Source organism: Eubalaena glacialis, chromosome 17, assembly GCF_028564815.1.
Source record: "Eubalaena glacialis isolate mEubGla1 chromosome 17, mEubGla1.1.hap2.+ XY, whole genome shotgun sequence".
Taxonomy (NCBI): Eukaryota; Metazoa; Chordata; class Mammalia; order Artiodactyla; family Balaenidae; genus Eubalaena; species Eubalaena glacialis.
This window is the reverse complement of record NC_083732.1, coordinates 52,863,901-53,008,079: the sequence shown is the minus strand read 5'-3', so window position 1 is coordinate 53,008,079 and position 144,179 is coordinate 52,863,901. Positions and strand designations below refer to the sequence as shown.

Genomic DNA, 144,179 nt, shown 5'->3' with positions numbered 1-144,179 from the left:
CTCAGAGATCACTGAAGTGATGTCAGAATCATGGCAGTCTAAGTCATTCTTTTCTCTCTCCTTTTATAATAACAACTAACTAGACCTCCATAACAGACCAGAAGTGCCTCTGCACATTACACCAAGGGACACACCAGCCCACCTGTGCAAAAATAACAGGTCCGTAGTAAGGGCTGTGGATCCATGGGGTTTGGTGAACCTGCCCTACCCACCACCACTTGCCATGATGGGGGGAAAAAAAAGCCTGGAGAGTGCAAAACTGGGCAGATATTCACAGGTGAGAGAGAATTGGTGGAAGTCCAGCCTGCCTCGGGAGATTCCAGCATGCCATCAGAACAACATAGACACAGATAGAGATGAGTTTGGATGCAGAGAAGAGGGAAGAACTCACACAGGCAGCCACCTTCCCCAAGAGTGCACTGCAAGGGGCTGGGCTTTTGGTGGCAGCAGTGGCAGCCTCTAAGGCAGAGGAAGTGGAAAGTGGGGACCTCGCCCATGGAGAACGTAGGTGGAGAGCAAAAGTGGTGAACGAATGCCTGACTACCACAGTTGTGCAGAGTTTGGCGGGAGAAACCCATCTCTCCAGCAGCACCAAGTTTTCTGAGAACAGACATCCATGTCTGGAGAGAGGAAAGAGAAAGGTAAGGATATCAAAGGGCATTAAAGAAATGCATTTCCTGGTGTCTGCTTCAGGACTTTAACAGGAAGTCCACCAACAAACCTCTGGGAGTATTCCCAAGGATACCCCCACCAGGCTGTGGGCACCATCATTGCCTCAAGTGCCAGACTCACCTCCACCCCAGTCTACTGCCAATTCCTTGTGCACACTCCTGAATACATCCCAAGAGCTAGCTCCAGTAGACACACAGGATGCCCAGATAGCAGGTCAAGCTCGGTGAGCAAGGGAGAAAGCCACAAACTTGAGCTTTAGAACTACAGTCTGAAATACAAAAGAAAGGATTCTAATAGCCAGCCTGTTGAACTGTAAGAACCAAAGAGGACATAAAACCTTAGTTAAGGTGACTGCTGCTTCAAATGTGAAAGCAGGAGTTCGTACCTACAAACACGAATAATCAAAGAAGTATGGTATCACAAAAAGAAAAATAATTCACCAACTGAACACAAGGCACAGTAGATTGCAATCTAACTGATAAAGAATTCAAAATAGCTTTGAGGAAGAAGTTCATTGAGCTCCAAGAATACTCAAAGATAATCCAATGAACTAGGGAATAAAATGAATGAACAGAAGGAGGTTTTTTTAAATTAATTTTTATTTTATATTGGGGTATAGTTGATCTACAATGTTGTGTTAGTTTCAGATGTACAGCAAAGTAGTTCAGTTATGGAAGGAATTCTTTAACAGAGAGATTAAATTATAAAAAAGAACCAAATTCTGGAGCTGAAGAATTAAATAGATGAAGAATGCAATAGAGAGCATCAGTCACAGGACAGACCAGATGGAAAAGAGAATAAGTGACTTGGAGAATAAGAATATGGAAATAATTCAGTTGGAAGAGGAAAGAGAACTAAGATCTAAAAAGAGTGAAAAAACCTTATGAGAGTTAATTGAATTCAATATGAAAGACAAGATTAATTGGTGTACCAGAAAGAGAAGAGAGAGATAAGAAGACATTATTTAAAGAAAAGCTGAGAACGTCCCAGAACCTGGACATACATACCATAAAGCTAATAGAACAGACTATTACTTCAATGCAAAAAGACCTTCTCCAACACACATAATGAAACTGTTAAAAATCAATGATAAAGAATCTTAAAGGCAGACAGGGAGGAGAAAAAGTAACCTACAAAGGAACCCCCATTAGGCTAGCAGTGGATTTCTCCGCAAAAACTCTACAGTCCAGGAGTGAGTGAAATGACATATTCAAAGTGTTGAAAGATAAAAAATACCAGCCAAGAATACATCAGGCAAAGTTATCCTTCAGATATGAAGGAAAAATACTCTCTCAGACAAACAAAAGCTGAGGGAATTCACCACCACTAGACCTGCCTTGCAAGAAATGCTCAAAGGAGTTTTTTAAGTTGAAATTAACATGCTAATTAGAGACATGAAAACATATGAAAGTATACAATACTCTGGGAAAGGTGAAAAATAGAATTAGAAAACTAACTCAATATTAGAATGGTGTGTTAACCATTTAACTATAGCATAAAGGTTAAAGGAAAAGAGTATTACAAAATAGCTACTATCATTTGTTAATGAATACACAGCATAAAAGAGGTAAATTATAACATCAAAAATATAAAAGGGGAGGAACAAAAGGGTAGAGCCTTATATATAAAGGTTTATATATGAAGACTTATATGTCTTATATATGAAGACATATGAAGATAAGTTGCTATCAGCATAAAAAGGACTGTTTTATCTATGAGATGTTTTAAGTAAGCCTTATGGTAAACACAAAGCAAAAAATCTAGAGTAGATTCAGGAAACAAAAGCAGGGGAGAGGAGGCAGAGCATACCACCATGGAAAACCGACAAAGGTAGGCAGAAAGGGAGGGAAAAAGAAACAATGGAGATACAAAACAACCTAAGTCTAACAATAAGATGGCAGTAGTAGGTCCTTACATATCAATAATCACTCTAAATGTAAATGCATTGAATTCACCAATCAAAAGACCAAATGGCTGGATGGATTGAAAAAAAAAAAAAAAAGACCCAAATATATGTACTGCCTGAAGGAGACTCATCTCAGCCCTAAAGACACATAGGCTCAAAGTTGAAGGGATGGAAAAAGATATTCCGTGTAAGTGGAGACCAAAAGAAAGCGAGGGCAATCATACTTACCTGACAAAATAGACTTTAAGCCAAAATGAGTAATGAGACGAAAATGGTCATTATATGATGATAAAGTGGTCAATACATCAAGAAGATATAACAATCATAAAACTATATGCACCCAACATTGGAGCACCTTATATATATTAAGCAAATACAAACAGATCTGAAGGGAGAAATAGACAACAATACAATAATAGTAGGGGACTTCAATACCCCACCATCAGCAATTGATAGATCATCCCCACAAATATTAAGAAGACATTGGAACCATACTTTCAACCAAATTGATTAACAGACATATAGAACATTTCATCCAACAGCAGCAGAATACATTTTGTTATAAGTGCACACGGAACATTCTCCAGGATAGATCATATATTAGGCCACAAAACAAGTCTTTATAAACTTGAGAAGATCTAAATCATCTATCTTTTGTGATCACAACAGTAAACTAAAAACAAGAGGAAAGCTGGAAAATCAACATGTGGAAAGTAAATAACATATTTCTGAATAACCAGTGAGTCAAAGAAGAAATCAAAAGGGAAATAAAAAATTATCTTAAATAAAATGAAAACACAGCATATCAAATCCTGTGCTGCGATAGTTCTGAGAGGAAGGTTTAAAGCAATAAATGCATATATTAATAAATTAGAAAGATCTCCAATAAACAACCTAACTTGGCAACTTAAGGAACAACTTCAGAAGAAGAACAAATTAAGCCCGAAATAAGCAAAAGGAAGGAAATAATAATATCAGAGTTGTAATAAGTGAAATAGAGACCAGATAAAAATAGAAAGGATCAACACAACTAAGTGCTGGTTTTTCAGAAAGATAAACAAAATCAACAAATCTTCAGCTAGAATAAGAACATGAGAGCAGACTCAAATAAAATTAGAAATGAAAGAGGAGACATTACAACTGATTGCTACAGAAATACACAGGATCATAAGAGATTACTATGAAAAATTATATGCCAACAAATTAGATAACCTAGAAGAAATGGATAAATTTCTATAAACACACAACCTACCAAGACTGAATCAGGAAGAAATAGAAAATCTGAACAGACCAATAATGAGTGAAGAGATTGAATCAATAATCAAAACCTCCCAACACAGAAAACCCCAGAACTAGACAGCTTCACTGGCAAATTCTACCAAACATTTAAAGAAGAATTAATGCCAATCTTTTTCAAACTCTTCCAAAACATTGAAGAGGAGGGAATACTTCCAAACTCATTCTACAAGGCCAACATTACCCTGACACCAAAGCCAGATAAGGACACTACAAGAAAACTCTAGGTCAATATCCCTGATAAATGTAGATGCAAAAATTCTCAACAAAATATTTAGCAAACTGAATTCAAGAACATATTAAAAGGATTACACAAGATGAGCAAGTAGGATTTATCACTGAGAGGCAAGAATGGTTCAACATAGGTAAAACAATAAGTAATACATCATATTAAAAGAATGAAAGATAAAAATCACATGTTCATCGCAATAGATACAGAAAAAACACGACAAAATACAACATCCTTTCAAGACAAAAACCCTATGACCCAGCAATTCCACTTCTGAGTATATACCCAAAGGAAATGAAAACAGGATATTGAAAAGATATATGCACTCCCATGTTTATTACAGCCTTATTCACAATAGTCAAGATATGGAAACAACCTAAATGTCCATCAACAGATGAACGGATAAAGAAAATGTGGCATATATACAATGGAATATTATTCAGCCTTTTTTAAAAAAGGAAACCCTGCAATTGGTAACCACATATACGGGCCTTGAGGACATTATGCTAAGTAAGGTAAGTCAGACAGAGAAAGACAAATACTATATGATCTCACTTATATGTGGAATCTACAAAAGCCAAACTCATAGGGTTCTGGTTCAAGATGGCAATGTAGGAAGATCCTGAATTCACCTTATCCCACGGATATACCAAATCTACAGCTACAAATGGAACAATTTCCTCTGGGAAATTACCCAAAACTAGGCTGAGCAACTCCTACACATCAGGCAAATGAGGAAAAAACCCATACTGAAGCGGGTAGGAGAGGTTGAGACACAATGTTACCATAAACCCCACCCCTGGCACAGAGAACCCTGAACTGGGAGGAAACTCAAAATCTGGAGCTGCTTCTTGAAGAATGAAGGGTTTGAACCCTGTATCAGACACCTCAACTTTTAAGACCTGCACTTTATAGACAAGCCCGCCAAACATCTAGCTTTGAAAAACCAATGGGGTTCATGTCCATAATAAATACAAGGATACAGTGAACTGAGAAATGACTCCTAAAGGGCTTGTGTGCTCAGACTCACCCACCGTAGGGAGCCAATTGAGAGGCACTGAGACGTCCTGTGATAAAGGTTTATTTGCTTACCTTAAAGCACTGACTTAAGGGGCAGGCACCTGATTTAACACACATCTAGGGACCTGCTGGGGTACCCTCTGGAGATGGACGCTCGTGGGTGCTATCTTTGCTCTCTCCCTCTTCCTCATGTCAGCTTGCTGGTATCTCTGGGAAAGGAGCTTGTACCCTCCTCTAACAATGATTTTTGTGGCTGCCACCGGGGATACCTTTGAGATTGACTGGCTTTGGTGACCAATCAGGCTTACACTGGCAGGTCCCATAGGCATGTAACCAATGGAGAAAGTGTTCTTAACTGGCTAACACCCCCAGAGCACAAGAAGCAACAGACTGAGGCACCCAGTCCTACTGTGAAAGAAGCCTATTAACTTATCTTCATAGCTGTGGCCTAAAGGGCAGGCTTCTAATTAAACACACATGTGAGGGTCCACTGTAATCCTCTCCAGAGACCCCAAGTGTGGGCACTATCTTCATGCTCTCCCTCTGCTATGCTCCAGAGTGCCCGTATCTCCTGGAGAGGAGCCTGTACACATATCTGGTGCCCTGGTTTTTGTGGCTGTTGCCTAGGGGTTGCCACTTGATTGCCTAGCTCTGATGGCCAGCGGGGCTTGTGTTCCTGAGCCCCATGGGACTGAAACAAATGGAGACACAGATCTTGGCTGGCTACCATGCCCAGGGCACTGTGCAGACAAGCGGACTGAAACACCCCCCCACATACACACTTTCTGTGAGAGAGACCGGTTTGCTTATTCTGGAGCTTCAACCTGATGGGCAGGCTTCTGGTTTGACACATCTAGGAGCCTGCTCAGCTCCAGGGATGGAGGCCAGTGGATACCATTTTCCATTCTCTTTACCTTGCTCCAGGTCACCAGTATCTCCTGAAAGGAACTATTGGGTTGGTCAAAAAGTTCGTTTGGGTTTTTCCATCAGATGTTACAGAAAAACCCGAATGAACTTTTTGGCCAACCTAATAGTATACTCATCTGTTGCCTCAATTTTTGTGACTCCCACCCAGGGAACATCTCAAGATCACCTGGATCTGGTGGCCAGCAGGACTTATGCTTGCAGTTCCACAGGTCTGTATATATCTGCATACTTTAAAAGCTGCTGCCTGGGGGTCTAGCTTTCAATCAGCCTGAATCTAGGTACTGAATGAGATCTTTCCCTTTGGAGTACTGACAGGTCTTGACATACCCTCAACTACTGGGAGCCACAAAAAATAAAATAGGCTCCTTGGGCAATCACAAAAGTTTGAGAGACAAATAAAAGATAGGGCAAGGTTGAATGATAAGGCTCATCTGCTACACAAGACTGCTTCCTCAAGACAAGAAGAGGTGGCTGTTTTATCTAATACATAGAAACTAACACAGAGTGTCAAGGAAAATGAAGAAACAGGAATATGTTCCAAAAGAAAGAACAAGATAAAACCTCAGAAAAATCCATTAATGAAATAAGAATAAGTGATTTATCTTATAAAGAGTTCAAAATAATGGTCATAAAAGTGCTCACCAAATTCTGGAGAAGAATGGATGAACACAGTGAGAATGTCAACAGAGATAGAAAATATAGCTCTTGGCCCTAGCGCCATCTTCTGAGAAACCTCCATGCCATTAGAGCGAAGTGGAGGAAGAAGCAAATGTGCAGGCTGAAGCGCAAAAGAAAAAAGATGAGACAGAGGGCCAAGTAAACTTGTACACCCATGGAAGCCACAGGAGCAGAAACAAGGGCAAACAGAGGCCAGGGATGCTGGTACAAATTGTTGGACTGCATGCCTACTGTCTAGAATTTCTCTCAATGGATCTAGAACATCTATGGCCATTCGGGTCGCCTCTCCCACCTTTGAGAGACCCACCTTGCTCATATCAAAATGGTCCCTTTTGGTCCTTTGCCCTGGACCTGTGACATTCTGGACTAGTTCTGTTCTCAGTTGTGACTGAATATAACACATGTACAATAAATCAAATCTTTTGCTGTCTTAGCTGAAGAAAAAATCATTAAAATAAAATATAAGATAGTATCAAATAGAAATCATGGGGCTGAAGAATATAATAACTGGACTGAAAAATACACTAGAGGTAGAGGGGTTCAACAGCAGACTAGATGAAGAAGAAAGAATCAATAAACTCAAAGACAGGAAAGTGGAACTTACCCAAGCAAAGCAGAAAAGAAAAAGTTAAGATAACATAAGGGACTTATGGGACAATATCAATCAGACCAGTATTTACATTATAGGGGTCCCAGAAGAAGGGGAGAGAAAAGGGGGAAGAAAACTTATTTGAAGAAATAATGGCTGAAAACTTCCCACACCTGGAAAAGGAAACAGAAATCTAGATCTAGGAAGCCCAGAGAGTTCCAAAAAAGATGAACCCAAGAGAGCAACATCAAGATGCAGTATAATTAAAGTATCAAAGTTAAACAAAGATAGAGTCTTAAAAGCGGCAAGAGAAAAACAACTTGTTATATTCAAGGGAACCCCCATAAGACCATCAGTAGATTTTAAAGAAACTGCAGGCCAGAAAAGAGTGGCACAATATATTCAGGTGTGAAAGAAAAAAAATGCCAATCAGTAATACTCTACTCGGCTCCACAAAAGCAAAAGCTAAAGGAATTTATCATTACTAGACTGGCCTTACGAGTAATGTTAAAGGGACTTCATTAAGATGAAACAAAATGCTGCTAATGAGCAACAGGAAAATATACGAAAGTATGCATTTCACTGGTATAGGTAAATGTACAGTAATATTCAGAAAATCTAATGTTGTAAAGGTGGTAGATTAGTTACTAATAAAGCTACTATGAAGGTTAAAATACAAAAGTAGTGAAAATTACTATAACTACAATACTTTTTAAAGGGAAACACAAGATAAAAAATGTAAAATGTGACATCAAAACATAAAATGACGGGGGGGAGGGGCATAGAAAAAGAATGTAGACCTCCAGAATATGTTCAAACTTTAGTTGTTATCAGCTTAAAATAGACTGTTGTAAGTTGTTATTTATAAGCATCATGGTAGCTAAAAGCAAAAACTTATAGTAAATACACAAAAGAGAAAAGAGAATCTAAGCATACCACCACAGAAAAATCATCAAATCACAAAAGAAAGCAAGAGAAGAAAGGAACAGAAACACTACAAAACAGCCACACAACAATTAACAAAACGGAAATAAGTACATACCTATCAATAATTAAGTGTAAATGGATTGAATTCTCCAATTATAAAACAGAGTGACTGAATGGACAAAAAGACAAAAACAAAACAAACAAAAAACCCAAGACTCAATATATGCTGCCTACAAGAGACTCATTTCAGAAGTAAGAACAAACACAGACTGAAAGTGATGGGATGGAAAAAGATATTTCATGCAATGGGAACCAAAAGAACTGGGGTAGTTATATCAGACAAAATAAAGTTTAAGACAAAGACTGTAATAAAAGACAAAAAAAGAATTACATAATGATAAAAGGATCAATCCAACAAGAGGATATAACATTTGTAAATATTTATGCACCCAACATAGCATATATTTTATATTTATTGACAGATGTGAAGGGAGAAATAGATAGCAATGTAATAATAATAATAGTAGGAGATTTTAATAACTTGCTTTCATCAACGGATAGATCATCCAGACAGAAAGAAAAAAAAAAACAACACATTGCCTTAAATAACATATTAAAGCAGATGGACTTAACAGATATAACTGTTACAGAATTCATTCTATCCACAAGCAACAGAATACACATTCTTCTCAAGTGCACATGCAACATTCTCTGGGTTAGATATATATTAGGCTAGAAAACAAGTCTTAATAAATTTAAGAAGACTGAAATCATACCAAGCATCTTTTCCGGCCACAGTGGCATGAAACTAGAAATCAATTACAAGAAAAAAACTGGAAAATTCACTAATATGTGAAGATTAAACAACATGCTACTGAACAACTAATAGGTCAAAGAAGAAATCAAAACAGATCAAAAAATACCTTGAGATGAATGAAAATGGAAATACAACAAACTAAAACTTATGGGATGCAGCAAAAGCATTTCTAAGAGGGAAGTTCATAGCAATAGATGCTTACACATCAAGAAACAAGAAAGATCTCAAATAAACAACCTAACTTTATATCTCAAGGAACTAGAAAAAAATAAAATAGAGATGATAAAGGAAATAGAAAAGAATAATGAAACTAAGAGCTGATTTTTTTAAAAAGAAAAAATTGACAATCTTTAGCTAGATTCATTAAGTTAAAAAGAGTGAAGACTCAAAATCAGAAGCGAAAGAAGACATGTTACAGCTGATACCACAGAAATACAAAGGATCATGAAACTACTATGAACAATTATATATGCCAACAACTTAGGTAACCTAGGATAAATTGACAGATTCCTAGAGACATACGACTTAGCAAGACTAAATGAAGAAGTAGGAAATCTGAACAGACTGCTTACTAGTAAGGAGATTGAATCACTAATCAAAAACCTCTCAAAAAACAAAAGTCCAGGACCACATGAGTCAACTTATGAATTATACCAAACATTTAAAGAAAAATTAACAGCAATCCTTCTCATGCTCTTCCAAAACGAGAAGAAACACTTCGAAACTCATTTACAAAGCCAGCATTACCCTGATACCAAAACAAGACAAGGACACAAGAAGAAAAAATAATTACAGGCCAATATCCCTGATGAACAAAGATGCAATAATCTTCAACAAAATATCAGTAAACCAACTTCAACAATACATTACAAGGATCATACACCATGATGAAATGGGTTTTATTCCAGGTATGCAAGGATGGCTCAACATAATATAATCAATGTAATACATCACATTAACAATATGAAGGATAAAAATTATATGATCATTTCAATAGATACAGAAAAACATTTGACAAAATTCAACATCTATTTATGATAAAAACTCTCAACAAAGTGGGTATAGAGGAAACATACCTCAACATAATGAAGGCCATATATGACAAGCCCACAACTAACATCATATTCAACAGAGAAAACCTGAAAGCTTTTCTTCTAAGGTCAGGAAAAATATAAGGATGCCCACTATCCCCACTTTTGTTCAGCATAGTATTGGAAGTTCTAGCCACAGCAACTAGGCAAGAAAAAGAAATAAAAGACATCCAAATTGGAAAGGAAGAAGTTAAAGTGTCACCATTTGCAGATGACATGATATTATATATAGAAAAACTTAAAGACACCACAGAATACCTGTTGGAACTAATACAAGATTCTATACGCTAATAATGAACTATAAGAGAAATTAAGAAAATAGTCCCATTTACGATTGCATCAAAAATAATAAAATAACTAGGAATAAATTTAACTAAGGAGGTGAAAGACCTGTATACTGAAAACTATAAGACATTGAGGAAAGAAATTGAAGAAGACACAAATAAATGGAAAGATATTCCATGCTCATTGATTAAGATGTCTATACTACCCAAAGCAACCTACAGATTCAATGCAATCCCTATAAAAATTTTAATGGCATTTTTCACAGAAATAGAAAAAAACAATTCAAAAATTTGTATGGAACTAAAACACACACACACACCCCCCAAATAGCCAAAGCAATATTGAGAAAGAAGAACAAAGCTAGAGGCATCATGTGCTCTGATTTCAAACTATATCACAAAGGTCTATAATCAAAACAGTATGTGTCTCTCTTTATGCCAAAACCAGAGATCAACAGAACAGAACTGAGAGCCCAGAAATAAACTCATGCATATATGACCAATTAATTTAGGACAATGGAGTCAAGAATATACAGTGGGGGAAAGGACAGTCTCTTCAATAAATAGTGTTGAGAAAACTGGACAGCTCCATGCAAAAGAATAAAACTGGACCACTATCTTACAGCATACCCCCCAAGTTAACACAAAATGAGTTAAAGACTTAAATGTAAGACTGAAACCATAAAACTCCTAAAGGAAAACAGGTGGTAAGCTCCTTGACTTTAGTCTTCCTTCTGTACATCAAAGGAAACAATTAACAAAATGAAAAGGCAACCTATAAAATGGGAGAAAATATTTGCAAATCATATATCTGATAAGGGGTTAACACTCAAAATATATAAAGAACTCATACAACTCAATAGTAAAAACATAAACAATTCTATTAATTATCGGGCAGAGGATCTTAAAGACCCAAAGCAGACATATAGATGGTCAACAGGTACATGAAAAGGTGCTCATCACCAATTATGAGGAAAATGCTAGTCAAAACCACAATGAGATATCACCTCACTCCTGTTAGAATGGCTACTATCAAAAAAAAACAAGAAATGACAAGTGTTGGCGAGGATGTAGAGAAAAGGGAAAACTTGTGCACTGTTAATGGCTGCACCAATTTACATTCCCACCACAGAAAACAGTATGGAAGTTCCTTGAAAGATTAAAAATACAACCACCATATGATCCGGCAATTCCACTTCTGGTTATTTATCCAAAAGAAATGAAAATGCTAACTTGAATAGATATACGTACCCCCATGCTCACTGCAGCATTATTTACAGTAGCTGAGATATGGATGAATGGATAAAGAAAATGTAGTACAGTCATCCCTCTTACCTGAGGGGGATTGGTTTCTGGACGCCCCACAGATACCAAAAGCTCCAATGGTCAAACCCCTTATATAAAATGGCATAGTATTTGCTTATAACCCATGCACATCCTCCCATATTCTTTAAATCATCTCTAGATTACTTATAATACCTAACACAATGTAAATGCTTTGTAAATAGCAGCCAGTACGTAGCAAATTCAAGTTTTGCTTTTTTAAACATTCTAGAATTAAAAAAAATTTTTTTTCTGCCTCAGTTGAATTCATGCATGCGGAATCTGCAGATATGGAGGTCTGACTGTGGGTATGCATATATATTCAATATATATATGCATAGATATATATAATTTCCCACATATATAAAATGGGAAATTATTCAGCCATAAAAAAGAAGGAAATCCTGCCATTTGCAACAATGTGGATGGACCCTGAGGGCATTATGCCAAGTGAAATAAGTCAGACAGAGACAAATACCATAGGATCTCACCTTATATGTGGAATCTAAAAAACAAAAGCAAATAAAAAACCTGAGCTCACAGATACTGAGAACATGTGGCAGGTGCCAGAGTCAGGTGTGGAGTGGGTGAAATGGATGAAGGGGATCAGAAGGTACAAACTTCCGGTTATAAAATAAATAAGTTCTGAAGATGTAATATACAGCATGGTGACTACTGTTAGTAATATTATATTGCATATTTGAACATTGCTGAGAGTAGATCTTAAAAGTTCTCATCACAAGAAAAAAACACTTTTCCTACCTCTCTCACCATATATTTGTGTTAGTTGTTTTTGAACTTCATAGAAATGAATTCACACAAAATGGACTCTTGTGCTTGGCTTCTTTTGTCCAACATTATGTCTGTGAGATTTATCTATATTGTGTGTAGCAATAGTTTGCTTACTTTGCTGTATAGTATTCCATTGTATGAATATGCCACAATTTATTCATCCCATTGTTGATGGAAACTTGGGTTTTCAGTCTTTGGCTGTTATGAAAAACAAGCTTGTGACCAGGCCTTAGAACTACAGAAAACCCAACAAGTGGGATATCATATACTGTAATGACAATTGCTCTGCTAAGGCCACCAGCAAACTACAACTTGATTTAGTGCTCTAGAACAAGCCCCAAACTCCAGAGACAATATAAATTCATTGTTCATTGCAATATAATCATTGTTTACATGGTGATCCCCAAAACAAAGGGAAAAATGTCTTCAAGGTGCTGCAAAATCAGAGCAAATCTTAAAATGTGTACTATTAGTGTCTTAATAAAATGAGATGTCTTGAAGTGTATATTTACTGTTATGACTTTCAAACAAACCTACATATAATTTCCTTTCTCTTTATTCCCTTTTCTCAACTGTTGGGAAGGGCTTTTGCTCTTTGAAGAAGTGGACTGCAATAACGATGATAATAACAAAGGCGATGATGATGATTCAGGGATTTGCATTGAAATCCGACCCTACTGCTAAGATCTTAGATGAAGGTGACTTCAGCAAAATAGATAAAAGTAGATAATAGAGCTGGATTTCCCTCTCTGCTAGGGCACTTAAGGGGAGGGTCCTTACCGAGTGTTCTCTCTAGCTTTAGTGCCTGGCACATAGTGGGTATTCAGTAAATACTTGCTGAATCAATGGTTCAAACATCAAGTACTATTTCTTCTCAGGTTATTACTTTCTAAAATGAGAAACTAATTACTTGAAGGATGGTATACTTTTAGTTTTTACTTTTCGTTGAAATAATCCCAAACTTACAGAGAAGTTGCAAGAAGAGTATTGAGAATTTTCACATACTCATATTCACTGAAATTTAACATTTTACCTCATTTACTTTTTTTTTTTTAAAGACTTTTTGTTTTAGAGCAGTTTTAGGTTTATAACAAAATTGCTGTGGCCTCACACATGCACAGCCTCCCTCATTACCAACATTGCTCATCAGAATGGTACACTTTTTAATCAAGGATAAACCTATATTGACACATTATAATCACCTGAAGTCCACAGTTTACCTTAGGATTCACATTGTATGTTCTTGGGTTTATATTCAATGGGTTTGGACAAATGTACAATGACATATATCCATCATTATAATATCATACAGAGAATTTTCACTGCCCTAAAAATCCACTGTGCTCTGCCTATTCATCTCTCCCACACACACACACATCCCTGGCAACCATTAATCTTGTTACTGCCTCCATAGTTTTGCCTTTTCTAGAATGTCACACAGTTGGAATCATACAGTATGTAGCCTTCTCACATTGACTTCTTTCACTTAGTAACATGCGTGTAACTTTCCTCCATGTCTTTTCATAGCTTGATAGCTCATTTCTTTTTATCACTGAATCATATTCCATTGTCTGGATGTACCACAATTCACTCATCCATTCACCTACTGAGGGACACCTTGGTTACAAGTTTTGGCAATTGTGAATAAAGCTGCTATAAATATCCGTGTGCAGGTTTTTGTGTGGACATAAGTTTACAACTTATTTGGGTAAATACCAATGAGCATGATTGCTGAATCATATGGTAAGAATATGTTTAATTTTGTAAGAAATTACCAAACTCTTCCAAAATGACCAAACTATTTTACATCCCCAATAATGTATGAGAGTTCCTGTTGCTTCACTTCTTCATCAGCATTTGGTGGTGTTAGTATTCTGGATTTTGGCCATTCTAATAGGTGTGTAGTGGTATCTCATTGTTTGACTTTGCATTTCCCTGATTATATATGATGTGAAGCATCTTTTCATATAATCACTTGTCATCTGTATATCTTCTTGGGTGAAGTGTCTGTTAAGATCTTTGCCCATTTTTAAATCAGACTATTTGTTTTCTTATTGTTGAGTTTAAAGAGTTATTTGTACATTTTGGTTAACAGTCCTTTATCAGGTATGTCTTTTGTAAATATTTTCTCCCAGTGTGTGGCCTGTCTTCGCATTCTTTGGACAGTGTCTTTCACAGAGCAGACTTTTTAATTTTCATGAAGTCCAGCTTACCAGTTATTTTTCATGGATTGTGTCTTTGGTGTTGTATCTCAAAAGGCACCACCAGGGAATTCCCTGGCAGTCCAGTAGTTAGGACTCAACGCTTCCACTGCCAGCGTCCCATGTTCAGTCCCTGGTTGGGGAATGAAGATCTCGCAAGCTGTGCAATGCAACCAAAAGAAAAAAACAAAAAAGAACTAAAAAAAAAATTAAAGTCACCACCATATCCAAAGTCATTTAGGTTTTCTCCTATGTTACCTCCTAGAAGTTTTATAGCTTTGCATTTTACATTTAGGACTGTGATCCATTTTTAGTTAATTTTTGTGAAGGGTGTAAGTTGTGTGTCTAGGTTCTTTTTGCTTTGTTTTGTTTTGTTTTTTGCATGAAAATATTCAGCTATTCCAGCACCATTTGTTGAAGAGACTATTTTGCTCCATTTTATTGCCTTTGCTTCTTTGTCAAAGAACAGCTGACCATATTTCTGGGAGTCTATTTCTGGGTACTCTATTCTGTTCCATTGATCTATTTGTCTTTTGACCAGTGCCACACTATCTCCATTACTGTAGTTTCATAGCCTTAAAGTCAGATAGCATCAGTCCTCCAACTTTGTTCTTCTCCTTCAATATTGGGTTGACTATTTTGGGTCTTTGGTCTCTCCACATATCTTCACAATCATTTTGTTGTTATTCCCAAAATTACTCACTGGGAATTTGATTGGGATTGCATTGAGTCTATAAACCAAGTTGAGAAGAACAGACACCTTTGACGATATTGACAATATCATCCTATCCATAAACATGAAATTTCCATTATTTAGTTCTCTGATTTAATTCAGAGTTTTATAGTTTTCCTCATATACATTTTGTACATATTTTGTTAGATTTATACCTAAGTTTTTTGTTCTAATGTTAATGGTATTGTTTTTAATTTCAAACTCCACTTGTTAATTATTGGTGTATAGCAAAGTCATAGGCTTTTTCTTTTTTGGCTGCGTTCGGTCTTCGTTGCTGTGCACAGGCTTTCTCTAGTTGCGGTGAGCGGGGGCTATTCTGTTGCGGTGCAGGCTTCTCATTGCAGTGGCTTCTCTTGTTGCAGAGCATGGGCTCTAGGGCGCATGAACTTCAGTAGTGCTGGTGCATGGGCTCAGTAGTTGTGACTCGTGGGCTCTAGAGCGCAGGCTCAGTAGTTGTGGCACATGGGCTTAGTTGCTCCGCAGCATGTGGGATCTTCCCGGACCAGGGATCAAACGTGGGTCCCCTGCATTGGCAGGTGGATTCTTAACCACCGTGCCACCAGGGAAGTCCCAGTAATTGGTTTTTGTACATTAACTTTGTATCTTTAACTTTGCTATAATTATTTATTAGTTACAGGAGTTTGTCAATTTTCTTTTCTACATAGGCAATCATGTCATCTACAACCAAAGACAGTTTTATGTCTTCCTTTTCAGTCTGTATACCTTTTATTTCCTTTTCTTGTCTTTCTTGTGTTAGCAAGGAATTCCAGTATAATGTTGAAAAGCAGTGGTGGGACATCCTTGCCTTGTACCTGGTGGGAAAGCTTTGAGAGTCTCACCAGTAAGTATATGTTAACCATAGGGTTTTTGTAAATAATCTTTATCAAGTTGAAGTAGTTCCCCTTTATTCCTTGTTTGCTTTTTATCATGAATATGTGTTGGATTTTGTCAAATGCTTTTTCCGCATCTAATGATGTGATCATGTGATTTTTCTTCTTTGGCCTATTGATGTAATGGATTACCTTAATTGAATTTTTAAGGCTATCCTTTGACTCCTAAGTATTAACTACCTACAGTCAATTATCCTATTTTACTTTTCCTTTTTTCTCTTTCCCTTCTCTAAATTTTTATTTTTGTCATTTTGACCTTTTTAATTTTTACTTTGGAAATTTGTACATGTATACAAAAATAAAGAAAATATTATAATAAATCCAATGTTCCCATCACCCAGTTTCAACAATTATTAACACTTGGTCAATTTTGTTTCATCTACCTTTCCCTGAACCCGCATGCCCCCAGATTATTTTGAAGCAAACTTCTAACAGCATATCACTTTATCTGTAATTATTTCAGAGGGTATCTATAAAAGAAGACTCTTAAAATAACCACAATGCCATCATTCTAGCTAAAAGAAATTAACAATATTTCTTTAATACATAAAATATCTAGTCAGTGTTCATATTTATCCAATTGTTTCAGTTTCATTTTGTTTTGTTTTTTTGGCAACAGGTTGTCTGTTTGAATCAGGATTTAAATAAGTTCAATTTATTGGTCTTGGTTGACTTGTCTCTGACACATCTCTTAAGCCTCTCTTGATTTAAAGGTTCCTACCTACTGACCACTAGTGATACTGGGCACTTTTTCCTTGCTTATTGGCCACTTGTATTTATATCTTGTTTTGTGAAATATCTGTTCAAGTCTTTTGCCCAAGTTTTAAAAATTGGGCTTATTTTCCTCATTACTGAGATGTAGAAGTTTCCTTATATGTTCTAAGTACAGGCCCTTTGTGTGTGTGTGTGTCTCTCTCTGTGTGTGTCTCTCAATTATTTTCTCCCATTCTGTGATTTGCCTATTCTTTCTCTTAGTGGTATCTTTTGATGATCAGAGGTTTTAATTTTTATAAAGTTCAGTATATCAATTTTTTCCTATGTGATTCATGTTATTTAGGTCCTCTCTCAGTACTCAGTAAAGGTATTATATTTAATATTGTTAAATTCCTGTATGATTGTTGGAGCAGGGTGATGAGGGACACTAAGCGGCAAAACCTTAGAGGCTAAGACAATAAGTTATGGCATTTAAAAAATTGAGATGTAATTAACGTATTAGTTTCAAGTGTACAACAATGATTCAACATTTGTATGTACCATGAATTGATCACAATAGGTCTAGCTGACATCCATCACCACAGGTAGTTATAATTTTTCTTGTGGAGAGAACTTTTAAGATCTCCTCGCTTAGCAACTTTCAAATATACAATACACTGTTATTAACTGTAGTCACTATGCTGTACATCACATCCCCATGACTTATTTTAAAACTGGAAATTTGTACCTTTTGATCCTATTCACTCACTTTGCCCAAAACATGTGTTTTAAAAAGTGTCTGGGGAGAGGGGCAAGATGGCAGAAGAGTAAGACGCGGAGATCACCTTCCTTCCCACAGATACATTAGAAATACATCTACACATGGAACTGCTCCTACAGAACACCCACTGAACGCTGGCAGAAGACGTCAGACCTCCCAAAAGGCAAGAAAATCCCCACGTACTTGGGTAGGGCAAAAGAAAAAAGAAAAAACAGAGACAAAAGAATAAGAATAGGACCTGCACCAGTGGGAGGGAGCTGTGAAGGAGGAAAGGTTTCCACACACTAGGAAGCCCCTTCACGGGCGGAGACTGTGGGTGGCAGAGGGGGGAAGCTTCGGGGTCACGGAGGAGAGCGCAGCCACAGGGGTGCGGAGGGCAAAGCGGAGAGACTCCCGCACAGAGGATCAGTGCCGAGCAGCACTCACCAGCCCAAGAGGCTTGTCTGCTCACCCGCCGGGGCGGGCGGGGGCTGGGAGCTGAGGCTTGGGCTTCGGTCGGATCGCAGGGAGAGGACTGGGGTTGGCGGCGTGAACACAGCCTGAAGGGGTTAGCACACCACAGCTAGCCGGGAGGGAGTCCAGGAAAAAGTCTGGAGCTGCCGAAGAGGCAAGAGACTTTTTCTTGCCTCTTTGTTTCACGGTGTGCAAGGAGAGGGGATTCAGAGCACCGCCTAAACGAGCTCCAGAGATGGGCGCGAGCCGCGGCTATCAGCGCGGACCCCAGAGACGGGCATGAGACGCTAAGGCTGCTGCTGCCGCCACCAAGAAGCCTGTGTGCAAGCACAGGTCACTATCCACACCTCCCTTCCTGGGAGCCTGTGCAGCCCGCCACTGCCAGGGTCCCGTGATCCAGGGACAACTTCCCCGGGAGAGCGCACGGCGCGCCTCAGGCTGCTGCAACGTCCCGCCGGCCTCTGCCGCTGCAGGCTCGCCCCGCATCCGTACCCCTCCCTCCCCCCGGCCTGAGTGAGCCAGAGCCCCCAAAGCAGCTGCTCCTTTAACCCTGTCCTGTGGGAGCGAAGAACAGACGCCCTCAGGCTACCTACACGCAGAGGCGGGTCCAAATCCAAAGCTGAACCCCGGGAGCTGTACGAACAAAGAAGAGAAAGGGAAATCTCTCCCAGCAGCCTCAGAAGCAGCGGATTAAAGCTCCACAAACAACTTGATGTGCCTGCATCTGTTGAATACCTGAATAGAAAACGAATCATCCCAAATTCAGGAGGTGGACTTTGGGAGCAGGATATATTAATTTTTCCCCTTTTCCTTTTTTTGTGAGTGTATAGGTGTATGCTTCTGGGTGAGATTTTGTCTGTATAGCTTTGCTTTCACAATTTGTCCTAGGGTTCGGTCCGTCCGTTTTTTTTTTTTTCCTTTACTTAAAAATTTTTTTCTTAATAAATTTTTTCTTAATAAATTATTTCTTATTTTAAAAAATTAAAAAAAATTTTTTTCTTAATAAATTTTTTTCTTAATAATTTTTTTCTTATTTTTATTATAAAAAAATTAATAAATTTATTTTAAAAAATTAAAAAAACTTTTTTCTTAATAAATTTTTTCTTAATACTTTTTTTCTTATTTTTTTATTATAATAGCTTTATTTTATTTTATTTTATTTTATCCTCTTTCTTTCTATTTTTTCTCCCTTTTATTCTGAGCCATGTGGATGAAAGGCTCTTGGTGCTCCAGCCAGGCATCAGGGCTGTGCCTCTGAGGTGGGAGAGCCAACTTCAGGACACTGGTCCACAAGAGACCTCCCAGCTCCATGTAATACCAAATGGCGAAAATATCTCAGAGATCTCCATCTCAGCATCAAGACCCAGCTTCACTCAATGACCAGCAAGCTACAGTGCTGGACACCCTATGCCAAACAACTAGCAAGACAGGAACACAGCCCCATCCATTAGCAGAGAGGCTGCCTAAAATCATAATAAGGTCACAGACACCCCAAAACACACCACCAGACGTGGACATGCCCATCAGAAAGACAAGATCCAGCCTCATCCACCAGAACACAGGCACTAGTCCCCTCCACCAGGAAGCCTACACAACCTGAACCAACCTTAGCCACTGGGGACAGACACCAAAAACTACAGGAACTACGAACCTGCAGCCTGTGAAAAGGAGACCCGAAACACAGTAAGATAAGCAAAATGAGAAGACAGAAAAACACACAGCAGATGAAGGAGCAGGGTCAAAACACACCAGACCTAACAAATGAAGAGGAAATAGGCAGTCTACCTGAAAAAGAATTCAGAATAATGATAGTAAAGATGATCCAAAATCTTGGAAATAGAATAGACAAAATGCAAGAAACATTTAACAAGGACGTAGAAGAACTAAAGAGGAACCAAGCAACTATGAAAAACACAATAAATGAAATTAAAAATACTCTAGAAGGGATCAATAGCAGAATAACTGAGGCAGAAGAACGGGTAAGTGACCTGGAAGATAAAATAGTGGAAATAACTACTGCAGAGCAGAATAAAGAAAAAAGAATGGAAAGAACTGAGGACAGTCTCAGAGACCTCTGGGACAACATTAAATGCACCAACATTCGAATTATAGAGATTCCAGAAGAAGAAGAGAAAAAGAAAGGGACTGAGAAAATATTTGAAGAGATTATAGTTGAAAACTTCCCTAATATGGGAAAGGAAAGAGTTAATCAAGTCCTGGAAGCACAGAGAGTCCCATACAGGATAAATCCAAGGAGAAACACACCAAGACACATATTAATCAAACTATCAAAAATTAAATATAAAGAAAACATATTAAAAGCAGCAAGGGAAAAACAACAAATAACACACAAGGGAATCCCCATAAGGTTAACAGCTGATCTTTCAGCAGAAACTCTGCAAGCCAGAAGGGAGTGGCAGGATATACTTAAAGTGATGAAGGAGAAAAACCTACAACCAAGATTACTCTACCCAGCAAGGATCTCATTCAGATTTGATGGAGAAATTGAAACCTTTACAGACAAGCAAAAGCTGAGAGAGTTCAGCACCACCAAACCAGCTTTACAACAAATGCTAAAGGAACTTCTCTAGGCAAGAAACACAAGAGAAGGAAAACACCTACAATAACAAACCCAAAACATTTAAGAAAATGGGAATAGGAACATACATATCGATAATTACCTTAAATGTAAATGGATTAAATGCTCCCACCAAAAGACACAGACTGGCTGAACGGATACAAAAACAAGACCCGTACATATGCTGTCTACAAGAGACCCACTTCAGACCTAGGGACACATACAGACTGAAAGTGAGGGGATGGAAAAAGATATTCCATGCAAATGGAAATCAAAAGAAAGCTGGAGTAGCAATTCTCATATCAGACAAAATAGACTTTAAAATAAAGACTATTACAAGAGACAAAGAAGGACACTATACAATGATCAAGGGATCGATCCAAGAAGAAGGTATAAAATTGTAAATATTTATGCACCCAACATAGGAGCACCTCAATACATAAGGCAAATACTAACAGCCATAAAAGGGGAAATCGACAGTAACACAATCATAGTAGGGGACTTTAACACCCCACTTTCACCAATGGACAGATCATCCAAAATGAAAATAAATAAGGAAACACAATCTTTGAATGATACATTAAACAAGATGGACTTAATTGATATTTATAGGACATTCCACCCAAAAACAACAGAATACACATTTTTCTCATGTGCTCATGAAACATTCTCCAGGATAGATCATATCTTGGGTCACAAATCAAGCCTTGGTACATTTAAGAGAATTGAAATCGTATCAAGTATCTTTTCCGACCGCAACGCTATGAGACTAGATATCAATTACAGGAAAAGATCTGTAAAAAATACAAACACATGGAGGCTACACAATACACTACTTAATAACGAAGTGATCACTGAAGAAATCAAAGGGGAAATCAAAAAATACCTAGAAACAAATGACAATGGAGACACGACGACCCAAAACCTATGGGATGCAGCAAAAGCAGTTCTAAGAGGGAAGTTTATAGCAATACAAGCCTACATCAAGAAACAGGAAACATCTCGAATAAACAACCTGAACTTACACCTGAAGCAATTAGAGAAAGAAGAACAAAAAAACCCCAAAGCTAGCAGAAGGAAAGAAATCATAAAGATCAGATCAGAAATAAATGAAAAAGAAATGAAGGAGACAATAGCAAAGATCAATAAAACTAAAAGCTGGTTCTTTGAGAAGATAAACAACATTGATAAACCATTAGCCAGACTCATCAAGAGAAAAAGGGAGAAGACTCAAATCAATAGAATTAGAAATGAAAAAGGAGACGTAACAACTGACACTGCAGAAATACAAACGATCATGAGAGATTACTACAAGCAACTCTATGCCAATAAAATGGACAACCTGGAAGAAATGGACAAATTCTTAGAAATGCACAACCTGCCGAGACTGAACCAGGAAGAAATAGAAAATATGAACAGACCAATCACAAGCACTGAAATTGAAACTGTGATTAAAAATCTTCCAACAAACAAAAGCCCAGGACCAGATGGCTTCACAGGTGAATTCTATCAAACATTTAGAGAAGAGCTAACACTTATCCTTCTCAAACTCTTCCAAAATATTGCAGAGGGAGGAACACTCCCCAACTCATTCTACGAGACCACCATCACCCTGATACCAAAACCAGACAAAGATGTCACAAAGAAAGAAGACTACAGGCCAATATCACTGATGAACATAGATGCAAAAATCCTCAACAAAATACTAGCAAACAGAATCCAACAGCACATTAAAAGGATCATACACCATGATCAAGTGGGGTTTATTCCAGGAATGCAAGGATTCTTCAATATATGCAAATCAATCAACGTGATACATCATATTAACAAACTGAAGGAGAAAAACCATATGATCATCTCAATAGACGCAGAGAAAGCTTTCGACAAAATTCAACACCCATTTATGATAAAAGCCCTGCAGAAAGTAGGCATAGAGGGAACCTACCTCAACATAATAAATGCCATATATGACAAACCCACAGCCAACATTGTCCTCAATGGTGAAAAACTGAAACCATTTCCACTAAGATCAGGAACAAGACAAGGTTGCCCACTCTCACCACTATTATACAACATAGTTTTGGAAGTGTTAGCCACAGCAATCAGAGAAGAAAAAGAAATAAAAGGAATCCAAATCGGAAAAGAAGAAGTAAAGCTGTCACTGTTTGCAGATGACATGATACTATACATAGACAATCCTAAAGAAGCTACCAGAAAACTACTAGAGCTAAAAAATGAATTTGGTAAAGTAGCAGGATACAAAATTAATGCACACAAATCTCTTGCATTCCTATACACTAATGATGAAAAATCTGAAAGTGAAATTAAGAAAACACTCCCGTTTACCATTGCAACAAAAAGAATAAAATATCTAGGAATAAACCTACCTAAGGAGACAAAAGACCTGTATGCAGAAAATTATAAGACACTGATGAAAGAAATTAAAGATGATACAAATAGATGGAGAGATATACCATGTTCTTGGATTGGAAGAATCAACATTGTGATAATGACTCTACTACCCAAAGCAATCTACAGATTCAATGCAATCCCTATCAAACTACCACTGGCATTTTTCACAGAACTAGAACAAAAAATTTCACAATTTGTATGGAAATACAAAAGACCCCGAATAGCCAAAGCAATCTGGAGAACGAAAAATGGAGCTGGAGGAATCAGGCTCCCTGACTTCAGACTATATTACAAAGCTACAGTAATCAAGACAGTTTGGTACTGGCACAAATACAGAAACATAGATCAATGGAACAGGGTAGAAAGCCCAGAGATAAACCCATGCACATATGGTCACCTTATCTTTGATAAAGGAGGCAAGCATATACAGTGGAGAAAAGACAGCCTCATCAATAAGTGGTGTTGGGAAAACTGGACAGGTACATGTAAAAGTATGAAATTAGAACACTCCCTAACACCATACACAAAAATAAACTCAAAATGGATTAAAGACCTAAATGTAAGGCCAGACACTATCAAACTATTAGAGGAAAACTTAGGCAGAACACTCTATGACGTAAATCACAGCAAGATCCTTTTTGACCCAACTCCTAGAGAAATGGAATAAAAACACAAATAAACAAATGGGACCTAATGGAAGTTAAAAGCTTTTGCACAGCATAGGAAACCATAAACAAGACCAAAAGACAACCCTCAGAATGGGAGAAAATATTTGCAAATGAAGCAACTGACAAAGGATTAATCTCCAAGATTTACAAGCAGCTCATGAAGCTCAATAACAAAAAAACAAACAACCCAATCCAAAAATGGGCAGAAGACCTAAATAGACATTTCTCCAAAGAAGATATACAGATTGCCAACAGACACATGAAAGAATGCTCAACATCATTAATCATTAGAGAAATGCAAATCAAAACTACAATGAGATATCACCTCACACCGGTCAGAATGGCCATCATCAAAAAATCTAGAAACAATAAATGCTGGAGAGGGTGTGGAGAAAAGGGAACACTCTTGCACTGTTGGTGGGAATGTAAATTGATACAGCCACTATGGAGAACAGTATGGAGGTTCCTTAAAAAACTAAAAATAGAACTACCATACGACCCAGCAATCCCACTACTGGGCATATACCCTGAGAAAACCATAATTCAAAAAGAGTCATGTACCAAAATGTTCACTGCAGCTCTATTTACAATAGCCAGGACATGGAAGCAACCTAAGTGTCCATCATCGGATGAATGGATAAAGAAGATGTGGCACATATATACAATGGAATATTACTCAGCCATAAAAAGAAACAAAATGGAGGTATTTGTAGTGAGGTGGATGGAGTTAGAGTCTCTGATACAGAGTGAAGTAAGTCAGAAAGAGAAAAACAAATACAGTATGCTAACACATATATATGGAATCTAAGGGGAAAAAAAAAGGTCATGAAGAACCTAGTGGCAAGACGGGAATAAAGACACAGACCTACTAGAGAATGGACTTGAGGATATGGGGAGGGGGAGGGGTAAGATGTGACAGGGTGAGAGAGTGGCATGGACATATATACATTACCAAATGTAAAATAGATAGCTAGTGGGAAGCAGCCGCATAGCACAGGGAGATCAGCTCGGTGCTTTGTGACCACCTAGAGGGGTGGGATACGGAGGGTGGGAGGGAGGGAGACGCAAGAGGGAAGAGATATGGGAACATATGTATATGTATAACTGATTCACTTTGTTATAAAGCAGAAACTAACACACCATTGTAAAGCAATTATACTCCAATAAAGATGTTAAAAAAATAAAAGTTCAGATTATGAATTGGCAAAAAAAAAGTGTATTATTTTTTCCTTTCGCTTATTCTAAAAATAATAGCTCCTCTTAAAAACTATTCAAAATAAAGCAGAAAGTAAAAGACCTTCATAACTGGGGGTGTGGGGGAGTGTTGGGGATGGGGAGTTATGAAGGAAAACTTTGAAAATGTCTCTTACATCCTAAAAGAACGGTTTTAACATTTTTGAGCAACAGATTGACATGGCCAAATCAAAACACTCATGTCCATGTTCAAACCTCCAAATCAAAATATGCCCTGCAATGGAGAAGCTAGAAGGAAATGTCCTGCTATACTGCTGAGCATATTGTTTTTTCAATCAAATTTAAATTTTTTATACTTTGAAACAATCACAAGTTATAAAAAAGTTGGAAATATAGTACAAAGAATTTTTTTTTTCTTAACCATTTGAGAGTTAGTTGCCAACCTGATGCCCCTTACCCTAAATACTTCAGTGCCTGTTTTCTTAAAAAGGACATTTTCCTGCAGAACCATAATACCACCATCCTCGAACCCCATGTAAGTTTCTCTAATTGTTTCAGTGATGTCCTTTATAGCAAAAGGGTCTAGTTTAAAAGCACGTGTTACATTTAGTTGTCATGCCTTTTTGTCTTCTTCGATTACATTTAGTTGTCATGCCTTTTTGTCTTCTTCGATTTGGGGCAATCCTCAGTCTATTCTCAACTTCCTGACCTGGACACTGTGGGGCATGATGGATCAGTTATTCCGTAGCATAGCCCTCAATTTGGGTTTGTCTGATGTCTCCTCATTATGAGATTGAGAGTATATACATTTTTGGTGGGAATGTCACGGAACTGGTGCTTTCTTCTCATCACATCCTGTCAGGTGGCCCACAGTTTCCATTTGTCCCATGACTGATGATGTTCATTTGGAACACTTGATTAAGTTGGTATCTGACCCTGTAAAGTAGCTATTTTTCCCTTTGTAATTAATAACTATTTTGTAAGGAATATTTTGAAAATATGTACATACCCAGTTTCTCCTCAAACATTCCATTTATTCATTGATTCATTTATATCTGTATGGAGTCATGGTTCCCTACTTTATTCAATAGGTTATAATCTGTTACTCTCATTATTAATTACTGTGTGCCAATTGTGCCACTGTCCAGCAGTCCGTTCAAGCTGGCTTATGTGTCCTTTTGACATGTTCCCATTATGCTTTGAGCACTTTCTTGTTTTGGGCCACAAGATATTCCAGGCTTTTCTTATCTTTTTCCTGCTCCAGCCCTAAAATGAGCCATTTTCTCTAAGGAGCCCTGGTTTCTTTTAGTGGAAAATAGCATTTATAAACCAAGACCTGGGTGTATATATTATATATATGCTTGTATGTATTAAGAGGGTCTCTGCTCCTAAGCTGTCTCAGTGAAAAGTGCTAGGGAATATACTCAAGACCTACTGAATTAGAGTACACATCTTTAACAAAACCCCAGGGTGATTCACACACACATTAAAGTTTGAGACACACGACCCACCTATAGAGTAAAGACTGCCGTGTCCTAGCCAGCTGTTGGCATGTCAGGTGTCACAGCTGCATCTAAGGCATTGGGAAGGAGGAAGAAGGCAGAAGGACTCACCTCCCTGTTGCGTCACCTTCCTTTAATCCCAGAAAACCCTCACAACAGTCCTTCTAACAGCTCATTGTTTCAAACTTATTCACCTGGCTGCATGCAAGTGAGGCAGGAAAATCTAGATTTTCCAGCTGCGCCCATTGCCACCCAGAGTAAAATTAGCAATCTGTTTCTAGGGGTGAAAGGGAAGGATGCATATTGGGAAGGTTACAGGAATCTGTCCCTCTGGCCTCATTTGGTAATCCCTCTGTGTCCTCTCAGCATGTAGCGAAGTTGTTGGTAGCAGCAGCCAACACTGGGCACAGCTGCCAATCACCCATATGTGGACAGCAGGGAGGTCACCAGGGCCAACCCAGAGTTGAAGCACAGAGGTAAAATCTGCCTTTCATTTAGGCTCTGGTACCATCATGCCTGCCCACCCCACCTTCTGCCCAGCAAGGGCCAGAATTCAAGGAGCATCAAGGTAGAACTGAAAGTCTGGGGGGCCTAGTTTATCACCGTGTCTTAGGCTGGAATACTCTAGAAGCAGACCTCCAGGTTCACATCCCAGCACCGTCCCTTACCAGCTGTAGGGCTTTCAGTAAGTTATGTCTCCTCACTAGGCCTCAATGGTCTCGTGTTAAAATGGGGATGAGCGTAGGCCTACCTCACAGGTTCTTGTGAAGATGTAATGGAAATCACCCATGCAAAGCTCTTGGAGCACATGGCCCATGTGAATTCTCCACAAACAGTAGCTACTGAGCAGAGCTACCACAAGCAAAGACATGACCCCCTGGAGAAGGCCACCTACCCTGACAGTGGGCTTGGGTGCAGAGACCCATCACACAGGAAGTATGGAAACCACCAACTTGGAAGTGCTATCGATTTAATTAATACTTTTACTCAATATTCCCACCATCTTAGAGAAGAAGGCAACTAGCTTCATTTACTATTTAACACCTTTGTGACAAATCCCCAGGACTTTCTTGTTTGTTGTTATTTTATGGCACAGTATCTTTTCTTTCCTTGAGTTTTATTTCCCTTCTTGACTACTTGAACTGCTCCCAAAGCATTTTTTTTGAACAATACTAAAACAAAAAAGCCAACATACTAGATAGAGCATCTGACCTTACACTCATCCTTTCCACGATAAAGCCTGCAGCCACCACTGTCCCTTCACAAGGACTTAGCGAACCCTGGCAAATCCACATTCGTCACTGGATACACGAAAAGGGACACTATCATTTTCTTAGACAAACATCCTGGACAATCTGGTTTCTTTTACTTTCTCGTTAATACATCTGGTTTTGCTGAGTATCTTAGGGGACCTTGAAAGACCAGTCCTTGTTATTTTAACCTCCTCACTGTCTTATCATTTGGGTTTGTAATTCTAACATATTTGCCAATGGCTTCCAGGTATCACTGAAAGAAATTCCTAAGATAAACAAAGAGCATTTTTTCTTCCTAAGAGCTGTGTCACAGTGATGGGGAAAGAGTTGAAGAATGCCAACAAGTGTGTGAGCATGTGAGCAAGTGTTTATGCAAAACCAGAACTAAATGTCCCTGGCAGCTCTGCTTCAGCTCTTTCTGCCACTTCCCAGTTTGGCTGAAACGGTTGGAAGTAATTCCTCTGCTCTTTTAACCTGTGATTTAAACTGGGATCTAAATGACACCTGGCTGACCACCTCAGGAACCAGAGAAGTGAGTGAGAAGAGTAACACCGCCCCCTACAGGTGTGTCTATGACAGTGAATTTGACCATCGGAAACCTCTCCCAGGGGCCCCCTGAAAGCAGCCAGATTGTGTCCCTTGGTATCTGGCCTGATGGCAAGTGCAAACTAGTGATTAATGGAGAAAATAAGCATGGCACTGATTGCCAGTGTCTCAAGGAGCCCAGAGACTGGACCCTCCAAGTTATCTCTGCCATGGGCTGTAGTAGCTACAGCTGGGGTCTCTTCGGCCCGTTTTCCCATTCCTCTTTTCCTGGTAACAGTACCCCCTTTCCTTCAGGAAATGTCCCCCCAACTCCAGGTGACTCTAGTGGGTTTGACAAGCCACTGTGTTTGATCCTGTCTACAGGGGTAGGTTATGACCCCGCCAGGCCAGTCTTGGACCTGCCTACCTTTGGACATTATTGAGCAAGCTGGAAAGCAGTATGTCATCCTTGATACCAACTGCCCCCTTACCTGCCACATCCAAGCTGTCAAGGCCTGCCAGTTTCACCACCTACATTTCTTTGCTGTCCATCTCTCCTGTCACCCTAATCCCAGCTGTACTGTCTTTCCCAAACAGCTGTATAGCTTCCTAACATGTTCCCACATCCACCTCGGCCACCTCCATCCAGTCTACTGCAGCTGGAGTCCTTCTTTCAAAGGACAAATATGATTGTGTCACTCCCTCCATTCCCCGTTTCTATCCTGGCTTCCCATGGCCTTAGGATAAAGACAAATTTTTTTAATGTCACCCACATGGCACTCCATGGACTGCTACCTCCCCGTTTCTCCTGTCTCACTTGAACTACCCTCCACAGGGTACTTTCGTTCCAGCTACTCAGGCCTTCTTGCAGCCCCAGGCCTTGGTATTAACATGCTGCTTTGTACATGCTGTTCCTTCCACCCTAAATACCTCTACCCTAACTCTGCACCTAGGTTACTCATCCTTTTGATCTTAGCTCAAACATCATTTACTTAGGGAAGCTTTCCCTGACCTCCAAGGTCAAGTCCTCATGTACACTCTCATAACACCACCTATCTCTTTCTTAACGCACTTGCCACGGTGCAATCTTGCACTTGTGGCCATTGATTTACATTTTTCTCCCCCTACTGATTATGAGCTTCATGGCTATGGTGTCATTTTGCTCATTTGTTGAATGACTGACAATGAATTGGTCCAAGTGGCGGGCACCCAGCATAGGCTGAGCTGACTGGAGCCTTTCCCCAGATTTCCCAAGTCAAAGGTGAAGGAGAATTGCTCTCTTTTGTCTTGGGCTTGTGAGCTACCAGGAGGCAGGCTCTGGGTTGCAGATGACCATCTTCCCTGCCTTATGGTGCTCATCTTACCACAAGATGAAACCTGGCAAGTGGAGGGGAGACAGGTCCTGCCAGAGTGGCGTCCCTTGTTCCATCCCAGGCCCTGAGCTTGGAGCTCTCCCCCCAGTTCTCCAAGCCTCCCCAAGTCATTCCCAGCTGTGAGAGCCAGTAAAACCCCAGGTTATACAATCTGGTTGGGGTTTTGTGACTTGCAACAGAAAGATTCTTGGCTAAGGCAAGTTAACCTGGTGGCATGAGCCAAGAGAGCTAGGACTGGAGAGACATTATATTAGGCCTTTAACAAACAATCAGCCTAAAGGCAAGTTAAAATTGTATTTGATAAGCCAAATTTTGCCTGCTACAATTAGATGGCATGAATGCTGATGGCCATCGGCCATAGGGAAGTTGGCTGTAACCCGCCGGCAAGCATTTGGGGCACGATTCAAGTATTTTATCCGAAGGCTGAGTCCGTTTCTGCAGCAAACAAGCAGCAGCCAATCTAACCAGCCATCCATTCTTGCAACATACATGTATTGTGTACCTACTATGTGTACCAGAGTTTCCATAGGGAGCACAGATGTATAGGATCCAGTCTCCTTGAGAGACTTACAGTATGGTTTGTTAGGGAGTGGGGCACAGATGTGGACAGGATAGAAAGTGCTCAGAACCGCTGTCAGGTATTGGGCTGGCCAAAAAGTTTGTTCAGGTCTTTCCATACCATCTGAGGGAAATAGCTAACTTCCAACAGGCTGCATGATGGGTAGGGCAGCAGCATGCTGATAAGAGTCAGAAAGCCTTGGATGTGGATTTTGACTCTTCTGCTCACTGACACTGAGCCTTACTTAGTTTCCTCTGCTTTTAATGGGGATAATAATACCTTTGCAGTTTATCAGGAGGATTAAAACAGAGAGGATATATAAAGTGCCAAGCAGAAAGGCTTTCAGCAAATTGGAGTTAATGTTATGTGTCCAGATGGTACTTTGAGAGCCACCTGGAAAGAGCCTCTGTCCAAAATTAACCTTCCACACATCAGCCGGAGCACTTGAAATCCCAGCTTTAGGGATTCAGGTTTTGAGTTTATGGTTTGATTGCTAGAAGGTCCCTGTAAAAATGCAAATGTGTTACTTGAAAGTGCTAACACAATGAGTCAGTAGAAGACATAAACACTTAACAAGGATGAATCAAACTAAATCAGCAAAGAACAGAATAGAACTTGGAGAATAAGGCAAAGGATAATGTGACCCAGCTGCATGCGGGCACTGTGGCCTGTGTTTTTCACACCCAATTTCCCTCAGATAATTGAACTAAGCTCTTGGTGGCTCAGTGTCCTTATCTGAAGACCCTAATAATAACCGCATCTCTCTCATAGGATTGTTTTGATAGTTGATTAAGATAATACAGGAAAAGCACATGCTAACATGACCAGGCACGCCAGAACTGGAGCCCAGGCCTGTCTGAATGGTTAGGAAGCATGTGGAGCCATGGTCCATCGAGTAAGAAGGGAGACAGCAAAAGGAGAGGAGGGAGCACTCAGGTTCATCTGCCACTAGAGCAGTTAAGATGCTGTAGTAACATGACCACGTAGTACTGCTTCACCAACTAATTTCATTTCCCCTGGACATAGGCCCAGGAGTGAGATTACTGGATCATATGGTAGTTCTAGTTTTTTGGGGAACCTTCACAGTTTTTCTATAATGGCTTTACCAATTGGCATTCCCGTTAATGAAGTTATAAGGGTTCCCTTTTCTCCACATTCTCACCAACATTTGTTATCACCAACTGAAAATGGCCAATGAAGGGATGAGGAAAATGTGAAGGAGCTGGATCTTTTTGTGATGGTAACAGGAAAGAAGGAGATGTGACCAGATCTCTCTGACCTTGAGGAAATCAGTTCTTGAAATTCCACCAGTTCTGTGAATGTCACCTTTTAAGGTGTGTTCTCTCTTCTTGTATTTCCAAGGACTAAGATGTGCACTGTCTCTAATATTCTAAGACAGGTGAACTGACAAGAAGATGATACCAACAGGAAAGATTGAGTTATATGGTTAAAATATCTGAAAGCAATGTAGACACTGAGACTTCTTGTTGCAATAGTCCACAGGGGGGCATTGCATGCCAATTCATAATTTATGGAAATTTCTGTTCCGTCACTAGACACCTGAACATCACAAACAACTCCTACACACAAACCAATGACAACTCTGTTTTTATCTCTTGTCTTTATTAACTTATACTCCCTCTTCTGATGGGAAGGGTTGATTTTTTTTTCCAAAAAAGGTCAGTCAAAGGCAACAAAAGCAAAAACAAGTGGGACTACGTTAAACTAAAAAGCTTCTGCACAGCAAAGGAAACCATCAACAAAATGAAAAGGTAACCTGAAAAATGGGAGAAAATATTTGCAAATCATGTTTCTGATAAGGGGTTAACATCTAAAATATATAAAGAACTCATACAATTCAATAGCAGAAACCCAAAAAATCTGAGTTTTTAAATGGGCAGAGGATCTGAATAAACATTTTTCCAAAGAAGACATACAGATGGCCAACAGGTATATGAAAAGGTGCTCAACATCAATAACCATCAGGGAAATGCAAATCAAAACCACAGTGAGGTTTCCAGTCACAATCAGATTCCCAGTGAATAATCACAACTTAGATTTTGTGGAATCTTAAAAAACCAAACCAAACTAAACAAACAAAAAATTGAGCTCAGGGGTACAGAGAACAGATTGGTAGTTGCCAGAGGTAGGGGGATAGGGAGTGGGCAAGATGGGTGAAGGGGTTTAAAAAGTACAAACTACTAGTTATAAAATAAATAAATCCTGGGGATGTAATGTACAGCATGGTGACTATAGTTAATAATACTGTATTGTATATCTGAAAGTTGCTGAGAGAGTAGATCTTAAAAGTTATCTTCATAAGGAAAAATAATTTGTAGCTATGTGTGTTGATAAATGTTAACTAGACTTATGATGATCATTTCACAATATATACAAATACTGAATCATTATGTTGCATACCTGAAACTAATATAATGTGACATGTCAATTCTCTCTCTCTCTTTCTCTCTCTCTCTCTCTCTGTGTGTGTATATATATATATATACATATATGTGTGTGTGTGTGTGTGTGTATATATATATATATATATACACACACACACACACACACATATATGTATATATATATATACTTTAAAAACAGAAAAGGTTAGGGAGAGATCAAGATGGCAGAGTAGAAGAACATGGAGCTCACCTCCCCCCACAAACACATCAAAAATACATCTAACATGTGGAACAGTTCTCACAGAATACCAACTGAAACCTGGCAGAAGATCTGTTATACAACCAAAGCTGCAAGAAAGATCCCCACATAGTTGAGTAGGATGAAAAGGGAAAATAAAAGAAAGGAAAGAAATCAGGACAGGACCTGAGCCCTTGGGAGGGAGCGGTGAAAGAGGAAAGTTTCCCTCGCCCTGGAAACCTCCTTTGCAGTGGCTAGGTGCTGAAACTCGGGCTTCAGCTAACAGACCTGGGGAGAGGACTCTGTTTGGCTGTGCTGGACAGCCTGAAGGGCCTGGAGTGTGGTCTGGGCCTCCACTGTGGGTATGAGCAGGACAGGGCGCGGGTCCGCCAAAGAAGCGCCATTATCAGTGCACAAAGGGTGGGGTGCAGGTCCACCATAAGAGACTCATTGTCAGCATGCTCATGGCAGGGCTTGGTTTGGGCCACCTCAGGCTTTGTGAGTGGGCATGTGCTGGAGGGGGAGCAACCTTGGAGCCAATTATAGGCACTCCCACAGCAGGTGGGGCTTCAGTGGACTTCAGAGGTGGGACTGACATCTGAGCTGAGTACCAGCACTCCTGCAGGGGGGGCGGGTCTGGGGGCAGCGCCAGCAGCAGCAAACTCTGTAGGAGTGCACACCTGGTGGTGGGTTTTGCCACAGAGTCGCACCTCCTGGTGGACAGCCCCTGGGGAGGAACACACAGTGGCTCCTTTCCCAGTGGGAGTGCTCCAGTCCTGCCTACCTCACACTGCAGCTTAGAACTGGATCTGGGGGCTTCTACTCCAACAATGGGGGAGCAGACCCTGCCCCTGACAGGGCTGTGTCAGCCACAGAGCAGAGGAGGCCCTGCCCAATGTCCAGTGCAAGTTCTGGTCACTACAACACCAAACACACCCCCTATCAAGGGGACAATGGCCAGTATACTCTGAGGAAAGATGTGGCAGGCACTCATACCAAAAACAGCCCTCGCACCAAAAATATTAGACTCACGGAGGCTAACAGTAGGTAACTGTTTCTCCTAAATTCATAGAGCCAGAGAAATTTAAGTTAAATGAAAAAACAGAGGAACTACTCCCAATTAAAAGAACAAGAGAAATCCCCTGAAAAAACAAACAATGAAATAGACCTCACCAGTCTACTAGACTCTGAGTTTGAAAAGCAGGTTATAAAAACGTTAAAGGAATTAAGAAAGACTATCAATAGAAATGCAGGTCGCTGTAACAGGGAACTAGAAACTATAAAGAGGAACCAATCAAATCACCCAATCAGAACACCAGATAGAAAGACAAATGAAAAAAAAATCAAAGCAACATATGAGATCTCTGGGATAATATAAAGCATGCCAACCTACACATAACAGGGATTCCAGAAGGAGAAGAAAGAGAAAAGGGGATCAAAAATGCATTTGAAGACATTATGGCTGTAGACTTCCCAAACTTAAAGAAGGAAACAGATATCCAGGTAGAGGAAACACAGAGGACCCCAAACAAGATGAGCCCACACAGACCCACATCAAGACATAACGTAAGTAAAATGGCAAAAGTTGAAGAGATGTTTCTAAGGGCAGCAAGAGAAAAACAAAGTCAGTTACAAGGGAACCCCCATAAGGCTATCAGCTGATTTCTCTACAGAAACTCTGTAGGCCAGAGGAAGTAACAAGATATATTCAAAGTCCTGAAAGGAAAAAACCTGCAACCTAGGATACCCTACCCAGCAAGATTATCATTTAGAATACAAGGAGAGATAAAGAATTTCTCAGATAAACAAAAACTAAAAGAATACAGCAATATTAATCTTAAACTAAAAGAAATATTAAAAGGGCTTCTAGAAGAGAAACAAGAATCTATAGGAAAGGGAAAAATCACAACAGGAAAGGCAAACATATAAAAGGATTGAAGATCACTTACATAAGCCAGTACATAGATTAAAAAACAATTTTCCTGAAAACGATTATAACTACAATGAACAGCAAAAGGATAAACATGAAGACGTAAAATAGAACATCAAAATCACAAAATGTAGGGGAAGGGAATAAGAAAATGTAGATCATTTAGAATGTGTTTGAACTTACATGACTATCAGTCTAAAAGCAAGTAGATATAGTTATGGGTTAACATACTTGAAAACCAAGGTAACCACAAATCAAAAACATGTAATAGATTTGCAAAAACCAAAAAGAAAGGAACTCAAGCATAATACAAAAGAAAACCATCAAACCACAAAAGGAAAAAGAAGAAAGGAACAAAGAACTACAAAATCAACTAGAAAACAAGGATCAAAATGGCAATAAATACATACTTATAATTATTTTAAATGTCAATAGACTAAGTTCACCAATTAAAAGACATAGAATGGCACACTGGATAACAGAACAAGAACCTACAGTAAATAATAAATGATGGAGAGGGTGTAGAGAAAAGGGAATCCTGATGGGAATGTAAAGTGGTGCAGCCACTATGGAGAGCAGTATGGAGGTTCCTCAAAAAACTAAAAATAGAGTTACCATATGATCCTGTAATCCCGCTTCTGGGCATATATCTGGAAAAGATGAAAACTCTAATTCAAAAAGATAAATGAACCCCAATGTTCATAGCAGCACTATTTACAATAGCCAAAACATGCAAGCAACCTAAATGTCCATAAAGAAGATGTGGTGTATATATATATATATATATACACACGTAAAGGAATATTACTCAGCCATATAGAAGAATGAAATATTGTCATGTGCAGGAAGATGGATGGACCTAGAGATTATCATTAAGTGAAGTCAGGCAGAGAAAGACAAATATCATATGATATCACTTACATGTGGAATCTAAAAACATGATACAAATGAACTTATTTACAAAACAGAAATAGACTCAAAGACATAGAAAACAAATTTATGGGGGGGATAGCCAGGGGGAGATAAATTAGGAGTTTGGGATTAACATACATACTACTGTATTTAAAATAGATAAACAACAAGGATTTACTGTGTAGTATAGGGAACTATATTCAATATCTTGTAATAACCTATAATGGAAAAGAATCTGAAAAAGAATATATATATATATATATATATATATATATATATATATATATATATATATATATATATATACTGAATCATTTTGCCATACACTTGAAACTAACACAATGTTGTAAATTAACAATACTTCAATTCAAAAAAACAAACAAAAAAAAGGGAGACCAGCCTTGAAAATTCCCTGATCAGACAAAACCAGTTTAGTCAAAGAAATAAAGCTTAATTTAGCCTATTTTTGGAGACTAACGTGACCTGGGTCATTTCTTACATGTATCTCTGGAAATTGTAGAAAAACCTGGACTGTTTCCCTAGGTTGATATGACCCAACCACTGAAAATTCTAATACTGTAACCAACCACTGTGAAGAATAAATGGTAATGTTTTTTCACTATATAAGCTGCTTTATAACAGTATACCCCTGAGCCCCATTCCATGTTTTGGTTTGAGTGTTCCTGGTTTGCAAGCTATCTTTTTCATATGTGCACAATATACTTTTACTAATTAAAGACAAACAAACAAAAAACCAAACAAAAAAACCCAAGAACCTACAATATGCTGCCTACAAGAGACCTACTTTAGGGTGAGAGACACACAGAGGTTGAAAGTGAGGGGATGGAAAAAGATATTTTATGCAAATGGAAATAAGAAAGTGGAGGTAGCAATACTCATATCAGACACAATAGAGTTTAAAACAAAGTCCATAAAAAAAAGAAAAAGAAGGATGCTATATAATGATAAAGGGATCAATATAAGAAGATATTACACTCATTAACATATATGCACCTAGTATAGGACCACCTAAACATATAAAACAAATACTAACAGACATAAAAGGAGAAATTGATGGAAATACAATAATAGAAGGAGACTTTAACACCTCACTGACATCAATGGACAGATCTTCCAAACAGAAAAATCAGTAAGACAGAGATCCTAAATGACACAACAGAACAGTTGAACTTAACTGATACCTATAGGACACTACATCCAAAACAACAAAAAAACAAAACCCAGAATGGAGGTGCACATGGAACATTCTCTAGGATAGACCACATACTAAGAAACAAAATAAACCTCAACAAATTTTAGAAGATAGAAATTATTTCAAGGATACTTTCTGACCACAATGGTATGAAATTAGAAATTAACCACAGAAAGAAAAACAAGAAAGTTCAAAGGAACTTATTTACAAAATAGAAATAGACTCACAGACATAGAAAACAAACTTATGGTTACCAAAGGGAATGAGGGGAGGGGAGAGATAAATTAGGAGTTTGGGATTAATGTATACACACTACTATATATAAAATAGATAAACAACAAGGACTTACTGTGTAGCACAGGGAACTATACTCAATATCTTGTAATAACCTATAATGGAAAAGAATATGAAAAAGAATATATGTATATATGTATAACTGAATCACCTTGCTGTACACCTGAAACTAACACAACATTGTAAATTAACTATTCTTCAATTAAAAAAAGAATTAAAGTATAGCCTAAAAAAACAGAGAGAAAAAAATGATTACATGGAGACTAAACAACATGATACTAAAAAATACCAATATGTCAATCATGAAATAAAAGAGGAAATCAGAAGATATCTTGAGACAAATGACGATGAAAACACAACAATATAAAAGCAGCTCTAAGAGGGAAGTTCATAGCAATACAGGCTTCTCAAAAAAACAAGAAAAATCTCAAATAAACAACCTAAACCACCACCTAAAAGAATTAGAAAAGAAGAACAAACAAAACCTAAAGTAAGCAGCAGGAAGGAAATAAAAATCAGAGAGAAAATAAAGTAGAGATTTAAAAAATAGAAAAAAAAAATAAAACTAAGAGCTGGTTTTTTGAAAGGATAAACAAAATCAACGAACCTCTAGCCAGGCTCACCAAGAAGAAAAGAGAGAGGACCCAAATAAAGTAAGTAAGGAAAGAGGAGAAATAATTGATACCATGATACAACAGAAATACAAAAAAAACCATAAGAAAATACTATGAACAGTTATATGCCAACAAATTGGACATCCTAGAAGAAATGGACAAGTTTCTAGAAATATATAGGCTGCCAAAACTGAGTCAAGAAGAAACAGATAATTTGAACAGACTGGTCACTAGAAGTGAAATAGAGTCTGTAATAAAATAAATAATAAATAACAAACCCCAAAAACCTCCCTGCAAACAAAAGTCCAGGACTCGATGGCTTCACTGGGCAATTCCACCAAACATACAAAGAAGAACATTCACCTATCCTTCTCAAACTCTTCCAAAAAATTGAAGAGGAGGGAACACTCCCAAAGTCATTCTATGAAGTCACCATCACCCTGATACAAAAACCAAACAAAGACACTACAGAAAAAGAAAATTATAGGCCAATATCTTTGATGAATACAGATGCAAAAATTCTCAACAAAATATTACCAAACCTAATCCAACAACACATAAAAAGGATCATACACCATGATCAAGTTGGATTCATTCCAGGGTTGCAAGGATGGTTCAACATACACAAATCAATCAATATGATACACCACATCAACAAAAGAAAAGACAAAAACCACATGATCATCTTCATAGCTGCAGAAAAAGCATTTGATAGAATTTGACATCCATTCATGATAAAAACTCTCACCAAAGTGCGTATAGAGGGAACACACTCAACATAATAAAAAACAATTTATGACAAACCCATGGTCAGTATAATACTTAACGGTGAAAAGCTGAAAGACTTCCCGCTAAATTCTGGAACAAGATAAGGGTGCCCACTCTCACCACTTCTATTCAACATAGTAATGGAAGTTCTAGCCACAACAATAGACAAGAAAAAGAAATAAAAGGTATCCAAACTAGAAGGGAAGAGGTAAAATTGTCATTATATGTAGATGACATGATACTCTATATAGAAAACTCTAAGGACTCCACAAAAAAGCTACTAGAACTAATAAATTCAGCAAGGTAGCAAGATACAAGATTAACATATAGAAATTTGTTGCATTTCTTTACTTTCTCTTATATTTTATTGTTAGTGTAAAGAAATAATCCCATTTAAAACTGTCAAAAAAAGAAAATACCTAGGAATAAACCTAACCAAGGAGGTGAAAGACCTATATGCTAAGAACTATAAAACGTTAAGAAAGGAAACTGAAGATGATTCAAAGAAATGGAAAGAATTGGAATTGGAAAGAATTAATATTGTTTAAATGGTTATACTACCCAAAGCAATCTACAGATTTAATGTGATCCCAATCAAATTACCATTGACATTTTTCACAGAGCTAAAATAATCCTAAAATTAATATGGAACCACAAAAGACCCAGAATTGCCAAAGCAATCTTGAGGAAAAAGAACAAAACTGGAGGCATAACCATCCCAGACTTCAGACAATACTACAAAGCTACAGTAGTCAAAACAGCATGGTATTGGCACAAAAACAGATATATAGATCAATGGAATGGACTAGAGAGCCTAGAGAAATAAACCCACACACCTACGGCCAATTAATCTTCGACAAAGGAGCCAAGAATCTACAATGGAGAAAAGACAGTCTCTTCAGCAAGTGGCATTGGGAAAGCTGGATAGCCTCACGTAAATCAATGAAGTTAGAATATTCTCTCAACACCATATACAAAAATAAACTAAAAATACTTTAACTTAAATGTAACATGACATGATAAAACTCCTAGAAGAAAACATAGGCAAAACATTCTCTGACATAAATTGTAGCAATATTTTCTTAGATCAGTCTCCTAAGGCTAAATGAATAAATAAATAAATGCAAGCAAAAATAAACAAGTGGGACCTAATCAAACTTAAAAGCTTTTGCACAGCAAAGGAAACCATCATCAAAATGCAAAGACAACCTATGGAATGGGAGAAAATATTTGCAAATGATGCAATGCAACTGACAAGGGGTTAATATACAAAATACACAAACAGCTATACAACTCAATATCAAAAAAACCCCAACAACCCAATAAAAAAAATAGGCAGAAGAGCTAAATAGATATTTCTCCAAAGAAGACATACAGATGGCCAAGAGGCACATAAGATGTTCATCATCACTAATTATTAGAGAAATGCAAATCAAAACTACAGTGAGGTATCACCTCACACCAGTCAGAATGGCCATCATCAAAAAATCTACAAATAATAAATGCTGGAGAGGGCATGGAGAAAAGGGAACCCTCTTGCACTGTTGGTGGGAATGTAAATTGATACAGCCACTATGGAGAACAGTATGGAGTTCCTTAAAAAACTAAACATAGAACTACCATATGACCCAGCAATCCCTCTCCTGGGCATATATCTGCAAAAAAACCATAATTCAAAAAGATACATGCACCCCAGTGTTCATTGCAGCACTATTTACAATAGCCAGGACATGGAAGCAACCTAAATATCCATTAACAGAAGAATGGATAAAGAAGATGTGGTACATATATACAATGGAATATTACTCAGCCATAAAAAGAAATGAAATTGTGCAATTTGCAGAGATGTGGATGGACCTAGAGACTGTCATACATAGTGAAGTAAGTCAGAAAGAGAAAAACAAATATTGTATAATATTGCTTATATGTGGAATCTAGAAAAATGATACAGATGATCTTATTTACAAGCAGAAATAGAGACACAGACATAGAGAACGGATGTATGGATACCAGGGGAGGAAGGAGGGGTGGGATGAATTGGGAGATTGGGATTGACATATATACACTACTATGTATAAAATAGATAACTAATGAGAACCTAGTGTATAGCACAGGGAACTCTACTCAGTGCTCTACAGTGGCCTAAATGGGAAGGAAATCTAAAAAGGAGGGGATATATGTATACGTATAGCTGATTGACTTTGCTGTACCACAGAAACTAACACAACATTGTAAAGCAACTATACTCCAATAAAAATTAATTTAAAAAATATTTTGCTGAAACCCATCGAGGAGTTCCCAGTGTTTCGAGCACTAGCTGTCTGGACTCTTCACTTGGTGCCCTGCAATAAATGCTGCACTTTCCTTCACCACAAAAAACAAAAACTACAATGAGACATCACCTCACACTGGTCAGAATGGCCATCATCAAAAAGTCCACAAATGATAAATGCTGGAGAAGGTTAGAGAAAAGGGAACCCTCCTACCCTGCTGGTGGGAATGTAAACAGGTGCAGCCACTATGGAGAACAATATGGAGGTTCTTTAAACTAAAAATAGAGTTACCATATGATCCTGCAATCCCACTCCCAGGCATAGATCTGGAAAAAGTGAAAATTCTCATTCAAAAAGATACATGCACCCCAATATTCAAAGCAGCACTAGTTACAATAGCCAAGACATGGAAACAACCTAAGTGTCCATCAGCAGATGAATGGATAAGCAAGATGTGGTACATATATACACTATGGAATATTATTACTCAGCCATAAAAAAGAACGAAATATTGCCATTTGCAGGAACATGGATGGACCCAGAGATTATCATACTGAGTGAAGTAAGTCAGACAGAGAAAGACAAATATTGTATGATATCACTTACATGTGGAATCTAAAAAGTGATACAAATGAATATATTTACAAAACAGAAACAGACTCACAGACATAGAAAACAAATTTATGGTTACCAAAGGGGAAAGGGCTGGGGGAGGAGTATGGGATTAACAGATATACACTACTATATATAAAATAAACAACAAGGATTTACTGTAGAACATAGGGAAATATGTTATATATTCAATGTCTTGTAATAACCTATAATGGAAAATAATTGGAAAGGTATATATATATTATACATAACTGAATCACTTTGCTGTACACCTGAAACTAACACAGTATTGTAAATCAGCTATACTTCAACAAAAAAAAAAGGTCTGTGGCTCAGCCTGAGATTTGGAGAGAACCATGGGGTTGGTGGAGATTCCCAAACACTGGACAGCTGGCCAGTTGCATCAGGATGACATCGGGAGTTTTCAACACATGCCTGATTCTCAGGGTCTGCTCCTTATAGAACCTCACTCAATAGTTCTGGGATAGGAAGTGAGTGAGCACATGTGGCAGAGACTTCTTTCTTCTTTTGGTTAACAGCTTTATTGAGATATAATTCACATATTTTACAATTCACCCATTTAAAATGTACAATCCAGTGGTTTTTTGTATATTCACTGAGTGATGCGACCATCTACATGACCAATTTTGGAACATTTTCATCACCCCCTAAAAAAAACCCTGTGCCCATTCATCATCAGTCTTCAATCCTGCTATCACCCCAGCCCTAGGCATACACTAATCTACCTTCTGTCTCTATAGGTTTACCTATTCTGGACATTTTATATAAATGGAATCATATAATATGTTGTATTTTGTGACTGGCTTCTTTCACTTAGTATAATGTTTTCAAGGTTCATCTATATTGTAGTATGTGTCAATATTAAATTTCTTTTTATGGACAAATAATATTCCATTGTATGGATAGACCACCATTTATTTATCAAGTCATCATTTGATGGACGTTTGGGTTGTTTCCAGTGTTAGGCTATTGAATAATCTGCTATGAACCTTCATGTACAAGTGTTTGTGTGGACAAGAATTATTTTTAAAGTGCTCCCCTAGATCAGTGGTTCTCAATCAGGGGTAATTTTGCACACCAGGGCACCAGGCAATGTGGAGAGAAATTTTTGGTTGTCACGCCTGGAGGAGGAGTGCTTCTGGCATGGAGTGGATACAATTCCCTAGAGTGCCATTATTTTGTGCAATTGCTTATATGCAGCCAAGGGTTACAAAAATTAGTGCTTTGCTAGTGTTTCCTAAGGACTGATTTACCATTCAATGGGGGAGCCTGGATGGCAAACCCTGTTCTCAGGTGTTGCCATCTCCCACTGTGCATGTGCACGGCATAGTTGGAATTCCTGCCAATTTTAAGTGGAAGCTTTGTAGTTATTGCATCATCAGTGTTGTTTAGAGAGGATCATGGTTTTCTCTTGCAGTTTTTCTTGCATTTTAATGATAACTTTTTGTTTCTTTTCATCCTTGGCAATCTGGTTCATTGTGGGTTTGTGTTGTCAGCCCTGGAGGTTGTGGTAGGGAATGTTTCATTAACACTACTCCGTCACTTAGGTTCTAAGTTGTGTGTATTTATTTTTGTGCCTAATTGTCACTTTAGCCTATCCAGCTTCTGCTTTCATGCAGAAACAGCACTCCAGTTTTACTTTGGGGACCCCTTCCCCGACCCTCATGTCCCTAGTTGGGCTGTGTAACTTGGAGTCTTGCCTCCCCTGCCTCCTTCCTTTCCCCTGCCCCAGGGGTGTTCAGCTACCCAGGCTAGCCAAGAAGAGCACATCCTTCTTCTAGCCATAGTGAGCCTGGGTTTGGGGATAGGGTCTGACCCATTCTAGATGATCAGGGTCCTTACTGTGAGTTGGCAAATTGATGCTCATTAGGAGGGAGCAGGCTGCCCTCTTCCTCTAGGACAGTGGTTCTTAAAGCCAACACTTCCTTTTTATAAATATTTTGTTATTATCCCTTTAACACACCAAAAGGGAATTCATAGATAATACATATGCCATTAAAAAAAAGTTGCCCTAACTCTAATGCAAAAGAGAAAAATCGCTCATAAAAAATAACATAATAAAAATAGTTTATAGAAACAGTTTATAATGGAATAATAATGCATCAATATATACATGCATGGGCATGCCTACACTAGAAGATATAAGATAATTATATGCTTGCCCCAAACATATAGAATCACTGTGAGCAGAACAGTGACAGATGGAGACATGTACAGGTGAGCTGTATGGTACCTCTAATACCATTAGTGACATTACCATTGGTGATGTGATACCTGAAATAGTGACCAGCCCTTGTTAAAATTCCAAACAAAAGAAAGTACAATTTTCCCCTCACTTTACACATTGTAGTATTCATGGACAATTCAGTGTATATTAAAACTGTACAGCAATGGGAATATATGTATACATATAGCTGATTCACTTTGTTATACAACAGAAACTAACACAACATTATAAAGCAATTATACTCCAATAAAGATGTTAAAAAAAAAACAACTGCACAGCACATCTAGGGGCCTACCAATGTGCTCTCTCGGGATGGGGGCCAGGGTACTCTATCTTTGCTCTCTGTTCTTCTGCCTCTTTCCAGGTCACCAGTATCTCCCAGAAAGGAGCTTATATACTCTTCTGGCCTGTGATTTTGGTGGTTGCCATCCAGGGGACTCCTCTAGATCACCTGGCTCTGGTGGCCAGTGGGGTTTATGCTTGTGGGCCCCAGAGAACTGTAAAAATGAAGAGTTCTTAACTGGCTACCACCCCTAGGGAGAGTAGAGCAGCAGAGAGGCAACAGACCGAGGAGCCCAGTCTTTCTGTGAAAGAGGCCTATTAGCTTATCTTCATAGCTATGGCCTGAGGCTCAGGCTTCTAACTAGACACACACCTAAGCCCATTCGTAATCCTCTCCAAAGGCCTCAGAGTGTGGGTGTTATCTTTGCGTTAGTTCTCTGCCTTGCTTCAGAGTGCAGGTACTATTGGCAGTGCCCCAGTTTTTACATCTGTTACCCTGGTTTTTGTGGCTGCCACCCAGGGGACATCCCTATATCACCTGTCTGTGGTGGCCAGCGGGGCTTATGTTCACAAGTTAAATAAGATTGTAGCAAAGAAAGAAGCCATTCTTAACTGGCTATAACCCCAGGGCTCAGTGCAAAGGGAGCAGACAGAAACAGCCATCTCAGTCTTCCCCCAGAAAAAAAAATTTACATACTTTAAAAGCTACAGCCTGAGGATCTACTCTTCTATCAGCCTGAATCTAGGTGCTGACTGAGGTCATCTCCTCTGAGACACTGACAGGTCTTTGCACACTCTCAACTACTAGGAGCCACTTAAAAAAAAAAAAAAACAAGGTTGCACAAAGGTTTGAGGACAAAAAAGAGCTAGGCAGGGTTGAACAAAAAGGCTCATCTCCAATATGAGGTTATTCCTTTAAGACTGGAAGTGGTGGTTGCTTTATCTAATGCACAGAAACCAACACAGAGAGTCAAAGCAAATGAAACAGAGGAATATGTTCCAAATGAAAGAACAAGATAAAACTTCAGAAAAAGGCCTTAATCAAATGGAGATAAGTGATTTATCTGATAAAGAGGTCAAAATAATGGTCACAAAGATGCTCACCTAGCTGAGGGGAAGAATGGATGAACAAAGTGAGAATTTCAAAAAAGACATAGAAAATATAAGGTATTACCAAATATAAGTCACAGGCCTGAAGATACAATAACTGGACTGAAAAATACACCAGAAGGGTTCAACAGCAAACTAGATGCAGAAGAAGAAAGGATCAGTGAGCTCAAAGAAACGGCAGTGGAACTTACCCTATCAGAGTAGCAAAAAGAAATAAACAATGAAAAAGAATAAAGCAAGCTTATGAGACTTATGGGAAAACATCATGTGGACCAACATTCACATTATAGGGGTCCCAGAAATAAAAAAGAGGGGCAGAAAACTTATTTGAAGAAATAATGGAGAAAAACTTCCCACACTGAGGAAGAAAACAGATATCCAGATTCAGGAATCCCAGAAAATTCTAAATAAGAGGAACTCAAAGAGACCTACATCAAGATACATTACAATTAACATGTCAAAAGTTAAAAGCAAGAGAAAACAACTTGTTATGTATAATACAAGGAAACCCTCATAAGACCATCAGCACATTTTTTTTGGCAGCAACTACATACCAGAAGGGAGTAGAACAATATATTCATTCAAGTGCTGAAAAAAACAAAAAGTCAACCAAGAATACTCTACCAGGCAAAGTTGTCATTCAGAATTGAAGAGATATAGTTCTCCAGAAAAGCAAAAGCTAAAGGAGTTCATCACCAGTAGACTGGCCTTAGAAGTTAAAGGGACTCCTTTAAGCTAAAACCAAAGGGTGCTAATTAGTAACAAGACATGTGAAATTAAAAATCTCACTGGTGAAGGTAAATATTAGTAAAATTCAAAATAATCTAATGCTGTAAAGGTGGTGGGTTAATCACTTATAAAGCAAGTGTGAAGGTTAAAAGACAAAAGTAGTAAAACTAATTATAATAATTTAATGGATACACAAGAAAAAAAGATGTAAAATGTGAAATTAAAAGCAAAATGTAGGGGTGGGGAGTAAAAATGCAGAGCTTTAGAATGTGTTCAAACTTAAGTTGTTATCAACTTAAAATAGATTGTTATAAATATAAGTTGTTTTATATAAGCATCATGGTAACCACAAAGCAAAAACTTATAGTAAATACACAAAAGATAAAGAGAAAGGAATCTAGCATACCACTATAGAAAATCATCAAATCACAAAAGAAGAAAGCAAGACAAGAAGAAAGGAACAGAGGAACTACAAAACAGCCATAAAACAATTAACAAAAAGGCAATAAGTACATGCCTATCAATAATAAAATGTAAATGACTTAGATTCTCCAATCAAAAAACAGAGTGGCTGGAGCAGAAGCAAGAAGAACTACAGAAGCAAGAAGACAGCAGAAGCAAGAAGGATTACAATCCTGCAGCCTGTGGAACAAAAAACACATTCACAGAAAGGTAGACAAGATGAAAAGGCACAGGGCTATGTACCAGATGAAGGAACAAGATAAAACCCCAGAAAAACAACTAAATGAAGTGGAGATAGGCAACCTTACAGAAAAAGAATTCAGAATAATGGTAGTGAAGATGATCCAGGACCTCGGAAAAAGAATGGAGGCAAAGACTGAGAAGATGTAAGAAATGTTTAACAAAGACCTAAAAGAATTAAAGAAAAACAAACAGAGATGACCAATACAATAACTGAAATGAAAAATACACTAGAAGGAATCAATAGCAGAATAACTGAGGCAGAAGAACGGATAAGTGACCTGGAAGACAGAATGGTGGAATTCACTGCTGCGGAACAGAATAAAGAGAAAAGAATGAAAAGAAATGAAGACAGCCTAAGAGACCACTGGGACAACATTAAATGCAACAACATTCACATTATAGGGGTCCCAGAAGGAGAAGAGAGAGAGAAAGGACCCAAGAAAATATTTGAGGAGATTATAGTCAAAAACTTCCATAACACAGGAAAGAAAATAGCCACCCAATTCCAGGAAGCACAGAGAGTCCCGTAAAGGATAAACCCAAGGAAAAACATGCTGAGACAAATAGTAATCAAATTGGCAAAATTAAAGAAAAAGAAAAATTATTGAAAGCAGCAAGGGAAAAATGACAGATAACCTACAAGGGAACTCCCATAAGGTTAACAGCTGATTTCTCAGCAGAAACTCTACAAGCCAGAAGGGAGTGGCATGATATACTTAAAGTGATGAAAGGGAAGAACCTACAACCAAGATTACTCTACCTGGCAAGGATCTTATTCAGATTCGATGGAGAAATCAAAAGCTTTACAGACAAGCAAAAGCTAAGAGAATTCAGCACCACCAAACCAGCTCTACAACAAATGCTAAAGGAATTTCTCTAAGTGGGAAACACAAGAGAAGAAAAGGACCTACAAAAACAAACCCAAAACAATTAAGAAAATGGTCATAGGAACATACATATCAATAATTACCTTAAACGTGAATGGACTAAATGCTCCAACCAAAAGACACAGGCTCGCTGAATGGACACAAAAACAAGACCCATATATATGCTGTCTACAAGAGACCCACTTCAGACCTAGGGACACATACAGACTGAAAGTGAGGGGATGGGAAAAGATGTTCCATGCAAATGGAAATCAAAAGAAATCTGGAGTAGCAATACTCATATCAGATAAAATAGACTTTAAAGTAAAGAATGTTACAAGAGACAAGGAAGGACACTACATAATGATCAAGGGATCAATCCAAGAAGAAGATATAACAATTATAAATATATATGCACCCAACATAGGAGCACCTCAATACATAAGGCAACTGCTAACAGCTATAAAAGAGGAAATTGACAGTAACACAATAATAGTGGGGGCTTTAACACCTCACTTACACCAATGGACAGATCATCAAACAGAAAATTAATAAGGAAACAAAAGCTTTAAATGACACAATAGACCAGATAGAATTGATATTTATAGGACATTCCATCCAAAAACAGCAGATTATACTTCCTTCTCAAGTGCGCACGGAACATTCTCCAGGATAGATCACATCTTGGGTCACAAATCAAGCCTCAGTAAATTTAAGAAAATTGAAATCATATCAAGTATCTTTTCTGACCACAATGCTATGAGATTAGAAATCAATTACAGGGAAAAAAAGTAAAAAACACAAACACATGGAGGCTAAACAATATGTTACTAAATAACCAGGAGATCACTGAGGAAATCAAAGAGGAAATCAAAAAATATCTAGAGACAAATGACAATGAAAACACAATGATCCAAAACCTATGGGATGCAGCAAAAGCAGTTCTAAGAGGGAAGTTTATAGCTATAAAAGCCTACCTCAAGAAACAAGAAAAATCTCAAATAAACAATCTAATGTTACACCTAAAGGAAGGAGAGAAAGAAGAACAAACAAAACCGAAAGTTAGCAGAAGGAAAGAAATCATAAAGATCAGAGCAGAAATAAAAGAAATAGAAACAAAGAAAACAATAGCAAAGATCAATAAAACTAAAAGCTGGTTCTTTGAGAAGATAAACAAAATTGATAAACCATTAGCCAGACTCATCAAGAAAAAGAGGGAGAGGACTCAAATCAATAAAATTAGAAACGAAAAAGAAGTTACAACAGACACCGCAGAAATACAAAGCATCCTAAGAGACTACTACAAGCAACTCTATGCCAATAAAATGGACAACCTGGAAGAAATGGACAAATTCTTAGAAAGTTATAACCTTCCAAGACTGAACCAGGAAGAAACAGAAAATATGAACAGACCAATCACAAGTAATGAAATGGAAACTGTGATTCAAAATCTTCCAACAGACAAAAGCCCAGGACCAGATGGCTTCACAGGTGAATTCTATCAAACATTTAGAGAAGAGCTAACACCCATCCTTCTAAAACTCTTCCAAAAAATTGCAGAGGAAGGAACACTCCCAAACTCATTCTATGAGGCCACCATCACCCTGACACCAAAAGCAGAATAAGATACTCCAAAAATGAAAATTACAGACCAATATCACTGATGAATATAGATGCAAAAATCCTCAACAAAATACTAGCAAACAGAATCCAACAACACATTAAAAGGATCATACACCATGATCAAGTGGGATTTATCCCAGGGATGCAAGTATTCTTCAGTATACGCAAATCAATCAATGTGAAACACCATATTAACAAATTGAAGAATAAAAACCATATGATCATCTCAATAGATGCAGAAAAAGCTTTTGACAAAATTCAACACCCATTTATGATAAAAACTCTCCAGAAAGTGGGCATAGAGGGAACCTACCTCAACGTAATAAAGACCATATACGACAAACCCACAGCAAACATCATTCTCAATGGTGAAAAACAAAGCATTTCCTCTAAGATCAGGAACAAGGCAAGGATGTCCACTCTCACCACTATTATTTAACATAGTTTTGGAAGTCCTAACCATGGCAATCAGAAAAGAAAAAGAAATAAATGGAATACAAATTGGAAAAGAAGAAGTAAAACTGTCACTGTTTGCAGATGCCGTGATACTATACATAGAAAATCCTAAAGATACCACCAGAAAACTACTAGATCTAATTAATGAATTTGGTAACATTGCAGGATACAAAATTAATGCACAGAAATCTCTTGCATTCCTATACACTAATGATGAAAAATCTGAAAGAGAAATTAAGGAAACTCTCCCATTTACCATTGCAACAAAAAGAATAAAATACGTAGGAATAAACCTACCTAGGGAGACAAAAGACCTGTATGCAGGAAACTATAAGACACTGATGAAAGAAATTAAAGATGATACCAACAGATGGAGAGATATACCATGTTCTTGGATTGGAAGAATCAATATTGTGAAAATGACTATACTACCCAAAGCAATCTACAAATTCAACGCAATCCCTATCAAATTACCAATGGTATTTTTTACAGAACTAGCACAAAAAAAATCTTAAAATTTGCATGGAGACACAAAAGACCCCGAAAGCCAAAGCAGTTTGAGGGAAAAAAATGGAGCTGGAGGAATCAGACTCCTTGACTTCAGACTATACTACAAAGCTACAATAATCAAGATAATATGGTACTGGCACAAAAACAGAAACATAGATCAATGGAACAAGATAGAAAGCCCAGAGATAAACCCACGCACCTATGGTCAACTAATCTATGACACAGGAGGTAAGGATATACAATGGAGAAAAGACAGTCTCTTCAATAAGTGATGCTGGGAAAACTGGACAGCTACATGTAAAAGAATGAAATTAGAACACTCCCTAACACCATACACAAAAATAAACTCAAAATGAATTAGGGACCTAAATGTAAGACCGGACAGTATAAAACTCTTAGAGGGAAACATAGAAAGAACATTCTTTGACATAAATCACAGCAAGATCTTTTTTGATCCACCTCCTAGAGTAATGGAAATAAAAACAAAAATAAACAAATGGGACCTAATGAAACTTCAAAGCTTTTGCACAGCAAAGGAAACCATAAACAAGGCAAAAAGACAACCCTCAGAATGGGAGAAAATATTTGCAAACGAATCAATGGACAAAGGATTAATCTCCAAAATATATAAACAGCTCTTGCAGCTCAACATTAAAAAAAACAAACAACCCAATCCAAAAATGGGCAGAAGACCTAAATAGACATTTCTCCAAAGAAGACATACAGATGGCCCAGAAGCACATGAAAAGCTGCTCAACATCACTAATTATTAGAGAAATGTAACTCAAAACTACAATGAGGTATCACCTCACACCAGTTAGAATGGGCATCATCAGAAAATCTACAAATAATAAATGCTGGAGAGGGTGTGGAGAAAAGGGAACCCTCTTGTACTGTTGGTGGGAATGTAAATTGATACAGCCACTATGGAGAACAGTATGGAGGTTCCTTAAAAAACTAAAAATAGAATTACCATATGACCCAGCAATCCCACTACTGGGCATATACCGTGAGAAAACCATAATTCAAAAACACACATACACCCCAATATTCATTGCAGCACTATTTACGATAGCCAGGTCATGGAAGCAACCTAAATGCCCATTGACAGACGAATGGATAAAGAAGATGTGGTACATATATGCAATGGAATATTACTCAGCCATAAAAAGGAATGAAATTGGGTCTTTTGTAGAGACGTGGATGGATATAGAGACTGTCATACAGAGTGAAGTAAGTCAGAAAGAGAAAAACAAATATCGTATATTAACACATATATGTGGAACTTAGAAAAATGGTATAGATGAACCAGTTTGCAGGGCAGAAATTGAGACACAGATGTAGAGAACAAATGTATGGACACCAAGGGGGGAAAGCAGCGAGAGGTGGGGGTGGTGGTGTGGTGAATTGGGAGATTGGGATTGACATGTATACACTGATGTGTATAAAATGGATGACTAATAAGAACCTGCTGTATAAAAAAAATAAATAAAATTCAAAAATTAAAAGTTTGCCAAAAACAAAAATATAAAAAACCAGAGTGGCTGAATAGATATAAAAAAAAACAAGACTCATTATATGCTGCCTACTAGAGCTTCACTTCACATATAAGGATACACACAAGCTAAAAGTGAAGGGATGAAAAAAGATATTCCATGCAAATGGAAACCAAAATAAAGCTGGAGTAGCTATACTTAGACAAAATAAACTTTAAGATAAAGGCTGTAATAAGAGACAAAGAAGGGCATTACATAATGCTAAAGGTATCAATCCAATAAAAAGATATAACATTTGTAAATATTTATGCACTCAACATAGGAGAACCTAAATATAGAATATTAACAGACCTGAAGAAAGAAATAGATAGCAATACAATAATAGTAGAGAACTTTAATACTTCACTTTCCTCAATGGATAGATCATCCATACAGAAAATCAATAAGGAAACATTGGTCATAAACAACACGGTAGACTAGATAGACTTAAACACTTAGAGAACATTCCATCCAAGTAACAGAATACACATTCTTCTCAAGTGGATGTGGAACATTCTCCAGGATAGATCATATGTTAGGCCACAAACAAGTCAATAATTTAAGGAGATTGAAATCATGTCAGCATCTTTTCCAACCACAATGGTATGGAACTAGAAATCAATTACAAGAAAAAAACTGGAAAATTCACTAATACGTGGAGATTAGACAACATGCTACTGAACAACCAACGGTCAAAGAATAAAAAAACACCTTGAGATAAATGAAAATGGAAATACAACATACGAAAACCTATGGGATGCAGCAAAAGCAGTTCTAAGTGGGAAGTTCACAACAATAAATGCCTACATAGAGAAACAAGAAAAATCTCAAATAAAACATCCCAATGTTACATCTTAAGGAACTAGAAAAAGAACAAATGAAACCCGTAGTAGAACTAAGGAAAAAACAAGGATCAGAGTGGAAATAAATGAAATAAAGCCTAAAAAGACAATAGTAAACAGAAAAAAAAACTAAGGTTTTTGAAAAGATAAAAATGACAAAACATTAGCTACGTTCATCAAGAAAAAAAGGACTCAAAATCAGAAATGAAAGAGATGTTTCTACTGATACTGCAAAAATATAAAGGATCATAATTACTATGAACAATCATACACCAACAAATTGGACATCCCAGAATAAATTCCTAGAAACTTAACCAAGATTGAATGATGAAGAAATAGAAAATCTGAACAGACCAAATAGTAGTAAGGAGATTGAGTCAGTAATCAAAAACTTCCCAACAAAAGTCCAGGACCAGGTGGCTTAACTAGTGAGTTCAACCAAACATTTAAAGAATACCAATCCTTCTCAACTATTCTAAAAAACAGAATGTACACTTCCAAACTCATTTTATGAGGCCAGCATTACTGATACCAGAATGAGACAAGAACACCACAAGAAAAGGTCAATATCCCTGATGAACATAGATGCAAAAATCCTTAACAAAATATTAGCAAACTGAATTCAACAATACATTAAAAGTATCATACATGATAAAGAAAAATTTATTCCAGGGATGTAAGAATGGTTCAGTATCCACAAATCAATGTGATACCACGTTGATAAAATAAAGGATAAAAACAATATAATTATTTCAATAGATGCAGAATAAGATTTGACAGAATTCAACATCCATTTATGATAAAAACTCTTAACAAAGAGGCTATAGAGGAAATGTACCACACATATATGATGCATTTAATAAAGGCCATATATGACAAGCCCATAGCTAACATCATTCTCAACAGCACAAAACAAAAACAAAAAACAAAAAACCAAGAAACCAAAAAAAAAAAAAAAGTGAAAAAATTTCACCTAGAATAAGAAACAAAACTTTTCCCCTAAAATCAGGAACAAAGCAAGAATGCCCACTCTTGCCACCTCTATTCAACATAATGTTGGAAGTCCTAGCTACAGCAGTTAGTCAAGAAGAAGTAAAAGTTATCCAAATTGGAAAGGAAGAAGTAAATTGTCATTATTTGCCGATGATACGGTATTATGTATATAAAATCATAAAGATACCATCCAAAAACTTGTTGGAACTAATAAACGAATTCAGTAAAGTTGCAACATCTATACACTAATAATGAACAGTCAGAAAGAGAAATTAAGAAAAATCCCATTTAAAATAACATCAAAAAGAAAACCTAGGAATAAATTCAACTAATGAATTAAAAGACCTCTATACTGAAAACTGTCAGATATTGATGAAAGAAACTGAAGACACAACTAGTTGCAAAGATATTCCATAAGAATGGGTTAGAAGAATAAATATTGTTAAAATGTCCATACCACCCAAAGCAATCTACAGTTTCAACATAATCCCTATCAAAATTCCAAAAGCATTTTTCACAGAAATAGAAAAAATTTTAAAATTTGCATGGATCCACAAAAGGCCCTGAATGGCCAAAGCAATCCTGAGAAAGAAGAACAAAGCAGGAGGCATCATGTGCTCTGATTTCAAATTATATTACAAAGCTCCAGTAATCAAAACAGTATGGTATTGACATAAAAACAGACACACAGATCAATGGAACAGAATAGAGAGCTCCAAAATAAACCCACACATATATGGTCAATTAGTTTATGGCAAAGGAGTCAAGAATATACAATGGGGAAAGGATAGTCTCTTCAATACACGGTGCTGGGAAAACTGGACAGCTACATGCAAAAGAATGAAACTGGACCACTAATTTACACCATACCCACAATTAACTCAAAATGGATTAAAAACTTAAATATAAGACCTGAAAGCATAAAACTCCTAGAAGAAAACATAGGCTGTAAGCTCCTTGACATTGGTCTTTGCAATGAATTTTTGGTTATGACACCAAAAGCAAAGGCATCAAAAGCAAAGATAAATAAGTGGGACTAAGTCAAACTAAAAAGCTTCTGCACAGCAAAGGAAACCATCAATAAAATGAAAAGGCAACTTACCGAATGGGAGAAAATAATTGCAAATCATATAATGTGATAAGGGGTTCACACCCCAAAATATATAAAGAACTCATACAACTCAAGAAAAACAAAAAAAAATCTGATTAAAAAATGGGCAGAGGACATTCTTTTCCAAAGAAGACATACAGATGGCCAACAGGCACATGAGGACATGTTCAACATCACTAATCATCAGGGAAATGCAAATCAAAGCCACAATGAGAGATCACCTCACTTCTGTTAGGATGGTTATTATCAAAAAGACAAGAAATAAATGTTAGTGATGGATGTGGAGAAAACGGAAGCCTTGTGAACTTTTGGTGGGAATGTAAACTGGTTCAGACACTATGGAAAATAGTATGGTGTTTCCTCAAAAATTAAAAATAGAATTACCATATGAATCTGGCAATTCCACTTCTGGGTATTTATCCAAAGGAAACAAAAACATTAACTTGAAAAGATATGCACCCCCATGTTCAATGCAGCATTATTTACCATAGCCAAGACATGGATGTGTCCATCAATGGATGTATGGATAAAAAGATGTGGTGTACACACACACACACACACACACACAGGAATAATATTCAGCCTTAAAAAAAGAAGGAAATCTTGCCATGTGGCAACATGGATGGGCCTCGAGGGCATTATGCCAATGAAATAAGTCAGAGAAAGACAAATACCATATGCTTATACTTATTTATGAAATCTAAAAAAGAATAAAAACCTGAGCTCACATATACAGAGAACATATGGTGGTTGCCAGAGGCAAGGGTGGAGGTGGACAAAATGGGTGAAAGAGGTCAAAAGGTACAATCTTCCAGTTATAAAAAAGTCATGGGAATATAATGCGATGGTGACTATAGTTAACACTATATTGTATATTTGAAAGTTGCTAAGAGCATAGATCTTAAAAGTTCTCATCACAAGGAAAAAATGTGTAACTATGTGTGGTGATAGAAATTAACTAGACTTATTGTGGTGATCATTTCACAATATATATAGGTATTGAATCATTATGTTGTATGCCTGAAACTAATGTTATGTCATTATGTTATATACATCTCAATTGAAGATAACCTCATTTTATATATAAAGTCATTTGCAGAGTTAAGTCTAGACTCAGTTCATTATTAATAGGCATTCCACCTACCTGAATGTCCAGTGGGATGTTAGAAATTTGTGTAGAACATGAGAATTCTTCTTTGTATAGGAGTGTTCCGTACTCTGCAGGATGTCTAGCATGAAATTCAAGCAGTAGTTCCCCACCATCATTGTGACAACTCCAACCATCCCCACAGATTTCCAAGATGACTTCTAGGGGGGTGCTGCTGCTGCCCCCCCCCATTCCTCTCATTGAGTAGCACTGTTCCAAGATGGTGAACTTTACGCTAGGGCTGCCTTCAGTCCTCTCTCCCAGCTTCATGGAAGCAGCCATTTGTGGAAGCTACTTATGAAGCCAACATGGAGAGGATGGCAGAACAGAGAGGGGGCAAGGGAGAAAGGCAGAGTCCTCAAGATATTATTTGAGCTCCTGGATCCAGCTATGCCTGATGTCAGGGCTAACATCTATACTTCCCCCTTCACATGAACATTAAATGTCCTTTTTGTTGTGTTTGGTTTCTGACATGTGCAAACAAAAATTTAGTCTAATACATGCTTCAAAAGGCAGTTGTAGACACAACTTAACTTTTTTTTTTGCTTGTTCAGTGATATTTTATCATTACTACTGACTTATTTTTTTTCTCCTGCAAAGTAGGAATAGAAAGGGAAGGCGAACTCTAGGGTGTTACATTCCAATAGGTCAGACTTAGTAAAATGTATGAGCAAATGACTCTACCTTCTCTTTTTCTCATGGAATTCATCTACACCCTGCCCAGCTCCCCCCCCTCCACACATGAACTCTAGCAGGCATATTCATACACTATGGTCACGTTCTCTGGGTATAACCGATTGGACCAGGGATGCACCACTCAAATTCTCTTTCCCTGGAATTTCAACCCAGGGCCTGGCAGACTGAAGCACTCTCTCCAGGGCTGGAACTGTTACCAGGTAACAATGAGCACTAGGGTTGGGGAGGGGGAGAGCTGTAAGGCAGCTTTATTCTGCCTGGCGACTTAGGGAAATAGGGGAAAGTGATTAGCAGATACAAAGAAAGAGGAAAAGAGACACAGAGTTTCAGGAACGTTCTAGTTCCAAGACCCATTGCTTCCCAAGATCCAACTATAGTCTGCTCTTGGGCTCTTTAAGAAGCCCTGTATCTTTAAGTGAATTTCCACTCTTTGTTTACATCTCCAGTGGGTTTCTACTACTTGTCTCTAAAGAACTCTTAACACTTTATTCCTATAGGTATTCTAAGTTCTCTCCTCACATCAAATCAGATCACCAGGAAGCCATACTGCATGGTGAGGGTAAGGGGGTGGGTCAGCCCTGCAGAACCAGGGGGTTGGGAGAGGTGGTGGGGAGCTAAGTGTTGTCCTTGGCTTTATTTTTAATTTTTTTTTTCGGTTTCTTTCATTTTTTTTTAAAACATCTTTATTGGAGTATAATTGCTTTACAATGGTGTGTTAGTTTCTGCTTTATAACAAAGTGAATCAGCTATATGTATACATATATCCCCATATCTCCTCCCTCTTGCGTCTCCCTCCCACCCTTCCTATCCCACTCCTCTAGGTGGTCACAAAACACCGAGCTGATCTCCCTGTGCTACGCGGCTGCTTCCCACTAGCTATCTATTTTACATTTGGTAGTGTATATATGTCCATGCCACTCTCTCACTTCGTTCCAGCTTACCCTTGGCTTTAATCAAAGGTCAACACAAGAAACAACCACAGGCTTTCACAACCAAATCTAGAAATCCAGGCTCTGAGCTTCATCAGCTGTCTCTTTGGGTAAGTTACTTAACTCCCCTGATCTTTAAACTTGGGACAATAATGACAACCTACCTCCCAGGTGGCAGCTCAGTGAGATGAAGACAGAAATGTGCTCAGCACAGTCGTCTGGGCTCAGTAAATATTTCTCCTACATCCTCCCCTTTCCTCTTTGCCACCTTGCTCTTAGCTGTTAACCAGTTCCTCAGTATCGGCACAACAGGTAATGCCTCTCTTGCACTTGAATTGTAATCTGAAATTCTGACAAAGCACAGAATGATAGAGGAGGATTGGGTCTTAAAGGTTATCTAGTCCAATCCCCACCCTGTTTAATTTAAATTTTTTAAAATTTTTAAAAGGTTAGAGTTGCATATAGGTTAGAGAGTCAACTAATTCTATAAGGTTTATGAAGGCAAACAGCAGTCTCTAGACCTCACCACCATCTTACTCTCCCTAGAGGCAATCTTTCCTTGTATCTGGCTGATAACCTCCATGCCACCAAATACCACACTTGTAATGCCACATATTTTTCGGGATCAGGCATCATCTATTGACCTCTCACTATAGAAAATGAGGATCTGCTCCCTTATTTTGCAGATCAGGAAGCTGAAGTGGTTCAAGACCAGTGACTTGTCCAAGGCCCCACTTAGATAATTTGAGGTTGAGGTCAGAATTGTTTTTTTTTAAAGCTTCTAAGCATTGTCTCACACTCGATGCCAGTTTGAGTCACTGCCAAGGCAGTGAGAGCTTCGGAGGCGGAACTTCAGCATTTAAGTCTTGGCTCTGATGCCTCTGGCTATGTCCTCTTAAGAAAACCTTTTCTGAGCCTCAGTTTCTTTATCTCTAAAATGGGCACATTTTTAAGGACTTACAGGAATAAAGGGGGACGACATGGTCAAATGCTGCATGAATATGAGTGATGATTGTTGAGTTCCAACTACAAAAGCATAGGCACAGTAGTGGCTTCCCAGAGCCTCATTTTCCTCATCAGCACAATGGGCCTCACCTGGCCCCATCTTACCTCCTGCTCCTCCACTCTAATTCAATGGCCTTATTTCTGTTTCTCCAACTGAACTAAGGGCTTCCTCACACCTGCCCATTTTTCTACCTTAAACACTTCTCTTTCTCACTCTCTTCACAGGCTCTTCATCTGACTTATCCTGACTCACACCTCAGGTCTCAGCTAACTGTCCCTGGTTCAGGGAAGCCTTGCCTTTGCCCCTGACTCAGGGATGACCCCCCCTTCGCCAACCCCATGCATGCTCTGTGCTCTATGCTTGTCCTGCATAGAACAGATCGTGCTTAGAGTCTATTGTGTTTCTTTCTTGCTGAATGTCTGAGACTGTGTGAGCACTGAAACAACATCTGCACGGTCCCCAGGTACCCACAGCCTGGGCACAGGGCAGACACATGGTAGATCTCCACTAAACATTCTCTCTCTTGGCTGAATACCAGTGCATCTTGCTGAACCAGCTCACTGCTGGAACCACCAGCTCAACCTTGCCCTTCCAACTCACCGACTAGAGATGCAGAAAAGCTGGTTGTCCTCAAGTTCATGTTTATTTCAACAAAAGCAAAGTCTGATAGCTGAATAGTAAGACAGGCTCAGCAGGCAGGGCATACCCAGGCAGGTTATTGTTTACAGAGTGTCCTGGCCTGGCTGGTAACGCACTGTCTTCATCGCCAGCCATGGACCTGTGGCTCTCATTTCTCTTGAAGGAACCAAATCTTCTTTAAATGAATCCTTAAACAATAGAGGGTCAAGTGGCAGGGAGAGCCTAGCTCTGCTGCAGAGCTGCGGGGCATCACTGCAGTTCACATGGTATCCTCGCAACTGAGGAAGAGGGGCCAAAAAGAATCAAAAGCAGAAACAAAGCTTTTCCAAAAAGGCATTCCAAGAAAGCCCTGTACCCTCAGAAAAGGGTGGCTTGGGTCATTTCCAGTTGTACTGTTGGGAAAAGAGTTATTTCTCTTTTTTAACTTTCAAATACAAAGATACTATTAAGTGGCAATCATGTGTTCCTGATTTTTGTTGATTTTCAGAAGTCAAAAGTATTCTCTTAAAAAGATAAGGCCAACTGTGTTATGATATTCTATCGTTGGAACAGAAATTTCTAGTGCTAAACAAATTCATACCTAGAAATATTTTCCATTCAATGAACACCTGAAATAGATGTTGTAAGGGGACTTAAGCATGTGGTAGGACCGTTTAGATGACAAATGATGGCAGTTATTAAAAGCCTGGGCACTGCAAATACAAGGTACAACTGCCATCTCCCCACTCCCACATAGGACAGGGGTGGCTAAGTTTTGGTAACAGTTAAGCAGGACAGTTGAGAATGTTGGCTCTAGAATCATGCTGTCTGGGTTTGAATCCTGGCTCTGCCCTTTAACACCTGCATGACCTTGGGCAGTTCACTCAACCACATAGTGTTTCAGTTAGCTCATCGACAAAGGAGCAGGAGAAGAGTACCTGCCTCATATTGTGTGATTGGCTGAATGACTAAGTGGTTTGATATATATATATATAGCACTTAGAAGGGTGTTTGGCCCAAAGTAAGTACTCAAAAAATATTAAGCTCTTAAGTCAAAAACTAGACACAACCCATGTGCCCATCAACAAGCCAATGAATGGATAAATTGTGGTATATACGTACAATGGAATACTACTCAGCAATGAAAAGAAAAACTATTAACACACAAAAGAATCTGGATGAATCTCCAAATAACCATGCTGAAGGAAAGAACCTAGACCAAAAAAACTATATGATTCCATTTACACAGAACTCATGAAAAAATGAACAAATCTATAGTGACAGCACATCAGCGGTTTCTTGGGACTGGAGAGGTGGGAGGGAAGAAAAAGGGGCACAAGGGAACTTTTGATGGTGATGGATATGTTTACTGTCTTGACTGTGGCGATGGTTTCAGGAGTGTATGCATATGTCAAAACTGATCAAATTATACACTTTAAATGTGCAGCTTGTATGTCAATTATGTCTCAATAAAACTTCTTTAAAAAAATGTCAGCCATTACAATTTCCCACTAATCCCACCCTTGTTTACACAGCGCCCCAGGTGGTCATTAATGGATCAGAGTCACTCAATTCTAGTCCTATTGGTTATCTCTGGTTTAGATGAGCTTTTCTGATTCTCTCCTATTTTTGAGAATTTATGATTTTGTAACTTACTAGTGCTCTGACCTTAGACAAGTCACAAGCTCTGAGCCTCCATGTTTTCCATCAGGAACATGGAAATTATATCTACCTGCCTTTCTGGATAGTTGTGAAGGTTGAATGTGGAAATGTTCATCAAAGTGCTCCAAAACACAGTACAGTGTTAGGCAAACACGAGGGACTGACATGTGCTGTATTCGTTTGAATATCTGATGTATTTGCCAGGACTTGGTCTGCCGGCAGAGCTTGAGACTAAGCACCTCTTAAAGCAGCCCTTTTTACAAATACTACTTGGATTGATGGTTTTTGTATGAATACCGTTTTAGCTCATTTTTATGGTTACTCATCAGGCTGTGAGGAGGAGGGATTCAGAGGTGTCAGAGTCTTGAGGGACCCAGGCCAGGCCACTTGGAGAGGCATGGCCAGTGTTAGCTGGATCATCTTATACAGGAATTTTCCAGATGGAGACTCTGCTACCTATCAAAGCTTCTTCCTTCTGGCCAGGGCCCCTTGCCCTTTGATGAGTTAAAGTCTGCTGCTGAGTGGTGTAGCAGGGCCTGGTTTGATCCCTTGTGTTAGAAAAAGACAATTGTTTAGTATCACTCCAGAGAGCCTGCAGGGGTGTTTGCAAGAAACAGCACTTGTTAGAAGACCTCATTATAGGGGTGAGAGGGAGTTTATAAACCCGGAGTGAAAAAGACTGGGAAGATGCAAACTAAAATTGTACCAAGTATGTACCAAGAGGTATAAACCAAAACACTAACGGTGGTTACATTTTGACTTAGGGTTAAGCTTTTTACTTTCTTCTTTCAGCTTATCTGTATTCTCTAAATTTTCTACGAGTGGACATCACTTTTGCAATAAGAAACTTAAAAAAAAGCCAAACCAAAGTATTTCTGGTATGGAATTGCTACCTTTGTTCAGAAAAGCAAGAAACATTCTTGTTACCTCTAACCAATAAAGATAACATCAGCTGTAAACAGAAAAAGAATTAAAATGCCTAAGTATGATCTGCCAGCTCAGGCATCCACCTCTGAAAGCTGTGCCACTGGGTAGTTTCAGGAAGGTCCTGCTATGCCCCTTGACACCCAAATGAAAAAGATAATGCTGTCCCCAAGCCTCCTTATGTCCCTTAATGCTAGATCTTGCTCTGTAATCCATACGTAAATCTCAATTCTTCTTGAACCCACATGTTTTCTACCTGTATGACTCAGCTTGAGCCTAATCCTATTGGACCCTGAATTCCCCCAAGACTATTAGTCACTGGGTCCCACCAAGAGTGATGAAACACTGTCACCGGTTCATGGCCATCCCTGCTCAAACCGAGACCGGAAGCCACCGCAAAGAACTTTCTAAAAAGTATGGTGATCCCAGGAGCATTTCATGTGTCCACTTTGGCCATGCCCCACCATTGTCCTTTTGTCTTACATTTCACTGCAGAGCCCAAACAGTCAAATTTCAAATCCTGGGATTTACCAGCTGTGTAACCTTGGGTGAGATAGTTAATTTCTCTGTATCTCAGTTTCTTTGCATCCACTTACCTCCCTCAGTAGGTCCCCAGCAGCATGGGAAGCAAATCTTCATTCTGCAGATGGATGAAAAAAGACTTTGAATAAAATCCCAGGCAATGCTTCACAGACTTCAGTTTTATCTCAGCAAGCAGCTTGGATGAAGCTCTTAATGCAGCCTCCTAGGGAGCCATCTCTTCAAGACTAGACATCATCTCGCATAGAGCAAGTTGGATCCAAACTCAACCTTCAGAATCCTAAAAACCTATGAGGGGCTTTGACTACAATGGCTTTTATTCACCCTCCAGTAACTTTCACACCTGGGAAGTTTTAAAAACCAGATGCCCAGGATGTATCCTCAAACCGATTAAATCAGGATCCCTGAAGGTGGGACTTAGGCTTCAGTATTACAAGCTCCCCAGGTGATTCTAATAGGCAGTCAAGGCTGAGAAGCGCTGCCTGGGTCTAAACCAAATGTCATGGGATTATGAATGTTTTCACAGTAGTAATGGGTCACAGGTGGTGACTAATGTGTGTTGATATTTAAAGATATGCGATGCTAATAAACTGGCAAGATTGGGGGCAGAAAAGGTTCAGGAATGGGGCCCTTTAATGAGACAGCCTGGGACTTGGGACCCTTTGCTGCAGTGCTTGCACCTGGACAGACAACTCTTTGAGCAACAAACTCTGTAAGATGTTACGGATAAAACCCGAACAAACGTTTTGGCCAACCCAATACAAAGACACTATAAGGGACTAAAAATAACTGCATGAATGCTCAGTTCGGCAAATTATGAACAACAGATACAAAAAGACAAAAACCCAGCTTCCACTTCTGAGGTGCCAGGAGCAAAAGCAGGGGCTGCCCATGATCCCTGCACACGGCACCACCCGGAGGCAGGCAGACCACCTAAGCTGTCCCTCTGGCCTGACCCACCAATCCTCTCCCACCCTCTCCCCATCTAAGGGACCAGCTCACCCTGCCTCGGGGAGCAAGCAAGGGCACCTGTTACTGGTTTTCCCTCACTCATACTGCAACGTGAGTCCCAGTAAAGCCTTGCCTGAATTCCTTGTCTGGCCTCTTATCAATTTCTATTGATTAAAGAGTCCAAGAACCTAGATCAGTAACATTAAGATGTCAAAGCTCCATAGTATTTGATCTCCTTTTCAAAAGATGCTTGGTTTGGGGGATCCTCAGGTGGTACTGCTTGTGTTCTTGTAATTTACAGAGCTTTAGGGGAACAGTTCCCTCTTGTTTGCTAACACCTGTCCTGCTCTCAGAACCTCCTACGTGAACCCAAAGGCAGGGCCGGGCAAAGGCAAAGCTGAGCCTCGCACTTCTGAAATGGCCCTCACGGAGGAGAACTGATGTATAAAGGGGAAATGACCAACCCTCCCGCATATGCTGAAGGTGCAATGGGAGCCGCGCCTGGAACACAGAGAAGGGGGCTATGGAGAGTCTCTGAAGAGGTGAGAGGAAGCTGGAGGAGGCCATGAGGGAGGGACGAGGGCTGTGTGTCCCTAAGAAAGTTTCTCAACCTCACTGTGCCTGTTTCTTCAAAGGTCAAATGGGGATAATAGCATGTATCTCAGGGTCACTGTGAGTTAATACAGTATATGGAAAGTAGATAGTGCTTGGCACTGAGAAAACCCTTACAGGTTTAGCTGTGCTTATTATTATCATCATCAATATTAAGTAGCAGTGGTTATTCAGACTCTTCTACAACCTGGATTAAGTTTTCCTTTGAGAAACTTTTGAGAGGCAGCAAACTCCTTTCCATTGTAGCTTTTGGGTAATGCTTTGGATGGTCTTTGAACTCTGATGGCCAAGGTCTGTGTTTGTGTCATAATCATGGTTGACATCTACACCACCTGTAATAATTTAACAGTGTGCTTTCACTTTATATCCCATTTCTCTACAAAAGGTCGTTTGTTCTTTATCCCCTACATCAAAACATCTATCTTTACCTCAAAAGCTGTGGGTGTGGGTACCATACAGCAAAGGACCAAAAAATTACACAAAGTAGATAAGGGGCTATATGCAAATAACATTTAAAAGGCTTAAAAAGCAGTAGATGGATTGCCGCAACCATGATGCCAAAACGAAAGAAGCAGCATCAGCAGCCGTCGCCGCCGCAGCAACAGTCCCCCCACCCCTCCCCACTGCCAGCGCAGGAAGAGCCGGGAGATGAGGAGGATGAGTCCCATTGGACCCCCCAGGCTTCTGGGCCCTCCCCCATGACCAATGGAAAGACTGGTGGCCCCAAGTCAGACAAATTCGACCACCCTGTCTGCCGACACTTTGCCAAAAAGGACCACTGTCGATACGAGGACCCCTCTGCCTTCTATCACCCAGGCGTCAATGGACCTCCTCTGTGAGACTGTGCCTTCCCATCCACTCTGGAAGGAGCTCTCTGACGTAGCGGCCATATACTTCCCTGTGGCCCTGTGATGGCTACCGTGAGGCTGTTCCCCCCGCCACCCTCAGTCAGTCCAACCCCACCACCACCTCCCTTACTTGGAGTCCAGAATCGTGTTCCATCACGGGTGCACGGTGTGCACCCTTTCTTCCGATCCAGCCTCTAGAGACTCGCCTCCCGGACCCTATCTTTGCTCCATTCAACTGCCTCCTGGATCCTCTTCCCCCTCGCCAGCTGACTGCGGAACAGGAAACCTCTTTGGTGCCATTTCTTGTGCATCTGTCCACCCAGCCCTCGGTATTGCCCTGGATTCCTGAGAGCCCTGGAGCAGTTTCTTACCATTCCCTTCTTCAAGCTGCTTGTTCTAAGTCCTTTTTATGTGACACCCCCTCCCTGCCAATGTTGTCAGCTGCTCTGTGCCACTCACCAGGTTGTCTGGCCTGGGGTCGAGTTGGGATGACTGGTGCAGAGTCACTCCTGAGAGGCCACGCTCCCTGCTTTTGGAGTTCGTGGTTTCTGTGTCAGCAGCGTGATCCCCACCACTGTGGTCTGTGATCACTGTGCCTTGTGAAACTGAGCATCCCCTCAAGGCCTTTCTCAGTGTCCACGGCATTTCTGTGACTTCCCAACACTAGAGTAAGTTTGTCTGCCAAAATGCGTGGGGCCGTTGGTGCCCTCTAAACTTTCCCCACCTCCTGACATGGGAGAACTGTGAAACTTCCACAAGACTGCCTCCCTGGTCCTCCCCATTCTCCCAGTGTCGGTTTCTCTGGGTTTGACACAGGCCTGAGAGATGTCCTCTAAAGCCTTGGATGGGCCTACCCTATCTCCTCTCCAGCCCATTTTAGTTAGACTACATTATTGTTAGGCCACCAGCCCTTTTGTTTGAATTCGGTGAATCTCCACTTGGTCTTCCTGTGGGGGAACTTGGCGACAGTACTGTTGCCCTCTTCCAACCGTCTTCCCCTACATCCCTGGCACTGGTTGTTTCCTGTGAAAATGGCAGTGAACAGGTTCAGTTTTGAACTGGCCCTGACGAAATGTGTCAGGAGTTGTGTAGGCAAGAGGGAGGGATGAGAGCTGTTGGAGAACTGAGAATTAATTTTTTTCTTTTTAACATTTCTTATATTAGTAATAAAGGCAGTGGGAACAAAAAAAGCAGTAAATGGTGTATATGTTTGGTAATACTACGGATCACACTACAGAAATAGCCTTAAAAAAAAAAAATCTATAAACTAGGCTGTAGGTTCTAAGAGGTTGGGATACTGAATCTGTCACGGCAGTGCCCAGCCTATAGGAGGCATTCAATAAATAGTCCTTGACTGAAGGAATGTTAAGCTTTTGTTGAATGCCTACCATGTGCCAGGCACAGAGTAAATTAAAATACCCCTTAAAAATAATATAGAGTTGATTCAGAGATTGAGCACCATAAAATTTATTTACTTAAAACTGCATTAATTGTTAAAAACTATAAAGGGCATCATGGTAAAGTAATGGCAGAGATTTCACAAGGCACCCTTGAAAAGCAACTTCCTAGAACATGGGCTGTAGATGCAGACTGCCTGCTTCATATCCCAGCTCCACCACTTACAAATTCTGCCATTTGGAGTAAGTTTCTCAACTGTTCTGTGCCTCAGTTTTTTCATCCATATATCAGGATAATATTAGTACCTACTACATGTGGTTGTTGTGAGAATTAAATGAGTTCATTTATGTGAAGTGTTCAGAAAAATGCCTGGGAGAGTAAGTTCTTAAAGTGTTAGCTATTATTATTATACTTATCTCTTGGACATGTTTGAGCAATGTATCTTGCATAGTGCTGGGTACACAGAAGGAGCTCAATAATGTTCTTTGATAAATTGTAACATCAATAACCTAAAACGAGAGGGGAAGAAGCAAAAGCATAGAATTTCTATATGCTATCAAATTTAAGTTATCAGCTTAAACTAGGATGTTATAAGATATTTTATGTAAGCTTCATGGTAACTACAAAGGGAAAACCTGTAGTAGATATGCAAAAGATTATGATAAAAGAATCAAAGCATCCCACCACAAAAGGCGTCAAGCCACAGAGGAAGACAGCAAGAAAGACTGAAACAAAGGACACATAAAACGGTCAGAAAACAATTAACAAAATGGCAATAATAAGTCCTTACTTATTAATAATTACTTTAAATGTAAATGAATTAAATTCTCCAATAAAAAGACATAGAATGGCTGAATGGATTAAAAAAAAAAAAAAGAATCAATGACATTCTCCCTCAAAGAGACTCTCACTTTAGACTGAAGGACACACAGGCTAAAAGAGAAGAGATGAAAATATATATTCCAAGCAAATGGTAACCAAAGGAGAGCAAGGCAGCTATAGTTATACGAGACAAAATATACTTTAAGCTAAAAATGTTAACAAGAGACAAGGAAGGTTATTACATAATCACGAAGGCATCAATTCATCAAGAAGGTATAACAAATGTAAATATTTATCAACTCACATAAGAGCACTGAAACATATAAAGCAAATAGTAACAGAACTAAAATGAGAAACAGCAGTAGAATAATAGTAGGGGACTTTAATACCCCACTCTCAATCATGGATAGATCATCTAGACAGAGAATCAATAAGGAAACAGTGGATCTGAACAACACTATAGACCAAACAGACTGAACAGACATGTATAGAATATTCCATCCAACAACAGCAGAATACACATTTTTCTCAGTGCACGTGGAATAATCTCTAGGATAGATCATGTTAGGCCACATAACAAGTCTCAACAAATTCAAGAGAATAGAAATTATATCAAGTATCTTTTCTGACCTCAATGGTATAAAATTAGAAATCAATAGGAGGAAATATGAAAAATTCACAAATACATGGAAATTAAACAACACTCTCCTGAACAACTAATCGATCAGAGAAGAAATCAAATGGGAGATTTAAAAATTCTTGAGACAAATAGAAATGGAAAAACAATACATCAAACTTAAAGATGAAGCAAAAGCAGTTCTAAGAGGAAAGTTTATAGCCATAAATACCTATATTAGAAAAAAGAAAGATCTCAAACAACCTAGCATTATGCCTCGAGGAAGTAGAAAAAGAATAAACTAGGCCAAAGTTAGCTGATGGAAGAAAATAATGAAGATTGGAGCAGAAATAAATGAAATAGAGAATAGGAAAAAGACAAGATTAACAAAACTAAGTATTGGTTCTTTAAAAAGATTTAAAAATTGACAACCGTTAGCTAGACTAACCAAGTAAAAAAGAAAGGACTCAAATAAAATCAGAAACAAGAGATGTTACAACTGATACCACAGCTTTAAAGGATCATAAAAGACTACTATGAACAATTATATGCCAACATACTGGGCAACCTAGAAGAAATGGATAAATTCCTAGAAATATACAACTTACCAAGACTGAATGATGAAGGAATAGAAAATCTAAACAGACCAATTGCTAGTAAGGCAGTTGAATCAGTAATTAAAAATCTCCCAAAAAACAAAAGTCTAGGACCAGATGGCTTAACTGGTGAATTCTACCAAACATTTAAAGAAGAATTAACACAATTCCTTTTTAAAATCTTCCAAAACTAGAAGAAGGAACACACTGAAACTCATTGTCCAAGGCCAACAATACCCTGATACCAAAATGAGAGAAGGACACCACAAGAAAAGAAAGGTACAGGCCAAAATCCCTGATGAACATAGATGCAAAAATTCTCAATAAAATATTAGCAAACTGATTTAACAATACATCAAAAGGATCATGCACCATGATCAAGTGAGATTTATTCCAGGGAAGCAAGGATGGTTCAGTATCTCAAATCAAATAATATGATGTACCAAACTAACAAAATGAAGGATTTTAAAAATCATATGATCATTTCAATAGATGAAGAAAAATCATTTAGAAAATTTAACATTCATTTATGATAAAACTCTCAACAAAGTGGGTATAGAGGAAACATACCTCAACATAATAAAGGCCACATATGACAAGCCCACAGTTAATATCATAATCAATGATAAAAAGCTGAAACCTTTTCATGTAAGATCAGGAACAAGAGTAGGTGCCCACTCTCACCACTTTTATTCAACATAATATTGGAAGGCTTAGCCAGAGCAATTAGACAAGAAAAAGAACTAAAAGGCATCTAAATCAGAAAGGAAGAAGTAAAACTGTCACTATTTGCACACTACATGGTATTATACGTAGAAAAAACTAAAGACGCAATCAAAAACCTGTTAGAACTAATAAATGAATTCAGTAAAGATACAAATATCAACATGTAAAAGTTTGTTGTGTTTCTATACACTAACAACAAACTACCAGAAAAAGAAGAAAGCAATCCTGTTTACAACTGCATAAAAAAGGAATAAATTTAACCAAGAAGGTAAAAGACCTATACAATGAAAACTACAAGACACTGAAGAAAGAAATTGAAGAAGACACAAATAATTGGAAAGATATTCTGTGTTCATGGATTAGAGGAATTAATATTGTTAATACCAGGACTTCCCTGGTGGTGCAGTGGTTAAGAATCCGCCTGCCAATGCAGGGGACATGGGTTCGAGCCCTGGTCTGGGAAGATCCCACATGCTGCAGAGCAACTAAGCCCGTGCACCACAACTACTGAGCCTGCGCTCTAGAGCCTGAAAGCCACAACTACTGAGCCCACGTGCCACAACTACTGAAGCCCACGCACCTAGAGCCTGTGCTGCACAACAAGAGAAGCCACAGCAATGAGAAGCCCGAGCACTGCAGTGAAGAGTAGCCCCCGCTCACTGCAACTAGAGTAAGCCCGCACACAGCAACGAAGACCCAACGCAGCCAAAAATAAAAAGTAAATAAGTTAATTAATTTTTTAAAAATGTCCATACAACTCAAAGCAATCTACATATTTAACACAACGCCTATCAAAATTCCCATGGAATTTTTCACAAAAATAGAACAAACAATCCTAAAATTTGTATGGACACACAAAAGACCCCAAATAGCCAAAGGAATCTTGAGAAAGAACAAAACTAGAAGCATCACGCTCCCTGATTTTAAACTATATGACAAAGCTCTAGTAATCAAAACAGTATGATACTGGCACAAAACCAGACACACAGATCAATGGAACAGAATAGAGAGCCCAGAAATAAACCCACATATACAGGTGAATTAACTTACTACAAAAGAGTCATATAATGGGGAAAAAACAGTCTCTTCAGTAAATAGTGCTGGGATAACTTGACCACTATCTTACACAGTACCTCCCAAATTAACTAAATATGGATTAAAGACTTGAATGTAAGACCTGAAACCTTAAAACTTCTAGAAGAAAACAGGTGGTAAGATCCTTGACATTGGTATCGGCAATGAATTTTGGATGTGAAACCAAAATCAAAGGCAACAAAAACAAAAATAAACAAGGGGGCTACATCAAACTAAAAAGCTTCTGCACAGCAAAGGAAACCATCAATAAAATGAAAAGGCAACCTACCAAATGGGAGAGAATATTTGCAAGTCATATATCCAATAAGGGGTTAACACCCCAAATATATAAATAGCAAAATAGCAAAATTTAAAAATCTGATTTAAAAATGGGCAGAAGATCTTCTTTTCCAAAGAAGGTGTACAGATGGCCAACAGGTATAAGAAAAGGAACTCAACATCACAAATCATCAGGGAAATGCACATTAAGCCACAATGAGATATCACCTCACTCCTGTTAGAGTGGCTATTATTAAAAAGACAAGAAATAACAAGTATTATTGAGGATGTGGAGAAAAAAGAACACTTGTGCAATGTTGGTGAGAGTGTAAGTTGGTGTAGCCACTGTTGAAAACAGAGAGTTTCTTCAAAAAATTAAAAATAGAACTGCCATATAATTCAGCAGTTCCACTTCTGGGTATTTATCCAAAGGAAACAAAAAACACTGACTTGAAAAGACAAATATGCCCCCATGTTCATTGCAGCATTATTTACAATAGCCAAGACATGGAATCAACCTAAGTGTCCATCAATGGATGAATGGATAAAAGAATGTGAAATGTGAAATTTGTAGTGAGTATTGGTGTTGATAGTGGTAGTTATATCATGGAATATTATTCAGCCATGAAAAAGAAGGAACTCTTGCAGGAGGTGGGGTGTTGGTGGGCACAATGGGTGAAGGTGGTCAAATGGTACAAATTTCCAGTTCTAAAATAAATAAGTCATGGGGATGTAATGTACAACATGATGACTAGAGTTAATAACACTGTATTGCATATATGAACGTCGCTAAGAGAATAGATCTTAAAAGTTCTCATTACAAGAAAAAATATTTTGTAACTATGTATGGTGATGAATGTTAAGTAGACTTACTGTGGTAATCATTTTGCAATACATATATGCAAATATCAAATCATTATGTTGTACAACTGAAACTAATGTAATGTTATATTTCAATTATATCTCAATAAATAGAATGGGCAAAAGACCTAAATAGATATTTTTCATAAGAAGATATACAAATGGCCATCAGGTACATGAAAAGGTGCTCAACATCACTAATCATTATGGAAATGTAAAACAAAACCCCAATGAGATATCACCTCACACCGTTAGAATGGTTGTTATCAAAAACAAAAGAGATAACAAGTGTTGGCAATGGTGTAGAAAAAAGGGAACTCCTGTGCACTGTTTGCCTGAAGGTAAAGATACAGCTACTATTGAAAACATTATGGAGATTCCTCAAAAAACTACAAATAGAACTATCATATGGTCCAGCAATCTCACTTCTGGGTATAAATCCAAAGAAAATTAAGTCATATCTCAAAGAGATATCTGTACCTCCATGTTCATTGTAGCATTATTTACAATAGTCAAGACTCGGATACAACCTAACTGTCCATGAATACACACACACACACACACACACACACACACACACACACACACACACTCAATGGAATATTATTCAGCCATAAAAAAGGAAATCCTGCCTGGTGCAAAAAACATGGATGAAACTTGAGGGCATTATGCTAAGTGAAATGAGTCAGACAGAGAAAGACAAACACTATATGATCTTACATATGTGGAATCTAAAACAAAACAAATTCATAGAAACAGAAAGTAGACTGATGGTTGCCATGGGCTGGGGCTGGAGGAATGGGTGGTGGTGGTCAAAGGTGTAAATTTCCAGTTATAAGATGAAACAGTTCTGGTGATCTAATGTACAGTATGGTGGCTGTAGTTAATAATCTGTCCTATGTACTTGAAGGTTGCTAGGAGAGTAAACCTTAAATGTTCTCACAAAAAAAAACAATGTAGCCATATGAGGTGATGGATGTATTAATTAACTGTATTATGGTGATGTATATATGTGTATCAAATCACCACATTGCACACCTTAAACTTGCACAATGTTATATGTCATTTATATCTCAAAGTTGGGAAAAAAATACTCTAGCAAAAAAATGCTCACTGGCCATGAGTGATTAAGAGCTGACTGTCAGGGGCAGAGACTGGGGATGGAGGAGGGCAGGGACTTACACAGAGGCCAGTCCTGTTTTAGTTCAGATTCAGGTGTGGCATTAGTTAAAGGAAGGAAATGGCCTTGTTTGGACATAGCCATGGGGTTGAGCCAGGGCCCAGGCCCTTCACAGGTAGAAGTAAGTTCCCAGGAGGAGAAGCCTGACCACAATGCTTCGCTTTGCTGCCTGAAGACTGGACCAGATCCCAGAGCATACCTGATTAGCCTCTAGTCAAGGGGACGCTCAGGGACACCCCCGCCTTGCTATAGAGCGGCCCTCCAGATCAGAGATGGCCCACAGGCAAAGGATGGAATGAAAATCCTCTTGAAGTGGGTAGAGTGATTAACATGATTTCATAGGAGGAAAGTGCAGTTTAAGAATCCACTAACATGCCCGAGGCCCCTGAGCCAGAGGCCGCTGAGCTGGGATATGAATTCCTGCTGCCATTCTCTTAGCCGCTGCCTTATACGGTCTCCCTAACTCTAAGGCCCTAAGTCTCAATTCCCTTTTCTGAAAAACCAGAACAGTCGAAGGTTCCTAGCTCTAAGTTACTGGGGAAATTAAATGGCATGATGTACATCAGAGCCTGGCACCCAGCAAGCCTGTGAGAATGAATGGGGGCTCAGCGGTGCTGTTCTCCTTCCCTCGTCTCAGATTCCCATGTCAGGCCCTCAGCTCTCACCCAGTGGTGACCTGCATCTTTAAGGACTTTCCATGATTCTGATGAAATCCTAGAATAAACTATTCAGACCTATGAAAAAGTGATCTGTGACCTTGGAAAAGTTACTCCACTCTCTGGGCCTGTCATTGGTAGGATGTTGCTCTTACTGTTTGCCTGAAAGAGTTACAGGAGGATTAAAGGGCAGGAAGCACAGAGAGAGCCCCGTGCCTGCCTATGACGGACACACGTGTGACTGCTGCTTCCCTCCAGCCTCCTTCCACCCTGATGACCACCGCAAGGCGGGAGGAACGCTATCTTGGTTTAACTAAAATAACAGAATTAGGAGGATTACTTTCCACAGCAACTAAAAATGAGAGACTGTTGAAAGAACTTGGGATGGTTAGTCCAGAGAACAAAGGGTTTATATGAACCCAGCTAACTGGGTGCTGGCACCTATTTGAAATCAGGGCTTCTTGGGGATCAAGAGTTGCCCAAACCACTTCCAGTTGATGAGGTTTCTGGTATATTAAGGGGAAAAAAATTGTTGAAGTTTCTCGTATATTAGGGAAAAAAAAGTTTTTCTAAAAGGAAAAATATTTAGTATTTAAAAAATACTAAAGCAGGGTTATAAATACTGCGGCATACCTTAAGTGTTACATTTAACAAATGTTAACACATAAAACTGAACCTAATAGAAATGTTCTGGTCATAGGGTAATTGCTAGATGTACGCATATTTTGAAAACCTTAATTCACAGTGTACTGCAGGCAGTGTTGGCAGGTACTGGGACACAAAATTTTTTCAACCGTGTCAGGGCACTGACTTGCAGAAAATGTCAACATTTTGAGTTTGAGGGTCGGTCTGAATGTGATCTGTCTCTGTCTCTCACGCCAGACCCAATGGAAGGCAGACTGGACATTCTGCAGGCCACAGAGATGAGAACGCGGCCCTGGGGCGGGCGCTTGGAGAAGAGGGGCTTCTCCTCAGCTGTGCCTCCCTCACCCCTAACCCCCAGCAAGGAGCCTGAGCCGAGATGCTGGGGCAGTGTGGGGAGTAGCTAGTGAATTACTCATCAGGCGGGGGTACGGGACATCTATGCAGCTGGAGCAACGATTTTTAACTTTTGTGGGTTCGAGGAACCTTCTGAAAATCCGATGAATCCCTGGACCTTCTCCCCAGAAGAATTCCATCACCTCACCCATCCACGCACAACTTTCCCCCAAAGAGCCCCCAGGAGTCCATAGACCCCAGGGTGAAACCCCTGGCCCGAGGGAGGCACTGGCACTTTCTAGAGTCTCTCTACCCTGAATTGCGTCTCAGGCCCCGCCTCGCACCTGGGAGCCCTGCCCGGGGCGCAGGCCTGCCTGGGGGCTGTGCACGGGGCCCGGGCCCTTGGCCGTGGACGCGCTCCGCCTCCCTCCCTTCCCGGGACCCGAGTGGCGCAGCCGGAGCGGGGCGGCGACCAGGAGGCCGGCCCCACCTGCGGACACTAGAGGCGAGGGGTCAGCGGGAGCCCGGCCCCGCCCCGGACCGCGGGGCCAGCCCACTGCACCCACCGCCGCGGGGCTCAGAGCAGAGGACCGCGCCGCCGCCGCCGCAGGTCCGGCTCCCCCGCCGATCGCGGAGTCCGGATTCGCTAACCGCGCCGCCGCCGCTGCCACGGGTCGGGTTCCCAGCGCTGCTCCGGGGCCTCCGCCCGAGCCATGAAGATGCATTTCTGCATCCCAGTGTCCCAGCAGCGGCCCGACGCGCTGGGGGGCCGCTACGTGGTGCGCCGTGGGTCGGGGTCCGACTGGGCAGGGAGGAGGAGGCCGGTGACAAGGCGGGGGCGGGAGCTCACCTCGCTCGGCTAATCCGGACGTGATGACTCTGTTTGCAGCTGTACTCCGTGTACCTGGACGGGTTCCTGTTCTGCAAGGTGCGCTACAGCCAGCTGCATCGCTGGAACGAACAGGTGAGCGTATCCGCGGCGGGTACCAGCCCGCCCACCTGAGGCAGGTGAGGAAAAGTGCTCCCAGGGGGCTCTGGGTGCTTGACTCTGGCAGGACACTGCACCTCTTGAGGGCTTCGGGCTCTTAATCCTGGTCGTGGTAACAATTAATTGTGAATTGCTTGGCATACAACTCAACGAGTGCATGATATCGCTCCTAATCACCTATAGCTGTGAAATGAGGGAACAGGGCGCAGGCAATTATCCCAACCCGTTCCAGCCCGGTGATCCCCACCAGCCCCACCTGGGCTGCATCTCAGTGCCAGCTGCTCCCCCAGGACAATATCCCTGTTCAAAATGGGCAAACCAGGTCTAGATCAAGGCGTAGTCTTAGGAGTCTTGTACATGCGTAATCTCTTTTCTCCCAGAGTTTGATTTCCCCCTCTTGAAAAAGGTGTGTCTTTATTTTTGTTTTCAAACGAGGGTATTCATAGGCTTCAAACACGGGCGGTCTGGAAACCCAGGAAACAGGCGACTTACCAAGTCAGAAGGCCATTTCTCACTCCAGTTTCTCACAAGTCCTGATGGCTTTTTCTTCCGGGAGGTAGACTGATTTATTAGCCTGCCCTAATGGGTTTTATTTTCCTAATAAGGAAGTGTTGCAAGTCTTCAAAGTGGGTTAGAGGAGTTTGAAATGAACTCCACCCTTCCCACACACTCATGCACATTGTTTTATTGGTTTTTTTTTTTAAGATTTTGTGTACTGATTATAAAGAGCACATACCTAAAGTTGAAAGAAAGAAAGAAAGAGAAAGAGAGAGAAAGAAAGGAAGAAAGAGAGAGAGATGGAGGGAGGGAGGAAGGAAGAGAGGAAGGAAAGAAAGATGCTTGCCTAGGCAACAACTATTAACATTTTTGGGAGAGTCCTTTCAGACACTCCTGGTTTCTAGTGAGTAGATACATCACGTTTCCTTTAAGACCATTTTCTGTTGATAGCTCAGTTCCATTGTTCTGCTATTAAAAACATCATTGCAGTGAGCCTTCTTGCTCATACATCATAGTGCATTGGAAAAGTCCATTTTCAAGCTATGACTAAGTTTCTTTGGAGTCAACAAAAACAGGTGTAATGTGGTCGTTAGTTAATTTCTGTGCTTGTCTTTGAGTCGGTAGCACCTAACACAGTGCCTGTGACCTGGTAGGTCCTCAGGAATGATTGTCAATGGCTGAATAAAAAGGGCATGGATTCAGACTTCTGAAGGATGACAGGCTACTTGTGACCGAAACATGTCTGGGGAGTTGGGAGGACTGCAGAGGAAGGCAGATGCGGATCTGAAAGGAAGAGAAAGTACAGGTCATTTAGGCATCTGGAGGAGGAATTTGAGGGTCATATCCCGCCCTCATCTGTCTTCCTGTGTGTGAGGTGTGATCAGGGAGGTGACTATCACGGGGTAAAAGCAGGAGACGGCCAGGAGGAGCAGGGAGGGCGTGGGATTGACTGACCACTTCCTGGCTGGACACTTCACCTCTTCTCTGATCTTCAATTTCCCTTTCAGAAATAATCAGGTAATTGGTTATGGATGTCAACTTCACAGGGCACTTATGAAGATTAGGGTCCAGTTTCTCACAGAGCGTGGCACATAGTTTACGTGCTCAGTTAACATTTACTGACTCAGATGCTTGGAGAATTCCTGAATCTGGTCCTTATTAACCAACAGACACAGGAAAATGCTTGTTTTCAGGAAAATTCAGACCTATCCAATCTTAGAAGGTCCAGAAGTGGAGATATAAAGCCAGTTCTTTTGACCTTCTATTTTGGAAGCCATGAACAAGAAACCGTCTGTTATTCACTGCAGTGGACTTTTTTTTTGTTTTTCTTTATTTTTTTGGCTGTGTCGGGTCTTAGTTGCGGCACGTGGGATCTTCGTTGTGGCGCGCAGGCTTCTCTCTAGTTGTGGTGTGCGGGTTTTCTCTCTCTAGTTGTGGCACGCAGGCTCCAGAGCGCGTGGACTGTGTAGTTTGCAGCACGCAGGCTCTCTAGTTGAGGCACGCGAGCTCAGTAGTTGTGGCGTGCGGGCTTAGTTGCCCTGCGGCATGTGGGATCTTAGTCCCCCAACCAGGGATCGAACTCTCGTCCCCCGCATTGCAAGGCAGATTCTTTACCACTGGACCACCAGGGGAGTCCCTGCAGTGGACTTTTACATATGGAATTGCCACAGCCCAGTGCCCTCTGTGAAGTATACAAGGGATATTAATGAATACTTCATATCTGTCCCAGGTTTTTCAAAATTCTAAAGTGGGGATTTCTTTATCCAGTTTCTAACTACCTTACACGTGTCATTGTTTCCCTTTTCTGTAGGAACAACTTCATTTTAAAGAAACTACTTAGATCTTAGGAGGTGGCTATTGGTATTATTATTAATTTAAAACAATAACTAACATCAGTTACTCTGTGCTAAGGTTGGTGCCAAGAGCTTTCCATGTCATGTCGTGTTTAAGTTTTACAACAGTCTTATGAGTTAGGATAATTAGCCCCTTTTAACAGATGAGGAAACTGAGGTACAACTTGCCCAAGGTCATACTGCTAGTAAGTGGTGGAGCCAGGATTTGATCTCTAGACCCTGCTCTAACCCATTACATTTTGTGGTTCCTTATCAAAGTTGACAAAATAAATTGCATCAGAAAAACAATTGCATCCTAAACTACCATCCTGTTAGGCCTAACATAATAAAATTCCCCAATTTTATGTATTGTGTGATGAATTTTGGTAAATGTATACAATTACCACCACCATAATCAAGACAGAGAACAGTTTCCACACGCATAATGCTCCCTTGTCCCCTTGCCCTTGGTCCCCTCCCTCCACCTCTAGCCCCAGACAACATCTGATTTCTGTTATTAGAGTTCCAGGCACAGGATTTTATTCCACCTGCCCAGGAAGCCCCTGTAAGGTTGGTATTGCAAGATGAAGAGTCCAAGTAAGGTTGCTAGATTTAGCAAATAAAAATACAGGATCCCCAGTTAAATGTGAATTTCAGGTAAACAACGAACACTTTTTTAGTATAAGTATGTCCCATGCAGTATTTGGGGTAATCTTAACTGGTCATCGTCTATTTTATCTGGCAACCCTAAGTCTGAGACTGAAGGGTTGGGTGACTTCTCCCAGCCACTTCTCAGCTAGTTTTTATTCTTCCTATTCCATGGAAGATGTGAAATGGCTCAGAATTCTTAATCTGATTTAATACTTAGCACTATAAAAAAGAGAAACAGTATAAAGGCCCCATCTGTGTTTATGTGTGTGTGTGTGTTATGTGTATGTTTGGTGAGTATAAGTTCATTTCCAATTGATTTTTTAGGAAGTTCTGCATCATAATAGAACAGAAATTTCATCTTAATAGAATTAACTGATTTACTCATTTACTTAAGAATATTTACTAAGTACCTATTAAACACCAAGCACTATGTTAAATTAAGTGAAGACTCTGACTTTAGCACGTGTGATTTTTGGATTTATGAATTGGATTTCTGTTTTGTATATTGGGGAACTCTGCAATCAAGGAGGAGAACCTGGCCCAGGTGAAGTGGCCCCTGCTCCTCTCAGCCAAGCTGTGTGGAGGCTAATGCCTATAAGACTGACCTGAGGAGAGATGGTTGTGTTTCCCAGAGGTCAGCTGCATTCTCTGAAGTCATCACTGGCAGCCCTGTCCCCACTGAGGCTCCCTTAAGGTCTGGTGGCTTTCCTCGGCTACTGAGTGCTGCCCATCTCTCTGCTGTGTGAACTGCCTGACCTGACTGCTTTCTGTGCCTTTAGATGAATAAAACCAGTTTGATCTATGCCCTTGTCTGTACCACCTCCCTCAAGGGGACTTAAAGAAATCTGTAAAAGAAACCTTTAACTAGCTCATTTTGGCCATCCTGTGTAAGTGAGGGAAGACTCTGTGGAAAGGATGCTTGCTTCTTTGAAAACACCCTGCCAGTGCCAGACATAGCAATGCGGACCAGCCATGGGAGCTTGCAAAGGATCCTTCAGTGGGAGAGGAGGGCTACGCACCGGCTCAGTCTTCCTCCCTGCTGAGTGCTGACTCAGCCTCGCTTCTTTCCTTCTTTCACCTGATCTCCCCTCTTTCCCCCACTCAGACCCTCTGTTCTCATCAAGCAGCCCATTGCCTCTGCCTGGCTCACTTCCCCCTTCTGGGAAGACCCCTGCTTTCTGGCCCATGGGTTAGGGACCAGCCCTTTCTCAAGGCTCACCTTAAGCCTCACCTCCTCTGGGAAGTCCCCCTTGATTGCACAAGATGCCTTTCTCTGATTCCTGTGCCACTTTATGTTTAGACCTTGTCGCGTTCCTTTTGTGTGTGTGAAGATCTTGTTTCCCCTGTTTATTTAGTTGAAAAACCCAAATACTTAAATGAAGGAATGAATGAAGGCTGTAGGCATAGTGTATCCAGCACAGAATCCTGCTTTAGGAGATGCCCAATAGAGAGTTGATGGAGGAGGAGGATGGGAGGAAAAGAGGGCAAGGAGAATGAAAAAAGAGTAAAAAGACTGTGTCCAAGTTCTGCTGCTGTAGGATCTTGGTTTAAGTCACTTCAGCTGCCTGAGCTTCAGGTTACTCATATTGTCAAGTAACCTTGTTGTCAGGGTGGAAGGATGTTGTGAGATTGCCCTCGTTGTCAAGGTGGGAGGATGACAATGTTAATGGCAGCGATGATCATCTACCTCACAGGACTGTTTTGAGGAAGAAATGGGATAATATACAAGACTAGTGTTCTTTGGTACAAGATATCACAATCCAGATTGCTTTGAGCTTGTGGCCCTTTATCTGGAGAATCTGAGATTTTTATTACCAGGGGCCTTGGAGAGGTGGGATGAATGAGTCAACAGTAGAAAAAGAGACTGTAAAAAGGACAGCATTTGTGACCGTAATTCCACTTGTCCCAGGTCACCACTGTGGGATAGGAATAGGGGGCTGTGAGTGCATGGGATGGGGAAGGAGGTGACATTTTCAATTGGCCAGTAAAGTTCTCTTCATGTTAAGAGGCAGAACTGTACGATGGAGAAATTAGAACAGGAGATTGTGCTGGGATTTAAAAAATATGCTCTCTGAACATGTTTTGCTTTCAAAGCAAACAAACAAGCAAAAACACCTCATAATAAATGAACAGAAGAGGTGTGTTTTCCTTTTGATCTCTTGAAACAGTTTTTGAAAGAGTGATGGAGCTAAACTCTAATGCCAGATAATTCTTAGTATGTGAGTGCTTTTAATAGCTAAACTATGTGCTATTTGAGACCAGTGGAAAAGACTGTATTTTGATAGAGTTGAAGAACTTGTGGAGTGGGTGATTGAATTTTGGTGGACTTAACTGCTCAGTTTATTGTGTGTTTATCTCCCCCCTTAGACCAGTGCTCAAGAAAGGAGGGGAAAGATTCCTTGAGAAGTCAGCTCAGGTTGTAAAACCTGCTGGGAGAGTTTTTGCTCTGGGTTGGGTATTAGGATCTTAATCCTTGTTGACTTTTTCCCCAGCTCTTGGCCTTAGGGCTCCCCCCTCCAGATGCTCCCCTGTAGATGGGTAACCCAGGCAGCCCTACTGGCTCAAGGCTGCTGTGATTCCAATTGTGCTACAATTTGGGAGCATCTGCTGCATTTATGAATACATGCCAAGGAAGACAATTGCCTTTTAAAGATCACTCACTCAGTTCATCAAGAAATAATTGCATGCAAAGAAGACAAATTCCTGCTTCTACTTAATGGAATTAGCAGAGATGGGGTGCATAAATTCCAGGTCGTTGGAGCAGCCCTGCCTGGGATGGTGCTCTAACTGGGGGGCCTTTGGACCATCTCTGTCACAACAGGAAAATTTCCTTGAATTTAAAAGAAACTTTATACTACTAAAGTATACTAAATTTCCTTGAATTTAAAAGAAACTTTATACTACTAAAGTAAACTATATACTACTAAAAGAAATTTTATACTACTAGATTTAGAGGAAAGATGGCAAACTAAATGGCTACTGGGGTCAGGCAGGTAGTTTAAATGAGAGGCATGGATCAGGTGAGAGGCAGTGGTGGGTGGTGGGAACAGCCTGAGAGAATGTAAACTTGGTGATTCCAGACCTTCTGATTCTTCAAGAGAAGCCAGAACATCAGTTTTTCTTTTTTTAATAAATATTATTTTTGTGGCCCAATCTTAGATTTATTAAAAAAAATTGCAAAGATAGTACAGAGAGTTCCCATCTACCCTGCACCCAGTTTCCCCTGTTGTTTTCCATGAGTATTATACTTTGGTTACAGTTAATGAACCAGTATTGATACCATGTTATTTATTCAGACTTCTTTAGTGTTTACCCAATGTCCTATTTCTGTTCCAAGATCCCACCCAGGTCCCACATTACATTTAATTGTCATGTCTCTTTAGGCCCCTCTTGACGGTGACAGTTTCTCAGACTTTCCTTGTTTTGAATGATTTTGACAGTTTTGAGGAGTACTGGTCAGGTAGTTTGTGGAATGTCCCTCTATTGGAGTTTGTCCAATGTTTTTCACATGACCAGACTGGGGTTATGGTTTTGAGAGGAAAACCACAGGAGCCAAGTGCCATTCTAATCAAATCATGGCTAGGATACTTGATATTGACATGACTTAACACTATCGATGTTTCCCTTGGTCACCGGGCTGAGGTAGTGTTTGTCAGGTTTCTCCATATAAAGTTACTTTTTTCCCTCCTTTTCCACAGTGTGCTCTTAGGAAGGAAGTCACCATGCACAGCCCACACTTAAAGAGTAAGGATTTATGTTCCATCTCCTTGTGGGATAAGTATCTACATACATTATTTGGAAATTTGTCTATTCTCTCCGATTTGTTTATTTATTCAATACTTTATTTTTTTTTAATACATACATACATTTATTTATTTATTTATTTATTTATTTATAGCTGCATTGGGTCTTTGTTGCTGCGCGCGGGCTTTCTCTAGTTGCGGCGAGCGGGGGCTACTCTTCGTTGCGATACGTAGGCTTCTCATTGCGGTGGCCTCTCCTTGTTGCGGAGCACGGGCTCTAGGCACGGGGGCTTCAGGAGTTGTGGCTCACGGGCTCTAGAGTGCAGGCTCAGTAGTTGTGGCACATGGGCTTAGTTGCTCCACGGCATGTGGGAACTTCCCAGGCCGGGCATCGAACCCGCGTCCCCTGCATTGGCAGGTGGATTCTTAACGATTGTGCCACCAGGGAAGCCCCTAAAATCATAATTTTTTTATAGACGGGTTTTTAAGTCTTCATGGGAGGGGTCAGCCTGCATTCAGTCTTAGCTTTTAAGGTAAGTTGATCAAGTGTGGGTCCCAAGGGGGGGAGGGCAAGTTCTTGCTAATTAACAATCATCATTTTGGTGAGTTAACATTTTTCTGGAGCAGTAGGAGGAGCAGTGAGGCAATGGATCAAGGGCTTAGGAAGAGGAGCCTCAGGGACCAGGCCACATAGGGCCACAGGGGACATTCTTAGTCCTTACGTGTCCCTCACACTGCCCAGAACAGTGAGTGGGTCAACCACATAACAGGGCAACAGGGACAACCTGAGGTGGGTATATAAAGAAGATGGACAGGACCTTGGAAACGAATCACTGCATATGGCAGTGGAGCCAGTGTCAAATATGGGGTGACACCAATGACCCAGTCCAGAGTGCCTGGCTTAGTGCTGCTGTCCCTGTGGAGAACTTCCCAAGCAGGAGGGTGTTTCCAGAAGATGTGCACTGGTGAAAATGAAGCTGGAGACCCTGGTGGAGATGCAGATGTCAAGTGTGGGTAGTTCATGGTCAGGACACAGCAAATGGAGGCCCTGCTCGGAGGGGCAGGAGAGAAGCCAGTGGACAGGTGCAGTGTGTAGATGAACCACTCTCATCAAAGGCCTGGCAGTAGTGAGCCCTTGTGGAAGTCCCTCAACCTCTCTGAGCTGGACACCCCTCCTTTCATAAATGGCAATAATAATAACTGAATCACAGCACTGGTTTGGTTGGGTAGATAAATGGAGTCAGTCACAGGAAAGTCATCAATATTGGTTCCCAGAGAAAAGATAATCCTGTCCATCAGCATGGGGCTGGGGTATGAGCAGGGCTCCTGGTGTGGGGATCGGCTGGCAGAAGTGTCAGGATGGACAAGGTGTTCTTTCAGTCCCCAAACCTGGGTGGGGGGCAGGGGAGGAGTGAAGTGACCAGACTCCTGATATCCTGAACCAGGCAACCTGGCATTGAAGCCCAGATCCCTGTCCATTTCTGGGAGATCACAAACAGATGACACATCATCTCTGTGCCTCAGTTTCCGCTCTAGAAAGGGTCCATTAGCTGCACGGGTTCTTCTTACTCTCTTACCACCTGAAACTCCTCCAGCGTCATTGCCAGCCATATTTGCGATATTCATAAGGCCCTTTCTCCAGTGTGAACTCTCTGATGTTTAATCAAGTGGCACCTTTGGGTGAAAGATTTACCACAATCCTTGCACTCAAAAGGCTTTTCTCCAGTGTGGATTTTCCTATGGATGCAGAGGAGCTGTCTTTGCTTAAAGGCTTTCCCGCATTCAGTGCACTCATAAGGCCTTTCTCCAGTGTGAACTCTGTGATGATCATAGAGAGAGGATCGAGTAGTAAAAGATTGCCCACATTTACTGCACTCATAAGGCCTTTCTCCACTGTGAACTCTCTGATGACGAAGAAGGCTAGAGCTACCAGTAAAACATTTCCCACATTCACTGCAGTCATAAGGCCTTTCTCCACTGTGAACTCTCTGATGATCATGAAGGGCTGACCTAGCAGTAAAAGATTTCCCACATTCACTGCACTCATAAGGCCTTTCTCCACTGTGAACTCTGATGATACCAGAGGCTACTCCTAACAACGAAAGATTTCCCACATTCACTGCATTCATAAGGCTTTTCTCCAGTGTGAACTCTCTGATGTGCAAGGAAATTGGATTTGCAGGCAAAAGATTTTCCACACTGGGTGCATCGATAAGGTTTTTCTCTAGTATGACCTCTCTGATGTTCAATTAAGATGCACTTTTGGATGAAAGATTTAGCACATTCCTTGCATTCATAAGGCTTTTCTCCACTGTGGATTCTCCTATGTGCTCTGAGGTACTTCCTTAGGCTAAAGGATTTCCCACAGTCACTGCAGTCATAGAGCCTTCCTCCACAGTTAACTCTCTGATGTCCAAGGAGACCAGATTTGTGGCTAAAATATTTTCCACAATGGCTGCATTCATAAGGCCTTTCTCCAGTGTGAACTGGCTCATGCTGAATAAAGTTACATGTTTGGGTTCAGGCTTTCCCACGTTTGCTGCACTCACAAAACCCTTTACTATTAAGGACTCTCTCATCCTGAACAAGTATTTCTGTGTGGCTGGAGGATTTCTTGCCTTCTTCCCAGCTGTGATGACCTGTTCCACTGTGAAAAACAGCTTCGCACTCCTTACTGTTGTTCAGTTTCTTCCTGGTATTAGTGGCCTGTGGCTGAAGTCCCATGTTGGCCACGAAGTCGTTCCCAACCTCCATGTAGGTAGGTAGATTCCCTATTGTGTGGATTGTGCAGCTCTTCCAAAATGAGGGTCTCCCCATATCATATCATATGGGATTCTCTCTAATATGCGGCTTCTGGTGCTCTTGAAGGTTTGCAGTGAAATAGAATTGTTTCCCACATGCCCCACATGTGTATGCTTTCTGCCCCCTATTTGTTCCTTGCTCCTCAGCCAAGTGCAAAATGTCTCTCAAGACTGGGGTGCACATCTTACAGGGCTGGGTCTTCTCAGGAGACAAACCTGCGCTGGGGGTCCTCATCTGTGACACTCCTTCTGCAGATACGCTCTGTTCAGAAGGTGTCTCTTCATCCTCAACTCCAGGAAAAGAACCTGCGGGAATTCCCTGGCAATCCAGTGGTGAGGACTCGGAGCTTTCACTGCTTTAGCCTGGGTTCAATCCCTGGTCAGGGAACTAGGACACTGCAAGCCTGAATGCTTAGCTGCAACTTTGGGGCTACTGGTGTTAGGGCACTAAGGAGTAGGGATGCACTCTGGCTAGCCATAGTAACCACAGCACATGACCAAGCAGTTGAAGAAGAAAGCAGTATCCATGGTCCAGATGTGAGAATGACACAGCAGCCTCTAGGGAAAAGGAGAAAGGCAGAACCTAGCTCAGAGGATAGGGGTGGGTGTGAGGGCCTTACCCAGCATGCATACAAGTGCAAAGTTCTCCACCATCGACATCAAGGTACAGGTGTATCTGAACCTCATCAAGAAGACACCATTCCTCCCAGGAGAAGTACACGGCCACATCCTCAAAGGTCACACTGCCCTGAGGTGGGTCCGTCAGCACAGGCGCCGCCATCGGATCCTTTGAGTGGAGCGGAGCGGCGACAGTCCAGCAACCGGGTCAGACTCGGCATGGTTACTCCCCACCTATTCAATAATTTATATCTATGTAGACTCCTAGATATTTACTTTATACTTTAGGTTATACTTCAGTAAGACTTTATTTTATTGTTCAAATTGTTCCAGCTTGTCCTATGGGAGCTCTTTCAGTTTGCTCCTATGTTTCTTTGACATACCCCTATTGTTGACTTTTGTTTGTTTTGCACACTTTCTTATTTGCTGGTGCTACAAGATGCCCCAGACTCACCTTGTATATTTCCTGCCTCGGTCCTAGAGTCAACCATTTCTCCCTGGAGCCCTACTTGCTTTTATTGGAGAATGATATTAGAAACCAAGATCTGGGCACCAGATGTGTTCCCTGCTACTGCAGTGTCATTGCTTCTAGGCCCTCTCAGCTGACACAGCAAGAAAATATATGTGTATATATGCATGTCTGTAAATACTTCTATGTGTAACCATCTGTATGTATATTAAGTTAAACATGAGTTCATACCAATATCTCTGACATTAATCCATTACCACATGGCTTACTCTAGCCTATTCCCTTTACTTACCTGAAAACTCTCATTCCAACAGTGAGAAACCTGACTCCCACCATCTGCCATCCATTTACTTAATTATTCCATTCTGTACACACATATAGTGGTATTAGAATTGTTAACCTGTACCTGTGTAGGAAACAACTTTATCAGCTAAAGCACAGTGCTTCTGTACAGCTTCTTTTGCCTTTACTGTTACAGACTCCACTCATTTGCAAAGTGACTTAGGTCAGCACCTTTTCCCTCACCCCCTTCATTGCAGTTGTTTCGTATATTTGTAATATAGTTAAATTGTTTTCTCACATTCTGCATTCCATCCTGGGTTTTTCCCCACTTCCTAAATGATTTTTAAAAATATTTGGACACATTAAGGTTGTATTGTAAAGTTCAGTAGGTTTGACAAATGCATAGCCTCATGTATCCACAATGACAGTATCATACAGACTAGTTTCACTGCCCTAAAAAATTCCATGTGCTTCACCAATTCAATACCCCCATCCCAAGCTCCTGGTGATCATTGATGTTTTCACTCTCTCTATAATTTTGCTTTTTTCCAGAATATCATATAATTGAAGTCATATAGTATGTAGCTTTTTCAGACTGGCTTTTTATTTATCAATATGTATTTAAGATTCCTCCATGTCTTTTTTATGGCTTGACAACTCATTTCTTTTTATTGCTGGGTAATATTCCATTGTAGGGATACGCCAGAGTTTGTTTATCCATTCACATACTGAAGGACATCTTGGTTGCTTTCAGCGTTTGGTGGTTATGAATAAAGCACCATTTGTATGCTGGTTTTTGTGGACATAGTTTTCATATCTGTTAGGTAAAAAACTAGGAGTGGGATGCTGCACCATGTGGTAAAACTATGTTTACTTTGTAAGAAATTGCCAAACTATCTTCCAAAGTGGCTGTACCATTTTGTATTCTCTCCAGGACATAACTTTAAAATTTTTTTTAATTGCAAAAATAAATGTTGGCATCAAATGAAAATTCTTTAGTAGTGAAACAAACAACCTAGCAGACCAAACAAAGCAAATCAGGGAGCTGTATCTTCCCTACAGGTAGGCAGTTAATAACATTTCTAGGTGTTAGATCAACACTGTCCAATAGAACTTTATGTGCTGGTGGAAATGCTCTATATCTTTTGTGTCCAATTCAATAGCAACTTGCCACATTTCCAGTGGCTATTGAGTATTTAAAATGTGGCTTGTATGACTGAGGAACTGAATTTTAAATTTTATTTTATTTTAATTTAAGTAGTCACAGGCAGTTAATGGACATCTTATCGGATGGTACAGTTCTGGGCCACTCTAAGGATCTTGCCTTGTACTTGAGTGAGATGGGATGCCATGAAGGATTTTGCACAGGGCAGAGGAATGATCTGACTTACATTTTTAAGTTATAACCTCAGATTCTGTATTAGGAATAGACAGAAGGAGAGCAAGGGCAGAGGCAGAGAGATCTGTTGGAAGGCTACTGCAATAAACTGGAAGAGATGACAGTGGTTTGGGCCAGGGTGATGGCAGTGGGGGTGGAGAAATGTGGTCAGATTCTGGATGTATTTTGAAGTTAAGGCCTATGCAAGGTAAATATTTCCCAAACACACACTGTATTTTTGATAGAGGTCATGGAATGAAAGTTCTTATTTGTTTGCGGTCTCATTTCTCTTAGATCTGCTTTCATTTTCTTTAAGCCACTGAGCCTTCCTGCTCCGGAGGTACCATGTTAAAATCTCAGTGGGTTTCTTACTGGTTTCCTTTCTCCTATTTTAAAGAGGATGATGAGGTATCTTATCTTCAAGCTGTCACTGTAGGTGTAAGGCCAGAATGAAGGAAGATGCACTTTTGGTTATCTTAATTTAAAAATTATTTTTGATGCATCCACTATGAGCTTGCATAAAAATAATTTCTGCCATGGTCTTGGGTCATATGTGGGTGGGGAGGAGGAAGAGGCCTGGCTGAGTTTCTATCGGGATCATATGTCAGCATTATAGGAATTCTAGAAACCAGCGCTGTCCACTAGAAATATAACGTGAGCCACACATGTAATATAAAATTTTCTGTTAAAATTTTAACATGTTAAAAAGCATAAAAAGAAACAGGTGGAATTAATTTTAAGAATATATTTTATTTAATCCAACAGATCCAAAATATGATTTCAACAGGTAATCAATATAAAAAATTATTAACGAGATGTTTTGCATTCTCTTCTCTCTGTACTAAGTCTTCACAGTCTGGAGTGTATTTTACTCTTACAGCCCATCTCAGTTCGGACTAGCTGCATTGTCAGTGGCTACCAAATTAGATAGCACAGCTGTAAACATCTGCTGTTATATTCAGATTGGGTGGGGGGCATGGTGGGGGAATTAAATTCCTAACTCTCATCATTGACATCACAGATACTATTGGGGAATTAATTAAAGGAATATTGTATGATGTGACTGGTGGGCAGTTTTGTAAAAACAAATGAAAAACTAAAATGTACCCCAAATCTACCACACTCAGACTGGAGTTGTCAGTCCATGATATTTCTAATAGTGTTCTAGAAAACTATACAGAAATAAATTGTTCCTTAAGAAAATCGAGGTATCCCCTTTCCCTCCTTTTGGCCACCAGGAAGGGTTCATTTTGAATAAAGTGCTGGAGAGAGACTTGCCCTAAGAGGAAGCTTTGGTATCTCACCAACCCTGAATTTCAGGCGCTTTGCCTTAACCATGTGTTTTCTGGATCTTTCAGCTAAGGCGGGTGTTTGGAAATTGCCTGCCACCCTTTCCACCAAAGTACTATCTCGCGATGACCGCATCTATGGCTGATGAGAGAAGGGACCAGTTGGAACAGTATTTGCAAAATGGTATGTGTTTGGATTTTTTAAAACAGATTTATCGAGATGTGAAAGTCACCCATTTTATATACATACCCAGTGGTTTTTAGTATATTTACAGGATTGTGCAACCATCACCATAATCTAATCTGAGAACATTTTTACCACCCCAAAAAGAAATTTTATGCCTATTATCAGTCAATCCCTGTTTCTCTCCTCCACCAGCCCCTGTCTTTATACACTAATTTATGCCTTTATAAATTCGCCTGCTCTGGATATTTCATATAAATAGAGTCATAAAATATGTGGTCTTTGTATTTGGTTTAAAAATGCTTTGTTTAGATTCATCACCCCGCAGCCCCTGCCCCTGGGGGCTCTGTGTTGGCTTTGATTGTAGAAGTCAAAGAAATATCTCTGGATTAAGACTGAACAAACAGATAAAATGAACTGCTTATGTGAAAGCTCTCAGGAGATAGCGGAGATGTTTACTGGCAGTGCCAGAGTTGGTTATTCCATCTCTGTCTTCCCCAGGAGCCATGCTAAGGCACCACAGATACTCGGAGGTCTGCTCTGGCCCTGTGAGGCTGGCAGTACAGAGGTCCTGGCCCATTGCTGGTTTCCTGAAAAGTATTGTACAAAACAGGACTGAGCTCTCACAAAGAGAAGGGGGTGGGGAGAAATAGAAACACTGGCATTCAAATATTTAAAGGTTTAAAAAGGGGGAAATGGTATAGACATAAAATGTTTTAAAAATATAACCCGTCCAAAGAGTATAAAATGAAAGGTACATTCCCTTCCACCTAAGATTCCCAAGCCTCTAGAAGAAAACACTATTACAAGTGGCTTGTGTATTTCTCAGAAACCATGCTGTGTATTCTAGTGTGTGGGTACATCCCTGTTGGTTAAACACAAATTGAAACTTACCTTATACACATTTCTGTATCTGAGTTTTTGAAACTTTTTATTCTGAAAGAATTTCTGATTTACAGAAAAGTTGCAAAATTGATGCAAAATTTTCTGTATTCTCTTTACCCAGATTTCCCAAATGTTAACATTTTACATTTGCTTTATCATTCTCTCTCACTTTCCCATGTCTCTGTTTGTATTATGAATGTGTGCATACATATATATTATATATAATTTTTTGAGATGCTTGTTTTGCATATACAAGCCAGTTTACCCTTAAATACATCTATGTGTATTTCCTAAGATTGAGGACAACTCTTCTGTAACTACTGTATAGTTATCAAAATCAGGCAATTAGCATTGATATAATAATGCTGTCTAATATAGAGACCTTATTCAAACTTCACCAACTACCCCACTAATGTCCTTCATAACAAAAGAAAAAAAGCTTTTTCTTCTGTATGCTGATTTTATTCCTTTTAAAATATTACTCTTACAGGTCATTCTAGGTGAGAGATTATAGATTTACCTCATTATTTCTCAGGGCTGCACATGTTTTTTTTAAACGTAGTAAATAGAAATTCTAGAAGTCATCTATTTTCCATTCATCTTTTGTAGTAGAGACTATACTTCTTTTAGACCTGTTAAATAAACCCTTTCAAGCTCAAAATGTAATATCTTTTGAATTTTCATTCCTTCTTGGTTTGTGTTCTCATATCTTCGTGGAATACTCCTTTTAACAGCTGGCCTTTTCACAAATGATCACACTGCTTAAAGGGTCACTTCTCCAGGCCTGGCCTTTATCTGTAGTCAGGATGCTTCGTGATTCCTCTTGGAAGGTAAAGGAAGGAGACAGTGCAGCATAGTGCTGTGACTGTGAACACAGGCTCTATTCAGACCTAGAGTCAAGCCCCAGGTTTGCACCTCACTGGCTGTGTGACCTGGGGCAAGACACTTACCTTCTCTGAGCTTCAGTGTCTTTATCTGTAAAATGGAGATACTATTTACTTCAGGTAGTCTTCTTTTGTTGTGAAGATTAAGTGAGCTAAAATATACCAAGTGCTTTGCATAGTACCTGGTACTTAACAGTTGTACAGTAAATACTAGTTGGATGAACACTTTTTCAATAGCTTTCCCCATCCCCAAGGATCCACGCTAATGATTATAATGATTAGTTTGCATACATGGCACACATATTCCAGAAGATAAGACAAGAGCTTTTTCCCCCTTTAAAAAAGAGGGAATACCTTTTATAAAAAAAGTTTCTCCTGTTACAGAGACACTCTCTCTCTCTTACTTTATTTTGAAAAACATGGCATCGTTTGGAAAGCACTACCTCAAATGACCTCAGTCAGTGCTAGTTTTGAATGCTGGTAGAAGTTATTTGACAAAATCAGTAAAACAGCAACAAAAAGAAAGACATTTAATACAGATTTAGAAATTGGATAAGTTTAGCTCAAGTGCAGGGTCCAGGAGAGGACTTGTGGGGAGGAAGATAAGAAGTGAGGAAGCCGCTGAGAAGCACTTCACGTGTGAGTGTGAGGTCCTCAGGGGAGAGTCTTGGCCCATCTGCTCGGGCCACAGCGCTGGGTATTGGTATCTGGAGCCTTAAAGCTAAGGGGGAAATTGCTCTTATAAGTATAGAAGAATGAAATTTTAAATATCTGACAGCCTTATAATTGCTTTTTTTTTTGGTAACCTCTTGAGAGCTCCCATCGTGAAAAGAGGTCCTCTCAATCAGTGTTTCTTGGTTGATTTAAAATTTTCAAATTACCAAGCATCTTGCTAAAGTGGGAGTCTAGGTCCAAGTTTTTAGGTCTTATTGCTACCTCGTATTAACCTCATCATCCTTCTAGTAGGGGCAGCTAGATGGATATTGGGCCATGGGTGTGCATGAATAAAGTAGGATTCCTGGAAACAGTCAGCCGGATTGGTGTGATGGGTTCATGCTGCCTGCGAGGCTGCCTGGAGGAGGCGGGCTTTGTAGATTTTCTTGAATTTGAGAAGTCACAGGCTCCATCGCCTTCAAGGAGGCAGCGGTGCACTGGCAAGGCCTGGAGGGCTTCCCGGAGGACAGAGCAGTTTAACAGAGCAGTCAACCCAGCCCTGTGGTAACCTGGCTCGCTGTCCCTGTTTTTCAGTAACCATGGACCCAAACATGTTGAGAAGTGATGTCTTCGTTGATTTTTTGAAACTGGTGCAGCTGGTAAGCTTGCTTTTCTTGACTAAGGTCATTATTTCACTGCAGAATATTTCTCCATGTGTGCTTTCCTGGTCATCAGCCCTCCAGAGCCTGGATTCAGATAAAATACATTCGTTTGGAGTAATAGGAAAATGGTTCCTATTTTGTTGTTTTGGAAGTTTAGATTCTAGATGGAAAATTAAGTGTGTCACTTGACCTTTTGCCCATTTTATTTAAGCAGATACCTTTTTTCCTGTAGCTGAAGCATTGTGCATCTCAAAACTGGCCATGGAGAAGAGAACCTTTTACCATTAAGGGCCCCCATGACAATTGTGGGACCCTACTTTTGTAGCTGGGACTTCCAAGTGTGCCACAGTGAAGACCTCAGGACAGCAGTAATAGCCATGCCAGCTATTACTTGTATATTCTCTGCTCCTAACTTTATCGTAAACGGATCATGGAGAAAATTCAGTCTCAACAGAATGACAGACAGCAACTCCCTTTCCTTTGTTGGTTTAAAGAACAACTGGCCCCTTGTCCCCTAGAGGCTGGAACTTGGCCAAGTACATTTGTTTAGCACAGCACCCATTCAGGTGGTACACATGGGAACATTTTTATGCCTGCATGTACTTTCTTTTTTTTTAATATGTAGATTTAATTAATTAATTAATTAATTATTGGCTGCGTTGGGTCTTCGTTGCTGCGCGCGGGCTTTCTCTAGTTGCGGCGAGCGGGGGCTACTCTTCACTGTGGTGCACGGGCTTCTCACTGCGGTGGCTTCTCTTGTTGCGGAGCACGGGCTCTAGGCGTGCGGGCTCAGTAGTTGTGGCACGCGGGCTTCAGTAGTTGTGGCTCACGGGCTCTAGAGCGCAGGCTCAGTAGTTGCGGCGCACGGGCTTAGTTGCTCCACGGCATGTGGGATCTCTCCGGACCAGGGCTCGAACCCGTGTCCCCTGCATTGGCAGGCGGATTCTTAACCACTGCGCCACCGGGGAAGCCCTGCATGTACATTCTTGACTGAATGGAAGAGCTTCAAAAGGATTGAAATTGCACAATGACGTGATATTATTGAACTGGCTCCTTAGGTCAGGGAGGAATGATACCTTGATCAGACGTGTAAAAACTGGGAGCAAATTTGCATTTACTCAGTTGTTCAAGTGTGTTGACAAACTTACTGGTCCAGCCAACTGAGAAATGCCCCTAGAGCCTCCCCTCACATTGTATAATTGCTCGTACTTTCACATACACTTAATGGTATGTGTATATATATATATGTATATGTATATACTTTTTTTTTCTTTGAAAAGGTTGTTTTTGAGATGCTGCTGGTGGTAACATTCCAACAGCACAAAAGGGTCTATGATGAAAGTAACCTCGCTCCTACCGCAGATCTCTAGCGCCCCCCCTCAGAGACAACTGTTGTTTACAGTTTAATGTATGTCCCTTCTACACATTTCCATGCACATGCAAGCATTCGTATGTATGCATATCCTTTTTTGCTTTACAGATAAGCACACACTCTACCCACTTTCTGAACCTTGTTTTTCAAAGTTTACATCTTGCAAATCATTCTATGTGAATGCATGGAGGTACCGTCAGCCGTGGTTCTGTCATCTTTGTGTGCATTATGGTTTTTGCTTTCAATGCTTTCTAAAAATCATTCAGAGGGTGGCAGTGTTTTGGAGCTTTGTTTTGAGCGTCTTTTTTTCCTGATAATTTAAAGGAGTTTTGTGTTTTTTTTTTTAATGTGTTTTTCTTTCCTCCTTTCTTTCTTTCTTTCTTTTTTATTGGGGTATAGTTGTTTTACAATGTTCTGTTAGTTTCTACTGTACAGCGAATTGAAGTAGAGTTCCCTGTGCTATACAGCGGGTCCTCATTAGTTATCTATTTTATACATATTAGCGTATATATGTCAATCCCAATCTCCCAATCCATCCCACCCCACCTTTCCCCACTTGGTGTCCATACATTTGTTCTCTACATCTGTTTTATTTGATTTTAGTGCTCTCAGTATTTTTTTATCTGTATAACTCTGCACAGAAACCTTTTGCCCCGCTGTATTTTGCAGCGTCTCTTCCTGCTTCTTCTGATGAGATTTTCACTTTTGCAATGGCTTTATTTTTCGCTTCTGTTGCTTCCGTGAACTTGGCCAGCTTCCCTTCACATCTATTCGCTTACCTCTTTTTTGAGACCTTGATCTGTTCTTTGAGGTCTGAGTTCAGAGAAGCCTTATTTTGATTAACACAGCCACTGTTTTCATCTCCTTGGTGGCATCAGTTTTGGGGGGGTATATCTTTCACCCTTAGTTGGTCACGTTTCTTTCCTCCTTTCTTGCGGGATTTTTGCCTCTGGTTCTTCCCAGGTGATCCGTCAACTTTGAAAGGGGTGCATTCAGTGAGCCAGCTGATGGCTGACCCATGGTGTTGGGAGTTGCTGGAGCTGAGCTGGTGGAACCTGTCTGCCGTACTTCTGGATCTTGCCTCTCCGTTTCTGAGGACTTTCTCACTAACACTTTGCCCCAGGCCAGAGCGTCATGTCTGCAGTGAAACCCAAACCACAGTTTCTCTTATCAAGATCACATCTTCAACCATCCTGCTGACTAATCAGCCTCAGAACTGGCTTAGTGGTTAGGAGTGCAGGCTCAAAGTGAAATGGCCAAGGTTCAAATTTTGGCTGCCCTACTTTGGATTTGTGTTTACCTAGTCTCTTTGTATCTCAGTCTCCCCATCTCTAAAATGGGGAGAATGGCTCCTCTCTTAGTGTTGTTGGGAGGATTAAGTGAGCCAGTGCTCTTAAGGCACTTAAATGTAATCTGGCCAATGTTATAACACCTACGAGGTCCTCCTGCTATTACCAACGCCAGTCCTTTTTCCTCTTCCCAGCCTGCCGAGAGATTGCTTCCGGCAAAGATGGCGCCTGCACATCTCTCCCCAGACACTAGGTGGTGTCAAACGGGCCCAGAGTTGTGCTCCCAGACCTGCCTAGTGCCTCCTGATGAACTGCTTTAACACAGCTTCTATGTGGCTTGAGTCCTGCCTGCTGCATCTTTGTACCTCTGCTTCCTTCCTCCCTGACCAGACCCAATTTTCACCAGAGACAGCCCCTCTGAAAACCCAGTTGTCCAGGCTTGGGACCATTTTCAACTTCTTCAAAGATGGTGAGGTGTGGGTCTGCCAGACCATTAAAGGAGCCCAGGGAGCAGGGATTGGGAAGTTTCCCCACCTCAGTATTATACAGACCCCACCTAAATATTTTCACTGCCTTTGATAAGTGCCTGGCCTGCAGTTTCCCAGTGGTTATTGCCAAATAATCACACGCTCACGGGCGTGGCTCTCCAGGGCACAGCAAGTACAAGCACATCTTCCTGTCTCTGGGCAAGGACACGCCGTGTGAGAAACGTGAATACATGTGACTGCGTAGGAGCCTTCCGAGGAGCCTCTATCAAGGATGGCCAAAGGCAAGCTGCAGTCATCAGAGGGGGTTGCCTCTACAGGGCATTCAGTCTGGGCCAGACCCAGTGCTTTCTGTGTGGTATCTCATTTATCCCTCACAACTTGTTGAGGACGGTGCTGTTAGTAGCTCTTTTTCAGGTTAAGTAATTTGTCCAAGGACCCACATCTTCATAAGTGGAAGCCCAGCGAGCCTGGATCCACTGATGCCATGAGATATTTCTAGAGTGGTGGCAGCCCCCCAGCCCCGCCCCCCGCCAAGTACCCCTTGTTGTGTGTGTCTAGCCTCCACCCACCCCCCCGCGCCCCGACTTACCATGCTCTGTGTTTTTGCCCTGCAATTGCCTCTGAGATGAAGGGACTTTTGAAAAGGCAAAACCAAAGTCTTTAGACTAAAGACTTTTTATGTTCCTGGTTCTTAATCTAAAGTGTGAACAACATGTTTGAGAAAAAGGAGACTAAGAAGGTATTTGGAATGGCTTTTGTATACTTGGGAAGTTAGGGGCAATTTATGTATCTGGGAAGTGTTGCCCACCATAGCTCTGGGCACTCTAGGAAATGACTGTTTCCCCATTTCCTCTTAAGAATGTTTTCCGTGTCCCTTGGAGTGAAATGATTAGGGACGATTATTAAGTGTGATGGAAATTTAGAGGTTGGCGAGTCCAAATATGGATTTTCTTGGATAATAAAACTCAGGGTAAGCACTGTGGCTACCAGACATTCTTCTGCCTCAGAGCAGGATATCAATAAAGCATACTGATGGAGCTTCTTTGATAGATTAAACAATTTCTCAGGGTGTTACATTCGATTTGAAAAGAATTAGCACATGTTTCAAAATGTGTTAAGGCAGCCCATGGTATTGGAGGATTTCGAGGTTTCTTAAAGATAAATGCATTCCATTTACTACTGTGAATTGTGTGTTTTAATTCCTGATCTGCCCTAGATCAAGATGAGTTAAGTTTTGTTTTTCTACAATCCGAACCCACCACTTTGGTTTCTTTCCTCTAATTGCGTTTTTGTATGGCTTTTACATTTTATAAATTATATATGTAAAGTAAAATTCAAATATCACAAATAGAGCCAAATTCCTCCTTGATCACCACTCCAAATGTTTTATCTGTTGTTCACTTGCTTTTATCTCATAATACAAAGGTTTTTCAATGGTTTATTTCTCCTCTTTACCATATTGTTCTAAAAATGTTTATTTTTTTAATCAAAGCAAAATGTGCTGATAGTTTTAAAAGTAAAATAGTGCTAAAAAGGATTTAAAAGTAAAATAGTGCTAGAAAGGATTATACTATAACCATCTCCTGCTTTCCAGAGGCAATGGCTTTCAAATCTTTTAGCTTTTTCTTTAGATATTTAAATATCTAGAGGTTAATGATATACATCTCTTTCCCCTGTTCTTCAATTTGAAGACATTATCCACTGACTGCCTGTTATGGGGGACAAGGATTCAGCTTTCTTGTATCACCTTCTTTCATTCCCCTCTTCTCCCCAATTTTGTTATATTACAATTAAAAAAAATTAAATCCTTAGTCAATATTTTGATCATTATAATACATAAATATTTCTTACTACTGAACAAATAATGTTTATGATTACCTTTACTTTCTTGAACAACTTTTGTGGGTTTTTTTGGGGGGAGTTAAAAATGGCATCATTTAAAAGAAAAAAAAATGCTTAGTTGTTTTTAAACATATGACTCTATCCATACCCCTAGCAGTGCTGAAAGCAGAACTTCTCCCACGGTCAAACCAGTCAGATCCTTTTCTTGGAGGTGATCCACCCAGAGTCTCTGTCTTTCTGATGTTTGAGAGAGATTTGAGTCAATCTGCCTGCTGGTGGGGAGTAGCCAGTAGAGAAGGAGATGGGATTGGCCTTGATAATCAATGGGACCCAGTCCTTGAGGAAGGAGGGTTGAACACGAACTGGGATTGGGTGGAGGAAGGATTCCTCTTGAACTGAATGTGAGACAGAGAGAAAGACTGGGTGAGGCTACAGGCAGGTCTGAGGTTTGTGAGTTGAAGTAGACTGAGTCCCGTCTTGATGTTTCCTCTGTGACTTATAAGAGATGAGGTCTCCTGGTGGGGATGAGGGAGGAGGTAAATATGGTTGGAGTCTTGGGGAAAGTGGGGAAGCTTGAAGCAGAGGGAGAGTCAGAACTCCGCTAGCTGAGGCAACCAAGAGGACAAGCTGGAGAGGCGGGCAGTTGAGTGCCGGTTGCCAACCAACGCGTCTCCTTTTAACCAATGGCAAAGAGTTGGGTGGCGCTTAAACTTCGTACCTCCTTTGATGTGGAGGTTACCCCCGGAGAGGAGGTTGCCCAACTGAAACCAGCGTCGCTGTGTCAAACAGAACACTGGAGACTTTAATCTTAACATTCTCTTCTCAAATCGAGGTCACGTAAATATGGAATGGTGGGATAAAGACGGAGGTTATGTGCATAAATAATCAACTTTAAATGTGCCATTTTAGATGCCACTATCATAGTTCCTTTGATCCTCTCACTTGGATTATTTTGAGAAATATGGCACCAAGATTATTCAAATATCTGTTTGCACAGGGCACCCTTCAAAATAAATGTACTGCCTAATCCCTGCTCTGAAGGAGTTTATCATCTAAGCAGCCATCTGACCCAGCTTTAAACAAATTACGTATAAAAAACCCAAGAGCACAGGGCTTCCCTGGTGGTGCAGTAGTTAAGAATCCACCTGCCAATGCAGGGGACACGGGTTCGATCCCTGGTCCGGGAAGATCCCACATGCCCGTGCACCACAACTACTGAGCTTGCGCTCTAGAGCCCACAAGCCACACCTACTGAAGCCCGCGTGCTGCAACTACTGAAGCCCACGCGCCTAGAGCCTGTGCTCCACAACAAGAGAAGCCACCGCAATGAGAAGCCCGCACGCAGTAGCAAAAACCCGACACAGCCCAAGATAAATAAATAAATAAATTTATTTATTTATTAAAAAAAAAATAGAGCATGCAAGAAATGAATACTTAGCATAGGTAAGGTGGAGTTCAACTATTTCCATATTAGTCAGGCCTTTTTCAATCACAAGGGACAACCATAAAAGGGAAATGTATTCATTTAACTGAAAAGCTGGGGAAGCTTGGCTGGCACACTCTTTCCACTCCCTACCCCGAGCTCTGCTTTCCTCTGTGTTGATTTCATTCTCACAGAGTGTCTTCATGCCATGGCCTCTGCTTCAGGATTGGCAGCCCCACCTGAAGGAGAGCACCCTCCTTTCCCTCTCTCGGATGGGGTCAGAGCTCCACTGGCTGAGGCAACCTGTAGGGTGATTGCTAGAGAGAAGGAGGAAGGAGAGTGAAGGGCAGCTGCCAACTGACTTGCCTCATCCTGACCAATGGCAAAGGGTTGGGTCTCCGAGACAGAATAAGAAATAGATATTTAGACTCTGAAGTTTTTCAGAGTTTTTGGTGAGGAAGATCACAAAGGTAAAGTGCCATTCCCATCACATCATATCAAGGGTATGTACTCTCAAGATGACTTATCACTGGTGATGTTGACATCAATGCTAACATTTTTACGATGCTGATTATCTTCATGTCCATTTGTAAACTGAGTCAGAGGAAACTAAAATATAAGATCCTAAATATGTTAAATATTAACTTCTCATTTTATGTGCACTTGAGAAAAGAAATAAATTATGGAACACTTAAAAAAAAAAAAAAGAAATAGATATTTGGTCTCTGAACCCAGTTCCTGACACAGAGCTCCAAAAACCCTTGCAGTTTCCTGAGTGATGGGGATGATAGGAGCATCTGACAGAGTTCCTAAGGCCCCTGAAACCTCTGGAGTGCTAAGGGTGTCTTTTTGCATGCTGATGAGATAATTGATGGCTGGGGGCCCCTACAGAGCTTCAGGATGGGGGCTGGTCACCCGAAAGACCAAGGCATGATTGGAAGATTGGAACTTTCAGCCTCACCCCCTGGCTTCCCGGTTTGGGAGAGGGGCTGGAGATTAAGCTGATCATTGATCATGCCTACATGATGAAACCTCCATAAAAATCCCTGAACTATGGTGTTCAGAGAGCTTCTGGGTGGGTGAACATGTAGAGGAGCTGGGAGGGTGGTGCACCCACATCCCTTGCTCTATGCTTCTTTTCCATTTGGCTCTTCCTGAGTTGTATCCTTTATAATAAATGGGTTATAGTAAGTAAAGAGCTTTCCTGAGTTCTATGAGCTATTCTAGAAAATTATCAAACTCAAGTGAGGAGTGCTGGGAATCCCAGATTTATAGCGAGTTGATCAGAAGTATGGGAGGCCTGGACTTGTAGTTGGCTTCTGAAGTGAGGGAGGGGCAGACTTGTGGGACTCGGTCCTTAATCCGTGTGGTCTGTGCTAACACGTAATTAGTGTCAAAAATGTTGATGTGAGTGGCGTAGAGAAAAATAGTGTTTTTCTTTTTAGTGTCCCATGAATGATGTAAGGACATTAGAGAGTTTGGAGCACGAGAGGTACATTTTCAGGTTTGCATTTAAAAAAATATTTCTCTGACTGTGGAGAGTGCCTTGTGGGGAGCGGGGGAGTGGGGCAAGAATGGAAACAAGGTGACCTATAAGGAGGCCATTGCAGGAGTCTAGGGGGGAGGACATATCAGTTGGGACTAGAGTGCTGGTGGTGAAGATGAAGAGAAGTAGATGGATTGAAGAGATACTTTAAGATGTGAATATACAGGACTCAGAACTTGATTGGATATGAGTGTTGAAAACATCTCTCTGAATCTTTTCTTTTCAAAAAATTTATTTATTTGGCTGCGCGGGTCTTAGTTGAAGCACGCGGGATCTTTAGTTGTGGCACGCGGGATCTTTAGTTGCGGCATGTGGGATCTAGTTCCCTGACCAGGGATCTAACCCGGGCTCCCTGCACTGGGAGCGCGGAGTCTTAACCACTGGACCACCAGGGAAGTGCCACCCCTGAATCTTTTCTTGACTCTTTTATTTCTTATCTGTTGCCACTAAGTCAAATCAAAGATACATAACGACCTCATCATTCCTACTGCTAACAATAATGAAACAATAAAGCTGTCATCTGAGTGTCTGCAATGAATGGCATCCCACTCTTGCCATCCTTACTTTTAGAGCTGAAGGAATGGAGTACACAGAAGGGAAGTCACCTGTCAAGGTTTACACAGGGTCACATGCAGTGAGGGTAGACTTAGGCTTGGAACCAAGCAGTCTGCTCTGTGGATCATGCGTTTCTTAAGCACACGGTCGAGCCCTGTCCCTCGGTACCTCGCACACGGATGACTGTCTCCAACTTCGCTCAAGTCTCCCATGTCCTCCAGTCCCTCCTCTAGCTCATTTTCACCACAGTGCCAGACAAATCTTTCCATGACTCCATTTACATCCTTCCATGTGCCTGATCCAGAACCACCATGGCCCCCTTTTGCCTTTTTAAATAAAATCCTCAAGTGTCTGATTTCAGGGCCATCTATAATCTGACCCACTCTACCAATGCAATCTGCTTCCTCACTTTTCTTTTGCAGAAGAATCTAATATGGATATGCGTTTCTATCATTTTAGCTGTTTATATAATTTAGATATCTATTGGCATGCAATATAGTTTGAGTTGGGAGTTGCACTGAAGTAACAAATTAATGGTAGCTTTTCCTTAAGTCATACCCAAAGGCAATGACATCTTTCCGTTCATTTCAAGAGTGTTTTTCCTCGGAGGTAAGAAATGTTTGTGAGGCCAGATACCTTTAAGAACCTAAGACCTAGGCAAAGGTATACCTAGAAAGGGACTGTTTGCAACAGTTGCTCTGGGGAAACCCCTGACCCTTGACTACTCTGCTAGATATGGAGTCTTGGGAGCCCTACTGTTATCAGTTATCATAACTGCAGGGGAAGAGGGGAAATCTGCCAGAATTCCCCCAGGAAGGTAGAAGTGAAGAAAGTATGGCTGAGGTTGTGTAGGGGGAGCTCAGGACCTGTGCTATGGAGGTGGGAAACCAGTGCCCCTGACATGCTCTGGGAGGGCTTGGAGTGATTTTCACGGGATCCCAGGAGGTGGGTTGTCCCAGCACTGGATGCTTGAAGGGAAAACCTGGCAGGTGGTTGGTTTAGCATCTGCTGATTTGGAGGCTAGTACTGAGAGGGAGAAGCCACAGGACTGTTTGAAAAGTGACCAACACAGTGTTCAATAAGTGGCAGATTCACTCAGGCAGACAGACACTTATTGTACGTGGAGGGGGCAGCATAACATGGTCCCTCATGCTGGTCATGGCAGCCATGTAACTTATCCAAACTCGGACACTTTTGAGAGTGGAAGGAACACTATGATTGTTATGATACATTAGTCTGCTCGGGCTGCCATAACTGGGAATCTTAAAGAACAGAAATTCCTAAAACTGTGTGAAATAAATTTCTTCTTTGTGCGTGTGTGCAGAGAGAGCAAGGTCTGTGGTGTCTCTTCCTACAAGGAAACTAATCCCATCATGAGGGACACTTAACCCTAATCACTTCCCAAAGGCCCCATCTGCAAATACCATCACATTGGAGGTTAGGGCTTCAACATATGAATGAGGGAGGAGGGACACAAACATTCTCTCCAAGGCAATGCTGGACCAGCCTTCCTGGACCAGCCAGGAGATAAGTCCAACCTAGTTGAGCCCAGGCTGTAGAGTCATGAGGAGCTGGCCTTGAATCCTGCCTCTGCCACCAACTAGCAGTATGTCCTGGAGGAGTTACTTAACCTTTGTAAACTTGTACTTCATCTGAAAAAGGGGGCTTAATAAGTGTATATCCCTCATGGAGTTGTTATGAGAATTACATGTGCTACTATCAATATATGTGAAGCAGTTAGCACAGAGCACAATTACAAGTTATCGTGATCTAACAATATATTTGTATGTAATAAATACATAGATATTATATTTACTCATAAATGAGATGCTATCTCTACAAGTTGCCTGTATATGTAGATATAACACATTCACAAACTGCTGCTTTTGTGGACGAACCCTTTGAATCCGGGGAACAGCAGCATTCCTCTTCTAAAGTACTTAGGTTCAGAATCATAGACATTTAGTGATTGTAAGTAAGTGGGTTCAGGGCAGGCGTGGTTAAGATATAAAGTCAAAGCTTGCCCTTGGATAACAAAATTAGGAAAAAATAAGCCTGTCACTAACATGATGGACCTTTTGAGGTACCTGGGCAGTGCGATTGGGTTGTTGGATTTCCCGGTTCCCTACAAAGCCTGGTGCCTAATCCGCTGTGTCTATGAATGGCAGGGGGTGGTCAGGAGGACTAAGGAGGGCGAGGTGCTGCCTGTTGAGGGGAAAGGGGTCTCACCTGGTCAGCTGACCTGAGCCCCAACCCCGTGATCCCCCAATAATCTTCTGATCAGTCATCAGGATCTTCCCTCCCCGAAACCGATACCAGGAAGGTGACCTGGATGTAAATTTTCTGGTCACTACAAAGAGATACTGCCTCTCCCCCCCATACCCCCCGCCCCCATCCCCACACACTGTGTTGCTAATTACTAATATTCTGGCTTATATAGCAGGCTCAGAACACAGCAAATGATTTGAATGGCTCTTTTCTCATTTCTCCCAAGGATGACACATCACTAGTGCCATTCTAAATGCCTAGGAGAGAAGTGAACGCATTGCATGCAGTGGCTGCGTCAGGGTTTAGTCCATCGTGGAACCTGAGATGAGAACGCTGTGACCGGGATCAGCCTCCCAGAGACAAGCAGCTCTGTGGACTGACAGGGTCCCCTTCAGAGGCACTGAGAACAGCCCCCCCCCCAGATGCAGCTGCCCTGGAGGCCCGTGTGGGCAGCCACTGGCCCTGCCTCCCCGCCAGGGTCACTCTCCCTACGGTAACTGAGTGCCAACCTCAGCCTCGCGCTTTCCTGAACTCGGACGGGCTTCCCCTGTCTCTAGCATGTCTCTGACGTACTAGAATGTTCCACCCGAGAGATTCACAGGTGCCCGGATTCGCAGTCCCCTCTGGCACACACGCATCCCCTCACAGAAGGCCAGAATGCAAAAGTGCAGGCAGGGCTGTGCTGAGCTGGGGTGTTGGCCCCTTAGCTGGGTGCCCATTCACCAGATAGAGACCTGATCCCCACACAAGCCTCAGAGTTTGCGGCTTCAGAGTTTTGCTGCAGCAGAACCATAAATTATCGCATATTACGAACTTTTAGGGATGCCTGGCAATATTCAATATGAGAGTTAAAATCTGGGATGACCAAGAGTCACGTGGATGATTTTCTCAAAAGCTTTTTTCCTAAGACAGATGCCTTGTTTATTTGGAGATTATTCAAGCTGCATGTCATTGCTTTGCCTGGGCTCCTCTCCACCCTCTCCTCACCCCCACCCCACGCCCAAAACCAGTCCCCCAAATCTCTGCACTTGGCTTTCATTTTCTTTGGACACTGTATGCCCCAAGGGCCCACAGAGAAGAAGATGACTGTCTCCTGCATCGATGTGGCCCACGGAAGGGCGCCAAAGCTTATTGTGTTTCCTTTTGCTTATAGGACACATTTAGCATCACTACCAAGAAAGCGTCTCTGGATATATTTCTGCCTGATGGAAGGAGCATTAAAGTCGAAATTTTAACATCAGATACTGCCGAAAGAGTCCTAGAGGTAAATTCTATCCAAATTCCAGCCCCAGAACTGAATTTAGGAATCATTCTGTTTGAAGGCAGGGACTAGGATACGGTTACCTTCCAGAAGCTTCCTGCCTATCATTTTACTCTGGATGACTTATCTGTAGAGATGCTGGCTTTTTCTGACAGACTGATGGAGGAATCTCAGCTACAGCCAATCCCCTGGGTCTCTTTGGTTTTTTTTCCCCCCTCTGTGGGCACCAACTTTCCAGGTCCTTGCGAAGGCTGCTGTTGGTTCTCTGGAACTCAGCCAGGGATGTGCCCTGCAAATATGCCAAGTGCTTTATTATGGGATGTCCCTACTTGGGAGCAGGAAGGAGGGTGGAGCCCAGATGAGACTACCCAGGTGGGCTGGTGACAGCTTCTGGCCGAGAGTGACAGTGGGGTTGTCAAAGCCAGAAAGAGTGGTCCCTCCTCCCTCGCAGGGGAAAACCCCAGAAACCAATGCCCAGCACTTCTAATTCTGGGTCCACAGGGCCAGAACTGAGTTCTGGTCGGTTCTCTGAGGACTCAGAGGACGAGACCCAGAAAGCATCCTTCCTTCTGCAGATGCAGCCATTACCGGCTCTGTCCCTGAGGCCCTTCCTTCCTCGAGCTGGGCTTCAGAGAGGACTCTGTCTTCTCACACCCACACACTGCTCTAGGGCCAGCTCCCAGGTCCCTTGCCTTTGGAGGGTTTTAGTTTGTCAACTTAAATAAAAAGGTAAAATGAGGTAGCTCAAAATTGTCAAGAAGATGAGTGTATTCAGGAATAGCAGAGGAATTGCAGCTGGGGACATGAAAGCTGGAAAGGCTGCCAGCGTGTCCGCTGAGGGTTTGGGGGAGGCTTTATTTATGGGCCGGGAATGTAAAGAGGGGAGAGTTCAGTTAGAGTCTACTAAAATCAAAACAAACGGAGACCAGATTTGAAAATTCCCCCAGCAGACAAAACCAGTCCTGTCACACAAACAAAGCTCAATTCCACTTATTTTGTGAGACCAACCTGACCTGGGTCATTATCTTGTTTGGGTCTCTGGAAACCATGAGCAAAATTTCCCAAGGCTGATATGAGGCAACCCCGGACTAACTCCCTATCATTTAAGAAAATTCCAATATTATCTGTTTTCTGTGAATTAGGCATTTACGGGAAATCAGCCTCTCAGTCCTTAAGTCTTGTCTTCCTGAGGCACACCTGTGGGGCTTTCCATCTTATATCCTCCGGTTCCATTTAGATCGAAATTCTTTCACAAATTCTAATCCTCCAGAGAAACATTCAAGGGAGAATAAGAAGTTATAAACAGGAGGAAGTCGGAAAGTCTCTAGGACCTTTCCAAGGAAGGAAATTTCTTGTGCTGGGGTCCTGGTGTCTGCCACCTTCTGAGCCGATGACCGGAAGTGCTCCCTGCTGGGCTCCCAGCTCTTGAGCCTGCCTCTACGTGAGACTGTGGGACCTTCCTCCTGCATCATGGCTCCCCCTCCCAGCCTGGAGATTTGAGCCCACCTATGCCCTCCTGGCTGAGTCCCCAGATTAGGAAATACTCCTTCTCTAGATCTTGCTCTGCTCGAGAATGATTATTTTGCACCTTTCTTCCTACTAAAGTCACTACATACACCCTTTTCTTGGCTCCTGGATTGTGACCTGGTTGCTGAGGCCATCCGTTGAGAAGTTACCCTGGGTCCTCCTCCTTCACCCCCCAAATCCTACTGACACTACATCCCAAGTCTCTCTCCTATTCATCCCCCTCCCCATTTCCTCCCCTTCATCCCCATGCCCCTAGCAGCTCCCAAACTAATCTCCCTGCTTCCAATCTTGCTAATCTGTACTGATTTCTAGAATGATCTTTCTAGAAATTATCAAGGGCCCTTGATGCTTAACACTTGAGTGGATTTATACCAAGAGACCCCAAAACACAAAACACAGTTCCCTAAATTGCCCTCCCAGGACTTACAAAGTGGGAGACAGACACATAATAGAAAGAGGAGAAGACAGAAATAGTGAGGGTAGGGACGACAAACTCAGGTACTCTGGGACCAGGCAGGTAAGTCAGGGGTGCAGCTGTAGGATATAAGCTCATTTGGAAATGGTTGGGCCTACAGAGAACCGGAGAGCAGCTGCCCTGCCCAAGGACACCATTATTGACATGTTTTATACACACTGGGCTCGCTGGCCAAACTAGACATAACTGTAGCTGAAGTTGGCTGCTGGTGGGAGTATGGGGTCTCTTATCTGCTGGGGTTAGGTCAAGACCCAGATTCAAATTACAGAGCTGCCACATGTGAGTTTGGGTAAGTTATTTAATTTTTTGAAATGATGTCTAAGTAATTATAGCAATAGCTCACGATCCGTCAGCAGTGCTGAATATGGTTCTTTATCACTATTAGTATTGATGTTAGAGGGAGTGCTGAAAGAGTATTGAGTAGGGCAGTAAGTCTAGGGTTCCACAGTGCCACTTGTTTTGTCCAGTTCCCCTTGTAACTGATAGCAGAACTTGAATGAGGTACATTAACCTCAGAAAAATGTACTTCCCCTCTTCCATCACATTGGCTCGCGAGAAGTTCAAATCCATAGCATGGACATCATTAGCACTGGAGGTAAACTGAAGTAAAGGAGTTTCTGTATAAGGTAAAGCGAGCACTTGGCCAGGCACAGATGTGGGTTCTCTTCCAGTGGCTGGGAAATTCTCTAGCTGACATAAAAATGTAACGTACATTTTGTAATTAAAAATTATTGTCCGTATCTTCTCAAGCATACTTGTCACCACGCTCACTTTGCTTCTCCAGCCATCCTGATGGGCTCTTTAAGCACCAGCAACAAACTAAAATCTCTTTTTTGCTTTCTATGCATTTGTGCTAATGTAGTTTTATTGGTGGTGTTTGTGTTTTGAAGCATCATTAACATTTGCTAAGAAGGAAATACTATCGTGTCTCTTTTTGTTCTGCTTTCTCCCCCTCGAAAGGTGTCTGTATTTATGTCTTTACAAATTATAGAAGGTGTCTCCGTTCCCACTCCTCTATCTTCCTTGGCATGTAAGCTTGCTGTTTTCACTGAATGAGTCAGAGAAGAGAGAAATCTAATTTGAGTGGGCATGGGTTCATATTTACTCTAGGAGAAGATGACTTTGCAATCTGTTACCACTGGTGCACACTCAGCCCCACACACAGAGGTGCCCTGTGTTTTGGTTCAGGGTTTTGCTTTGTTTTGTTTTTGTTTTTGTTTTGCAAGGGCACGGGGAAGAGAGTAAGGTAGAAAGAAGGAGAATGGGGATAAACATTGAGTAGAAGTTGTGAAAAGTTCCCAGGCTCTTCTTTATTTTCAGAGCTATTCTGAGAACACCTACTCATACCATCCACCTAATCAGACCGTCTCCCAAGGTAATTTACAGACCTCGGACAAGAAAGTACCCCTTTGAGCCTGGTACAACTGCCACCTTGAAAACTTGGAGCCATGGTCAAAGGGTCAGCTCACACACAGAGCCATACAGGTGGACCCTCGTGCAGAGGGTTGCAGAGGTGATCTAGTGAATTCAGACGAGGCATGCAAAGAAATCACCCAGGAACCCAGCCTTAAAGAGGGGGTGGGCTGGCCGAGTGGAGAGGGAAAGAGCCTGTGGAAGCATGAATGTTCCTACTAAGGGAGGGTGAATGGATGTGAAATGTTTCGAGGTTACAGTCTCATGACCAGTTGGTAAAAACGAAATCACTGGTGTTGAAATGAAAGCTCTTTGAGGTAAAGGTCAAAGAGGAATATGAAATGAGGGCAGCCTGTGCCCGGGATCTGAGGTTTCACTGAGCAAAAGCCACATAAATTAGACTTGAGCATCCCAGCAGACATCAGAGAGAAGCAGGCCTGGTGTGTCATAGGCGGACATTAGCCTATATACTTTTATATGCCAGCCAATGGTGGGGAACATCCCTTTTCCCAATATCTGGTAATCCAGCCCCCAGGGAAGGTAAATTGGAGTGTGGGCCCCAGGGGCAGGTATTACAGAAGGGCTGATGATCCTGGAGAATGGCTACTGCCCTCCAGTGGACAATAGAGGCCAAACCGATCTGGGAGACAAGTCCTCATCCCAGATGGGACAAACCAGTCTCAGCTGGGGGCCAGTTCATGTCCATTGTTGAGGGGACTGATTTTTATTTTTTTCACTGTAATTTTTTTAAATGTCTAAATTTTCTAAAATGAGTATATACCATTTTTAGATTCGGGAAAGATTTCTCTTAATATCCATTGGCCCCTTAAAGCTCTTTTTATTGATATATTTACAGGCGGACACTCCTAACTTTTCCCTCCTCTTTCTCATCTTTGGTTAAAGGTGGTATCACGCAAAATTGGACTGTGTCAGGAGCTGCTGGGATACTTTGGACTATTTCTCATTCGGTCTTACAAAGAGGGCAAGCTGTCTGGTAAGGAGAGAAGGAAATGCAGGCAGCCTGAGACGGGGTGGGCAGGGGTGGGCAGGTGTGGGCAGGCACTCAGCCAGGAGATGCGAGGTTGCAGCTGAGGGGCCAGTCACCCCCCAGGGGAACGCCCTCGTGCGTGGTCTCTACTACGACTCTCGGCCCCTGAACCGGACATTTGGGGATGGGGGGGCTGTGCCTTTGTTCAAGGTGAGCTGGGGGTGAGCAGCTCCAGAGAGGCAGCGTGGTCAGGAGCAAGACATCAGTTCTCTCTAGTAACCACACTTCCTCTTGTGCCTCCTGAGCCCCAGCGCTGCTGTCCGGTGCACCTTTATCCCTGCACACTGGGGGCTGGTCTCCAGCCACGCCACAACCCCCTTGTGGATGCAGTGCTGGACTCCGGGCATCAGCCGATCCCATCAGACCTTGTTAAGGAATATCTCCTCGTTAAGGAATATTTGCTATGAAATGTGGATGATGTAAATAAGTTCTTAGGTTCTTTAAAAAATATACATGCAGTGAGATAGTGACCAATGACATTGTTTCATATAGCTTTTGCTTTTCTCTACAGTGCATTTCTAGATGTTACAACTTTTTTTGTTGTGAGATGGTATCAGTTGTCTCCGAGTAGTTTACATATGTCCTCAGAAGCTGTGGGGAGGTGATTTGGAGGTGGAAGTTAGCTTGGCCACCAGGAGCTGTGGTGTGCTAGTGAAGGCACTGGACCTCTCTGGACCCCAGTTTCTTCATCTGTATCACAGTGAAAATGTCCCCTACTTAAGCCATTGGTCTTTTATGAGGATCACATGCTACTTATTTTTTAAATGAACTTCAGAAAGTTAAAAATTACATATAAATGCAAGACAGTATTATTATTCTTCCAATCGTAATGCTCTATTTTATCATTTTAAAGCACTGCACTGTATGAAAACTATCTGTGCTGTTTCAACCAATAAGACTCTTTTCCCTTTCTCTAGTCATTAAAAAATTGGTGGACTTTGAACTCCCTTATGTTAGCCTTTGCAGTTCTGAAGTGGAAAACTTCCAGGTTGGACTCAGGAAGTGGTGAGTAAGCATTTATTGTGACAGAAGGTATCTCAGGGTATCTTAGCTTTGCGGGTCAGAGCTTGTCAGAATCTCCCACATCCAGCTCACAGTCTGACAGCTCCAGGGAGCTCAGGAGCTTGGGGAAGGTCCAGGAAAGCAAAGGAGAGAAAGGAGGGAATGAACCAGAACATTTGTCCTAAAGAATAGGACGTTGAGGATGACTTTCACTGGCTCAAGTTTAAAACTTGAGGGATATTATCATGAGGACGGCAGCCATGAAGGTAAGGCTGGGGGTGGGGGGATTGGGGATTGAAGCAGATAGTGGTGAGGAGTTATAGGTCGTGTGTTCGCTTTGGAATAGATGACTGACTGTATTTAATTGAAGGACTTTGTTGATGATTACAAGCAAGTCTGATTTATCTGTTGAACTGTGGTATTCCCTGAAGGCAAAGAGTGGACTCAGCCGATTCGCAGTGATTTTTGTTTTTTTCCATGCTGCACAGCTTGCGGGATCCTAGTTCCCCGACCAAGGATTGAACCCACCCCCCGCCTCAGTGGTGAAAGTGTAGAGTCTAACCACTGGACCCCCAGGGAATTCCCCCACAGTGAATTTGAACTCTACGTATTTGGCTTATATTCCTAAAGGATTCCAACAATACATGCTTATTTACTAGAGCCAGACATATTTTCCTAGGCTGATATGACACAATCTAGGAAAAAAATCTGCAGTATTTTTGCAGAAAATACTTCTATTTCTCCCAGAAACAAGGGGTCCTCTGAAGAACAAACAAAATAACAATGGGGGAATGGGGGAATTAATCTGTAATTCACAATGTTTATTACTGTGGCTGTATTGGATTGCTTCTTTGGCTCACTCTGGCCCAGCCCAGTTAATCTGTAATCTGAACACAGAAGTTTTCAAAGAAAGGCATTTTGACATCGAGGAATAGTAGATATCTTGACCTTGTGATGCCTTGCTAGAGCTCCAGGCTGTGGCTTTGAATTTTGGAAGAAGATTCCCAGCAGGGCTAGAAGTTCATATACTGCTATTCAAAAGTATTCTGAGAAACGGTCAAAACCTGTGGCATGGAGCCCTGAGAAGGGGAAAAGGATGCAGTTCTGTCTGAGAGTTTAGAGAGTAGTTATTCTTCTGGAAGCTGCCCATAATAACAGGTGGCTAAGCATAGTTGTTCCTGGGATCTGAGTATGTGAATCGCAGGGTTTAGCTGAACTTTAGTCAAGTTCTTCAAGCTCTCTAAGCCTCAGTTTCTTTATCTGTAAAATGGGAAATAATAATAATAGGGTCTATCTCATAGGATTATAGTGAGAGTTAAATGGAGAAATCCTATATGCTCAATAAATTTTGGTCATGTTTATTATTGTTATATTGATGATAATAATGATGATAATAGTAACCACCCCTACCCCCCAAATCCCTGGGGCTTAGACTGTTTTGTCCATGGACTCTCCCGAGAACCTGAGATCAAAGAAGAGATGAGGATTCTGTCCCTCACCTCGAAGCTTGAATTGGAAATTGGGCTTTGCCTATGTCTTCATTAAATAGATAACTTCTGGATCATAAGTGCAAGACAAAATGTCTACCCCGTCACCAGCCTGTATCTCAGATCTGGGCAGATTGCCTTTGCTCCTGGGGACTGGGAGGAAAGGAGGTCCCACTTCAGCTGTTAGAGCTGAGGATGAGGTCACTGGGAGGGGAGAGCCTGGAGAAAGGATCCCGCAGGTGCCTGGCCCTCTGTCCAGAGTGAGGTCTTATTGGGTTGGAGCAGGGAGGCTCGCTTGACTAACACTAGCTGTGGGATTCCCAGCAGGTGAGGCCTCGCAGTGAGACCTAGTCAAGTTTTAGGGATTTTTCTCTGTCTCTGAATTCCCTGGTGCATCTCTCCAAAGATGGTATAGTTCCTTCCAGACCAGAGGGTGCCTACCCTGGCCTCGCAGGGCCCCAGTCTGGGGTGGGTCTGGGAGTTCTCCAACTCTGGTGCAACAGTTGCTATTCTCTGCCACACAGGGCACCTGGGGAGAAGGGGTGAAATAGCTAAGTGGAATACAGGGAGGAATACTTCAGCTTCTCCTCCGCAGCCCCTAGAATGAAGCTGATCTTCAAGCAACATTTTCATCCTTTTCCTGGTCTATGCCGATCCCACTGTCTCCTCCCCCTCCACTGCTGAGTGCCCCGATTCTGCTCACCTGTGCCTTCAGACTGGTGATAGACCAGCCCTGGTGCACCCTCTCCTGATGGTCTCTGTCGGTTCTTAGCCTGCTACTGGGCTCACACAGTACTTGCGACTTCACTTCATCCTGGCGATTCTAGAGCTGTTAGACAGACATGAGGCCCTGCTATTTGCAAGTCCCTTTGTCCAGAGGGTCAAGTCTGAATAGGACCCAGCCCTGATCTAAGGGGTCTTCACATCTGGTGTCAAGATCAGCTTGATCAGAGCAGCAGTCAGGATAAACTCAGGGTGCTGAGGAAGCACAGGGGGTGGGTGGGTTGCTAACACAGACTCGGGGAGTAGAGACCAGAGGAGGGGACATGAGGATGAAGCTTGTGGGAGAGACGGATAAGGCCGGGACGGAGGCTGATGAGGCGAGTGGTCTTCGGGGTGGAGGGAGAGAAGAGAAAACAGGGTTGGAATGTAGAGTGTGGGGGAGGGGAGAGAGGTCAGAGATGGAACTGGAAATGACATTGGGGTCTTGGGAGCAAACAGGATAAATGCTCTAACTCCTGGGACTATGAGAGTCTGAAAAGTTACTTGGGAAAGACCACTCCAGTTAGAATGTGGAGTGTGGGACTGAGGGAACACAACCAAGGCAGAAAGTCTGGTGAGGAGGTCACCGGAGCAGCTCAGGCAAGAGATGACATGGCCTGGGTACCGGGCAGTGATATAGATGTGAGTACAGGGCAGATCGTTATGCCAGGAATTGCGGGTGGGGAGAGGGCGTGAAGACTTGGTGGCCAAGAGGGGGGCTGGCTGTGAACGGTGATGTGCACCATTCCCTTCAAGCTTTTTGTTTGTTTGTTTTGCATTTCTATTCTCAGAGCCCACCAGGTAAGCTTACAATATAAAGACAATAGGAAACAGAAGAGGTGGAAGTACAGGTGAAGACTAGGCAAGCAGAGGGTTGTGGCTTTGCTAGAAGAGGGGGCCTTGGTTCAAGGCGTCGAGGACCACCACTTCGGAGAGCATGCACTCCCAGGTGTGCCCATTAGCCGTGTCATGAGTTAACTGAACGCTCCTGAATCACGCAGGTACCTGGACCCGTCCCTCGACTCCAGGCTGATGGACTGCAGAGCAGCTGTAGATTTGATCTACATGCAGGTGAGGCGAACCAAGAGCTATCAGAACACCAGATACTATAGGCCTTTTGAGTTTGAAACCATTACAGAACACGTGTGGCAGTTCAGAATTCTACCTCCATACCTAGAAGAGGTGAATTCATATAAACAGAAAGTAGAATAGAGGTTACACGGGGCTGGGAGGAGGGGAGGAGTTATTGTTTAATGGGTATAGAATTTTTGCTAGGGATGATGAAAAAGTTTTAGGTATAGAGAGTGGTGATGGTTACACAACATTGTCAGTGTTTTTAGTGCTGCTGAATTGTATACCTATAGATGGTTAGAATGATAAATGTTATGTATATTTTAACCACAGTAACTAAATAAATAGAATATAAATAGATAAATAGATAAATATTTTTAAAGAAGTAGAGTTTAGAGGGAAAAGAATTCTACTCCATTCTAACAATCTCTCCGAATTGGCAGCTGACGCTCCATCACCTAGGCTAATTTACATGAGCCCGGAAGGATATCCCTGCTAATTTAAAGTCACGCATGGTACCCACATCTCACTTTAGCATAATCTTCTTTTTCCCTAAACCAACAAGTAGCGTACCCGCCCCTGGGGCCAGCCTCATGGGCAAGTGGCCTGTGGCGCTGCACTGCCCCCTGCCCCCCATGCTCAGACGGCCCCAGGCTTGTTGAATACTCTGCTGTCACATCTTGAAATTCTTAATTTTTTAACAAGGGACCCTGCATTTTCATTTCGTACTAGGCCCTGCAAATTATGTAGTCGGTCCTGCCTTACCCCTGCCCCTCAGTCTCCAGAAAAGTAAATTTAGAGTTTGGCCTCCATTCCTTTCCCAACTTAATGTGGTGAAGACTCTGCTCAGCCGTGGTCAGCAGAGGCTGCCTCTGTGATGCCCCACTGGTTACCCCCATCTCAGCTCCCGCCTGCTTCCCCAGCTCCCCGCCACTCTTCACCCTCATGAGGCAGCATCTTCAGCGGCCTGATCCTTTCCCAGGCCTGGCTTGACAGTTCTGGGAGGGAGGTTTGGAAACTTCTTTTAAGGTGTTCCATGAGGTTATCCCTCAGTTTGTTCTCAAGAAGCAGAATGGTGGGTCGAATTCCTGGCCTGTTCAAACCCTCCCACGGTTTTCTATTCCCTCAGACTGAACCCCACATCCTGACGTACTTGCTTTATCTTCTCCTTAGCATTTCCACCATTTCACTATATATAACATTTTTGTTTACTGTCTCTATCCCTACTAGAATGATTTCTCCATGAAATTGGGAATTTGTTTTGTCCACTGCTGTATCTCCAGAAACTAGAACTATTCCCAGCATGACCTTAGCATTAAGCCTCCTGGGGGGCCCCTCATAGTACTAACTGTTTTAAATGCATTGTTTCATTTAAGCTTCATAATAATTCTGTCAGGCAGTTGGTACCATCTGCATTTTTAAGAAAAAGAAAAAATAACGTTTGCTGACAAAGGATTGAGTAGGCTTAGATGTGGAGGATTTAGAAAAGGGATTTAACACATTTGCAGGTGGCTTTTATGCAGTGTGGTTCTAAGCTGCTATACTCTGTGGCTTTTCATAAACTAAGGAGGTAGAATTGAAGAGAGGGGAGAAGTGTCAGGTCAGACATTACTTTTAATGAGCTTTGCAAGGGGACAAGGAAACACTGATAGAACCTCCTGCAGTACTTTGGTTGTAGCAAAAAAGTGAAAGGGTGGATTTTGATGCTTTGGTTTACGAAAGAGCATAGAAGAGGAAAAGCACACACTTCCTTAGATGACTTCTGGTTTTGTTTTAAGCAATTACATTGCTTTAATTGGATTATTTTAAGCAAGTCTTCATTTTGGAGTGGTTTGTTATGCAGCAATAGCTAACTGATACATAGCTGTTCATACTGTTTTCCCTTTAGTTGGATTAGGTGTGTTGTTGACATATGTGTTGAGTCTAATTGTCATTTAAACTTACTTCATAAAGTATGATTCTGCATGGGATGGGAGTTATTGCTTACACAGAGAGGAAAAGAGTGGGTGGCAGGGTTCCCTTTTATACTGGAAAAGCAAATGTTCATCTTTGAAGAAATGACCACAGTTCCATGTTTCACATTTTCTCGCAAAGCAACAACCAGGTGCTTTATGTTCCCAGAGAGAGGAAACTGCTCCATTTTATACTAAGATTAAGCAAAAGGACTGCCTAGCACAGGCTGAGCAGTGCTGCTGAAGGTGAGAGAAATTGCCACATGTCTCAGAAGAAATGAAAGCAATTACCAGCCGGGAGAGACTGGCATGAGCAGTTCATGCACTGCACAGGACTGCCACATGGCACTGTGTTATAATTCAATTGGCAATGTTTTTTCTCAGTGTCACACAAGACCATCATATTGTAAAATCAACGGAATCGTCAGTTTGACAAAATAGAGCATCATTTGTGTATATATCTCCCCCACTAGACCACCAGCTCCACACAAGGACCTTGGCTTTTTCAGCACAGGGCAGAGAACCTGGGTGTATGACTGAACAGACACAGCAGACCCCAGCAGCCAGAATGTGACAGAAGGACTCACAACCTTAATACACATTTCTCCTTAGGTGATTTTTTAAGAGACCAAGACCATCTAGTAAATGATTTCCACGTAACTCTTCTAAATTCTAAGAAGGCAAATCAAAATATCACTTATTAAATAGTTAATGTTCACTATGGTATTTTTTATGGCTAAGATATAGTTTTGAGCTCGTTTCATATCCCACTTTGATCCACGTATAACCATGTTCAGTGTACTTACACCCCTGTTACATGAGCTGGAACATAATTTACCATTTTAAATGTTTACTGAGGCTCTGCGCCACTGTATTCTTGCTGTTATGATACATTATTAGTGTCTGGTTTATTTGCCAGCACATCCTTCATTGAGAATGCATCACCTAATTCTAATATTGTTTCTGTGGCATGGTTTCCAGGGATACAGAGTAGTGAGAGTTAGGAACTGCTAGCATCATAATACAATATTTACCTGTCTTCATTAAGGAGTTGTAAACCAGAGAGATATCGATGGTATCTCCTCCTCTTATAGCTGGGGGAAAGATGGCTTCATGGAAAGCACACTGAATTGTAGTTTCAAAAATGCATTCTATCCCTTGCTCTGTCACTGGCTCTCTCTCTCTGGGTGACCTTGGGACGGTCACTTCATCCTTCTGGAACTGGAACTACAATTTCTCCCTGTGAAGTGACGAGACTGAACTAATAGTCTCTAAGTAAGTTTTCTTCCAGCTTTAACAGACTGACATTCAAACCTTAGCTCTTTGCCTGGCAAAGTCTTCAAAAAACTGTAGTTGATGTCATAATAACCTGTGCCATTATCATTCCTTGAATTCGAGCGGAGCCACTGAGAAATGGAAAGGGGGCCACCGGCCAGCAGGAGGGAGGGAACCACAGTGCTGCCTCCTTTGGGAAGTCTTACTTGCCTTCTCCCTCCCTGCCCCCATGGTATTTTGTTCTGCCCTCCATTATGGTGCCCGCACCTGGTATTGTGAATACTGGTTCACATAGTATCTCCCTAGCTAGACTCTGAATGGCCAAGGGCACAGACTGTGTCCTGGGTGCTTAGGATATGTGAGTGAGAAGCAATCATCCTTTTAAAATGTTAATGGAAAACGTTCTGAGGAGTTCTGATAAATAACAGTGCCATCATAATTAACCATTAAGGAATACTATCAATTTTTTTAAAGCAAGCGTGTCCAGTGATGCCCCACGAGCCAAGTGGACTCCTGCAAGGTGTTTCCTTCCTCCTTCTTTTTTAAAATTTGAGTGACATTAAACAAAATGGAAGATTGCGTATAAAAGTATAAGTTTCTGGATTTTCTAAAAAATACTGAAGGCTCAGTCAATTCTGGGCCTACATTCAGCAGGGCTACCACTGGCCCATTTACAATTTGTGCAAATTAGAAAAAGGTGCCCCTTCCCCCAGGCAGGCCCAGCCCTGCATCAGGGCCCATGGTACGATAAGGGGAGTGTGGGCTGACCACTAGCCTCCTAATACCCCCATGGCTCAATGCCCTTGTATGGGCCCAATCTGCTCCCGCATTCCTGGCCTTGCTCTGCTCAGCCTCAAACACCCGGAGCCAAGTGGCTGATGCCTTGTTTAAAAAGGCATGCACTCTCCATTTCTCACTACAAAAGCCTCTGCAGAGGGCACTAGCGTATGCGTGATTGAAGCTCATGAAAACCTTGACTTACGTGATTTCATGCAATTTTAAAAATTAGGTTCCACGTGAGTCTCCATCAACCAGTCTTCGGGGAACCATATAACTGAATAGAGACATTTATCTAAACTCGACTCTCTCATTGCCTGGAGTGAGGTACTGTATATAATACATTTGAGTGATGCCTTCTGAAGTCATAATCAGGGGCAAAGGTTTTCAAAGGTAGTAAAACAAAAACAGTTATGTTACCTCTCCTGTAGGACATGTAAATCTCCGTGTTTGAGACTCCCAGATCTTCTAATGATGAATGATGTATCTTTGGTTAGTACTTACATACTAACCGCCATGATTGCTGTTTACCTTGTATTTTTAGCCATGTTTCTCTTTGACATTGTTGCCCTGTTCTAACAGTCCTTACAGGGCTTTAACATCAAGTAGAATTCTGGAAAGAAAAAGGTGTTTTCTTCTTCACACCCATGCTGATTCCATTCTGGTGTGGTATCTAGGTTCAGTTTTGAGAATAGTTGGCAACAAGGAGAAAGCCTTGGGGTGTGTAGCTGCCTACATGGTCAGAATTCAGTGTCTTGGGCAATAGGAGGAGGGCTTGGTGGAGTGATCAGATCTGGGTTTTAATCCAACCCTTGCCACTTACTTACTGGGTTGTCTTGAAAGTCATAACCTCTCTGGACCTTGATTTTACCCATCTGTAAAATGGGGGTAAATGTTCCTAACCCACAGAACAGTTTGGAAAAAGTCAATGGGAAAACTTATGTAAAACAGGTTCTCAACAAATAGTAGTCATTCTTCTTCTCCTCTCTAAATCCATCTCCTTTCCTCCAACCTAAAGAGCAGCATCAAAAATTTATTCAGCTTTTCTTTCTGTCCTTCAGTGATATGAGGGACATAACACATAGACTTACATTCAGACTAAGATATAAATAAGTGCTGGTAATCGGCAAAGAATTGTTTGCAGTTTTGCTGGATGTAAGACATTGGACAAGATACACTGAGGTAAAGGACTCAGGCTCTTTCCTTGAGGTGTTAACAGTCTGAGGACCACTGGAAAACTCTTTTAAAGCATTATGGCGGCATAGCACAGGCTAAGTGTATGCAGCTGATGAGATGGAAAGCTGATCTCAGAGCCTGCCCTGGGGCCAGGCGGGATAAAGGGGTAAGGGAGGCTGGATGCCAGGAACGGAAGGGAAGAGCACAGAAGAAATTGCTGAGGGCTTAAGTTGTCTTCAGGTGATTTCTGTCTTTAAGACCAGTGTTGTTCTGCTTAAATCGTCAGTGCAGATTAGGAAACAGAACTGAGCAGCCCATCAGGGAGTTGGAGTTTGGGAACACTAGCTGGTGGCAGTTACCCAAAGCTGATCAAAAAGGGCCTAACAGTGTATTCACTTTTAATTGTTTTTCAATTGTAAAATTTGTTTTCATCTTATAAAAATATGCAAATATGGAAGAGCTCAAAAACAAAAGTAAACATCATCCCGAATCTTAAATCGACCATACGTATAAACTCAACTTTTTTGATGTGTTTATTTCATATACTACATTTCGCTCATATGTACATCCATTTTCTTGACTCCTAAGTGTGGATACAAGGTCTTTTGGGTTTTGTTTTATATATATTTTTTGTTTTATAAAAATCAGGATCTACTACTATGCCCTTATTTTGTAACTTGACATTTTTTCATGTATCAATGCATCACAGACTTTCCTCATGTTGTTAAATATTCTATATAGTTTTAAATGATAGCATAACTTATTATTTGGTTGTACCTAAACTCAGTCACCTATTTTTGGGCATTTCATAATAGTACCTATTTCATAGGGTGGCTGTGAGGGTTGACTTTTTTCTTTATGTGGGGGGTGGGGGGAGGAGTGCTAAAATAATAGAAATTTATTCTCTCACAGTTCCATAGGCCAGAAGTCTGAAATCAAGGTGCTGGCAGGACCATGTTCCCTCTCAAGGTGCTAAGGGAGTTTCTGTTCCTTGCCTCTTTCATCTTCTGGTGGCTCTGAGCATTCCTTGGCTGGAATACTACTCAGCCATAAAAAAGATGAAATCCTGCCATTTGTGACAACATGGATGGACATGTATTTCACTCAGTATTTTGCTGAGTGAAATAAGTCAGATGGAGAAAGACAAATGCCATATGATTTCACTGAAATATAAATTAAATAATCAATAAATAATATGATAAAATAAATGAACAAACCAAACCAAACAAAAACAAATGCATAGATACCGAGAACAAATTAGTAGTTACCAGAGGGGGAGGGGGTGGGATTGACTTTTGTTTTAGAGCAATTAGAACATTGCCTGACACATAGTAAGCACCATACATGTGTTTGCCACTATTAATAGTTGAAAAATTTTCAGTATTACAAACAATAGTAGTAATAGCCTTATCAGTACATTTTCCCCACGTCTATGTTTATCATGCCTATAGGTGGTTTTAGATTTATATGCCAAGTCACCTCCATAAAATTTTACCAGTTTAAATTGCATCAGATCTATATGAAACTTCCTGTTTCTCCAAACCCTTGCCAGCTCTGAATATTATATATATTTTTTGTCTTTGCCAATTTGAGAGGCAAACAGATTCTTTGACTACTAGTGAGGTTCAATCTATATTTGTCATTTGGAATTCCTTTTTATTAATTGCTGATACATATCCTTTGTCCATTTTCCTATTAGGGATGTTTACATTTTTACTGTTGGTTTACGTAAATAAGATCAACTCTTTGCCACATATGATGCAGTCATTTCCCCTGGTTTGCCATTTGCTTCTTAGTTTTGTTCTTGGTGGTTTTATATACAGAAGTTCTTATATTTTTATGTAATTATACATTCATTTATATGACATTTTATCTTTGTATCTTAGAAAGGTATTTCCTATCACAAGATCAGATAAAAATACCTTTTATTTCCTTCTGGTTCTTTTATGGTTTTTACATTCGAATCTTTAACCTATCTGTGTTTATTTGATTGGGTGGTGTGGGGAAAGAGCTAGTTTTATTTTCTTTCCTAAGTGCTACCAGTTGTCCCCAAACCATTGAGAAATTGCTTCCCACATCCAACTAATTTAAAAAGTAACCTTTATAACATGCTAAATCCTTATATGTGTCCACTTGGGTCTGTTTTTATAGCCTTTCATACACGAGTATGTTTTTGTCAGATTAATTCATTTCTGTTAATTTTGCTAATTTTACAACTTATATTGTTTTAAGGCAATACAGGACATTGAAAAAGAATGGGCCAAACCCACAGAGGTGCAGAGGCAAAAATTAGAGGCTCTCCAGAAAGAAGACAACCAAACTAAGGTGAATGAAATATTACACCAAGAGAAATCTCTTGAAAGGGAGTTAAAGAAACAGACTGGAATTGAGCTGTTTCTGTAATTTATAAACCCATGAAGCACTAAAAATGGGGCCTTTTTAAAAATGAGAATACCTTCATTGATTTTTCTTTTCATAAAATTAATAAAGGCTTATTGTTTAAAGACTAAAAAATACAGACAATATATTGTGAGTCCTTTGCCAGGTTAATTAATATAGACCTTCAACATCATTTTTAATGACACAGAGTATTCCATTTTATAGTTATGTTATCATTTAGCCAACCAATTTCCTATTATCGGAAGTCAGGTCGTTTCCAGGATTTGCTGCTATAAATCACGTTGGCAGCGAGCGCCATGAGGCCCAGGACTGAGTCTAATTTATACATACTCTGTGTGTTCCCAACACCTGGTATGGTTCCTGGCTGAAAGTCCCTGAACACAGCAGCCAACATCTCTATCTTTGAATACATGTTCTATTATTCTTTAGGATATATTTCTAAATGTCCATTTTTAAAACTTCCATAAATATGGTACCAACTCACATTCCCCCAAGCAGTGTATACGAGTCTGACAAGTCATATTTTAACAGAAGAAATGGCCTTTGCTTCATTGTGTTGTCTTTTTTTTTTTTATCCTTTATACTTTACCAGTGTTCACCACGAAAGCACTGATTTTGAAGAAAATGCCAACAAATTTAGAGGACTCATTTAAACTTAGGTTGATATAGAAAGTAATTCTTCAAAGTCTACCGTGAGAATTTTATTGCTGAGCTGCAAAAAAAGAGAAAAAGCATATACTGCCATGATTTAGTATTTCCCCCCTTGGTATTCCACCACAGCTTTGTCTGAGAAATTTTGAAGTTCAGTTTCTCTGTGTATTTGTAAGTTTGTATAATTACAGCTTCTATTTTGATGGACAGCATATTGCTACTACTTTGGATACAGTTACCAATTCTAAGGACATTTCTGCTCTATAAACTTCTTAATTTAGTAAGAATGCCGTTTTTAACCATGCTGCTTTGCTCTACCAAAATTTGTATTCGTATTTTTGCCACAAAACAAATTTTCTTTTCTTTTTAAAAAAAATTTTTTTTTATTTATTTATTTGGCTGCGTTGGGTCTTCATTGCTGTGCGTGGGCTTTCTTCTAGTTGCGGTGAGCGGGGCCTGCTCTTCCTTGCGGTGTGCAGGCTTCTCATTGGGGTGGCTTCTCTTGTTGCAGAGCACGGGCTCTGCTGCGGGCTTCATTAGTTGTGGCTTGCAGGCTGTAGAGCGCAGGCTCAGTAGTTGCGGCACACGGGCTTAGTTGCTCCGTGGCATGTGGGATCTTTCCGGACCAGGGCTAGAACCCGTGTCCCCTGCATTGGCAGGCGGATTCTTAACCACGGCGCCACCAGGGAAGCCCTAAGTTTTATTTTCTATGTTGAATGTTTTACCTGATTTTATCATACTATTTTGATAGTGGCCTTTTAAAAAGCTCACTTTGAGTGCATGAATTTAGTCCTCTAAATTTTCTTTGCATTTTGTTCAAAATCAATGCTTTAGTGGTTGGCCAAATATAAAGAGTAAAAAAAGATAACACAATGAAGCAGAGGCCATTTCTTTTGTTAAAATATGTTTTGTTTGTCAGACTCATCTATACTGCTTTGGGACAGGGTATGTGTGGGGTTTTTTTTCATTTGAAAAAATATTGAGGGGCTTCCCTGGTGGTGCAGTGGTTGAGAGTCTGCCTGCCAATGCAGGGGACACGGGTTCGAGCCCTGGTCTGGGAAGATCCCACATGCCGCGGAGCAACTGGGCCCGTGAGCCACAATTACTGAGCCTGCGCGTCTGGAGCCTGTGCTCCGCGACAAGAGAGGCCGCGACGGTGAGAGGCCCGCGCACCGCGATGAAGAGTGGCCCCCACTTGCCACAACTGGAGAAGGCCCTCGCACAGAGACGAAGACCCAGCACAGCCATAAATAAATAAATAAAATTTAAAAAAAAAAAAAAATATTGAACCATTATTCAAATTAACAAATGATTTTCTCTTGAAGCATCTGAGAATACTGCTATAAAACCAGCATTATTTAAGTGTTTGTGAAGTTCTGCTAATGGAGTGAACACATTAACAGCTATTGCTTAATTTTATGCACATGTACAAGAAAACTTGGAATTGAAAATGAGTGAAATTAATCTAAAGGAGCAGTCATTTGTTCTAAACCAGAGAGAGGCTAACTATGGCCCATGGGCCACTGTTTGTGTAAATGAAGTCCACGGGCACACAGCCACGCTCATTCATGCATGTATCGTCAAAGGCTGCCTTTGTGCTAGAGTGGAGGAGGTGAGTAGCTGCGATAGAGATCATATGCCCACACAATTGAAAATATTTACTACGTGGCTCTGCAGAAAAGTTTGCCAGGGCTTCCCTGGTGGCGCGGTGGTTAAGAATCCACCTGCCAATGCTGGGGACATGGGTTCGAGCCCTGGTCCGAGAAGATCCCGCATGCCACGGAGCAACTAAACCCTGCGCCACAACCACTGAGCCTGAGCTCTAGAGCCCGTGAGCCACAACTACTGAGCCCACGTGCCACAGCTACTGAAGCCCGGGCGCCTAGAGCCTGTGCTCCACAATAAGAGAAGCCACCGCAATGAGAAGCCGGCACCACAACGAAGAGCAGCGCCCGCTCGCCACAACTAGAGAAAGCCCGTGCGCAGCAATGAACACCCCACGCAGCCAAAAATAAATAAATAAATAAATTTATTTAAAAAAAAAAAAAGTTTGCCAAACCCTGATCTAAATGAAAATACATAACCGTATCTTCGGCAGTTACACATGTTAAATTATCTTTTTCAGGCACCTTTTTTTTTTTTTTTTTTAGGCCACACCATGCAGCATGCGGGATCTTAGTTCCCAGACCAGGGATCAAGCCCATGCCCCCTGCACTGGGAGCACAGAGTCTTAACCACTGGACCGCCAGGGAAGTCCCTTTAAAGTACTTCTTAAAAGAAGTAATTTTCAGGAATTCCCTGGCGGTCCAGTGGGTAGGACTCTATGCTTTCACTGCCGTGGCCCATGTTCAACCCCTGGTTGGGGAACTAAGATCCTGCAAACTGTGTGGCACAGCCAAAAACAAAAACAGAACTAATTTTCAAATAGATAATCCTTTTAGATTTCTGTCCTCTGGTTTTCACACAGTCAGTAATATCAGTGCACCTCCTTTGAATGGCAAATGCCAGCCAGCATTTTGAGCAAAGGTACTTATTCATCAACAACTTTCTTGAGAAATGGAGCTTAACTTTTAGTTAAACAAATACTTTCATCTCTTTTAGAGCATTGCAGCCAAGAGTTTATTACAGATTTTTTAAGTGTTACCAAAGAATAAACTAAATTAAATTTATTTTAATTTAAATTAGTTAAATTAAAGATTTATACCATATAATAAAAAAGAACTTTTGTAGTAAAAGCCATGAAACTCTTCTAAATGCTCTGTGGCAAGATTGCTCCGCCCCGGTCCCCACCCACACAGGTAGGTAGCATCTACTTACAACCTGTCATTTCTGTTGTTGCCCACTGACCCAAAGGGAGGCCCGGCAGCTTAACGCATCTCCTAAGCTGAATGCATGGGCTGCAACACAGTAAGCTGGTCCAACACGTGGCCGGGAGGGACAGTAGCCTGGAATCCTCTGCCGCCTAGTAGCAAGAGTCAGCTGTCCCTCACCGCATATGTCTCAGCAGGTTTCCCTTTATCAGAGAGCGCTCACGTAGTCCTTGAAAGGGAGGTGTAAGTTAACCTTGCTTCAGGGAAGGATTGGGAGAGAGCCAGGTTGTCACTGGGTGGTCCTTCTGACTTAACCATGTGGTAAAGTGAGAACTACCTTCTCTGAGCACACGTCTCCCACCCCATCAGGCAGGACCATGGTGAAGGCTGGAAGAACAAGGTGGAGGTCCCTAAACTGATACCAGGTTATTTGAATGCAGTCATTAATAATCACTTTTTTAAAAAAAAAAGTCCTCAATAGACATTAACAAGACAGGACGCCAGGACCACAGGTGTGAAATGCAGCTGTCCTCTGTTCTTGAGTAACATCAGAAGCAGAGGGAAAATCTAAACCTTAAGCATCACTAACATTAAACATTCCCTTGGCACTTTTGGGCTGTGGAACTCTACCTAGAGAGAAGACTCACTCTTGCCCTCATTTCATTGCCATTTCCAAAAACTCTGTCTCTGACAATTAATGCCACCAGCATATAAAACAGCCTGTAAAAATGAACTACTTTCCTGATCTCAGCTTAGTTTTTTAAAACACAGCATTTTAAATATACACTTTGTTTATTTTGCTGCTATAATCTGCTGAGATAGAATCCTAACTATTCATTCGATTTCCTTCTACTCTTTTCTTCCTTCTTCATTCACACATCGAATATTTTTATTTCCACTATGTCTAAGCACTGTAGCAGGAGCAGGGACACAATGGTCAACGAGGCAGGACACACCATGAACGTGGGCAGCCTTTATTGTCAGCACAAGGGGCATTGTCTTCATTGGCATTGTCCAGAAGAAAAAGGTGCTTTCACTGTGACTCCATTCCATGTGTTGCATTAGAATGGTAGTAGCTTCTGACGTGAGATTTTCATCTGCTTCAAGCAGTCTTTTGCTTCCTCCATCCCCCACCCCCCTTTGGAGCAGTTTTTGGAGCTCTCCCAAGAGGTGTGGCACTATGGATACGTGCAGCTGGATCCCTGTACCTGTGACTACCCAGAACCCGGCTGTGGGACCGTTCTTTCTGTTGGCAATAATGAGATCAGCTGCTGCATAACCCTGCCTGATAACCAGACCCAGGATGTCATTTTCCAGATGAACAGAGTGAAGTGCTGGCAGGTCACTTTCCTTGTGAGTATCTTGGCAGCTTGCCTTACCCATGATTTAAAGCCTCCACCCATGATATTAAAGTCCTAGTGTTCTTGGATGACAACAGTGGTACTGGGGAGACAGATTTGCCATTGAAATCAGTACCTTGAGTGGGCTGGCGTCTAAGCCACAGTAAACATCACCTAGTGGTAAAAACCTGTCTATTATCTGGTACAAGTTCCCCACCCTTGCTGTAGAGACAACCATCTTCCCACCTTCCACCTTCAGGCTTCTTTACTGCTTGAAGGGTGTTTAAAGTAATAACAACGAGTAGCAATAACAGCTACCATTTATTGAGCACTCAATACGTTCTCAGTACTGACAAGATCTCTATGCTTGGAAACTGAACACTGCCCATCAGAGCTATTTTTAAGGATCCCCGGCATCATACCTACATTGTCATCTCCTCCCAAGAGAAACCCTTCTGATCAGACTTACTGAGTGCCTACTTTGTACCAGGTGCTGTGCTGGGCAATGCCGCATCTGCTATTTAATTAAGTTCTTAAAAATAACCCAGTGAGCTAAGAGGGATTATCCCCTTTACACAGGAAATGGAGGTTAACTAGTAGAGGATGAATGCTACTAGAGAAACCATGATACCCAGTTGCTAAATCCATGAAACCCATAGGGATTTTTTAGCTGGCTTGGTACTAGGCCTGTCTGTGGCATTTGATGCAGTCAACCATGTCTTCCTTTTCAAAACTTCCCCTGCTTCCTCCCCTAATTTTGAGGGCTGCCTCTCCCTCTGACTACTCCTGAAATGCTGGTGTTTCCTGGGGTTCCATTTCTAGCATCTTTCCTCTACATATTCCCTGAAATCAATTACAGATGACTGGTTAAAAGTCCAGTATTTCCTACTGCATTCATGACATCTTCACCAAGTGTTTCATAGACACCTCAAACTCAACCTTTCCCCAAGCCAGACTCATCTTTTCCCTCTCATGCCCATCCTAAGGTTCTTCCTCCAGTGTTCCCTATCTTGATAAAGGGAACCTCTACCACCACTCCTTAATTGCCAAACCAGCAATCTTGAAATAATCTCTGGCTTTTCTCTTACCTTACATGGTTTTTAAAAAAAAAATTTTTTTTTATTGAAGTATAGTTGATTTACAATGTTTCAGGTGTACAGCAAAGTGATACAGTTTCATATGTGTATATGTATATATTCTTTTTCAGATTCTATTCCATTATAGGTTATTATAAGATATTGAATATAGTTCCCTGTGCTATACAGTAGGTCCTTGTTGTTTATTTTACATATAGTAGTGTGTATCTGTTAATCCCAAATTCCTAATTTATCCTCCCCCCACCTTATACTTTTAATTGCTGATAGAGACCTATCTATTCTATGACCCTGCTATCCCTCAAAACTCTCCCTTTCTCTCTGCCCTCACAGCTTGGTCTCAACATTTCCTGCCTGGATGAAATCCACAGCCTCCTAACCCTTCTTTCTGTGCCACTCTTTCCCTCTGGGGGTCAGAAAAAAATATATCATATGATTTCAGGCTTTTTAAACTATGGGAACTTGTTTTGTGGCCCAAAGTTTGGTCTATCTTGAAATGTCCAATGTGCACTTGAAAAGAATGTAAATATACACTGCCACTATTGGGTAGAATAGTCTATAAATGTCAATTATGTCAAGCAGTTGATGGTGTTCAAATAGCCTCTGTCCTTACACATTTCTCTCTACTTGTTCTGTCAGTTACTGTGAGGAGTGTTAAAATCTTCAACTATAATTGTAGATCTGTCCATTTCTTTGGGATATATCAGTTTTTTCCTTCTTTTCCTGCCTTCTTTTGACTGAGTGACTATTTTATGATTCTACTCATTTGCACTGTTGTTTTTTTTTAAATACCTTTTAAATTTATGGTTATTTAAGAGATTTTAATATGTATCTTTAACTTATTACAGTCTACTTTCAAATATTACACTATTTCACAAAAAGGGTAAAAACCTTACAACAGTGTACCTCTATTTGTCCCTTCTGTCCTTTGTGGTATTTGTTGCTGTACTTTATTTCTACATATAAGCCTCATGCTATATTATAATTATTTTTGCTTTAAACAGTTAATTATTTTTTAGGTAAACTTTTAATTTTGACATAATTGTAGATTCACATGCAGTTGAAAGAAATGGTACAGAGATCCTGCATACACTTTACCCACTTTTCTCCAATTATTACATCTTACAAAACTATAGTACGACATCACCACCCAGGGTATTGACATTGATACAATGAAGAGTCAAGGCATTTCCATCATCACAAGGATCTCTCATGTTGGCTTTTTATAGCTGCATCCACTTTCTCCCACCCCCATCCCTCCTTAAACCCTTGCAACCACTAATCTATTTGACATTTTCATATTGTATCATTTCAAGAATATTATATAAAACTTTTGGAGGTAATGGATATATTTATTACTTGATTGTGGTGATGATTTCATGTATATATGCATATGTCCAAACTCTTCAAATTGTGTACATTAAATATGTGCAATTTTTTGCATATCAATTATACCTCAACTGAAAAAACAAACACACATAAAACAAGGTTATGTATTGATCGGTTGATGAAAATGTTGTGACCAGAGGTTCACAGGAACCTAAACCTATGTTTCCCCTTGGGCTGTTTTTCAGTACCCACTAATTTAGTGTTTATGGTATCATTATAGAACATGACTACTGTGAATAATAAGAATTGACTGTGTTTAGGAGGTAAAAATATAAATAAAAGCAAGGAATTGATTACCTTAAAAAATAAAATAATATTACATGAGTATAATCAAACATTATGTAGCCTTTTGGGATTTTCTTTACTTAGCATAATTCTTTGGAAATTCACTCAGCTTGTTGTGTATTTCAGTAGTTTGTTTCTTTTTGTTGCTGAGCAGTATTCCATGGTAGGGAATGGCTAAAATTTGTTTAACTACTATCTAGTCGTTTTCAGTTTTTAGCTATTATGAATAATGCTGCTATAAATATTCATGTATAAGCTTTTGTCTGAGCACAAGTCTTCATTTTTCTAGGATAAATGCCCAGGAGTGCCATTTATGGGTCATGTGGAAGTTGCATATTTAATTTTTTAAGAAACTGCCGAACTGTTTTCAAGGGGGCTGTGCCAGTTTACATTCCCACCAGTGATGTATGAGCAATCCAGTCTCTCTGGATCCTCCTCAGCAATTGGGTGTTTTCACTATTTTTTATTTTATCCACCCTGATAAGTGTTTAATGGTATTTAATGATTTGATTAGATTTGCTTTTCTCTCATGGCTAATGATGTTGAACATCTTTTCATGTGTTTATTTGCCATCTGTATATCTTCTTAGGTGAAATGTCTTTTCATATCTTTCACCCATTTTCCAATTGGATTGTTTGTTTACTGTTGAGTTTTGAAAGTACTTAAATTTATTGTAGATACTAGTCCTTTGTTAGATATGCGGTTTGCAAATATTTTCTTTCACTTTGCAGTTTTTCATTTTCTTAATAGGGCCTTTTGCAGAGCAAAAGATTTTAATTTTGATTAAGTCTAATTCATCTGTTTTTTTATTGTGTTTCTGGTGTCAAGTCTAAGAATTCTTTGCCAAACCCTAAATCCTGAAGGATTTTTCCCGGGGTTTTTTTTTTTTTTTTTTCCCTAAAAGTTGTATAGTTATAGGTTATACATTTAAGTCCATGACCCATTTTGAGTTAATTTGCATATAGGGCGTGAAATTTAGAACATGGTTCCCTTTTTTTGCCTATGGAAGTCCAATTGCTCCAGCACCACTTGTTGAAAAGGCTATCTTTTCTCAATTGAACTGCTTTTGTACCTTTGTCAAAAATCAGTTGTGCACATTTGTGTGGGTTTATTTCTGGATTCTCTGCTCTGTTCCACTGATCTTTGTGTCTATCCCTCCACCAATACCACACCATCATTCTCTTCCTTTGTAACAGTTTTAGTGAGATATAATTCATAAACCATGCAATACATGTGCCACCCTCCAGGAGGGTAGCATTTCCTGACAGTCCTACCTAGAGAGCCACAGCGAAGAGGGAAATTTTTCCCAAGGGAATTTGAAACTCCAGTTCTAGAAGAGAAAGGGATAGACGCTGTATAGCAAAAACCACAGGGGCTTTCTCCAGGCTTTCAGGATCTGGCCCTACCCTGCTTCTCTAAGTCCCTTTTCTCACCACCTCCCCATGCCTCGCAGTCTGTGCTTCAGCCGCACTCCAGTGTGCCAGGTTCCCTCAGGCCTCAGTGCATTTGCACTTGTTTTTTCTTCTACCAGGAACCACTTGTCACCATCACCCACCTCCCCCCAAAAAAAACATACAACAAACTTGGATAATTTCTACTTCTCCTCAAATAACACCACCCCCCTCCCCGCCCCCCCCCCCCCGCCCCAGCCTCCTCCAGCCTTCCTTTACATCCTAGTCTGGATTAGGTGTCCATCCTATTTACTTCCATAGACCTGTATTCATTTCCCTTATAATATTGATACTTATTATATCACACTACGATGATTTGCTTTAATGGCTCCCAAGTAGATTGATATTTATAGTTTCTTGAGAATAGGAATAGTCTCACTTGTTTTGATATTTTGCCCAGCACGTAATAGACACTTACATTCCTACTGAATATCAAATAATATCTTTTCCTTTGTAGGGGACTCTGCTGGATACAGATGGGCCCCAGCAAACTCTCAACCAGAACTTAGAGCTCAGATTTCAGTATAGTGAGGATAGTCACTGGCAGTGGTTTGTTATTTACACCAAACAGGTAAGTTCTTAAGGCAGAGCAGGAAAACCTTCTGTGCTAAAATGCTTTCTTGCACTCTGGGGTGGACAAAGCACATTACCCCAAACCAACTTGAGCAGAGTACTAGAGTATGCTACACATGCTCTTTTGAGCCTGTAATGTCATTTATTTTGTTTGGTTTCATTTTATTTTATTTTACTAGTCACCAAAGCTTTCATATCAGTTAGAAATGAATTTAGTTACCAAGTAACAGAAGACTCAACTAACAGTGACTTAGACCATGGGTCAGTAAACTTTTTCTCAAAGAACCAGTTGGTAAATATTTTAGGTTCTGAGGTTCATATGGCCTCTGTTGCAACTACTCAACTCTATTGTAGCACAAAAGCAGCCACAGACAATACATGAACGAATGGGTGTTTCAATAAAACTTTATTTATAAAAAGAGGTGGGATGGCTAGATTTGTTTGCCAACCCCTGGCTTAGACAATACAGATATTTATCATCTCATTTAATAAGAATACTGGAGGCAAGTGATTGGCATCTCTATAATTCGTTTGGCATTTTCCAAGTAGATAAAAGCTATCCCTTTTATCTGGAAAGCAAAAGCCTTACCCCAGAAGCCCCCCAGTAGACTTTCCATTTTGTCTCATTGGCTGGAACTGGGTCACATGAGCACTCCTAGCTGCAAGGGAGTCTGGGAATCAAGCATTTAGCATAGAGGAACTGGATTCATGATCAGTTTAGAATAAGTATCATTGCCTAGAGCTGGGTACTTCCAAATCAGTGTTCTGTTACGAGGGAAGAAGGAACAATGGCTGTTGGGTAGCAATAATTAAATTTGAAATAATTGAAATAAAAAATCCATTAAAAAATCTAATTTTCTAAATGCCAAATCCAATTGAAAATTCTTTTTACGGAGATAAACTATTTCAATTTGGAGTCAAAACTACAGAAGTTCTAAAATGAAACCAAAATATCAAAGTAATCTATGCATCAACATTATATTCAACTTGAGTCCCTGGTGATCATACTCACTTCTGTGTTCCATGGAGCATTCTGGTTTCAGGCACAAAGCTCCCTTTCAACTCTCTACTGGTACAGGGGTGATCAGGAGATAATAGATATCAACGTCCTCTGAAAAACACAAAGTACTAAACCAACATCCTAGGTTAAAGAAATGTCTCCCCAGGTTCACCTTAAATAGAAAACATTCTTAGGGAAATGATAGGATGGTTTGCCGAGGCAAGATCTGCAGTCACTTGGAGAGACACAGAGAGATTTTGGCAGTGAAACCACGCCCTTCCACTAGAATGTTATGTGCAGTAGTTAAATTTTATTATGGTCTTTTAATCTAGTCCGAGGCAAATGAGTTTAAGCCACTATAGAGACGTGCAATAAACATTCTTTTAAAGGATTCCTGGTAAGGTCTTATTTCCTTTGGAGTGTGGGTTTATTGATCTGCACCCAAGAGCTGCTTCTGCAAAAGACAGAAATGTGGCTTGTGTGCCTTGCAAATACAAAAAAGGACTGGGGCCCAAATCGTTCCCGAGCCCTTTAAACAGAAGCTCTGTCCCTTCATATTTAATAAACCTTACCTGGCTTATAGCAGAATCCTAACCTACATATCTCTGTACTTTGTACAGGAGTATGGAATCAGTCCCCACCTTGTGAGACACCACTAAACACCCTTCCTAGCTGCATCAGCTCAGAGTTTGTTGTTTTAACTATTTCGTACCCTGGTTTTGTGTAGGTTACATATATGCACAGATAAACAGGGTTAGTTTTCAGCTAAACCAGGAAGGCAAATTTTGTTTCTGTGTATAAACCCCACATCTGTGACTCTTTTCCTTGTTGGTGGCAGCCCTTTCTTTTCCCTTCCCTCCTTTCTCTCCCCTTAGATAAAATGCAACCCATCAAGCTCTACAGTCCTGCAAAACTTTGGAATGCTCCCTCTGTGTAGCCCAGTCGCCCTCTAATTCTGCTTTCTCTGTCCTGTCCTCCAAGAGTTTTCTATATCGGCTACCACCCCCAGCTGAGTTTTCTCTCCCTCTCCCCCCTCCTCCTCTCCATCATTTCCCCAGTCCCCAGCCACCCTGTTCAGTGACCATCCTTGAGCACAAATTTATACTAAAGTTCTATAGCCTCAAGCTTTGAGCTTCAGTTGTCTCAAACCTCAGTCGGGCTGAATAAGAAAAGAACAAGCCAAGAGTTGAGAGCAGAAAAAAAGAGGGGAAAAAAAGGATTTGTGGGAAAGGAGCAAATGGGAAAATCACAGGGAACCTTAAATTTGGCACATGGGGTGAAGTTCCTGGAAAAAGGAAGCCCCGGCTTTTGTGCAGCAAGATGGATGACGCGTGTCTTGGCACTAACAGCGATGAGCCAGAAATAAGCCACAGGTGATGCTGGCAGCAACTGACAGTCTTGACAGTGAATGATTAAAAATACCAGAAAATTTAAAAATGAAGAAAAACAACTAATTTTGTCTTTAGTTCAGTAAAAGCCATAAGGTACTAATATATTCTTTCAAACAGGTTAGTATGTATGCCTAATAATAGGTCTCTCAGTCATTATGCATACAGTTAAATATAAGATTGACCATCATCAGTTGATTTGATTGCAATTATAAGCAGTTTTTATTATTTGTTGCTCATAAGACATGAGCTGTTTACAAAGTAATAGAAAAAAAGGGATGTAAGGGGGAAGTTTTGAAAGGGAAAAAGATTAATAATGAGATCCTGGTCATTTTTAATCTACCTTTTTAAAAATTACTGCAAATATATCCATGTAATTGAGAAAATTTATGGTTATTTGCTAATTATATCTTATGCAAATTAATGAAAGTTAAAGAAGAACTCTAAATTCTTTTTTTTTTAATTAATTAATTTATTTATTTATTTATTTTTGGCTGCGTTGGGTCTTTGTTGCTGCATGAGGGCCTTCTCTAGTTGTGGCGAGTGGGGGCTACTCTTCGTTGCGGTGTGGGGGCTTCTCATTGCGGTGGCTTCTCGTTGCAGAGCACGGGCTCTAGGGGCGCGGGCTTCAGTAGTTGTGGCACGCAGGCTCAGTAGTTGTGGCACACGGGCTCTAGAGTGCAGGCTCAGTAGTTGTGGCGCACGGGCTTAGTTGCTCCGCGGCATGTGGGATCTCCCCAGGCCAGGGCTCGAACCCGTGTCCCCTGCATTGGCAGGCGGATTCTTAACCACTGCGCCACCAGGGAAGTCCCCTAAGTTCTTAAAAGCATACTGTTCTAGGGCAGAGCACAAAATCTGCTTCGCTGTATGAAGAGGGAAGGAAGAGAATGAGGATCTCTTCAATTGAGAGAGTTCTTTATTTCTGGGTTTCTTAGGCTTTTTTGCTGAGTAGCTGCTTGAAAAAGATGATCTCAGAAAAGATGGTAAAGCAAGCTGCAGAGAATCCAGAAATGGTAAGTGCTCTTATCTGTGTATATGTTTCACTTTGTTTCCACCATCAGCTGATGAAAAACTACACTGATGAATTCCCTGGGCCAGCAAGTCTGGTCCTCAAGGGAAGAACCCAACTGCCCAGAAGTGAGCTTCTCTGTCTTCTGGGAGCTCAGTCTTCAGAATGCAAGCCATTTTTTCCAAGGAGAAGTCGTCCTTGGATTGCTGAGAACTCTGTAATCCTCTACTCTGTATCCTTGTATTTCTACCTTCCCCCAAACGGAAGACTCCAGATTTACCACAAAAGCAACATCAGAAAGACAGGATCCTAAGAGGTCTTTAACACAGCAGCAATGAGCTTACATAAGCTCTGCAGTTTTGTCTCTAGAAAGAACTCACAGCCTCTTAATACTTCCACGGTGCCAAATTAAAATGCCTTTAGCAGTTTGGAGAAGCCATTGAGTAAAAGAAGCTCTCAAGGCTATAATTTTTCCTCAATGTAAAATTTGCTTTGTTTTTCTAGTCTTCATCTCTTCAATAAAGGCCTAGTTACTCATTGAAAATGTTGGTGCTATAAAGAGAGTTCCTGAGATTTTAAACTTTCTACTTGCCTTGTCACCATCATGAAAAAAGCTTGTCCCAAATAAGATAGTACAGTTTGGTTTTAAATAAAAAATGATTACAAATACTAATGCTTGGTTGACATTTGTAAACATAATTCTCTTGCAGAATAGTACACTGGTCTTTAAAAATACAACAGAAAATATTTGAAAACTTTCCCTAATGTTTTCATTTAATTTTAGTGTTTTATAAAAGAGTGGATAATACCATTAGTTTAACATTGATCTTTACTTGACTTAGCAGTTTTTTTCTAAGAAAAAACTTGCATTTTATACTTATTTCTCTTTCTTCTAGAACTGAAAATATTTTCCCAGGGAAGATAAAATTCACTGCCCATTGGTGTTCGAACACTTCAAAATGTACTAGAAAGTAGCAAATCAAAACAATAAAACAATCAAGGATGCTTTTTTTTTTTTTAATTAAGAACTTGTCTTTTTTCTTTTCTTTTTTTGGCTGTGTTGGGTCTTTGTTGCTGCGCATGGGCTTTCTCTAGTTGTGGCTAGCGGGGGCTACTCTTCATTGTGGTGCACGGGCTTCTCATTGTGGTGGCTTTTCTTGTTGCAGAGCACAGGCTCTAGACACGTGAGCTTCAGTAGTTGCAGCACGCTGGCTCAGTAGTTAAGGCACACAGGCAGTAGGGTGCACAGGCTTCAGTAGTTGCGGTGCGTGGGCTCAGTAGTTGTGGCTTGTGGGCTCTAGAGCACAGACTCAGTAGTTGTGGCGCACGGGCTTAGTTGCTCCACGGTGTGTGCAGTCTTCCTGGACCAGGGATTGAACCCGTGTCCCCTGCATTGGCAGGCGGATTCTTAACCACTGCGCCACGAGGGAAGTCCCAAAGATGCTCTTTTTAAAAGAGTAATAAAATCTAACCTCCTAGGCAGGATGGACCCTCTTAGGCTCCAATTTACATATTTACATATATATATGATAAATATGTATAAACATAAATATATCATGTCATTATACATATGTGTGTGTGTATATATATGTAGAGAGAGAGAGAGACAGATACTGAGAGACAGAGAGAGAAAAGTAATTAAAGTAGCCCCATTAAAAGGGAGAAGTACTCTCAAATGTGGTTCAGTAAAGTGTAAGCTATTTGACGCAGGAAATACTTGTACAGTGAATAGCAAAAGAGTTTGCTCTATAATAGGAGAAGGTAGTAGTCTATTTAAAGTTTTAAAGAAAAACAAGCACGCTACCACATTCCTTAGATTTGCATGCAAATTAAAATCTATAGTTATCCCAGTGGCTGACAGCAAAATCAGCATGGTAGTCAATAAAACTTGTACTGCTTTATCCAAATACTCAAGTTTTATTTCCACGAACTCTTTATTTCTTCCCTTATTTTGGTTCTTAGAAAGAAAGTTAAGACCCTTCCTCTTGAAAATTGGCTGTTGTAGGAATAGTCCACATTTCAAGAGAATGTTGTAGGAATAGTCCACATTTTAGTCTGGAATTTCATCTAAAAACCCCTGGGTAGAACGGGACCCTGGAAGGGAAATAGAACAGACAGATCAGCTGTTTAACTGCGACTAAGTTCTAGACCTCCTCACAAAGCACAACTGATGGGAACAAGTCATTTTATGGAGCTTAAAGTAGCCATATAAATGTCTGACTGTGACATTCACTCATTTTCTAGGTAAACACATAACGTCTGAACTGACACCTATCGCTTATAGAAGGCTTGTATGGACTAAGATACAGAGGTCTCTAATTTGCAAGGCAGAATAAATTCTAAGATTTTGATAATTGTGAAGAATCTGGGGAGGGAAAGAGAAATTAAGAAAACTGTAACCAAATGAGCCCCATAAATAAAGCAGATGGTCCCTAGGGAGATTAAATAGTACTGTTTTATCCTGGTAAGAAGGAAGGAGCGAAAGAAGAAATTTAGTGCTAACAAAGTTAATTAGCTTAGTTAGCTTTAAGCAATGCTTTCAAAGGTAAGACTTGAACCATTTATGAAGAGATCATTAAAATTTGAAGTCAAACAAATGCACTAAAGAAAAATGTAAAGACGCAACAAAAAACATGTTAAATTCTTCAGACAGTATTAATTGAAAACCAGAAAGGGAAAAAGAAGTGTAACATTCTTCTTAGAGCTATGCTCCTACACAAAAACCTAAATTGTTTTTTTTTAATATTTGCTACTTGTAACTAGAACAGAATTAAAGGATTATTTTATTTGAAAATAAAGTCTATTAGTTAGGAGTAGATTTGGCTTCCTGTAACAAAAAACAAAACAAGACAAAATAAGTGTCTTGGACAAAATAAAAGTTTGTTTCTCTCTCATCTAAAAGAAGCCAAGAAGTAGGCAGTCTGGGGCTGGGATGGTGACTCCATGATGTCACCAGAGACCTTTCTGCTCTACCATCTTCAGTGGGTCTGAATCTCTAAATTGGTTTTCCAAAAAATGGCAAAGAACAGGTAGCCTTCTGATTCCAGCTTGCCTCATACCTCCCCTCCCCTCCCCAACTACCATTGCCATAAATATTTCTCTCTCCACTCCTCTTTCATTTGGGGCAAGATCAGACTATGTAAAAGGCCACTGGGTTCAGAGATGGGTGCTTTGAAGTGTGTTTCTGCTATGTGATGAGAAGGGGAAACACCAAGGGCAGTGCTATCTGATGTCCCAGGAATGGTAGCCTTTGCATAGCTGGTCCAGTTCAGAAAACAGAAAATGTACTGACATTACAGTCATCACAAGAATGGTCTGAGCACAGCAGGAGGACAAAGTTTTAGAGAGCCAGGGGGAAGTTACTGTGCAGGAATGAAGGGTTATATTATTAACAGAAATTCTGTTGATGAGAGAGAGAGTGCAGGAATACTGCATTATGAAAAAAGGATTACCTTTTTCCCCCAACTTTATTACCCCAGTATATAAAATATATAAAGCCTATTGAAATAAGTCAAGGAAACTGATTATAACAGAAATTGCTTAACATTTGTAGTGGGTTCTATTTCATTTCTACATGGGGAGGGGGAGGGGAAGGAGACTAGGAGAGAGAAAAATTCCGGGAGGTTTCCCCCAACTTCTGTATTTCGTCGCACAAGACTACTTACAAACTATAATGTAATGTCGTAAAATAATAATAACGAAACACATAAGATATCAGAACATTAATTTCTCATTTACCAAGACCTAATAATGATTTTTTAAAACTATTGAGATAGGCTTCAACTATATAACCATCTCTGTTGAGAATATTAACCTAAAGGAAGTCCTAAGTATCCTTCAAAGCAATGTATTTTATGGCAAAATTAAGTTAAAAGGTAATGCTCTTTTGCAGTGTCATGTTATTTATCCCACTTATTTTGTAATGTCCCACTCTATAGTCTCATGAATAATAAGCAATAATAAACAACTTAGTTAATTCACCCCCTCATTCTATCATTTACCAATGCCTATGTTTACCATATAGTGGCTAGAAACTGAGAATCCAGTGTTAAGAAGTTTATTTGTTGAAGGAGAAAGGCAATTAGTACAGAAACATTCAAGATTATAGAGTGATAAGTTGAGATACACACATAATGCATAGTTGTTTAATAGCAGTTCTTTTCTTTTTCTATAAGGAGAGTCTAAGAGCACTTTCCCCTAAACCCTGGCTAGGAGACTTACCTTTGTGTGCTGTGACCTCGCCCTCTGACCTCCAGCCTCCAACCGGTGTCACCCAGGGGGAAACCCAGTGAGGTTGGAGAGTGGGAGAAAATGGAGACTGGGGTATTTATTTCTCCAACTCTGTCCCAGCTGGGTCTCTGGGGTTGGCCCGGCCCTCTACTGAGGGCCACAGCTCCTGTAGGTGGCCTCTCCTCCCTGCTGCTACGGCCACTCTGGTTCCAGTACCAGCTGCTGCCCTCGCCCCTTCAGGCCTAGAAGCAGTAAGAATTACTCCCACCCTCCCTAGCCCCTCACTGCTAGCCTCCGAGGGCTCCCACACCCCGTCACTGATTCACTTGAATCCTCCCCACACCCCCATTAGGCAGTTCCTTTTAGAAACTCCCCTAGTTACCCCAGGAGTGGGCCATCTGTGTTCTGCTGGGCCCCTGACCGTTATATTAAGTTTACCTTATGTGCATGAGATATATTCAAGTATTTTAAACTTTGGTTTGATTCTTCCCTTGATTAATGATGCCTTTTGATTAATCAAAGCCCCATCTGGCTTTGGTTCAGCCTATGGATTTGAGCTCTGTGGATTATTTCTGGATTCAGGAGTTCATTTCGTGTGAAGTCCTTTTAAAAGCTGTGTTAAATCACAAAATCCACAGGCAGCCTCCAATGTTAAACATTAAGCTTCACTTCACTTTTGGGGGACTCAATTTCTGTAACGCTGAGATACTTGCAAACGAAGGGGGCCTGTGCAGTTGATGAGCAGGTGTCCTGCTGACTGGCAGCCTTCGGGACCATTAAGAGGATTATTGTGGAAGGAGAAATGTGCTGGTTAAATAGATTATTTGTGTGCTCGCTTCTCCGGCTGTGCTGACTGACATTTCACTAATCTGTTTAGCAGATTGAAGTTCCAGAACAAGGCAAAAGTAAAAAACACCACAGTCAACAAAGCCAGGTCTGTGAGTAAAATTATGTAATGGATATATTATAATTCTGATAAATCTGCCCGTTTTTCCCCTTTAAGTTACCAGTCATTCTACTTTTAAGGTTAAGCCAGAATTGTCTTTCACAGAAGCTCCTCCGTATAGGCTGGTCCAATTGGACAACCATCATAGAAATAGTGTCTTTTTACCGTGGCACCCAGTTGGGTGAGGAGAAATACTTTCCTGAATTTATATATAGAAAACTTCCAAGAAGCACACAAAATTCTTTAGTAATTTTCTTCTACATTCCATACATTTTTTAAAAATCCTCTTTCTAGTCTGTATATTTTAGTTTCATTGACTTTCTGCGGTGAACTCTGTATAAAAGAACTTTTAAGTTTATAAACTACTTTTTCAAGCATTTAGGTCTGCTGTGCAGATAACAGTAACAATAAATATCATAATAGAAAGCATTAATAGACACTCATTGCCAGGCACTGTTCGAAGTACTTTTCTGTGGATTAATGCATTTATCCTTACCATGATCCTATAAATCAATTGAGGAAATTGGGGCACAGAGAGTTAGGTGACTTTCTCCAGGCTGTACAGTTATCAATGGTAGAAGGAAGCAGGCAGTCTGATTCCGGAGCCGTGCCCTTAACTAATGCTTCCTTTCAAGGTTCAAATCCTAGAGTGGGTGAACAAAATAAAGGTAGCCTCTAAGTAGCATTTGAATGGGATTTATTATTGGTCCAGCTCCTGTCACAGAGTCCACTGTGTATATAAAGATAGTATATAAGTACAGTATTTATAAATATATAAGGTCCTTCCTTGAGTGAATGAGCTCAGAGAAAAATTTTAAAAACAGATTAAATGCAGAGCTGTCTCTCCTACATAATAACAGCATTTCTGGCTGCTTACATCAGAGACAGGAGGTGAGAACTCCACCAATTACTGGCTGTGTGTCTTCAGGCAGATCAAAAAACTAAATGTGTATAAGGGACTCTTGGGGTGCTTACTGAAATGCAAATTCCTGGGCCTCACCCCAAAAGGTGGATTCAGTAAATCAGCATTTATAGCAAGAACTCCAATGGGAAACACTACACCAAGCTTCAACTTCTTTATCTGTAAAATCACTCCGTCACTTAAATTCATCCATTTCGGCAGCATAGTGATGGCATAGAGCTGTGGTTCTCAGCCTTGGTTGCATATTGTTATCACCTGGAGAGCTCGAAAAACTAATGATGGCTGGGCCGCACCCTCAAAGATTCTGATTTAACTGATCTGAGGGGCCTGGCAGCAGAATTTTTTAAAGCACCCCACGTGGTCTAAAGTACAGCCAGGATTGGAACTATTATCCTAAAACAGTGGTTCTTAGAGTGGGGTCCCTAGACTGGCAGGGTCAGCATCCCTCGGGAACTTACTAGAAATTCAAATTCTCAGGCCCCCAACTTACTGGATCAGAAACTCTGGGGTTGGGGGCCAGCAATCTGTATTTAGCAACCCCTCCAGTTGAGTCTGATGCATGTTTGAGTTTGAGAGCCACTGTCCTAGAACAACAGACAACACAATAGTCAGCATGGGTGAGCAGCAATGCTAAAGCAGGCAAACCTCCCTCACGCTCTGAGCAGGGCCAGCATGTCAGAAGGGGGCCTGGTGTCCAATTATACTGAATTCCAACTTACTTTAGCCAACCTTTATAGAGAGCTTATCCTGAGCTAGGCACTGTTATAATTGCTTTCCACATATAACTCATTTAATCTTCACAGCAACCCAAGTATTATTATTATCTTTGGTTTGTTGCCAAGGGAGCTGAAAACACAGAAAGGTTAAGTAACTTGCCCAAGGTCACACAGCTGGTAAATGACAGAGTTAGTATCCGTACCCAAGCTGTCTTTATTTGTTATTTAACAAATAAAGTTTCTTTGTGCCTTTAACCACTCTGCCATGGGGCCTCTCTATCAAGACAAATCTCTCAGAGAAAAAAAAATTTTAACTGCTCTGCCTGGTGAGCTGCCACACATTTATTTCACCAGGGCCAAAGCCCACTCTCCATGGCCCTGTCTTAGAGATTTTATAAACACTGAAAGCCAACTGTTCACTTACTGAAGGTCTGCAGCAACCATAACTTCTTAAAGTATTTTTAAATAACTATAATACTTTTTAAAACTTTGTGTGGGATGTGCACTAAAGGTTTTGGGTGAAGTTAACAATTGAAAGTCACATGTCTTTAAGAGAAGGGAAAAAGACGAGAGGCAGAGTTCAAGTGTTACCTGGAGAGATCCCAGTGCCTGGAAAGGTGCTCTGGACATGCGTACCTCTCCATACCGGTAGGAAGCACTCAGCACTAACACATGTCTACCTACCTCGGAAACAAAGCTTCTACAGGATAAAACCATTTAAAACAACCAGTGCTTAACAGATACAACCTTTCAGTTGCCTTTTTTATGTTATTTTAAACTTTGGCTTTTTAACTATTATTATTGTTATGGAAATTATTTCCTCTCATATATATTTCTAACCTCTCTGTTTACTTCGTAACAGAAAGACTACTCTAGTTTTCTGCCAAGAAAAAGCAAGATTAAGACAGCTGAAGTTGACTGTGGTTTGGGGACCATAAAGGAGGAAGGTCTTTGAAGAGAAAGTCTAACTTTTTAAAATGTTCTCAAAGGTTGTCTTGACCATGAAAGAGCTTGGGGGTTGAAAGTAGGCTTCCTACCACCAGTGGAAGAAATGTGACTCCTTCCCATTTTTTTCACATTAAGATGGACCATATTCATCAAGACTACTTTAGAACTCTACTCATCTCAAGATTAAAAGGAAATGCAAAACGAAGTTATATAGTTTGTTTTTAGTGACTTATAAATGACAAATGGCAAATCTGAACCAATTAGTACAAAGCTCGTTGGGGTTTTTTTCCCCCTAAAATAGATATTTACCTGGCTTCATGAAACCTTTTATATGTTCTGATATTGCATGAATGAAAGGCTTAATATAAAACACTAAAAATGCATTTGGGGTTAAGATCTGAAGACATGACTCATCAGCTGTGGCTCTAAGAAATGGAATAATTGAAAAAGAAATCTGGACTTCACTAATCCATCACCAGAGCAAGGAGGAGATGAAATACCGATTTGTCTCCTTATATAATTCTGAGCCTACCAATATGGATGTACTCAAAGTAATAGGCTGCCCAGTTCTTTGTTTCTCCACTGTTGTAGTTGTATTCTGTTCTTAGAATACTGAATTCAGTTCAATAGTCATGACGCTATTTTGAATATTTTTATTTTGGAAACCAATGGGGCCCTGCACTTGATATCAGATACCTTAGCTTTAAAACTATGTATACTTTTTCTCTAGACTTTTTCTTATCCAGTTTCAGTTCATCATTAATTAATAGAATTATAGAATAGAATTATATATAGAATTAAGATCGCAGTAAGGGAGAGGGACCGAGGAATCAATGTAATTAGGTAAAGTGCCATATTATAATGTTCTTTTCTAACTGGGTTGTGTAACTAATTATATAATAAATATGAAATATATTCTAGTGAACATAGAATTTATTGATGAAAATTCTGTGAATCATTTTTTGAAGTGTAGAATCTATTAAAGCCCTATAATATTTATAAAGCAATGTCTCTAGCCATAACTTCTAGCGCCATAAAGTTTTATATTTATATTTCAGGCTGTAGTGGGACATTTTTGCAAGGGGGAATCATAAACATCCCAGATCACCCGTGGTGAGTGTATTAATGGGCTAGGATGCATTTTCAGATTAAAATAGAAGCTTATCCTCTATTTTGCCAGTTTAGGAATAGTCAAAGTCTATTTCTATTTAATAGCAAATGCCTACACTGTATAAGGATCTATTGAAGACCCTAGGAATGCAAAGAGAATTTGTATTTGGGGTGAGAAGATGCATATATTAGATTGAACCATATGTAACTGCTGTTTTGTAGGTCAAAAATAGTTGAATGTTACCCATTTCATATGTTGCAACTTGATACATAATTGCGAGTATCCAAGACAGCATGGAGTTGGTGTCCAATGTGTAGTGTGGACCTGTGTGTCATAGGAAGGTGGTGGGTGGGGTGAGTCAGGAAGGCCTGAGGGGAAGAGGGACTTTGAAGAAAGAGTAGAGACAAGTAGAGGCAGAGATGGGGGCACACATGTAAAAGGAAAGGATAGACACTGATGGGAGAGTGAGTACAGTGTTTAGGGAAGGATAAGCAACTGTGCTAGCAAAGTTTGAGATTAAGGGAGTGATTAGGAGATAAGAGGAAAGAGGGATCAGTATATATGCGTACACGACTGCAGCATCCCTATAATATAATAGAGCGATTTATCCCCATTTGAAGATGGCAAAAATTGAAACATTGAATTTAATCGTTTTTTTCCAAGACATTGAGATTATCATCAATATCAGAATAATACAAGTGAAGAAAAATACAAGTGATGAAGTACATTCCACAGTATATAACATGAAGAATAAAGGAACTGAGATAGCAGAAAATAAAATTCCTCAGCAGCTATGCAAGAGAAGGGGCTGTTAGCCCCTTTGGGGGTTACTGGGCCTATCTTTCTCTAGACGGCGTTGGGAGTTTGAATCACCTGTGGATCGAAGCGTTTCATCGTTGAGTAAAAAGCCTAAGCTCCACCTGTCAGAGTGGCCTGCCCTGCTGCAGGCTCCGAGAGAAGATGGAGAGTGAGACCCCATCTCTGCTGGGGGGTGATGCCTTCACTCTTCAGGTGGTGTTGCTGGGTCGGGACCTTCCCAACGGCACAGCCATCCAGCAGCGGAGAAGACATCATGCAGGGCATGAGTTATAAAGGTAGGCAACTGTTGAATTCCTTCAAGTAACTCCTAAGGGGTGCGACGTGGCTTTGCAAATTAGCATATGGTTTAATCTATAGATTCACTCCTCGTGGTCCCCACTCAGCCAGATTTTCTCCTGATACATCTACATTCACCAACATCACGTCTCTCCACGCGTAGACATATGTATTTGTTTCTACTGAGGTTTAAACTCCTAAAATAACTGTCATAAGCACTCTGCCCGTGGGCAAACACACTTGGGTTTCAAAATTTCACAAAAACAATTATGAGAAAAAAAAGGACAGAGCTGATTAAATTGTAGTCAGGCCCGGAGGTCCGAGCCCCTTTGCGTCCCACGGAGGGAAGCATGCGCGGGCTTTGTTTGAAGAGCTGACGTACTTGCCAAAGCCACCAGTATGTGGTGAGCTTACGGCTTGCACACTTCCCCATGTGGACAATCGGGAAGCAAATTTTATGTGAAATATGTAAACTAGAAATTACCTTACGTTCCCCCTCAGAGTGATTTTAAGAAGAGCTAAGGGATGTTAATTTGCAGGAAACCAAATAGGTTACAAGTCTCAGTGGGAAAATAATGGCCAAAATGACCCTAAAATACAGAACGAAAGAAAACTCCACAATGGAGGCAGCTACTTCTCCAGATGCTTTCTGGTCATCCCTCCTCCTGAAGCGTGTGGACAGTGGTCCACCAGGCAGGCTCAAGGAGGGGCCCATGTGGACTCAGGGAGGAGATGGAGTAGAAAGCGATTCTCTCCTTCATGAGGAAGCTCTCAATCCTGCCATCAGTGATCCCAGTAAAAAAAAGTCCAGAAAAAGTTAGGTACATTTTGCTGGCTCATAACACCCCAAAATAAGATGTGCTGAGTTAACTTAGAAGAAGTATGGCAAACTAATAATCCCTTATAAGACGGCTTTTAAGTCTTCTAATTGTACTTTCCCCCACTTTATTGAGCTATAATTGTACTTATAAGTTGCTTTATAATAGCTATTTGTTAGTATTCTTAATAAGCAAATCATTTGTATAACAATTTTCCAAATAAGAAAAATTAGATAGAGCTATAGAAAAAATACATAGTGGGCTTGGGTCTTTGGTGTAGCCCCAGCCCATGTACATTTTGTAGGGTAGTCTTTAGCTAACCATATGGGCTTTGCTTGTGTAATATTTTAGAAGAGGTTAGACATTCAGTTGATTTAAAGGCACTGACCCTAGTGGTTTTGCACTGCTCTTGCACCAAATGT

The 144,179-nt window shown here is 40.7% G+C and overlaps 1 protein-coding gene across 1 annotated transcript; it reads left to right on the top strand.

The window, feature by feature from the left end:
• The first annotated feature begins 74,467 nt into the window (after positions 1-74,467).
• On the top strand, positions 74,468-140,740 carry SNX31 (sorting nexin 31). Its single transcript, XM_061171992.1, has 14 exons — positions 74,468-74,533; positions 74,644-74,718; positions 88,373-88,487; positions 91,505-91,569; positions 103,509-103,619; positions 107,935-108,025; positions 108,997-109,084; positions 112,332-112,401; positions 119,814-119,906; positions 124,592-124,795; positions 129,459-129,572; positions 132,898-132,975; positions 138,079-138,135; positions 140,648-140,740. The coding sequence occupies exons 1-14, from the start codon at positions 74,468-74,470 to the stop codon at positions 140,738-140,740; spliced, it is 1,320 nt and encodes a 439-aa protein (XP_061027975.1).
• The last annotated feature ends 3,439 nt before the right edge of the window (positions 140,741-144,179 follow it).

Bases quoted from the DNA above. Each gene is read 5' to 3' on its own strand.
- SNX31 (XM_061171992.1), top strand. From the start codon at position 74,468: ATGAAGATGCATTTCTGCATCCCAGTGTCCCAGCAGCGGCCCGACGCG. The intron at 74,719-88,372 runs GTGAGCGTATCC...TGGATCTTTCAG, and splicing joins TGCATCGCTGGAACGAACAG to CTAAGGCGGGTGTTTGGAAA. The intron at 109,085-112,331 runs GTGAGTAAGCAT...TGAATCACGCAG, and splicing joins CAGGTTGGACTCAGGAAGTG to GTACCTGGACCCGTCCCTCG.